The 136,048-nt window shown below is 40.8% G+C and overlaps 2 protein-coding genes, 2 long non-coding RNA genes and 1 pseudogene across 10 annotated transcripts; 1 reads left to right on the forward strand and 4 right to left on the reverse strand.

Moving 5' to 3' along the window:
* Positions 1 to 18,600: 18,600 nt before the first annotated feature.
* LOC112823125 (uncharacterized) lies at positions 18,601 to 30,130 on the reverse strand. The gene is made up of 2 exons (XR_003207946.2): positions 29,892 to 30,130; positions 18,601 to 19,801 (listed from the first exon to the last, which is right to left on the reverse strand). It is a non-coding gene; the product is annotated as an uncharacterized lncRNA (long non-coding RNA).
* Positions 19,514 to 44,022, forward strand: VXN (vexin). The gene is made up of 6 exons (XM_025870669.2): positions 19,514 to 19,647; positions 24,229 to 24,284; positions 32,640 to 32,799; positions 36,762 to 36,823; positions 39,649 to 39,740; positions 41,592 to 44,022. The coding sequence occupies exons 1-6, from the start codon at positions 19,581 to 19,583 to the stop codon at positions 41,773 to 41,775; spliced, it is 621 nt and encodes a 206-aa protein (XP_025726454.1). The 5' UTR covers positions 19,514 to 19,580; the 3' UTR covers positions 41,776 to 44,022.
* On the reverse strand, positions 25,995 to 26,464 carry LOC112823123 (cytochrome c oxidase subunit 7B, mitochondrial pseudogene; annotated as a pseudogene).
* LOC112823124 (uncharacterized) lies at positions 36,823 to 72,710 on the reverse strand. The gene is made up of 6 exons (XR_012378226.1): positions 72,583 to 72,710; positions 46,011 to 46,146; positions 40,933 to 41,054; positions 40,276 to 40,359; positions 39,891 to 40,126; positions 36,823 to 37,517 (listed from the first exon to the last, which is right to left on the reverse strand). It is a non-coding gene; the product is annotated as an uncharacterized lncRNA (long non-coding RNA).
* A 23,360-nt stretch (positions 72,711 to 96,070) lies between these two features.
* Positions 96,071 to 134,672, reverse strand: MYBL1 (MYB proto-oncogene like 1). Of its 7 annotated transcripts, none has more exons than XM_025870671.2 (16): positions 134,230 to 134,671; positions 124,455 to 124,560; positions 124,050 to 124,121; positions 121,266 to 121,358; positions 119,727 to 119,947; positions 115,537 to 115,711; positions 113,250 to 113,321; positions 112,434 to 112,538; positions 109,016 to 109,249; positions 107,577 to 107,945; positions 105,258 to 105,400; positions 104,589 to 104,703; positions 100,859 to 100,975; positions 100,661 to 100,765; positions 100,034 to 100,216; positions 96,071 to 98,720 (listed from the first exon to the last, which is right to left on the reverse strand). In XM_025870671.2, the coding sequence occupies exons 1-16, from the start codon at positions 134,247 to 134,249 to the stop codon at positions 98,592 to 98,594; spliced, it is 2,259 nt and encodes a 752-aa protein (XP_025726456.1). In that variant the 5' UTR covers positions 134,250 to 134,671; the 3' UTR covers positions 96,071 to 98,591. The 7 variants fall into 7 exon arrangements, with proteins under 7 accessions (XP_025726456.1, XP_025726458.1, XP_025726455.1 ...); XM_025870673.2 differs by lacking the exon at positions 134,230 to 134,671 and adding an exon at positions 132,858 to 132,922 and having other exon boundaries at positions 109,016 to 109,114; XM_025870670.2 differs by lacking the exon at positions 134,230 to 134,671 and adding an exon at positions 132,858 to 132,922.
* Between the last annotated feature and the right edge of the window lie 1,376 nt (positions 134,673 to 136,048).

The raw sequence follows: 136,048 nt of genomic DNA on the forward strand, positions 1-136,048 counted from the left end.
TTGGCTGAGCTGTGACTCTCTCTCATTGGCTGGGCTGTTGCCGAGGGAGGAAGAAAGTCTCTCCTCAAGGGATAATGAAGTAGTGTTCACTGCAAGGTCTGGCTCTTCCTGTTGGGTCTGCAGTTGACAAGTGGTAGGGCCTAGGAGCGCCCCCTGCTGGCCTCCAACTCTATTCTAAAATGAGCGGTCCTTTCATTAATTTTCACACCCTTGGTAAAGGGTTTTGGATGATCTCACCAGAAATGAGCACAGGCGGGGAGGGCTGTTCCCTGTCATGCTACTGAAACACCAAAATCTATAGATTTAAAATGTTTGACTTAAAATTGAGTAGAAAAAGATATTCCCTAATTTTGTGGAGGAGAGAGATGGAGCACCTCCAACTTTCATTGATTGTCCCCTATGCCCCAGTCTGGCCAATAGGAGGAATATTATCTTTGTTAGCTTGGATTCCCCCACCTTTCCTGGGTGGACCAGAGTTACCCAGTATGATGGACTGAATTGTTTCCCCAAAATTCATGTATTAAAGCCCTAACTCCCTCTACATGTCTGTATTTGAAGGTGGGGCCTATAAAAAGGTATCAAGTTAAAAGGGGTCATATGTGTGGACCTTAATCCAATCTGACCGGGGTCCTTCTAAGAAGAAGAAATTTGGACACAAAAGAAACACAAAGATGCATGCACGCAGAAAGGCTTCATGAAGGAGGTGACTCCTGTGTTGAACGGAGAAGGAAAGACGGAGTTAGATGGGAGGTAGGACATTCCAAGGACCATGAACAGCAGAAAGGGTAACACAGAGTAAAAATGGAGTGTGCAGAGAATTTTCCACAGTTCAGTGTTGCAGGAGTGTCAGATGAGTGTCAAGAGGTGGCAAGTTGAGGCTGGAGAAGCAAACGTGGCCCAATCCTGATGCCTTTTTGAAACTTGGAATGCACCCAGAAAGGTGGTGAAACCATCAGGGATGAGCTGGGGTGCCAGAGACAGAACTGTAGTATAGATGGGTCACTTGGACAAGAAGTGTCCTGATAACAATTATAGAATAACAAAAAAGATCATTATAAATAAGCTAATATTTCTTTCATCTTTCTCTGTATTTTTTAAAATTTTTATTTGGAAATAATTGTACATCCAAATGCAATTGAACAAAAGAACAGAGAGAGAGATCCCGTATACCTTCACACACTTTCCCCCCAGGTAACATCTTGCACAACTGTAATATCACAACCAGGAAACTGACACTGATAACTGCTTCCACCTCCTTCAGTTTCACCAATTTTACATGAGCTCATTTGTGTGTGTACTCAGTTCTATCACATTTCGTCACATGCACAGATTCATGTGACCACCACTACAGCCCGAATACAGAACAGTTCCGTCACAAGGATGCTACCCTTTGATTTTTTATTTTTTTTATTATGTTATGTTAATCACCATACATTACATCATTAGTTTTTGATGCAGTGTTCCATGATTCATTGTTTGCATATAACACCCAGTGCTCCATGCAGTATGTGCCCTCCTTAATACCCATCACCAGGCTAACCCAACCCCCCACACCCCTCCCCTCTAGAACCCTCAGTTTGTTTCTCAGAGTCCATAGTCTCTCATGGTTCGTCTCCCCCACTGAAGTTCCCCCCTTCATTTCTCCCTTCCTATTATCTTCTTTTTTTTTTTTTAACATATAATGTATTATTTGTTTCAGAGGTACAGGTCTGTGATTCAACAGTCTTACACAATTCACAGCGCTCACCATAGCACATACCCTCCCCAATGTCTATCACCCAGCCACCCCATCCCTCCCACTCCCACCACTCCAGCAACCCTCAGTTTGTTTCCTGAGATTAAGAATTTCTCACATCAGTGAGGTCATATGATACATGTCTTTCTCTGATTGACTTATATCGCTCAACATAATACCCTCCAGTTGCATCCACGTTGATGCTACCCTTTTAGAGCCATAACCATTTCTCTCCCTCCCCAGTCCCTGGCAACTGCTAATCTATTTCCTATTTCTATAACTTCGTACATTTTAAGCATGAAACCTTTTGAGATTGGCTTTTTTTCCACTCAGCATAATTCTCCGAGATTCGTCTAAGCTATTCCGTGTACCAATAGTTCCTTCTTTATTATAAGTTGTATTCCATGGTGTGAATGTGCCGCTGTTAACCATTCAGCCGCCGAAGGACATTTTGACTGATTCCAGCTTGGAGCTATTACAAATAAGGCTGCTATGAAAGACTGTGTACAGGTTTCTGGATGAACATAAGTTTTTGTTTCTCTGGGTTAAATGTCTAAGAATGCCATATGGTAAGCACTTGTTTAGTTATGTAAGAAACTGCCAAACTGTTTCAGGGGGCTGCACCATTTTACATTCCCATCAGAAACGTGTGAGTTTCTCCACATCCCACCAGCATTCTCTGTTACCACTGTTTTTTATTTTAGCCAGCCTGGGAGGCATGTAGTGAGCTCTTGTTGCCGTTTTCATTTGCATTTCTCTAATGGCTAATGATGTTGAACATCTTTTCTAGTGCTGATTTGCCATCTGTATATCCTCTTTGCTAAAATGTCTGTTCATGTCTTTGCCTATTTTCTAACTGGATTATTTTTTTACTGTCGAGTTTTGAAAATTCTTTATGTAAGTCCTTTGACAAATATGGGGCTTGCAAATACTTTCTCCCAGTCCACTGCTTGTCTTTTCATCTTCTTACAGGGTGCTTTACCACAGAGCAAAAAGTTTTAATTTGATGAGGTCCAATGTATCATTTTTTTCCTTTTATGCATCATGCTTTTGGTGTCAAGTCTAACTAAGAACTCTGATTAGCCATAGAGCTCTATAATTCTAACCTAAATTTTTTTCCTAAAAGTTTTAGTTTTACATTTAAGTCCATGATCCATTTTGAGTTAATTTTTTTTTTTTTTTTGAGAGAGTGTGTGCGCATGAGCGGGGTTGGGGGCAGAGGGAGAGGGAGAGAGAGAATCTTAATCAGGCTCCAAGCCCAGCACAGAGCCTAATGCAGTTGACCTCATGACCCTGAGATCATGACCTGAGCTGAAATCAAGAGTCAGACACTCAGGGGTGCCTGGGTGGCTCAGTCGGTTAAGCGTATGCCTTCGGCTCAGGTCATGATCCCAGGGTCCCGGGATCAAGTCCTGCATCGGGCTCCCTGCTGAGCAGGGAGTCTGCTTCTCCCTCTCCCACTCCCCCTGCTTGTGTTCCCTTTCTCGCTGTGTCTCTCTCTGTCAGATAAATAAATCTTTAAAAAAAAAAAAAAAAGTCGGACACTCAACGAACTGAGCCATCCAGGTGCCCCTCCACTTACTTAGATCAGCATTTCATTTCATCAGCATTTGTAATTTTTAGGACACCGTTCATAGGCATATTTTGTTACTTTTATACCTAAGGATTTCATTCTCTTTAAAGTAATTATAAATGGTATTTTTTTAAATTTCTGTTTCCACATTGTTAGTATATAGAACTGTGATTGATTTTTGCACGTGTATCTTATATCCTGCAACATCTCTGATTCCTTGAGATTTTCTACATAGGCAATTATGTCATCTGCAAATAAGGATAGTTTGATTTCCTCAGTTCTAATGTGTACACCTTTTATTTGCTTTTCTTGATTTATTGCACTGGCTAGAACTTCCAGTACTATATTGAATAAGAGCAGTGAGAGCAGATATCCTTGCCTGTTCCTGATCCTAAGGGAAAAGCATGCAGACTAGAACTGTAAGGTTAGCTGTAGAGTTTTATAGGTGCTCTTTATGAACTAAAAATAATATAATAACACAGTAGCTTTTATTTTTCTCTGATGTTTTTGCTTAGATAATTTACTGGAGTTAAGTTATTTTTATATAATTAATGAGAAAGCAATCTTCTCCATTTCCATTATAATCCTGTTAAGGTAACTGTGCAGGTATTATAATTTCCAGTTTTCAGATAAACCTTTTAAAAATAGAGACTCCAAGAGGTAAAGTGCCTTGCCTAAAGTTACATGCAAATTAATAGACTTATGCTAAGTCCTAGGGAATCAGTTCAATAACATTTACTGTAAACCTACTACTGATAGCGTGGTTGAACCCTTATGAGCCAGGCACTATAAGTGCTTTAGGTGTGTTATGTCATTTAATTGCTCAAAACATCCTAATGGGGTGGATATTGCTATTGTCCCCATTTTACAGATGATAATATCAAGCCTCAGAGAGCTCTATAATTGACCAAGGTCACTGCTAGCAAGTGGTAGCAAGTAATTTGAACAGAGACACAGATCTCCCTCTTTTTTTTTTTTAAGATTTTATTTATTTATTTGACAGAGAGAGACACAGCGAGAGCAGGAACACAAGCAGGGGGAGTGGGAGAGGGAGAAGCAGGCTTCCTACGGAGCAGGGAGCCCAATGCGGGGCTCGATCCCAGGACCTGGGATCATGACCTGAATAGACGGCAGACGCTTAACGACTGAGCCACCCAGGCGCCCCCAGATCTCCCTCTTAACAACCACTTAGTATGAAATCCTGTGTCAGGTTCTGGGGACACAAAGATGGATAGAAGAGAGCCCCCTGCCTCCAAAGGAGCACATAATCCAGCAGGGGAAACAGATCAGCATATTTGCAGCTTGGTTCCTGAAGAAGCCACAGCTCCAGTTGGTAAATTATCTTAATAGTGTTAGAGCAGCTCAATAATATTTGTGGGCTGAATGGCTAAATGGAAGGAAAGAAGGAAAGAAAAGGGAGAAAGGAGGGAGGGAAGGAGGAAGGTAGTCATCATTCTGGTTTCTTGGACAAATCTAACATTGTTTGTATCTTATACAGAAGCTTCTAGTAGAAAGTACTTTCTACTTTCCAGAAGTAGAAAGAGTTCCTTAAACCAAATCATCTACATGCTTCAGCCAGCTTAGTGTTTGGACAATTGTGCTAGTAACAGTGACTAAAAAATATCAAATATAAATATCATGGAATATCAGAACAGAAAAAAATGGCAGGAGCTGGTCATCCAGAAAAAAGAGCAAATCTTTCACACCCAGCTTTATGGAATAGACAGGTTCAGCCACAATGGCTGCCCAGGGAGGGTAGGCTTTCCTGGCTGAGTGACTTTGACCTCAGGCTTCCCCAAACTCTCACCACCTAACAAGACCTCCAACACCTCCAACACCATGCTCGCCTCTCCTTCATCGAGTCTCATCAGCAGGTAAAGTTTCCTGTAGGGCAGACTCCAGGAGATACTGGGCAAAACACTCTCTTCTCACTACAGTGTCCTTTCTCTCTTCAAAGCCCAATTTGAGTGCTTTTGATTTTTTAAATGAAATAAAGCCATCAACACACCATAAAAGCTATGCGATAGTATAATTAAAGGTCTCTAGAGTATATTTTATGTTACAGAAAAGATTGAATTTCTAGGCCTTCCCTTTTAAATCCCTTAAAACCTTCAGCTTTAAAATGAGAGACTCAAACTCTTCTCTCGAGTCTTAACTTTCCCATCCCCTTAATTCTCCCTTCTCCTCCTATCCCTCTTCCTGTTCTTCCTCTGTGCTCTTATGACCACTGGGCAGTACTCATTCCCAAAGAAGAACAAGAAATACGAGTTAACATGAACTAAGGGTAGATTATACAAGTTCTATTCTAAACATTTTACATATTTTTCAATGTTGTCATTTCAACAACCTTATGAGTCATTATTACACCTTCCTCTTCACCCCAAACACATACACAGCCTCCTCGGGTCAGGCCCACCACCCCCCACCTGGATCACTTCAGTCACCTTCTTAATGGCTTCCCTGCCTCCATTTCTTAACCCGCAGCAATCCATTCTCCACACTGGCCCCAGGATGGTTTTTATAAAACCCAAATTGTCGACCATGTCTTTCCTTTAATTAAAATCCTTCAAGAGAAGGCACACAGCCTATAGCAGAAGGCAAAGCTGTCAGGATCTTGCCCCTGCCTCCCTGACCATCCCCCTGTCCCCACGTGGACCCGTCACTGCAGCCTCACCCCCCTCCCTAGGGGGCATCAAGGAACCCTTGTCGAGGTCTCCTCTGCCCGTGACATTCTCTGCATGCAGAGGATGCAGATCACCCTGTGGTGTAAGTACGTCTTATTCTTTGTGCAATCATTTATTGCCTTGTCGAGCTCCCCCTCTAATCTGTTAACCAAGGGTAAAAGACTTTGTCTTAATCATCTCTAGATACTTATCACCTAGTATGACAGCTCGCACAGACAGCCGTAAGTTATCAATAACTTGGCAACAAAGAATGGGAAGGAGAGAATGAAACAACTGGTCTGATTTCTTCCTACTCAGACAATCTGATTTTTCATTGGCCAAAATCTCAAACTTTTCAACTAAATAAATGCAAAGCCTACATGCCCCAGATCCTCAGCTACAACTAATGAGCAGGAGAACAACTATCTCTTGCCCATTATATCCTGATATAAAAACAACCTGTCAAAAAGCAAAAAGTGTTCTAAGATATGCCTTTTAAAGTCCTGGTCCACTAAGAACATTGGGAGGGCAGCCTGGGGGGGTCCACAGAATTTAGGAGCCCCCTCTTACAGATCAATGCACAGAGAACCCTCCTATCTAGGCCAATGAGGGATAACTTTGTAAAGAATAGACAACTATTTACCTACACAAAAGAAAATCTTCCTACCATTAGTAACACCATTAACATCTTAGCAGCTTTTCCATTATGAATCTGACATTTCCTTTTTCTTCAAAGCCCAATTTTAGTGCTTTTGATATTTTAAATGAAATAAAGCCATCAACACACAATAAAAGCTATGCAATAGTATAATTAAAGGTCTCTAGAGTATATTTTATGTTACAGAAAAGATTGAATTTCTAGGCCTTCCCTTTTAAATCCCTTAAAACCTTCAGCTTTAAAATGAGAGACTCAAACTCTTCTCTCGAGTCTTAACTTTTATGTGGCTTATTACTTTTTTATCCCTTCTAAAACTCTAAATCCCTTCAACATAGCTTCGGTTCCTTCCATGGCTGAATTGGCAGCAGGCTGATCTTTTTATTGGTGGGTAATGGATTTAGTTTGATTGCTGACACGGGAACAATGAGAGGATAAACAATTCCATTTGTGGCCATGAAATTTCCCATCTGTTGAGTGCGTTCATGACTGAAGAGCACTGGGCAGAGACAGATGAATGCGCCCGCCATGCCCGATCTTAATGACATCCGCCATACAAGTTGAACATGTGGCTCCATAAATCAAGAGCTAATAGCAACTCTGGTTGCTCATGTCATTAACTCGCCAGCCGCTTAAATACCTAAGAATGTACCATAACGTTGAGCATGGAGACCTGATCTGCAATTCTCATCTCACCAAAAAACCAGAGGTAGCAAGGGAAGCCAAAGTCATTTTTCCAAGCTAAAAACAACAACAACAAAAACACCTCTTTCAGATGCATGCTTAAATATTTGTAGATGATATCTCAGATCTGTGCTATCTGGAATTGTTTTTAAAATATAATGTGTGGGGGGAGTAGGCAGAGATATAGATGAAAAAAGATTGGCCATGGGCGCCTGGGTGGCTCAGTTGGTTAAGCGACTGCCTTCGGCTCAGGTCATGATCCTGGAATCCCTGGATCGAGTCCCGCATCGGGCTCCCTGCTCGACGGGGAGTCTGTTTCTCCCTCTGACCTTCCTCCCTCTTGTGCTCTCTCTCTACCATTCTCTCTCTCTCTCAATAAATAAATAAAAATATTTATAAAAAAAAAAGTAAAAACAAATAAATTATCTACTTTAAAAAAAAAAAGATTGGCCGTGAGTTGATCGTTGTTAAAGCTTGGTGATGGGAACTTGAGAGTTCCTTATACTATCTCCTTCCCTTTTGTATGTCCAAAATTATTCATAATGAAAAGGTTTTTTTAATTTGAAGATAACTGGAAAATGGGAGTTTCCATTGTTTAGCATGAACATTTTTTGCCAAATTCTCTCTTAAAGAAAAAGAAAGAAGCTATGCTCACACAACAGTTCAAGCATGTAACAAGGCAAGTAAGCCATCGTCACCAAAGAGGAAAGCAACACATTTCAGAGGGAGAAGATCAGGCAACACCCACTGTGGGTTTTCAGGAACCCACATCACTTGCCGCCCAAGCCCTAATGCCAGGAGATTATGGTGTTTGGGAAGTCTCAACAGTCTCCCCACTCCTCACACTTCTGATTTTCCACTGCAGTGAGTTACCTATGGTCACCATCACTTCTGCATTTTGTGGCTTCTTTTCATGGATGTTCAGTCCCAGGTGCTTTAATCTGGGGGCTGTTGTCAAAGAAATGGAAAATGAAAGAACAAAGGGAAAGGAAAACAACAAAAGGAAAGTGATAGTGCCCGGTTCAAAGGACTGTTCAAACCATTTCTGTTAGGTAAAGCCTCTTAATGCCACTCAGGGCACACTGTCTCAAGTTCAGCTGGATTCCCAGAGGAAGGTCTAGGTATGTCTCCATCAATCCTGGTATTGTTGCAAGGCCAGAAGAGGAGAAAGAGAGAAAAATCTGTGCCTCTATTAGCCTCCTGACTCCCAAATTATATACAAATAGAATGTTGCTATAATTTCCCCATGATAAAATCACTGAGTATGTACTCTGTGTCCAACACTGTGCTGGGCACTGGGGTTACCACAGTGAATAGGGCACATGGCTTCTGGTGAGCAGGCAGGCAAATAAACAAACAATCACTCCTCAGTGTGGTGCTACAGTGGAATATGGCCCCCTGACCTGCCTTGGGAATCTTCCAGTAGAAGTGATGCTTAAAGTGAGACTGTCAAGTGCAAAGGCCAATAGCCAATGGAGATTTGGCAGGTTGGAGGACCCCTAGAACTGTGCTGTCTGATGTAGTGGCCACTAGCCACACATGGCTATGGAGCCCTTGAAATGTGACCAGTCCAAGTTGAAATGGGCTGTAATGTAAATGTAAAGTATATACCAGATTTTGAAGACTTAGCATAAAAAAGTCAAATATCTCATTAGGATTTTTATATTGCTTATCTATTAAAATGATAATATTTTGGATCGTTTAGGTTAAATAGCAGATATTCTTTTTTTTTTTTTTTTTTGGCAGAGAGAGACACAGCGAGAGAGGGAACACAAGCAGGGGGAGTGGGAGAGGGAGAAGCAGGCTCCCCGCTGAGCAGGGAGCCCGATGTGGGGCTCGATCCCAGGACCCTGGGACCATGACCTGAGCCGAAGGCAGATGCTTAACGACTGAGCCACCCAGGCGCCCCTAAATAGCAGATACTATTAAAGTTAATGCCACTTATTTCTTTGAACTTTTTGAGTGTGGCTACTACAATACCTTAAACTAGATATATGGCTAGAATTGTATCTCTATGGGCAGTGCCTCTCTAGTGGTTCAGGGTAAGCATGGGAACAGTATGGGTTGAGAACCACCTTGAAGGAACTGAGAGACTGTACAGTCCCCTGGTATCAGAAAAGGAACAAGAGTCATTTACCGTCTCCCTTACATATCAAACTTCAGGTCTCAAATTGAGCTCCTCACCAGATTCTTCTCCCCCAGCTGCTGAGTGTTGGTGGCTGACAGCTCAGCGCTGACTTCGCACTAGAGCTTGCTCCACTGTGGAGAACTAACCCGCCCAAGATCACACCCTTCCCAAGGTGGCCTCCAACTGGGGCCCCTCAAGTAGGATGTCAAGTAGGAGACCTGACTGACTACTTCGACCCAGTTTAGGTAAATCTGAAGACTGCCCAGCCTCCAAGTTCCTTCCTGGGGTTGGCTGAGTTCCTCTTTGGGACCACATGGCATCCCAGCAACTTCGTCTGCCTGATCCCACTTCCTTCACTTCGCCCCCGGGTGCTGACCTTACAAGCAATGGCCAGCAAACTTGCTCCCTGCAGATTTCATCTCAGAGTCAGCTTCCTGGGAACTGGACCTGCAACATGATATGCCCCCAAATCACTTCTTTTTCCAGCCTTCTCCTGGGGTCATCTTTAGCTCCTCTCTTTCTCTCACACCCACAGCCTGTTGGTCAGCAATCCTATTGGTTTTCCCTGAAATTACATCTGGAACGTGACCAGTTCTCACTTCCCTTTCCACTGTCATCCTGATCCAAGCCCCTACCACCTCTCACCTGTGGTCCTACAAGGGTGGCTCACTGCTTCCCCCTGCTGCTGCCCTTGCCATCCTTTCTCACCCTCTCAACACAGTAACCAGAGTGAAGGTCTCAAGCCAGGTCATGGCCCAGCTCTGCTCAAAGCCCACCAGTGACTTCCCATCTCACTCAGAGTAAAAGCTAAATCCTTGCTATGATCCAGCATGCCTAGAATAATCCCAGTTTATACCTGATTGCCCAGAATAATTTAGGAGCAATTGCTTTCCCCCTCAAAAGCAGTCTAGTTTGGATTATAAGTTACATAGTTACCCTACCTATAAGGCCCTTCGTGTAGCTTCCTGCTGCCTCTTGGGCCTCATCGCCTACCCTCTCCTTGTCCACTCTCTTCCGGTGACTCCAGAATATTCTGCAAACACGTAAACAAACTTCTGTCTCAGGATATTTGCACTTTCTGTTCCCTTGTGTAAGGTGTTCTTCCTTCAGTTATTTGCAGGCTAACTTCCTCATGCCCCTCAGGCTATTCAAGACCATTTTTGGGGGGGTGAGGTCTTCCCTGGCCATCCCTTTTAAAACTGCAAATATTTTACTGATTTATTCTGGTATCTTAGTCCATTTGGGTTGCTATAATGAGAAGTCACAAACTGGGTGGTTTATAAACAATAGAGGGGAGCCTGGGTGGCTCAGTTGGTTAAGTGTCCGACTGTTGGTTTCGGCTAGTGTCATGATCTCAGGGTTGTGAGATTGAGCCCTGCACTGGGCCCAGAGCCTGTTTGAGAGTCTCTTCTTTTCCCCATGCCCCCCCCCACACACTCCTGCACACGCACATGTGCATGGGCACTGTCTCTCTCTCTCTCTCAGATAAATAAATAAAATCTTTTTTTAAAGAGTCTCTCATAAAAAAAATAAAAATAAAAATAATAAACAACAGAAATTTATTTTTCACAGTTCTGGAGACTGGAAAGGCCAAGATCAAGGCACCAGCTGTCTGTGTTCTGGTGAATCTTCCTGGTCCATAGCTGGTGCCTTCTTCTCACTGTGTCCTTATGTGCTGGAAAGGGTTAAGGAGCTCTGTGGGGTCTCTTTTATAAGAACATTCATCCCACTCATGAGGACTACACCTTTGTGACTTAAGCACCTCCCAAAGACCCCACCTTCTTATACCACCACATTGGGCACTAGGATTCTAAGATACGAATTTTGGTGGTACAAACATTCAGACCATAGCATCTGGTTATCATCTGTCTCTTTCAATAGGATGTAAGCTCTGTGAGTTTACACTTCATCATCCCCAGTGCTTGGTGCATAGTAGGTGTTCAATAAGTAGCTGTTGGAAAAATAAAGGAATGAAATATGTATGGACTTCAAAAATATTAGGCTAAATGAAAGAAGCCAGACACAAAAGTTCCCAATTGTATGATTTCATTTATATGAAATATCAGAATACATCAATCTGTAGAGACAGAATGCAGACCAGTCATTGCTAGAGGCTGGCAGAAGGGGGAATGGGAAATGATTGATGGGTACAAGGTTTCCTTCTGGGGTGAGGAAATATTTTGCAACTAGGCAGTGCTCATAGGAGCGATGGTAGCACAACCACTGCGAGTATACCAAATGCCACGGAAATGTATGCCTTAAAATGGTTAATTTCATGTTATGTGAATTTTACTTCAATGAAAAAAGAGCAAAAAAAAAAAAACCAAATATGAATGAATGAACAGTGATGGAATGGTGAGGTCTGGCAGGGTCAGGGTTTTGCTGCCCTCAGTATGGAGAGGGGATTGAGGGGTGTTATGCATTCCTCAGGCTACAAGAGGATGGCCTGAGAACCACGGTCAAGCCCATTCTCTTTTCAAGGCAGGGAGAACCTTCCCCGTAACAAGCGGGACCTTCTTCTCATTCATGCCATATTTCAACAACCATATTAAATGCCCACAAGGTCCAGGCATGATCCACTCTGAACCTTACAGAGCTCTGTGATAACACCCAAAGCGGAAATCAAGCTGCAATAATAATAGGTCACGCAAAAGCTCTGCATGCCATTTTTCAAATGATTTTCTTCCAAATAAATGTGATATGATCAATTCCTCTCGATTTCTGAACTTTTTTCTGGATGAAATTGTTGCCTTGTCTAAGAACATAAGCTTTGGGGCAGGCTGCCTGGGTCCTGATGCTGGCTCAACATCTTAACAGCTATCAAATCTTAGATCGGTGGTTCTCAACGAGGGGTGAATTTGTCCCCAGGGGACATTTGGTAACATGTGGAGACAAGTTTGATTGTTACAACTGAGGAAATACTACTGGCAGCTAATGAGTAAAGGCCAGGGATGCCAGTAAACATTCCTCAGTGCACAGGATAGACGGTCCCCACAACAAAGAATTATCTGGTCCCAGATTTTGATAATGGCACTGCTGAGAAACCCTGTCTTAGACCAGTCACCAAGCTGTTTTGGGCCTCAGTTTTCTCATCTGTTAAATGGTGATACTAGCACTGGGCCTACTTATAGGGTTGTGATAATAAATAAAAAGTGAGCAAAAGACTCATGGTGTAGTCCTTGGCATATAGTAAGTGCTATTTTTTTAAGGCATTATTAGACTAAGCCTGTGTCTGATTATCTCGATTATTGCAGAACCTAATAAGACCAGGTGAATTTGTCTTCTGCCCCTCCGCCAGCCTTAGCTGTGAGCTTCTAAAACAGGAGCATCACTGATCACAAGGAGATGGAGCATGTTCATCACCTGGGCCAGAAAACCCACTGTAATAGGCTTGCCTGATTTAGCAAATAAAAATATAGGATGCCCAGTTAGATTTGAATTCCAGTAAACAATAAATAATTTTTCATATAAGTATACCCTGTGTGATATATGGGACACATACCTTATGCTAGAAAACCAATACGTAGACTACACTAGAAAAACTATTTGTTATTTATCTTAAATTAAAATGTAACTGGGTAACCTGTATTTCATCTGATCACCCTACCCTCCAAGCACCTGCCCTCTGACAAGGAGAGTCTTTTTCACACACAGAGAACATCAATTTGCCTAAGTTAAAGATTGAAACCATCTCTCTCCCCCTCAGAGGAACTGAAAGGTGAATGTTACATCCGCTAAAATTACGAATGTATCTCCAATTTCACAAAATAAACCACTGAAGATTGAACACAGAGGCCTCCCACGTCTGCACAGATTAGATTTGGGGGGTGGCAGGGAGTCCAGGTTTTGGAGTCATAACTGACCTGGGTTAGGGGCTCTCTTCTGTAAAGTGGTAGTACGTCCACTTTGCCAGACTGTTGTAGGTCTAATTGTATAAAATGCCTGGTACCTGGGGCACCTGGGTAGCTCAGTTGTTAAGAGTCTGCCTTCGGCTCAGGTCATGATCCCAGGGTCCTGGGATGGAGCCCTGCATCTGGCATCCTGCTTGGCGGGAAGCCTGCTTCTCCCTCTCCCACTCCCCCTGCTTGTGTTCCCCTCTCACTACGTATCTCTCTGTCAAATAAATAAAATCTTTAAAAAAAAAATGCCTGGTACCTAATAGGTGTTCCCCAGTGATATCTTCGACATAGTGTTGGCACATGATGGGGTTTGATTAATGTGGGACGAAGGGGCGAACGCTGTACCGCACAAGCCAGGGGCCATAGACCACCATTCTATGTTGAAGGGCTACCACCCCTCTGCTCAGCCACTAAATCCACATTCCCCAGATGCTTTTAAAGCCACACACTCCCAGGAACCTCTCCAGATCTTTGGAATCAGAAAAAAATGGGGGTGCAGCCCAGGCTTTATCAGGCTGCTTACTTAGCAGGTCTGATGCACAATCAGGGTTAAGAACCATGACAAACTGAGGGTTGCTGGAGTGGTGGGGCTGGGAGGGTTGGGGTGGCTGAATGATAGACATTGGGGAGGGTATGTGCTATGGTGAGCGCTGTGAATTGTGTAAGACTGTTGAATCACAGACCTGTACCTCTGAAACAAATAATACATTATATGTTAAAAAAAAAAAAAGAAGAAGATAGCAGGAAGGGAAAAACGAAGGGGAGGAAATCGGAGGGAGAGACGAACCATGAGAGACTATAGACTCTGAGAAACAGGGTTCTAGAGGGGAGGCGGGTGGGGGGGGTGGGTTAGCCCGGTGATGGGTATTAAGGAGGGCACCTTTGCATGGAGCACTGGGTGTTATATGCAATGAATCAGGGAACACTACATCAAAAACTAGTGATGTAATGTATGGTGATTAATATAACATAAGAAAAAAATAAATTTAAAAAAATCTTAAAAAAAAAAAAACCATGAGTCTAAATCTTGGAGGATGGCTCTGTCAAGAGTGGTTCTCAAACCTTAGCGAAGGTCAGAGGCCCTGGAGAGCTTGTTAAAACAAGGATTGCTGCGCTCTCTCTGAAAGTTTCTGATTTAGGAGGCAGGGTGGGCCTGAGAATTTGCATGTCTAACACATTCCCTGTTCCCCCGCCCGCCCCATGCTGCTGCTGTCTGAAGACAATCTGAGAACCACCTCGCTCCATCCAAGCCCTAGCCACATATTATCATCATCAGGGGTGTTTTTAAATACCTATGCCTTGGCCCTGGAGAATCATATTTAAACAGTCTGGTGAGGGACCTGAGCTCTTCATAATGCTAGTGCCTCTGGGTCAGGAACGTCTTCTCTCCTAAAATGAACTTTTTTTTCTAATTCCGAAGTGTGCCCTGGCGCCAACAACCAGGGTTTCAAGGGGGCCCCCTAGAAACTCAGTTTCTCAGGCCCCACCTCAGAGCCATGCAATCAGAATCTGCATTTTAACAAGGCCCTAATTCCTATCACATTAAAGACTGAGAAGCATTGCTTAGGATTCAACAGAAATGAAACTTGCTAGCATCTCTGTGAGGGTAGAACTCTGAGGTTGGAGAAACACAGGCAGCACCACTCAGCCCTCCCCATTAGCCAGGCAGATAGGTAGCCAAGCTTGCAGTAAATAAATAGTCTTCCATTGACATGATATGCCTGCCCTTTGAGACAGGGTAGAAACAGAATTTTAAAACTGAAAGTAAGTGGGCATGCACATGCCAACGGTGTAGAGTCCTCACCCCTGACTTCCCAGAACCTGAGAGAAGAGGAACCTGGTCTGGACCAGGACAGACTGCCTGACTTAGGCTTCGGCTTGCCCTGGCAGGGGCGGCCACCAGGACTCACAGGTGTGGTGTGTATTCAACTGTTGCGTACAGATTATAGAGTTTATATTCCAAAATGAGGTCTCAGCCATCCTCCCCTTCATGGATTGTAAGATCTCTGGGCAAGGAGCCCCGTAACTATCTAATATGATCAAGATTCTTGGCTCAGAGCCCAAAAGCCAAACAGTATAATTTTGGCAAAAAAAATTTGATAATAAGTATTGCCTAGGGTGTGGGGAATAAGCCCCTCATATCCTATTAGTGAGAGTGTCAAGGGATGCAGAATTTTTGGAAGGCAATGTGGTCCCTCAAAATTTTAAACACCCTTATGCTATGACCCACTCACAACTAGAAACGTAGCCTACAAAAAAGTTAGAAGACATGTATAAGGATACATATATAAGGATGTTCTTTGCAGCATTGTTTTTAATTTTTAAAAATGGAAATAAGCTATCGGTCTATCAAGAAAGTAGACAGGGGCACCTGGGTGGTTCAGTCCACTAAGTGTCTGCCTTGGGCTCAGGTCATGATCCCAGGCTCCTGGGATCAAGCCCCAAGGCAAGTTTAGCCCCTGCTCAGCGGGGAGTCTGCGTCTCCCTCTGACCCTCCCCCTCCCCATGAGCACTCTCTTTCTCAAATAAATAAAATCTTTTTTAAAAAAGGAGTGGACAAATTCTTACAGTGCAGTAGTCTTCTGCACGTTTATTTTAAAAATGGGAACTATAAATGTTCACACATGAATGAGTACATGCATGCATATGTATGTGTATGTGTAGTAGGACTCCACTTCTATTTTTTAAATTATTTATATATATATTTATATATATGCTCATATATATAAATAAGCATAAACAAATCTGGAAATGCACCACCAATCTGTAAACAATGATTGCTTTTAGGAAGTGGGGCTAGAATAGGGGAAGTAGATTTCACTTTTTTTGTATACCCATCTATAATTTTTGAATGTGTTAAAATAAGCATGTATTATTCTTATTACTTCAAAAATATTTGCAACAGGTAAAAATGATTTCTTAAGAATTGTTTTTCTCTGAGTGTGTTTCGTTACATTAGCTTATTTAGTTCTGTGTTTCAGGCTTATTCATTAAGCATAATACAATATACTATAATTGACTAAGTTTGGGCTGTCTTAGAAAAAACCTAATCCAGCCAGGATTCCTTGAGATTAAATCCAGGTGACCCTGATTGGCTTCTGGGTACCCTAGAAGGTTCTTTTTTTTTTTTTTAAAGATTTTATTTATTTATTTATTTGACAGAGAGAGACACAGCGAGAGAGGGAACACAAGCAGGGGGAGCGGGAGAGGGAGAAGCAGGCTTCTCGCTGAGCAGTGAGACCTGCATGCGGGGCTCGATCCCAGGACCCTGGGACCATGACCTGAGCTGAAAGCAGACGCTTAATGACTGAGCCACCCAGGCTCCCCTACCCTAGAAGATTCTTAATTTTAATTTAGTATCAGGTCTTTGAAACTATGTGTCTTTTAGCCCCTACTCTTTACTATTACCTCTTATTAAGCCTGTGGTTAACCAAAACTCCAGGTTTCTTTTTAATAAAATGCTGCTAAACCGGGTCACCCCAATTCTGTATAATTTTTTAATTAAAGATTAATGTTTACATTTAGTTTTATTAAATTCCATGTATGTTTTATTACTTAGTCTGTTTTTTGTTTTTGTTTTTGTTTTTAAAGTGAAGGACAGAACGGGGTCTTGGTTTTCCTGAACAGTGCTCAGTAGGACTGCAGTTACCTACAGTGTGTTAACATAATTTTGGATCTTGCTTGCTATTTAGATATTCCTCTAAATTTTCTATTATTTAAAAATGTAATCACTGTGGAGGTTATAAAATTTATAGACATGTCTTTTTACCTGAAAATGACCAAAACCTACTTAATCAGAAAGGAAACTTATCAGATAGAGACCTAGGCATCTCATTGGAAACTATCAAATTGAACCATTTTTCAGTCCCTCCCTTATCTCTGCCTCTTTGTGCTCTTTCTCAATTCTCCACACTCATCCCTCACTTTTCCAATACTTCGCTGACCCCCCCAACCCCTATCCCTTGCACTGGTTCTCACCCACCTGTATAGGTAACCACAGACCAACCAAGTATGCATCAAGGTGAAAGTACTTGCTCCCCTCCTCCAGCTAAAACTCTTTACCCTGGATTTGCATTCAGGCCTCAGGCCCTGTCCAGACCATCAGTTCCATTTATTTCCACTGGCTTCCCCTCAATTTCACCCCCATTGACCCTGAGAACCACCTAGATATTTAGAGTTTATACCTTCCCTCTGGCCCCAGCCTAAGGCCCAAATTCTGTTCCCAGGAGGCAGCAGTTTGGGTTGTGTCTACCTTGGTCCAGTCAAATGTGGTCCAGGGGACAAATTCAGAGAGAATAAGCATGGCTCCCCAGAGCCATCCTCTGTGGCTAGGTGCAATTCTGAGACATAAGTGTAATACTGACAACTAACTAACTGATGAATAAATGCCCCAAATTTGTCTACTATAGAAAGAGCAGTGGATACCAAGTCCAAGTCTAAGATGGGCTTTGAACCCCCAGGTTCAAAGTAGGGGGCAAGACTGTTGAATCACAGATCTGCACCTCTGAAACAAATAATACATTATATGTCCAAAAAAAAAAAAAAAGAAGAAGATAGCAGGAGGGGAAGAATGAAGGGGGGGAAATCGGAGGGGGAGACGAACCATGAGAGACTATGGACTGAGAAACAAACTGAGGGTTCTAGAGGGGAGGGGGGTGGGGGGATGGGTTAGCCTGGTGATGGGTATTAAAGAGGGCACGTACGTATTGAATGGAGGGCTGGGTGTTATACGCAAACAATGAATCATGGAACACTACATCAAAAACTAATGATGTAGGGGCGCCTGGGTGGCTCAGGCATTAAGCGTCTGCCTTCGGCTCAGGACATGATCCCAGGGTCCTGGGATCGAGCCCCGCATCGGGCTCCCCGCTCAGCGGGAAGCCTGCTTCTCCCTCTCCCGCTCCCCCTGCTTGTGTTCCCTTTCTCGCTGTGTCTCTCTCTGTCAAATAAATAAATAAAATCTTTAAAAAAAAAAACTAATGATGTAATGTATGGTGACTAACATAACATCATAAAAAAAAAGTAGGGGGCAAGGCTTTGGAAGTAAAGAATGGAGTATAATTTAATGATTAAGTACATTGATTTTGGAATCAAATTAGGGATTAAATCCTAGTTCTGCCATGAAACTAGGTATTTTAATCTTGGGCAAATTACTCAGTCTCTTCAGGCCTCAGTTTCCTCACCTATAAAATGGCAAAAATAATGGCTAGTCTCGTTGGGTGGTTGTAGACATTAAATGAGATTATACATCACGCTTCCTAGCTCTTAGCAAGCATTTAATAAATGCCAACTATCATTATTATGATTACATCATCATTATCAACACGAAGAAATAAATCTGTCGTGGCGTAATGAAAGACGGTGGGTTTGACACAATACACATACATTTCAGACATACCTTATTTCTGTGTGTATACATAGAATATATAAGACAAAATATAGGATATGTATTATTCTACATAAATATAGGATAACAGAATATATAGGATAATATATATTAGGATATTTAGGGTAATAAAAATACAATCTTCTTGTAAATCTAATCTTCCTGTGCCACCTTGGGTGTCAAGACACTGCTTGTTACCATGTCTCTGCAAGCACCTGAAGGGTTGTACAAGAAGATGCTAAATAGACCGCTCTCCAGAAATGTCAGCCTTGTCATGTACTGGCATGAGGGGAAAACGCTCCAGAGAAACAGTCCTTTTGTTTAAAATAGAAACTTAGAAGGATGCCAAATTAACACACGACAAATTACTGAATATCCACTTCTTCTGGAGGAAAAAAAGAAAAAAGCCCCCTTCCTTTCTGAAATGAAAAGGGTAATTGCTGGTAGCAAAAACCACGTTTCTTTCCTTTTCGGTGAAATTCTCCAGCCAAGCTTGGCGCTAACAGAGTCGGCGATTTCACTTCATCGTTACTTCACAAAAGACTTCCAAAATCACTGCGGCAGACACGGCAAAATAAAAATGTTAAATACGTCCTGGCTGGGAGGGGACTGAAGCCTCCACGCTCAATCAAAGGTTTACAATAATAGGATTCATAAAAAAAAAAAAAAAAAAGACAGATGGGATTAGAAAATGTTGCAGTGAAGACTCTGGAATGAGATGAGATCACAGCACCAGCCTGTCTTTTGTAGACCTGCACAATGATCCCCGAGCCAGACTGGATTAGGAAACCTCGCGACTAGGGGTTCAGAGAGAGGCTTCCGGTTCCCGGCACTTTGGGGGAGAGAAGCCTGAAACGATGCATCAGATTTACAGCTGCAGTGATGAAAATATAGAAGTTTTCACCACCGTGATCCCTTCCAAGGGTGAGTAAAATTGCCCTTGACGGTTTCCTCACCGCGGCACCTTCTGCCAGAGGTTAAGGATAATCACGTGCTGTTTTACTATGGCTTATCCTCAGGTCTCTCAGAGGGGTTGATGGGCTCACTGTTGTGATGGTATTTGTTATTGTTGTTGTTTCTGAAAAGGAGGTACATGGATAAACATCAGTCATTGAGAAACAATCCATCAAAGGGGTGGGGGGAATGAGGGCAGTTAAATGCTCCCAGTTCCACTTAGTTCAGTACTGGTAACCCAATAGGCGAATGAAAGTGACAGCAAGCCATTGTTTTGGGAAACAGAGATGAAAACAAAATTCCCAGGGCAGCTAGAAAGATTCTTTCTTCTTCTCCAATGAGCAGGTGGGCTCTGAAATGAGAACCAGCTGGCTCAAAAGTATGATTTCTAACTATGCCATCAAATGTGAAGGAGAAATACTCCCGGCAATGGCCTGAAGTCTAATAAAGTGGTCGAATAATGCCCTGACCCAGGGCTGGCCTCTAACACAGATCCCAGGGCCCCGCTCCCAAACTTCACCTGGAACTAGCGTCACCAAAACGTGTGACTCTGTCAGCTCTTGTGCTCGGGGTGAATGGTGTCAAGTCCCAGAGAGGGCTTTGTGTTTGAGCTCAGCGGACAGCAGGTGTCTGGTTACTGGACAGTTCCCTCACCCCCTCCAAAGCTCAACCCTCTCTCCTGCTCCCTCTGTTCTTTCCCCGCGGCCCCTGCCTTGCTGGCAGAGCCTGGGACTCTGGCTTAGCCCTGGTCTCATTGTCAGACTTGAATGAAGGGGCTGGATGTTTGCTGGTGTTGTGACCCCCTGTTCAAACAATCCCTTTCTTCTTCCCGTGTCAGCCACTGACAGGGCCACTGCTGGGGGGTGGGGGGAGGGAGAGACTCAGCCTGGTCACAAAGAGACAGCCAGCAGAACATAAATAAAGCTTTTGACATCCATTGCCACATAGAGAGAGAAAAGAGCGAGAAGTCTGCCCACGTGCAGGAGTTGGAACTCTGTCTGGAGACTCTGGAAGTACCTGGAAAGTCAAAGCTGACCCTCTGACCCAGCACTTCCACTTCTGGATACTCTTACTCACAGATGTTCACAGGGGCATTGATTCTAGGAGGGCAAGATTGAAAATAGCTTCAATGTCCTTGAGGAGGGGAGGGGGTAAAATGCGGTGTCATCGTACTATGGAATATTCCACAGTTGTCAACAGGGATGAACTAGATCTGTGTGTATGGATACAGATCTCAAAAGCATAATGTTGAGTGGAAAAAAATAGAAAAGGCTGGCTGAAAATTTTATATGTATGATAACAATTACTATATCTGGCAATACAAAACAACTTACGGATACATATTCAGAAAGAGTATGAAAACAGGCTGGAAAGATACAGAAAAAATTAGTGATCTTACTGGCCCTCGGGAGGAGTGGAAGAAGGATAAGGGGAGAGTAGAAAGGGAATCTAAACTTGTCTAGTTTTTTATTTCTTTTACATGAGAAAAAAAATTGGAAGCAAATATGAAAATGTTAAATTTTGTCTGTTTCCTGTTATTTCTTTCCATTTAACAATTTTTAGAGGAAGAAACCAATCAAAGCTGAATAGCCCTTTTTAATTAAAAACTTATTCAACAATTCAGGAGCAATGTCACACTTCACCTGAATAAAAGCATTTGAAACAGGACCTTTGGCTCCATTTGCTTAGCACAGTGGCCAAGAGACTGTGGTCACTTCTACACTGTGTGACTTTGGGCAGGCTACTTCATCTCTCTGGGCCAGAGTTTCTACTTTTGTAAAAGGGAGAGCTCGACTTTACCGCCCAGGGTTATTATGGGGGGGAAATTGAAATACAGATAAAACATATAAAGCATCTTGGGGCGCCTGGGTGGCTCAGTTGTTAAGCGTCTGCCTTTGGCTCAGGTCATGATCCCAGGGTCCTTCCTGCTCTCCCGCTCCCCCTGCTTGTGTTCCCTCTCTTGCTGTGTCTCTGTCAAATAAATAAATAAAATCTTAAAAAAAAACATATAAAGCATCTAGAACAGTATCCAGCATGTAGTAAGCACCATTAAATACAACACTTACAAAATGATGTCTATTTTTATTACATATTTAGAGCAATGACTATGTTCAAAGATAAATATTGAATCCTGTATTTCTTTCTTGCCATTTTCATTCATGGCCATCTCCTGGTCATAAACCAAGTATTCACTGGTATTCATGGACATTTCACTGCTCAGGAAGTTGTTCTCTAGAAAAGGAGTATTCGCATTCTTACCTTAGACCGTGAATGGAAGAATTTCACTTCCTCCCACTTCCTTTTTTGCCTCATCTTGCTTTCTCCAAAGCTATCAAGCAGAGGGCTCTCAGTGAGAGAAGACAGTGCTAGCTTTTCTTAAGTCACTGCTTATAAGAGAAATGGGTAACTCTTCAATACATCCCCACATTCCTTACCTACAGAAATAGAAGGTGGCTTCATTTTATCTAACAGGGTTATAGTTCTCCCTGGGATGCCCTTTTCCCAATGCTACCGTTTAGCATGACAGAAATAGCCAAGACATTTTCTGAGCACAGGTTCAGCAGCAAGGGCAGTGTGGCCAATGGTTAAGAGGATAGGGCCTTGTTCCACCATCAACTGTGGGACCCCTAACTTCAGTATCCCCAATAAAATAGGGATAATGCAGAGTACCTGGCTCACAGAGTTGCTACGAGGAGTGAATGAGATAAACCAAATAAGCCATCACCTGGTGAAGCTCAATGTGAGCTATTATTACCTTTCTACTGTTGTATTATATCCTTCTTTCCAACACACCCATACATACATAACTGGGTTCAACTTAATATTTGTATGTATTTTTTAGCTGAGCCATCTTAATGTCTCACAAAAATATGGCAGCAACAAGTGTTAGACTGTTACTTAAGTATTTTAAAGGCATGGGACATAGATACCAAGTCTATAGCTGAGGACAAGTGTGGATTTTTACTTTCTGGAGAGAAAGAGAGCCCTTTAAGGGAAAAAAAATTCATAGACACAATTCACAGTAAATACAAAAAGTAAAAGCTGTGGTTTTACCAAGAAGTTATACCAGAAGTTATTTCCTGAGACACACCAGAGGGGGTTTAATTCTAGAGTGAACAGCACCACGGCGTTCAAAATAATTCTCTTGAGTTATAAACAACAATGGGGAGGGGTTGGGGAGAAGAATCAGGGAACAGCAGTAGGAAATGGAGAAAACCCCAGAAAGAGAAATCCTAATGGAATGTTATAGGATCTAGAAGTCATCACCTATTCTTTCCACCTGCCTTCAGCTTGCAGGGATGGAGGACAATCATAATAACCACCATTGATTCCTGGGAACCTACTCTGTGCCAGGCACTGGACTAAGGGCTTTATAAAAATTAGTTCATTTCATCCTTGTCCCAGCCCTCTGAGGTGAGTGCTATTATTCCCCCCTGTCTTACAGACGAGGAGAGGAAGGTGTGGAGAGGATGAGATATTTGCCCAAGTCACATAAGCGGCAAGTGGTCCAGTTCTGATTCACACTCAAGTGAAGGGAGTCAGGAATCCTCCTAACTAGTGTACTGGACAACAGGTTTCACGGCTGTAGGTGCTCTGCAGAAAATACCATCACCCAGCACTCATCTGATCACTTATCTGATATGTGACAAGGAGTCATCTCAGTTCTAGGCAGGGCAGTAACATGGTGGGATTTCAGTTCCGAGTAAATCATTTTAGCGGCAGTATGGAAAAGAGATGCCTGAGTATCTCCATTTTCAACAAAATACACACCTTCTTCCAACCAACATTTTTTAATGCTTAATTGATTTTTAAAGCTTTTTACTGTAGTAAAACATGCATGATATAAAATTTACCATTTAAGCATTTTTTAAGTGTACAGCTCTGTGGCATGAGGTCCATTCACATTGTTGTGCAGACATCACCATTATCCATTTCCAGAACTTTCATCATCCCTAACTGAAACTCTATACCTGTTAAATAACAACTCCGCATTCCCTTCTTCCCTTCAAATGTAAGGAGAAATACTCCCGACAATAAATGCCAACTATCATTATTATGATTACATCATCATTATCAACATGAAGAAATAAATCTGTCGTGGCATAATGAAGAGATTATTCTCTGCTCTACTTCCTGTCTCTGAGTTTAATACTCTAGGTATCTAAGTGGACTAATACAATATTTGTTCTTTTGTGTCCAGCTTATTTCACTTAGTTTAATGTTTTCAAGGTTCATCCATGTTACCGCATGTATCAGAATTTTATTTCTTTTTAAGGCTGAATAATATTCCATTGTGTGCATATACCACATTCTGTTTATCCACTCATCTGTTAGGGGACACTTGGGTTGTTTCCACCTTTTGGCTATTGTGAACAATGCTGTTATGAACTTTGGTGCACTCAGCCAGTAACATCTAAAATTGTAATTACACCCTGCCTATTCTCCCCACTTCCCCTCCTCCTCGCCCCTCCCACTCCAGGTGCAAACCCTCTCTGAGGCTACATCAGCCTCACCCGTGTTCTCTAAAACCATTTCTTTCTCTCTTTGCAGTGTCCAGTCCAGCCAGAAGAAGAGTCAAAAGCTCTCAACACCTCTTGACCAAGAATGTAAGGAAAACTTCAATTTTGATCCCTTTTATTGGTTTTCATTACAAAAGCGGCATCTAGCTTCTTCACTTCCTCTTCCTGCTCTCAATAGCCAGGAAGTTTTTCTCTATGGCATGTTGGGGCTGAGTGATTTCCTGTCTTCCACTTCACCAAAATAATTGACAAATGTCCACCAGACAGTGAACAGCCTTGAATTGGACTCTCCTATTCTGCCATTTTCCCCAGACACATAGAGTAAATCTCATTCCCTAAAAAAACTGTGTTCTTATTTAAACAGAGTCCACGATGAGTATAGCATCCCTGACTGAGGTGTTCTCCTGTTGTTGGCATTTGTGATGTTCCATTTTTTCACTATTATAAATAGCTTTGCAATTAATTTGTACAAAATACTATTCTTTTGGAGTAATTCCATGGTAAATTAGCAAGTAAAAGGATAAGAATAGTTTCATCTCTCCATCGATCCATTCCTCCATCCAATATTTTCATGCCTACCATGTGTAAGAGACACTATGCTAGATGTAGAGAATAGTGATTTTTTTTAAAAAATGATTTCTGCTTACAGCTTTGTCACATATTACTAGGAATTCTAAAAAGTTGCCAGGCTTCTAGCAACACTTTTCCATTTACCTCCAACCTCACTAACATTGACTTTCATTTTTTTTTTTACATTATCTTTTGCTACTCTAATAAGCATTTGCATTACCTTAAAATTAGTTTACATGTCATTAGAACCAAAGGATGCGGTAAATTTGTCATTTTACTTACACATTTCTGTATACAAAAGTTGTCAATCCATCTTTGTACTTTCACTGAAAAGGTTTAACTGCTAATTGTTTCCTCTTGGTTATGCTGGAGTTTCTATTTTTTTTTTAATTTTTTTTTATAGATTTTATTTATTTATTTGAGAGAGAGAATGAGATAGAGAGCGAGCACGAGAGGGAAGAGAGTCAGAGGGAGAAGCAGACTCCCTGCCGAGCAGGGAGCCCGATGCGGGACTCGATCCCGGGACCCCAGGATCATGACCTGAGCCGAAGGCAGTCGCTTAACCAACTGAGCCACCCAGGCGCCCTGGAGTTTCTATTTCTATCACAATTTTTCATGGAACACCATTTTGATTTTCTAAGTATCTCAATTTTTGAAGGCCTATTCTCCATTAAAAAGAATTTTTTCAGCATCCTGGGAATGAGATGGGGTTTTAGTCATTGTTGTTTTTACAAACATTCCTTTTTTTGATTCCCAAAGTAGTATGTGCCTATTATAAAATTTCAAATACTATGAACATATAAAATATCATATCAGAAAATTCTAAGAAGCTGTGGAACATAATGGTTAGATATATAGACTTAGAGTCCAACTGCCTGGACTTAAATTCCAGTACTATCCATTTCTAGCTAGGTAACCTTGAGCAAGTTGCCCACCATACTGGAACTCAACTGCTTTAGTATTCAAATGGGAATAATAGGAGCACATATCTCAAGAACCACTGGAGAGCAAATGATTTAATACATGTAAAGTGCTTAGTCCAGAGCCTGACACAAACCAAGCATTCAATTATTATTGGCGTTTTTTAAGTGAAAATTTCCCATATACTAACATATCATTATTATGCTCCATTGCTCGATAACATACTGTTTTGCAATTTGCTTTTCTCACTAAACTATAAATCTTGAACATCTTTACATGCCAGTTAATACTTATAGATCTACCTCATTTTTTTTTTTTTAAGGTTTCAAATGTACTTTATTTCTTCAACCATGCCATACTTTAATGGGTGCACAGTGCTTTTACTTGGCATCAATTATGAGTTGGTTTTGAAACAATTCAGTATTACACCAACTGGGATGATTACTGATCTCTCCATTCCTTTGGGGTGACTCTGCCAACAGGGGACAGGTTACACTCTATTCCAATTTGTGTTGCTGTATATGCCCATACAGCAATACAGAAAGTGGCTCCACTAGCTAGTACGGCATTACCATATTTGTCATGGAAATCAGGTGTCCTTTTCTGGTGGCTCTGCCTTGCCATTGTTTGTGGAATGCTTTGAACTCGGAGATGACTTAGAGCGGTTCTGACTATGGGAAACATTCTGAAGCTGAAGATACAACGGTGCAACTGTAGCTGCTGCTTTGCTACAACTTCGTCCCAAGTCTCCTTGCAAAGCTACCTCATTCTTTATAAAGGCTGCATACCATGCCATTATATGAATGTACTATAATTTTCTGCCCAAATCACATCTGAAGTTTTCTAGATTATTTAACCAAATTCTACTAAAACAATGCTGTAAGTAATATCCTTGAACATATTTTTCATGCTCTTTTGCAAATATTTTTGAGGATAAATTCACAGATATGAAAATGCTTGGTCATCAAATCAACACATTGTACTCCTTAATGTTATATGTCAATTATATCTCAATTTAAAAAAAGAAAATGTTCAAAGGATATGAACATTGAAAATTTATAGCCATTACCAAATTCTTAGCAACTGTGTTTTAGGGTAACTTTACCAAAACACCGAAGTCCATACTATATGTCATCAACGTTGTTCATCTTTGACAATCTGATGGGTGAAAATATCTTGTTTTAATTTGCATTCTTTAATTATTAATATCATTCTTCATCCTTTCAGGGATTTTGATATTTTTTTCTCTATAGGTTCTTAACTCATGTCTTTTGTACATTTTTCTGTTGTATGTATTTTTTAATGACTTTTGAGAATATTTTATATTAAGAAAGAAAAGAGGGGTGTCTGGGTGGTGCAGTTAGTTAGGCATCCGACTCTTGATTTCAGCTCAGGTCTTGATCTCAGGTCATGAGTTCAGGCCCTGCCTTGGGCTCTGTGCTGGGAGTAAAGCCTACTTAAAAGCAAAAAAAAAGGAAAGAAAAAGGCTTTTAATGGAAAATTTCTTTGTGGTAGGGCAAAAGATTCTTACCTTTCTCCTGGTCCCTGAAAACTTAAGCCCACAGTCTAAAAGAAAAATGCTCCTGATTTTCAAGGAGTGGGTGTTACCAAAAATAGAAAGGGAGGGGCGCCTGGGTGACTCAGTCGTTTAAGCAGGCAACTCTTGATTTCAGCTCAGTTCATTATCTTGGGGTCCTGGGGTTGAGCCCCACCTCGGGCTCTGTGCTCCGTGGGGAGGCTGCTTGAGGATTTTCTCTCTCCCTCTCCCCGTCCCTTCCCCCACTCGCACTCGAGCTCTAAAATAAATAAATCTTTTTAAAAATGGAAAGGGAAGGGGTTGTTTGTGGGTAATTTTCAGTTTAAGGAAAGTTTCACAACAGACTTTTCAGTCAAGGGGCTTGAGTTTGGCATTACTCTAGATTTGAAGAGCCACAAATCATTCCTGACTCCAGAAAGATCCCTTGGGAATTGGGACTATTTAGTTTTCAACCAAGTTCTTGCCTTGAATTTCTAACCCTAAACAGTGTTCATGTCTGAATCACTCCTAATACCTGTATCTACTGGCTTTATAAGGACAGAACAGTATTTACAAAAGCTTTTAAAATGGAAACTAAATCACCACACTTTCTAATAGTTAAGTAGGTTCTAGGGAAGAAAATCCTCAGGAGATTTTGAACCTAAATAAAGGAGAAAACTCTCAGTTGTCTGAGATGGTGGTGATGAAGCCACATGGGGATGAGATACACAAAGCAACCAAAATACAGGACACAACCTTCTGGAAGAGCCACTTGACTTCAGCCAGCACTGTAAAACCATGCTCTCAGGTTTCCTGGGAGTGGAAATTTTTGAGAAAGACAGTTATGTTTATGGCTTATGACTTTCCCTCTCCAAAATATTTTTACTCAGAGAAAAAAAAAATGACTCAAGTATATGAATACATATTAAAATTTGCTTTTAAGAAAAAAATTAGAAGCTGGATCTTGTCTTCACCTATGCAGGCTTCCTCCAGGTGAGACAACTTAATAATGCCCTCTGGCCTTTGAGCTCTCCTCTAAATTCCTCGTTTCCCCTAACAGCCTGACTCATCCTTTGCTTGCACACCTCAACACCAGCTGTACAGAACATTCAAATTAGAAAAGACAAGAAAGGTCTTAGTCTACCTAAGATGAGGGAAGTGAGTCCTAAAGAAAGAATTGTCTCTGATCTGACGGGCTCTTGGCTGCCTTTGAGTTCCCAAGGAAAACATTCATATTTTGTCTAACCGCTTGAATCTACCAATGTTTATGACTTTCTTTGTCCTGAAATTCTTATTTGTGTCTGTTGTCCTTGGGCTACCAAAGGAGTCAGTTTCCCTCCTTTACAAAGATCTCTCGCCTCTAAATCATCGTTAGTGCCACAGCATCCCTAGGGTGCAGTCAGGCCCCCCGGGGGCCACTGATTCCCAGCCCCATCATAATGAGCAGCGGTACCACCACCAGGAAAGATGGAGAAATGAGATTGTAAATGTCACATTCTCCCCGGAGTTCAACCTGATCGGGGAGAAATTGGCCTGGAAATTTACTGATTTTTCAAAAGGCCCTGAGTGATTGATTACACTTGAAATTTCTTATCTAGATGTAGGCACTTCTCTGGGTCTTATAAAGAGCACTCACCTAGAAGTCATAAAATCACGACTCTCATTCTGGCTCTGTCCCTTATAACTCTGTGACCCTGAAGACACATGACCTCTCTTGGCCTCAGTTTCCCTATGTGTAAAATTAGGGAGTTGGGCTAGAACATTGCTGTGGATCCCATCAGCCCTAAGTCATGATGATTCTCCATCACCTAGGTCTCACCTGTCTTTCCAACTCCCTACCAGCCCCCTAGGCTGGCGAACAAACAGAAGTGTGACTTGAAGATGTCAGTGGATGGAATCCTGAGGCTTGAGTGTTAGCCCATGAATTCCGTTATTCTTTTTTTTTTTTTTTAAAGATTTTATTTATTTGACAGAGAGACACAGCGAGAGCAGGAACACAAGCAGGGGAGTAGGAGAGGGAGAAGCAGGCTTCCCGCTGAGCAGGGAGCCCGATGTGGGACTCGATCCCAGGACCCTGGTCATGACCTGAGCCGAAGGCAGACACTTAACGACTGAGCCACCCAGGCGCCCGACTTCCGATATTCTATCAATAACCCGAGACCAGCAGGGGAGCATCAATTTATTGCTCTAGTACACCCCCCCTACTTTCGGAAGGCAGTTTGCTGATTAGGAAAGGCAAATCCAACACTAAACCCGTCTCTCCCTTCCCTCTCCCCATTCCCTTGTCTTACCCCTGTACTGGGCTGGGGGGCCCACTAAAGAGCCTGCTCTCAGACCAGCTTGTTCTAAGACCAGCAGCAGCCGCCGCCCCAAACTGTGTCCTAGAGACCAGAAAATAGCCCAGGCTTTCAGGAGGCCACAGCCATCCATTCGGTTGTCTGTTTCCTGGTGTGGGCCCAACGCTCTCCCCCCGGAGCCCTCTCAGAGCTTCTGTTACTGTGGGAAATGAGAACCAAGCACAAGACCAGCTAAGAAAGGGAAATCTTCTGAACTGGGCACCTCTCCTCTTTCCTTTCCTGCTACTGGCATCTTTTGGGGACTGGAGAAGACACCCTGAAGGGGCACTTGGCCCAAAGTCATGATCTGGGAAGTAACCAGCCTCACCCCCATCCCCTGGTCGCTCCTACCTCCAGCAGAGGGCTGAGCACCTGACGCCTCTTGGCTCTCTCCTTCCCGGTTCTCTTCTGCCACCCCACAGCGCAGAGAAGCGATTGCGGAGGTGGAGTTTCTTGTTCCTCAAAGGGAACATTTGCTTCCCTTTCAGAGGAGGAAATGCTGGGTCTCCCTCACGGACTCCGCAGGCTTTCTTCACCTGCTTTACTTTCTCCTTGTACAAAGTGGGTCTGAAAACATACCAGTCTCACTCCCCCTCACTCAGAAGAATGCTGACAGAATGAAAATAAAATCAGAAATACCTGTGGTAGCCAAGAGCTGTGTGTCAGTAATGAGGCTCAGGTCTCTCCTATTTAACCTGGAGGGTCACGCTCCAGGGGAGAGCCCATAGGCCAAATATTGGGGACTGGGGCTCCAGACAACCATTACCCTAGGAAATTCCGGTATTCTGGGCAACATCATAGCAGAGCACGGGGCCGGGGGAAGGAAGGTAAAGCGGACAGCGGACTGTTAGTGCTGGGTGGTCAGTGCTGGACCACCCACTGAGCTTGTGCAGGGTGGACCCAGGGCTGCCCCCAGCCCAAAAGAACCACCACCTTCTAATCATACCACAGCTTATAAATGTATCAAATCAACACATTGTACACCTTAAACTTACCAAATCATAGGTGTCAGTGATATCTCAATTTAGCTGAGAGGAAAAAGGAATATTTTAAATTATTGAGGGGGGAAAAAAACCCACCTTCTGCAATGCCCAGAGGAGAACAGGTGCTAATCCTACATGCTCCTGAATGATCAGCTCTCTCCAAAGGCACAGAATGAATGAATCTGGGCCCTAAAATAGGCTTGAGAGGAGTTAATTTCCTAACCCAGATAGGACCAAATTGGGGATATATTGGTTTTCTAAGCAAAGGACTGTTTGTGGTAAACTGAAGCAAAGAGTGACAGCTTCTTCTTGTTTCCTCTTTGGGAGACAAGAACTGCTCCCTGATGCTGCAGATAAATGTGTGGCTTGAGGAAAGAGTGCAAGCTCTGCTACTAAAACTAAAACAGATGATAGGCATTTGCTCCACCCCAAGACAGCAAGGACACACAAGAATATCTCCTTTCCACGGAACCACTAAGTATCAAGACGGGGGCATGAACTCAGGTCTGATGACCACAAATGGAGTTACCTTCTTCATCATGGGCAATCTGAGAGGAAAAACAAACACACACACAGCAACTCTTTTCACTTGCATTTAATTACTGTTCGACATCTTTTCATGTTTGTGGTGTCGTGTTTACCATTTGTATTTCTCTTGTCAATGGCCAGCTCCTGGTTTTTGCCCCATTTTTCTCTTTTCCTCTTCTTTATTGATCTGTAAGAGTTCTATGTACATAGGGATCATTCCCCTTCATATGTAACAAATGTTATATTGAGCCACATTCAATTTTTGTTTTTTGTTTTTAATATGTATCTTGGATCTGTCTGGTATTTATTTTGGTGTGAGACGTGTGAACACAGATCCATTTCCCCCAGTGACCTGCCATTTCTTATAACAGTATTAAAGATCCAATTTTTCTCCATTAAATCAAAATATCACCCCATTATATATATATTTAAAAATTTAGTCTTATTTGCTTCAGCGTCCTCCAAAAGCAACACAATTGTTCTATGTGGACAAGTGAGGGGGGATCCATCAGAGGCTAGAGAACAAGGGCTCAGATGGGTCCACCTACTTGCAGATGCCCCCAGTGCCCAGGACCTGGCACGGAACATGCCCTTACAGGGCATCTGATGAAGGAGCAAGTGAATGAGTCAATGCAAACCTCAGAGTAGCTGCCATGTACTATTGGACATTCCAACCAGCTTTAAAGGAGCAAAGAAATTCAGAATGGATGACCCCAACGTCCTGGATATGTATAAAACTATGCAGGATAAGAGCCCAAAACCGCTAAGATTCCCTTCACTACTCTTGGTATTAAGATAAAGTATGGTATTTTTTGTCTCAAGTTTTTTTACATTTAAATTATTTCAATGATTTAAGTATGTTTATTATAACTTTTAAGGCCCTTTTTGGTGGGTCCTGACAAAAGGGGTATTTCCTCTTAATGTACTTCCCAAAATAACTATTCAGGTGATCATTCCTGAAAACACCTTAGCTCTTAGCATTCTGTCTGGTTTTCGGGAATTTCCACTTAGCGAACCACACATAGTGGAAATTCATCTCCCAGCTCCACCTGACACAGGCCCTCTGCAAGGTGGGGGTAAATGTGAGCATGTGGGGTTGTACCAGCAACTTCTGTTTTAAAACCTGGGAATGAGTTGGGCCCTGGGTCCTCTCCCTAGCTCTTCTCTCTGCGAGAGCATTCAAAAAGCTATCCTGTGTGTGAACGAAGGTGTCTGCTTAGCGCAAAGACTGTAAGACCCTGATTTCCAGAACTGTCATCATTTCAAATAGCCTGTTCTGTTGCCAAACCAGGTCAGGTCCTAGGGCAGGGGACATTTTTGGCTTGATGGCCCAGGCTGCTGACTCTGTGAAGGGACTGCTGGTGAGGAACCCGAACCCTCCAGGAACCCTCATCATCCTGCACCACGGCACTATTTGGCACGCTGAGATGAAATAAAACGGTTGCCTGTTGGAGGCCAGTTACCCCAAGTTCTCTCACTGTTGCTAGCATTCGCTGGAGCAAGGAAAACTCCGATAAGTCACTGTGGGCCCAAGGTGCATCTGAAGATCCGAGAGGCACAAGCTGACTGTCCTTCCTCCTCCCGGCAGGTGGTGATCGAGTCAGACCTCTACACGCCGCGGCCCCTGGAGCTGCTGCCGCACCGCAGCGACCGCAGCGACCGCCGCGACGGCGAGGGCCGCAGGGCAGGCCGGCTGCACGGCGCGCGGCCGCAGGGGCCCCACCTTGCCAAGGCCCCGGCCAGACCCGGTACGTGCGCGCTGGATCGAGTCCCCGGAACCTCCCTTGGGGGTGGGGGGGGCGCGGTGACGTACTCAGACCAGCAGCCGCGGGGGTCTACGGCCTGGCTTGTCTTTTCCAACAACCTCGCGCTCTTCGCTGGCGTCCTCCATCACGCCAGGTGAGCGCAGCACCTGTGGCGTGGGGCGGGGGGCGTGGACGCCCCGCCCCGCCCCTCCCCCGCCCCTCCCCTTCTCGGCGCGGGCCTTTCCTGCTCCGAGTGCACCTGCTCTCGGGCCCCACCTACAGAGCAACACAAAACACCTACCTGAAAAACACTCCTGGGCGAGCACAGATGCTTTTATCTGCCACCTGGCTCCCCCAGGAAGCCCAGCTGGGTTCGACAGATGAAAATCTTTATGTTCCGGGGGAGAGAAAAAACTAGTGTAGACATGAGTCATGAAGAAACAGAAGCTTACCTTATTTATTTTACAGGCTGGGTATGTAATTATACGGGCTCTTCATAAACTGCCAACTTAAGATCTCACCATTGTAAATGTGAGTGGCTTAGGGCTATCTGAATAATCTCTAAAAAGAATTTAAGGACAAATTTGTTTTGAAAACTGGAAACATTATAGATTTACCTTCAGCACTATTTTTAAAAATGGCCTCCACCCCAAGCAGTTCAACGGGAATCTGCGCCTAGCCCGCGGAAGTCTGTGGTGGTATTTTGCCTTTAATTGCTGGTTTAGGTTATTTCTGTTATGTCCACAGCCTAAAGTAATTCCTATTTTAACTCCAAAAATGCACAATAGAAAGTCTGGGATGTCCTTCTCAAGGCATTCAGCTGTCAACAACTTTGTATGTTGTAAGAACTGAAATTATACTTCATCGAGTATCTCTCTTCATCTATCCATCTTCTCTCCTTCTTTAGAGATGCTCGACTGGATCCCTAAGGTTTCTTTGATCAGTAACACCCTGATCCTGTTTTTATGATCTAATGTATAATAATACATAAATCAAGCGATACTCTCTAGCTAAGTGATTACATATACACATATGTAGAGTGAAAGCATTAGGAAAACCACAATCTGCCTTGCAAATTAAGAGAAGATAAATTTTTCTGTGTCTATATATAGGTGGGTGGGTGAGTGCATGTGTGTGTAGAAAGAGAAAAAGAATATCTTCGCTACAAAATCATAAAATAGATTTACAGCCGTGTTTTTCACATTTTAATGTGCAAAAGAATCACCTGGGAATCTTGTTTTCATGCAGAGTCTAATTCTGTAGGACTAAGTAGGGCCCCAGATTTTATGTTTTTAAAAAGCTTCCAGATGATGTTGATGATGTTGGTCTGAGAACAATATATTGATTAGCAAGGATTTAGAGACGGTCAAATGGGTTCTCACAGTGGGGTCCCCAGAGCAGCAGAATTACCTGGGAACTTACTGGAAATGTAAATTTTGGGTCCCACCTGAGACCTATTGAATCCAATTCTGGGGTGGGGCCCAGCCATCTCTGATTTAACAAGCCCCCCAGGTGATTCTAATGCACACTGAAGGCAGCAGATCCCTGGTCTGCAGCACCCCATGCCCATTTACAGAAAAGGAAACTGAAACTGTAGAAGCTGTTTAACCCAAAGTCACACTGCTTATTAGCAACAGAACTGAAATTAAATCTTAGTTCTTCTAATTTCCTAGCCAATGCCTCTATCCCCCGCCCCCAGAGAATAATTTTGTCCCAACCATCTAGTTTTAGGGGCCTCTTTCCTTCCTAAATAGCTTGTGGAAGCTTGACTATCCAAGTCAGTCTTTTATTCTATAAGAGAACACTAAGTAATGAAATGCAGAGAATCTACCCAACATGTGACAGTCAGCTCATGCAGGGAATGTGCTAGTCAGGTTTTTAAAAAAAAAAAAAAATGAGCTGGGCATTGATTCAATTCCTTCAGCTCCCCCAATCTGATAGATTCCAGAGGGAGGTTGGGGGAGACGGAGGGTTTCTGAGTCAAAGCCAGACCCAGGGCTTTCCATGGGAAAGGCTTGGGCACTGAGTCTTCCAACCTCCCATCAGAAGGACATGTGTCTCCAGGGATCTCAGATCTGGGGGCTTACTTCTTTTCTGAGCTGTAGGAGAAGGCTCCTGGATGATGTAGCCTTCTCATGTGGGAGAAAGATTCACCGAGGAATCTTGGAAATTGAAGGGACTCTGAAGGCAGAGACCCAGCTGAGAAACTCTCTCACCATGAGGCCCTGGGTAGGTGAGCCTCAAATGCCTGGAATGGGGACAACCACCTCCTGAGCCCTGGAGAATTGGCTGCCTATGGAATGTCTCCACCAAGATGTCCTCAGGCACCTCAGAATCAGCTTGTTCAAATGGAATGTGTCCTCCTCCTTCAAACCTGTCTTCCTTTCTCTGCTGGGATGTTTTCCTTAACACCCCCTTGTCCTCCCCACCCCCACTCCACCCACCACGTCACATACTAAACACTGACAATGTCAACTCCTGGATATGTCTCATCTCTCCCTCTTGGTACCTACCTCAGGCTACCTGGGCGCAGACCCCCTTCATCTCTGGTGTGTAGCATCCAACCCCGGCCCTCAGCCACCAGCCCTTCTTCCCTCTACAAGGCTACCAGAGGGGTCTGTCTAAAGCAGAAATCTGCCTCTGCCATCCTTCTGCTTCAGGGTCCTTCCTACCCCCACCGCCCTCCAGATCATGTTCAAGGCCCTCCAGAATCCATTCTCTGCTGACTTCTCCAGGGCACACTCCTGTCTCCACCCATCCATACACACAGAAATCCTGAGCTGCAGTTCAATTCTGTGACTGCTCCATTATATTCTGTTTCCTGGAACTTCCCTGACCCTGTCCCTTCTGCAGATTGTCCTGTCTCTACCTGGCAAATACCTCCCAGATTGGGTTAGGGTGTCCCTCAGTCACATTTCTCCAGCCCTGAAAGACCCCCAAAGCAGTTTGCCATTCCCTAGATCATCCTTACCTGGCTTCTTCTAACTGTTCTCCAAAGCCTCGATTTCCTCATCTGGAAAGTGGGGACTATTATGATATTTACCTAACAGGGTTATGGTAAGGGCTACATGAGATAATGTTTATGTGTTTTATACTCAGCACAGTGCCTGATACAGTAAATACTCAAAACTATGAGCTGCTGTTATTATTTATGCCAGAGCACTGTACGTTATGATTTAATCTTGGTAGTCTTGTAACTTCATTTTATTGCCATTGAAATGTTTTCTTCCTTGGGTTGGGGAGTGTTTTATCTGTATTTGCTATAGTGTGATAGGATGGGGCTCGTTCTGGAATGTCTGCCCAAGGAGAGGACTGTATTGAAAGCCAACTTTCCCCTACCTGTTGCCAGCTCAACACCTGCATTCTCAGAAGCTGCAGACTTCAGGGTAGAGATAACTCAGAAGTAGGTCGGGCTTCAGGAATAAAGGCATAGCAAGAAGGTTCTCACGTAAGTCCTGTGTAGCCAATGTCTCAGGACTCAGATAATCTCCAACCCTCACACATCATGAAGCTGTGCTTCCCACCGCAGTCAGCCTTCTCTGCTCATTTCCACAGAGGAGTGTCCAGGATCAGCAAGCAAAATCGATCCCAGCAGTAGAGACTTAACTCCTGATAACCTCTTGTGATGTGGCACCTTAGGAAGGAAGGACAAGCTAAGGGCACATTCTCTGAGCGCCTACTGCCTGCAGACACAGTACTAAATGCTTCCACACACACGATCTTATTAGACCTCAGTTCTACCCTCCCCGCCCACCCCACGCCTGGAAGAGTGCCAGGGGTACAGGTGACCCACTCGACAGTTGCCCCATTGCCTGACCCTACTGCCTGATTTTGCTGTTTGGCACAAAGGCCTTTAGAAATTCCCAGCTTGTGATTGATTAGTTAATGAGATCATTGATGCAGAAGAGGGGGGAAGTAGAACACAGAGTACCACTGAGTAATGTCTTCTCTGTTCAACCTTGCAGTGGGGAGTTCGGAACCCAAATCATCAAATCTGTGTGGGAATCGAGCATATGGAAAGTCTTTGGTAAGTAAAATAAGTTTGGTTAGTTCTATCCATTGTGCTTTAAACTTCTCACCCTGTCCTTTGTTTCAGGCCCGAGGATTATCAGAAAAGCCTACCTGAGGGTTCTTTGCTCCTAAATTCTGTCAGCTCACAGCATACCACTGTTGTTCTCTTTCTTGCCAGAAATTCAGCTTTTAGGCAAGCAGAAGAAGGTATTGCCTAGAGGACATCTCAAACATGGGGGGAAAGAAGTGGTTTCTGTGGTAGGCACGTGTCAGGTGGAAACACCTAATTCCCAGGGGCAGCTATGGGGGTAAAGAGCTGCGAGGGTCTTAAACGTTGTGAAAACACAAAACACCAGGCATCTCTGGTCAAGCCACCTCTGGAGGACATCTGCTCCAGTTCAGGGTCTCTGGAGGCCGACTCTGAGATGCCCGGTAGGAGCTTTGAGATGTATATTAGGGATCAGTACCTGTGACAGGAGAAGAGAGGTCGGCTTGCGCAGAGGCTGAACTGCTGTGCACACCGGATACCTCCTGGCAGGAGCTCTGGGGCCAGTGCTACCCATCCACCTTGTCCTAAGTTGGGCCCAAATGGTCAAACCTTTGTTTCCTCCTTGCTCTGTCATGGCGCGTGGCCTGCCCCACTGGTGGCAACTTTTCCTTCCCTGAAGGGCGATCAGGGGGTGCACATCCAGATCTAGCTCAGGGTCACTCTGGAAAAAAAAAAAAAATCTCCTGCATCATCTTCTGGGCGTGTATGTGGGTACCGTGTGGGGTGGCACAGTAGGGGCGGAACCGTGGCTAGAGGTGAGGTCAGCTCGGGCACCCTGGGCTCTGTGAGCAGCAGCTCTCCAGATTGGTGGATCATGCCATGTGAGGACTAGAAAAGACCCTGGAGATTGTGTGGGCCAGCCCCCTCATCCTTCTGGAACAAATTGGACAGTGAGCCCTTCACTCCCCATCTGAGCCTAAAATCTAATCCAAATACCTCATTTAGGTCATCCCTGTACTAGGAGAACCACACAAAGGGCAGGGATGGGCCAAGCTGTTTTATCAGGAGCCCCCTGCCCCAACCTAGTACTCGAGAGAAACTGAGGAAGGCTGGGCCATTGCCATAGATTGTCAGGCTGTGACAGCTCAAAGAGTTGCCCTCAGCTGAGGCCGGAGGAAGACCAAGTTTAAGGGGAAGAGGGTGGCTCACAGCCTTGGATTACCTGCCCCAAGCCCCTGGGCTGGACTCACACAGTACCTCTGGCGGAGAGGTACCTGCATCTGGGAGGCCAGGATGAATTGGGATGGGATAGGGTGGTCCTGCGGACACAGTGACAAAGAGGCAGCATGACTGACTTTCCCCTGAGGGTCCTGCAGCTCCTCAGAGGCCCCTTATCCCAGGGTGGGAGAATGATTCAGAGCTTGCACAACTAATTGTGCAATTAGCATTGCTAATTGATTCAATGCTGACACGCACTGGAGGAGGACTAAGGACTCTGGAGAAGGAGAGGCGGGTCTATGTTCCCGGGGCTGGACTGTTGGCACGGTGGGGAGGGAGAGCTCCCGAGAGGCCACAAGGTGGCACAGTAACTCTGTCCACAAACTTTGGCCAGCTAGGCAGAGAAGGGGACAGTTAATCATGATGTCCTCCACCTGGAATTTCCCAGCCATTCCAGGAATGTGGTGACCCAAAGCCTTCAATGAGGTTGGGGTGAAGGAACAAAGCATAGCATATGCCCATTGACTAAGCAAATTCTGGATTTAGCCCTTGTTAGGCCGTCAGTTACTTTTCCATTCAGCACATGCTTCTTGAGCACTCACCATCTCCTTTAGGAGGGCTGCAGAGGGCCACCAAAGGGATTAAGTGACAGACCCTGACACACACCATGTCACCTTTCTGAGGACTGGGAGACTAGACAAGCATATGAAACAAGAAGAGAACTGTAGAAAGAATTGAACATATCACACAGGTACTCAATACTGTGGGACATGGGGCATAAAGGCCGAGAGAAATCAACTTAGGCCACCAGCCTAAGGAAGGGCCTCTGGGAAGAAGTGGCCTTGAATGGCAGGCAGAGATGAGGCTCCATCCAGAGGGTGAAGGAAAAGCCGAGGCACGATGCGGTGCTGTGCATGAGCATGAGGAAAGGGTTTGTTGTGCATGGGAATGAGCGTGAGCAAGAGGAGAGGCCAGGCCAGCCCCGCTGGAATGGGAGCTGTCACAGTACCCACGGGGGATAACAGAGGTAGAGCTGCGTAGATGAAGGGGAGCCGGGTTCTGAGGAGCCTGTGCTTCCAGAGTTGGCATCAGTCCCGCCTGCTATGGGGAGGCGCTGTAAATCCATGGGGGGCTGAGATTAGTGGTGGGTCTGGTCCAAAGCAAGGAGGTCCCAGGTGACTGGAGCCGAAGGCTGCAGCAGAGGAAATGGGGAGGATGGCCCTGATCGAGGCAGTCCTTCAAAGCACGAATCTGCAGGATTTGACAACAAAGTGGACACAGGGAATGGGAGTTGGGGGGGTGGGGGACAGAGTTGTCAGGTAAGATTGAGTTGTGCTCTCAAGTTCTCTGGGTCAGTGGTTCTCAGTGGGGTCCTGGGATAGGCAGCACCCAGGAACTTATTAGAAATGCAGACTTTTGGGCCCGCATCAGACCTACTGAATCAGAAACTATGGTAGGCCCCGCACAGTGTTCACAAGCCCCACAGGGGAGCCTTGATGCCTGCCAAAGTGTGAGGACTATCGTCCTGGGCGGTGGGTCGATGGGGTCACCCCCCTTTCAGCTGGCTCCATTCAGTGCCAGAGTTGGGACCATGGCCACATCCTCCCCTTCCCTTCCCCTTCTGCAACACCCAGATTCCTCCGGTGGCCCGGATCTCAGTGAAAGCCCCCGGCGTGCTGGAGGCGGCGGCCACAGGCTCAGAAAACGGAGCTGTTCTGACAAGAGGGTAAGTGCCCTGTCCCCCCACCCCCCATTCCCCACCTGCTGATGGCAGGGCTCCCCAACCACTCTTGATCCCGCCACAGAAGAGTAACAGGTGGCCTGGCTTACAGACTCTCAAGATGCTAACACAAAATCCATGCCAGCTTTAAATTACCTTTTAATGAGGGCAATAATCCTGGGTCTCTGTAGCGCCTCATCAACTGTTTCCCTAGGATTAAGCTGAAGTGTTTTTGATGGTTTCCACTTCATTAACACCACTTTTTAGACTTGCAGAAGTGTCATTCGGGAGGGTTTTTGGTTAATTAGATAAATGTAATCACAGGTCATATTCAGAGCCTCCTGGTAGGCACAGTGGTGTCAGAAATGCCTCGTGAATTAGGTGAAGGGCCCCTGCCCAAAGGTAAAGAAATATGTAAGATACACATGTTTCAAGCCAAATGCATAACCCCCATGTTACTGTTAACTCTGATCCTGAACCAGCAGCTAGACTAGGAGAAGTAGATAGTCCCCTCCCCTACCCCCAGCAGTTCCCCCACTACCTTCCAGGCTGCACTAGTAGATGACAGGCAGGTGCCGGAAACTCGTCAGCATGCACATTTATACCCCCGCCACCATCGTCCATACTGCACATAGTAGAAAAGGGGCTTAGGGGTTGATGAAGGGTGTGGGCTCTTGACTCCCAGCTGCTTGCTGGCCCAGCACCACCACTAACCTGCTATGACCTCCATGCCCTCATTTATTTCCAAACAAAAACAAAAAAGGGGGATGATCATAATACCCCTCTTGAGGGATTATTGTGAGAATGGAATGGGACGATATGTGAAGAACTTAGCACAAACTGTGGCTGTTATATTTCAAGAAACCTACAGTCTAGCAGTTGGAAAGACACGTCCTTGGGAGCATGTGAGATGTGCACACCAGAGGGACCGTGGGCTGAAATATCAACCCAAGTGTCCACACCTTGGAAGCTTAGACTCCAAGGAGGAAGAGACCAATGTGAAGCTCTTGTAGATAAAAGAAAATAATCTAGAAAGAATTATAAAAACCAAGTCACTCAATGTACTTGGACCTAACTGGAGAAAAGTCAGAAAGGCACGTGGATTGTTTGAAGGTCTAGTGGCAAACGGTCCTGAGCAGCAGTAGCTGTTGCTGAAGGCTGGAGTAAGCCCACAACTTACTGAGCGGCACACACCAACCTTTCTGTTCCACATAGCTGTGTCGAGGGTCCTCCACGGTTCCTTTCTCTCTGAGCTCAGACATTCTCATTTCCATGTGCTCCTGGAGGCTGGCTCTTGAAAAGTCAGGCCATTTCTTTCACCTAGGGAGAGGAAGTGAAGAGAAAGATAAACATTTATTGAGGTCTACACTGAGCCCAGTGCTTTATTATCTCATTCTCCGCCTCACAAGTCCTGTGAGTTAGATGAAATGATTCCCCTTTTGTACATGAGGAAACTGAGGCTGGCTGAGATTAAGTCACTTGGTGAGGCCACACAGTCGGTGAGCAGCAGGATGCACCCCCAGGGCTCGGGCTCTTTCTATAGCTTTATGCTTTGGGAAGCTTGCCCTTTCCATCAAGATTGTCGGTCTAGAAGTGGGAGGGGTGGGAAAGGAGAACTTGGGACAAGAGCAGAACTTGAGATCCATGAACCACTGTGCCCAGAGCCACCTCCTTCCCTCACCCCATGTGAGGATCCCCCAAAAGAAGTCATCCGTATGTGCGTCCCAACAGTGACCCTCTATCCTGGTCACAGAGCAGAGGAGAAATAAGAGCTCGGTCTACTCCTTGAGGGCAAAAATTAAAAGTTTGGCTCTGTGAAATGACTGTCCTCCCTCCCTACCCCTGGCTTTTCTTTAGATCCAGACATCTCAAGAAGATGACAGAAGAGTATCCGACCCTTCCCCAGGGAGCAGAAGCCTCCCTACCACTGACAGGAAGCGCTTCCTGTGGTGTCCCTAGCATCCTCCGGAAAATGTGGACAAGGCACAAGAAGAAGTCTGAATATGTGGGAGCTACCAACAGTGCCTTTGAGGCTGACTAAAGGTGATGCTCCCCAGGTGTCCTGAGTTGGCCAAAGTTCACTGCATATGGGGGAGAAAACTTCCAGATTGGAACTGAGCCACATTCACCTCTGCTAGTAGCTGGTCCAAACACATCACCATCTCTTACTAACCAATAGCCCTGGTTTAGGGTACAAGCAAGGAACTCCCCTGGAAGGCAAAAGAAAAGTGTGCCTTCTTAGAATCAATAAAGCCACTGGTCTGAAAGTGGCTTTGGGAGGTCATAGAGTTTATATCCCTATCTTTAAGCAAAACCACACCACAATCAAACTTTCCCAACCCATTTTAAAGACCTCCAAAGAAGGAAGCAGGCAGTTCCTCAGTCTTCCTTGTGAGTTGTTCTAATGTGTGTGATTTCTGGTATAAATATAAGAGCTTGACATTTGAGGCACTTGTAAACACCGTGGTTCTTACTATTCCTCTTATCACATTTATTTCATCTTGACAAGGTACAATTTTTAATGACAAAGTACTATATATTTACTTACAGTTCTAATATCCATTTGACAGTGTTGTCAAGATCAGTACTGATCATTTGGCATGATTGCATGATTTCTCTATTCTTTTACATGCAGCTTTTCTATAGAGAAACATGATTAAAAATTAAACGTTGAATGCTAATGTTTTCTGAAGTGGCAGAGTCTAGTAAAATTAATAATACCTTGCACTGGCAAAATGATTTTAACTTTTGAAAGTGCTTTCCCATCCATTATCCCTGTTAAAGAAAGCACAATTATTCCCAGTCTACAGATGAGGAAGCCAAGGCCTTATGAGAGACAGTTAGTGGAACTGGATACTAGGCCCTCAAGTCCACCAGACTCATTGCTTTGCTTATTTTAGCAACTGATTTAAGGAAGGTTTTGAGGGGTAGGAGTATGTCTCTGGGGGCAATGTTTGAAAGGAAAAATGTGATAAAGTTGGAAAAAGTAAGTGATTTAAATGAAATACATCATTAAGTATTGGGTTGAACTTGAAGAAATTGCCATCTCTGTAGGTCAGAAACAACTGATCAATTTCACATGGTTCAACCTAATATATAATATTGTGCTTTCCTTCTTTTAATGGAAATGTCATCATTAATCCCATTGTTAACATCGACAGACTTACGGTGATAATATAACGACAGCTCTCATCTATTAAATGCCTACCGTGTATCAGACATGACACTGAGCACTTTACATACATTCTCCCTGTCTAACAACTCTGAGTTAGGTGTCCTTCTCCCTTTCGTAGATGACAGTTTAAAGCAGTTAAATGATTAGTCTCGAGGTGCCTGACTCACATGGGTGTCAGGCTTCAGTGCCTGGTGTTTGTATCTCTTCCTTCACACAGAATAGCTCAGAACATAGAGAAGGATCAAGGTTAGTAAATAATGTTCACCTCAGATGCTAAACACCGATGATTGGCAGAGGCGGCCTAGAGCACTGTGTGGAGGTGGAGTCTGAGATGCAGGCGTGCAGTGGTCAGTTAGGAATGCCGACCTGTAGAGGCCATTAGTGGCACATGTCCTGCATATCTGTCATCCATAGCCTCCACTCTGCCCCCAGAAGGCTGGTGTTCTAATTCAGAAGCTTAAATTAATCCAACCCATTTAGCAAAATCAGACACTCCATGGTGAAACTTAGTCTAAGACTCGGCTGGAAATCGCCACGTCTTGGTACAATGAAGAACTTAGCCACGTTACCAGTCTCGAGGGTTATTCATAGGCTACCACTCTGTCGCCTTTTGCTAAGTTACCTGTTTCCATGTCTCCAGGTGAACCGTAAGGAGCCATGGAGGGGTAAGAGGCCTGGGCTTCTGGGCCTTCACCTTGCTGATCCCTGCCCTTCAGTCATTGTTTTAGATGCTCAGCACCCAATCCTCACGTTGGAACATGATTTGGGGATTCAGGCATCAAGGGCTCTTTCGATGAGGGCCTAGTCTCAACAGACTCATAGTCTTGCACAGTATAGATAATGGGGCCTGGAGCACAGTTAGGGAACAAGTAGGTGATTTATGCTGGACCTATATCAATCAGAGTATCCTAAAACTATTTATTTCAACTTATTTAGTCTATAGCTGATGTCCTCCATTTGTATGTGGCACCTGGAGATTTCTGTAGGATGCAACTAACTTATTTATTTTTAATTTAAATATTTCATGATGAAGTGTTTGCCTTGCATAGAATGTTTTAACTGACCAGTTCAAATAAAAATAAAGTATGCTTTGTCTGTGACATCAGTAAACCACCACAAGAGTATGAGGCTCCCTCACTGAATGAGAGAAGGCTTTCACCAAGGGAAAGAATTATGAATCTGGACCTCACTGTTCCTTTACCTAAATGAAAAGGATTGTGAGAAAGAATCCAGAATGTTCTTTCCGTCCTAAGGCAGTGTCTGGTTTTGATATTACGGGCCCTGCCCAACAGTCAACACCGGGGCCATTTCTGACGGGGCTCGGCCTGGCATGACCTGTCCTCTCAGGGCTCACCCTCCTCCCTGATGCCCACCCCTCAATCCCCACCACAAATCCCAGGGGGCCCAGTGGCCATCCCAGCCTGCTGGCCTGTCTCCCCTGAGGCCAGGGAAGACAGAGCTTTTCTCTTCTGTGCCCACCTCATGTTCAGCCTCCCTGGAGACTGGCCCTGTGACTCACATTACAGCCACTTGCAGAAGGGCGCCAAGGCTAGCTCAGACTGCTGTCCAGGATGACGGAGCCTGGAGCCTTCTCGCGCCAGAGGCAACAGGGTTTCCAGGACATTTAGGGTAATGAAATCGCCTCTCTTAGGACCAAGTCCAGTCAAATATTTCAGTTCTGACTTGTGTGCTCTCTGGCAGTCCCCACCCCCCCAAGGCTTGTGTCGCCTTCAGAGCAGGCAGATGGGCAGTGGGTAGGCTGAGCCACGGCTGCCAGAGCCCAATTTCAAAAGGAATCATGTGACATGTTGTCTCTGACTCTAAATTGGCAGAGACCTAGGGACAAGCAAGGAAAAACACAAGAAGATAACTCTCCCAAGGATTCTAATCCTCCGGAATTGCATTTCATTTTTAATATAAGAAATGTCAGCCTCTGTTTAGAGGTTTGTGGTGAACGCATCGCCAACGTGCATAGGAAGAAAGATTTCATTTTGCAGACAGGCCACGTGCCTAGAAAAAAGTCTTTTATTTTGCGGGGGTCTCTTGGGTCACCCTGGACTTGGGGCAAGACTCGCACCTATTAATATCCTTTGTTGGGAGGGAGCATATAGTTTGGGGAAAGGCATGTCCTCTCAAAGGGAGCAGCAGCAGAAGAAACCTGACATGGGGCTTGCTCATCGAAAGGGCAGCTGGGCCTGTGCCAACCTGGTTCCTAGCCCCTAGCTGGGGTCTGTGGGGAAAACCCAGTAGAGAGGCTTGTACCACTTCACATCATAAGCCCTTCCCACACTGCTGCCACTCCTGGAGGCCTGGGCAGGGCCATTGGTGCACAGGTTGCCATGAGGCTCAACTCCCCTCCCAGGGAGCAAGCAGCTAGGCCTTTGCCTGATGGCCTAAGAAGGGTCTGTGCTTTTTCAGGAAGAACAGGGTAGGGGGTGGGGCAGGAATCTGGATCCTGCCCAGCCCCAAATAGCAGCATGGCCGGGGAGAAAAGGGGGTACCTGGAATTCTAGGCAAGTGCTGATTAACATTTCAGACTCCATCCCCAGAAGATCAAATTGAGTTTCCTACTCTTTAAACCACCTGGGCCCCAGCATTCTTCAGGGAGAGGCCCTACTTCAACAAGCACCAGCTTGTTGCTTACATCACAATCCACAGAGCTCAGGAGGCTACCCAGCCTAGCAATCGCAGGCAGTGGGGAGCAGGCCTCAGTGGCTGATCAGCAGCCCCTGATGAACAAGACACAGCTAGTTCTAAAATGAAATGCCACAGCTAGTGCTCCAAATGTGATCACATTCTCTGGGTGACAATATTCACATATAGGGCAACAGGCAACGCAAACCATGAAAATGATTTCTCTGTTTCACTCAGGACTAGTTCTTGCCACAGCAAACCTGTGTTGAGGGCAGGCTTATTCCCAGTTTCTCAATGTCTGCCCACCCCCACCCTCTTTCAACTTCCCAGTCAGCATCAACACACATACCTTTTCTTTCTGTTTCCCCACCCCCAGCTCCCTGACATCTGGCGGGGTCTGAGCCCTCAGTGGTGCCCTCGGCCTACTCAGGAGCCCCACCTCCTCTATCTCACAAAGGGCCTCCCACCTTGGGTACTCCATGCCCTGAACTTCTCCAGCTGCCAGAAACACTGGCTGTGAGAGCTTGAGAAGCTGTTGAATGTCATGGAGATTCAATTTCCTCCATCGTTGAACAGAAAATGTAGTATATCCTTCCACATGTCCTAGAAAAGATTAAACAAGACAATTGACATTAATATACAATGGTGTGCACAAGTATGGTGGTGCATGTGTGGAAATGTCTGAGTGCTTTGGCACTAGCTGGCAATGGCCAATGCCCAGAGTTCCCCAAAGTACCCCCCTTGGCCCTGGTTGCCCAGCCCCCCTCCTGGGACTCTTGCAGACCTCCCCATGGATCAGCAGCTATAGGTAATGCCTAGCACTATGGAGGGGCAGGGGGGGCTCCAAGACCTACCCAGTGCTATGACCCAGGTTTGTTCTCATTGGTTGTCCATGCTATGCTAGTTGTTAAAAATTTGTACTTTCTCCTGGAGACTAATAACCTTAAAAATAAAACTGCCAGCTATTTTACTAGCAAATACGGTTTTATTAAGGAATAGCAGAGAACTGCACTCTAGGACAGAGAAACTCATCAAAACCATAGGTAAGTACAGGAAACAAAGCGGAGAAACGCTCTTTTATAGAGGAAGCTGGAAGTTGGAAGGGCTGTTTTAAACGACAAGCCCATTGGAGTAAACTGCGAGTTTGAAGTATAGTGGCTTTCCATTGGCTGAGTTATAACTGTCTCTCATTGGCTGGGTTGTTGCCAAGGGAGGAAGAAAGCTTTCCTTCCTCTTGCTGGGGTAGTCAAGTAGTAGCCACATGCAAAATCCACCTTTTCCTATTGGATTAGCAATAGATGAGGAATGGAAGGGTGTGAGAGCTACCCATGCTGAACCTCCTGACTCCATTTTAGTGAGATTTCCTTAATTCATTTTCACAAGACAATGCATTTGGATGTGCCTGTCTTGTAAGTTGTGGCATAGACCACATAATTGTAAGGTGAGCTAAGGTCCGGAGGGGTAACCCTTTAAACAGTGTGAATTGTTATCAATCCTTTGTTCCTCCAAGGAATGGAGGAAAGGATTTCTTAGGAACCTGGAGATAAGGTGAGAGGAGGGTGTTAAGGGCCTCGGATGGGGGAACAAATTCAGGCTACTTCCTCTACTTTGTCTGGAGTTCTGCTTATGCCCCATCAGTATTTTAAATGCCTTAGATTCAAAGTGCAATGGTCCCCAGAAGCAAGCATCCTCCATCAAGAAGAAAAGAAATGGCCACCACAGGTGGTCCTGCAGGGTCTCACTTGCCAGTGCCCTATACCGTGGACACCTAGACATGTAGGGTGGTAGGGATGCGCATCAGACTCAAGACGGGAAGCCTGATTCTTAAGACTCAACTCCACAATGACTTGCAGTGTGCTTCTGTGTGTGTGTGTGTGTGTGTGTGTGTGTGTATCTGGTAGATCAAACTGCCTGAGTTTCTTTAAGCCTCCATTGTTGCTCATCTGTGAAACATGGATTAAGTTACCTGCCTGGTGGACCTCACAGGCTGATGAAAGATCAGAAGAGAGCTGGTGCACAAAAAGGCTTTATCAATTGTGAATTGCTCTTCTAACATATGGTGTTATGCTAACCCACTCCATTCAGAAAGAAGCAGAGCGGGGAGTGAGGAGAAGTGACTCAGGAAGCTCAAGACAGGAATGAGGGCTGAAGAGCTAGTCAGCAACCTAAAATAGAATCGTTTGCAGAGCCTGGGGCCAGACTGTGGGGCCAGGCCCGTCAGCAGCGGGCAGGGCAAAAACTCCCGGCTGGCAGGGACCCAGGCTACCTGCTCCCCCTGGTGTGCCTGTGGGGTCAGTGCCTGCAGCTGGAGATGGCTACCCGCAGGCCAGGTCAGTGCGGGCCACCGGCCACCGGCCCACAGGCAGGAAGTGGAGGGCAGGAATTCAGAGTGCAATCCCTGGGAATTCAAACAGCTCTCCCTCTCTGGGAGATGTCCCCTCCTTGCCAAATGCTGCCCTGGCCTCTTGCCCATATTCCCTACCAGCGAAATTAGTCTGCAAATGAAATCTACAGAGCACGTTGGCCCAGGAGACCACAGGGCCGGCCCATGTCCTCCGGCTCCAGGAGGGAAGCTGGCCCCTGCCCAGCCTGCCTCGGCCGAGCTCCAGCCCTTTGGTTCCAAGGCAAGTAACAGACACCTGTACCTGCAGGACTGAAGACGGAAGAACCACTGAGGGACTGGGGTCTGGAGGCAAGCTGGCCTGCTTGGGCGTAACTAGGCAGGGATTTGATGTTTCACAAACAAACACTGCTCCAAGGCATTCCTGCAGCTTGCTCTGGCCAAGGAAAGCAAGGTAATAGCTCAAGGAAGAGTGACCTCATCAGCAAAGCAGGCTCCCCAGTCTCTCACACAAACCCCATATCCCCAAACAACCCAGGAGACTGTTTGTCATGAAAAGTCCCAGAGTGGCCTGCCCTGTAGAGCGAGCAGGTGGCCAGTCTAGAAGTGGGCTGGGAGCAGGGAGGTAGCTTTTTTCCTGCTGTCTGGAGAAACCACCGTTTCAGGGCAGAGGCGTAGGGGATGGAGGCTGGGGGGTGGGGGTCATTTTCCACCTCAGGCTCCTCCCTCCTGCCACAACATGAACCAAAACAGGGCCAAAGCTATTTGTCATTTCGGCTCTCTCGGGGCCCCTGGCCAGGCTCTGAGCCATCAGCGTGCTGCCTCGGCAGCCTCGGGGGAGCCGGGTGCTGCCAGGACCATTCAGCCTGGTCCTGTTTCACTTCTCCCATCTGCTATTTTGTTCATCCTCAGGATGTGGGGAGAGGTGGAGATTGGGGAAAGAAGTAGGAAGTGGAGAGGGGAAGGGATGCCTGGATGCTCTGGCTATTTATTCTCTATTTCTCCAGCCTGAGGAGAGGAAGGGCAGAAAGCCATCCTGGCTTCAGAAACTGGAGAAAAACTCACTTGCAGTGAGTTGCCCGGGGCCATGTGCCATGCACTACCCGAAGCCACAGGCTAACGAGACATACCTTCCTCAGCCCTCCAGCACCATGTGGTAGACTTCTTTACGTTAAGATAAATGCAGGTGTATTAGTAGGAGCAAACTCTTCCTGGGGTTTACCACGTGCCAGGCACTGTGCTAAGTGCTTAAAGTGCCTGAGCTCATGCAATATTCCAACAGGGCTATAATTGAGTTCTTTCCTTTACTCTCTCTATTTACAGAGGCTAGAGAGTCCGCAGCGTGTCTGAGGCCACACAGTTATGGGTGGCCGGCCTGGACATAAACCCCGGCAGTCTGACTCCAGAGCCCACTACACGTGGTTGTGCAATCTGTACAGTGCTGTCAGGGGCCTTACTAGGGACAAGGGCCACGTGCCCCGGCACAGGGGACTGCCCCCACACAAACACACTTGCCTTGTGGCTTGCCTTGAAGGGGCATCTGCCCAGAAGAGGCAAAATTCACTCAAATATTTCAGTTAAAGCCCGAGGTGTCTTTGGATGTGTTATATCAAACAACAAGATACATTACATATATTATGTAAAATATGTAATATATATAATGCATTATTTTATATATAAGATAAAACCATATATATATATTCATTCTTCCTCTTGCTCTTGCCTGCCTCAACAGCTCAGCCCTAAGGTAGTCTGGCCCAGCAGAGCAAGCTAGGCCTCCGTGCAGGGTGAGAGGGCAGAACCACAGTGACCCACACAGAAGGCAGGCTGGATCCTTTTGAGATAAAGGACACCACTGGGACAACTGGAGAAACTCAAGTGGGGTATGCAGATAGATGGCAGTCAGGTATCCTTGTGAGTTTCCTGATTGGGCGGGTCTGTTGGGGTTTTAGAGGGGAATGTCCTTGTAGGGGGCACATGATGCCAGCAACTTACTCTTTTAAAATGTTTTTCATTACTAGTTTTACCTTTCGTTTACTTTTTTTTCTTTAGCTAAGACAGCAGAAGAGATGATCTGTGGGGCGCCTGGGTGGCTCAGTCGGTTAAGCGTCTGCCTTTGGCTCAGGTCATGATCCCAGGGTCCTGGGATAGAGCCCCGCATCGGGCTCCCTGCTCCGCGGGAGGCCTGCTTCTCCCTCTCCCACTCCCTCTTATTGTGTTCCCTCTCTTGCTATGTCTCTGTCTGTCAAATAAATAAATAAAACATCTTTAAAAAAAAAAAAAAGAAGAGATGATTTGTTGTACACCTGTTACATTCAGCCACAAATGAAAACAGAATTAGTCTCAAAAGTCACAGGTCCAGGGCAAAGGACCAAAATGGACTGTTTTGGTGTAAGCAAGGTGGGTCTCTCAAAAGTGGATGGCTATTCTAGATCCACTGAATCAAGTTCTAGAAAGTAGGCATGTGATCCAACAATTTGTACCAGCACCCCTGGCCTCTGGCTTTCCTTATTTCTGCTATGGCTTCCGTGAGTGCAAAAGCTAATGGTTTACTTGGACTCTGCCTTGTCTTTCTTCTTGTTCACTTCAACCTGAGCATTTGCTTCTTCCTCCACAAACCTCTCACGGCGCAGAGGTTTCCAAGAAGGTAGCGCTAAGGCCAATCCCTTTTTCATTTACTTTTAAAACAAACTAGTAATGCATACATATGCTCTCACGGTGAAAAAACATCAAGCAATACCAAAGTTATTCATTAAAACAATGAAAGCACCCTTCCTTCCCTTTCAATATCAGTGCCTTTTTCAGAAGCCACCGGTATTATCGAGGTGGTATCTTCGTAGAATGCAAATACGTAAGGGAGAGAACAGATCTTCAAGTTGTCATCACAAGAAAACAAATTGTAACTATTTGAGGTGATAGATGTTAACTAAGCTTATCATGGTGACCATCTTGCAATGTATACATGTATCAGATCATTGTATTGTACACCTTAAATAAATACCATGTTACAAGTCAATTCTATCCCAATAAAACTGAAAAAAATAGCCAAGAAAAGAATAATTTAAAAAATTTGAATTCTTGGGATGCCTGGGTGGCTCAGTTGGTTAAGTGTCTGCCTTCGGCTCAGGTCATAATCCGAGAGTCCTGGGATCAAGTCCTGCATCAGGCTCCTTGCTTGGCGGGGAGTCTGTTTCTCCCTCTGCCTGCCATTCCCCCCGCTTGTGCTCGCTCTCTTTCGCTCTTTCTGACAAATAAATAAAATCTTTAAAAAAAAATTGAATTCTCACTATGAAAAAAGGAAAAGAAAAAAGAAATGTTATTAAACTTTCATTACATTGGTTGTTAAAGTCAAAAAAGGCTAATAAAATATACTTTGCTTTTGAAAAAAAACAAATATATAGGCAATTGACTTTTACATGGTACAGAGGAAAAAGGTTATTTGCATTGTGCTTTCAATTTCTCTGTAAGTTTGGGATTGTTTCAAAATGTCTAAAAATTAATAAAACACACAGAAACCAAACATGAGCCTCAAAAGAAAATTTGCTCTTAGGTTGGAGACCTCCAGGGCATATCTCTATGGTCGCCTGCCATTAGAAGCACTAGAGTAAGGATTTGGGGGGAGTCTGGCCACACCCAGGCCACAGTGTCCGGAAATACCAGGTGCTCTGTGCTCCCCAGGGAGTGGAGGGTTCCCTACTAGTGGGTATATGCTCCCTGGGTCGCTTCACGTGCTCCAGCCTCCACTTGGGAGTTTATAGCAGATAAGGTAACATAAGCAGCAGTGCCTTGGCCTTCAGGTTCTCACTGCCTAGACAATACACCCCTGCCTCCACAGCAAACAGCTCCCACAGCTCCTGTCTGCAGGGGCCTGCAGGGGCTCATCACAATTTATTGATCGCAATAGATAATCACTCTAAAGAAGAAATGGTCATTGTACTCTGAATTTCCTCTCCAAATGCAGGGACTTCTCTGGAATTAGTTAATACTGATGGAGAAAGGTCGTGGGAGGGAGGGAAGTATGAGAAAGTGCCAAGTCTAATGGTGGTAGCCTCAGCCTGGGACTGTCCTGGCTTTTAGAGCATCGTCCCTCTACAACTTCCGCACCACGAAGATGGCGCCTATCTGCTTCTCTGGGTTCAGGGCAAAGGACATGGATATTTCCCACATTTCTGATTATCTTTTCTGTTGAATAGTCTTTCATTTTAAGGACCAAGAGAAGGGTAGAAACTCCAGTGTTCCTGACCAGAACCACAGCTAATTTCCAGAGGGAGGAAATGCTGCCTGATGTTCCAGCCTATTACTCAGCAGGTGAGCTGATGGCCAAAGACAGTGGTTGTGGTTCCAGTGTCTGGGGCAACAGCACAAACAGTGCAGGGGTGTTCAGGTCAGTGCCCTGGCTCCCTCACATAAAATTCCTGCATCATGTGTGCTGAGAGTGGGCAGGGCACAGAATAAAATAGGTAGGCTTCTTGATGTGAGAACAGTTCCCCAGCATTGGAACATTTCTAGGGCCCTTACTTTGCCTAGAAATGCAGTGAGTAAAAAACCATGGACCTAATTCCTGCCCAAGTCATCTGCATAGGACCTCCAGAATGACAGCCCCTCCCTCACATGGAACTTGGATTTGTGACAGGGACATAAGAAGAACATCCTCCTCCTCAATTTAATACTGCAATCTCTACCTTCCCTGTAAGACAACAAAAAGCAAAAGTGATCCTAGGGAAACACAAAATTTCACGGTGCCTATATTGGAATTACTGGGCAAGCAAGAAGAAGTGGACGTTAGGAAATACGAGCTAGCAGAAGTGAGCTCGGGGACTCGGATGTGAGAATGTGTGATGGCAGTCAGAAAGAAAAAGAGAAAAGACCAGGAGTTTAAAGAAGCTTAAAATCAGAAAGCAGGATGATTTCAGACAGGAGGAACTGATCATTCAGCAAACTGTGCTGGACACAGAGAAGGCAAAAATGAAAAGACAGTCCTTGCTCTTGAAGACTGAAATAGTCTAGTGGAAGATACGGAAATAAGCCAATTCAAAAAACTGCATGATCCAAGCCATAGTGGAGGCATTTAGAGGCTAAGGGAAAGTAAAGGAGTGAGCAACCAACTGAGGGAGTCAGGGACATCTAAGGTGGGTACTGAAAGGATGACGACAAGTTTTGCCAAGAAAGGGAAAGGGCTTGAGCGCCTTCCACAGGTAAGTCAGCTACAAAAAACCTGAAGAAAAGGGCAAAGAAACCAGTTCAGGGAGACTTCTCTTATTGTGACAGCAGGTAGCATTCCTGGGCAAGATGTCTGGACTCTTTGTCAAGGGGTTTAGAAATGACACTACAAGTCAGCCTGAACTCAAGGGGATAGTAAGCAGGGGGAAAGAGGGAGAATTGTTTTAATCATACTTTGCATATAATCTGAGACTTTCACCTCAGATTATTTACCTATTAAATAGGGATAATAATATATATGGTAAGGATAGCCAGTTATCTAACATATTTTTGGGGGAGTGTTAACTAAATGATAATTTTTTTAAGTAGGAACCCAATAAATACTTGGTGGGTTTTTTTATTTAAATTCAGTTGATTAACATATAGTATATTATTAGTTTCAGAGGTAGAGCTCAGTGATTCATCAGTATTATATAACACCAAGTGCTCACTGCCCTCCTTAATGTCCATCACACAGTTACCTCATCCCCCCCCCTCCCCTCCAGCAACCCTCAGTTTGTTTCCTATGATTAAGAGTCTCATGGTTTGTCTCCCTCTCTGGTTTCATCTTGTTTTATTTTTCCCTCCCTTCCCCTATGATCCTCTGTTTTGTTCCTTAAATTCCACATATGAGTGAGATCATATGGTATTTGTCTTTGATTAACTTTTTTCGCTCAGCATAATACCCTCTAGTTCCATCCACGTCATTGTAAATGGCAAGATTTTGGGTTTTATGATGGCTGAGTAATATTCCATTGTATATATACACCACATCTTCTTTATCCATTCATCTGTTGATGGACATCTGGGTTCTTTCCATAGTTTGGCTATTGTGGACATTACTGCTATAAACATTAGGTGCAGGTGCCCCCTTCGGATCACTACCTTCGTATCTTTGAGGTAAATACCTAGTAGTGCAATTGCTGGGTTGTAGGGTAGCTCTATTTTCAACTTTTTGAGGAACCTCCATACTGTTTTCCAGAGTGGCTATACCAGCTTGCATCCCTACCAACAGTATAAAAAGATTCCCCTTTCTCCACATCTTGGCCAATATCTGTCATTTCCTGGGTGCTTAATTTTAGCTCTTCTGACTGGTGTGAGATGATACCTCGTTGTGGTTTGGATTTGGATTTCCCTGATGCTGAGCGATGTTGAGCACTTTTTCATGTGTCCGTTGGCCATTTGGATGTCTTCTTTGCAGAAATGTCTGTTCATGTCTTCTGCCCATTTCTTGATTGGATTATTTGTTCTTTGGGTGTCGAGTTTGATAAGTTCTTTATAGATTTTGGATACTAGCCCTTTATCTGATATGTCATTTGCAAATATCTTCTCCCATTCTGTCAGTTGTCTTTTGCTTTTGTCGACTGTTTCCTTTGCTGTGCAAAAGCTTTTTATCTTGATAAAGTCCCAATAGTTCATTTTACCTTTGTTTCCCTTGCTTTTGGAGATGTGTCTAGCAAGACATTGCTGCGGCCAAGGCCACAGAGGTTGCTGCCCATGTTCTCCTCTAGAATTTTGATGGATTCCTGTCTCACATTTAGGTCTGTCATCTATTTTGATTCTATTTTTATGTGTGGTGTAAGGATATAGTCCAGTTTCATTCTTCTGCATGTGGCTGTCCAATTTTCCCAACACCATTTGTTGAAGAGACTTTTTTCCATTGGACATTCTTTCCTGCTTTGTCGAAGATTAGTTGACCATAGAGTTGGGGGTCCATTTCTGGGCTCTCTATTCTGTTCCACTGATGTATGTGTCTGTTTTTGTGCCAGTACCATACTGTCTTGATGACAACAGCTTTGTAATAGAGCTGGAAGTCCTGAATTGTGATGCCACCAGCTTTGCTTTGCTTTTTCAATATTCCTCTGGCTATTCGGGGTCTTTTCTGGTTCCATACATATTTTAGGATTATTTGTTCCATTTCTTTGAAAAAAGTGGATGGTATTTTGATAGGGATTGCATTAAATGTGTAGATTGCTCCAGGTAGCATAGATATTTTCACAATATTTGTGAATCCATTTCTTCCAATCCATGAGCATGGAAGGTTTTTCCATTTCTTTGTGTCTTCCTCAATTTCTTTCATGAGTATTCTATAGTTTTCTGAGTACAGATCCTTTGCCTCTTTGGTTAGGTTTATTCCTAGGTATCTCATGGTTTTGGGTGCAATTGTAAATGGATCGACTCCTTAATTTCTCTTTCTTCTGTCTCTTTGTTAGTGTATAGACATGCAACTAATTTCAGCACATTGCTGAATTCCTGTATGAGTTTTAGCAATTTTGGAATGGAGTCCTTGGGTTTTCCACATAGAGTATCATGTCATTTGCAAAGAGTGAGAGTTTACTTCTTTGCCTATTTGGATGCCTTTTATTTCTTTTTGTTGTCTGATTGCTGAGGCTAGGAGGACATCCCGGTCATGTTCCTGACCTTAGTGGAGAAGCTCTCAGTTTTTCCCCATTGAGAATGATATTTGCTGTGGACTTTTCATATATGGCCTTTATGATATTGAGGTATGTTTCCTCTATCCCTACACTGTGAAGAGTTTAATCAAGAAAGGATGCTGTACATTTCTTCCTAGAAACATCACCAAAGGCAAGGGAAGCAAGGGCAAAAATGAACTATTGGGACTTCAACAAGATAAAAATCTTTTGCACAGCAAAGGAAACGGTCGACAAAACCAAAAGACAACTGACAGAATGGGAGAAAATATTTGCAAATGACATATCAGATAAAGGGCTAATATCCAAAATCTATAAAGAACTTATCAAACTCAACACCCAAAGAACAAATAATCCAATCAAGAAATGGGTAGAAGACATGAACAGACATTTCTGCAAAGAAGACATCCAAATGACCAACAGACACATGAAAAAGTGCTCAACATCGCTCAGCATCAGGGAAATCCAAATCAAAACCTCAATGAGATACCACCTCACACCAGTCAGGATAGCTAAAATGAACAAGTCAGGAAACGACAGATGTTGCAGAGGATGCGCAGAAAGGAGAACCCTCCTACACTGTTGGTGGGAATGCAAGCTGGAGCAGCCACTCTGGAAAACAGTATGGAGGTTCCTCAAAAAGTTGAAAATAGAGCTACCCTATGACCCAGCAATTGCACTACTGGGTATTTACCCCAGAGATACAAAGGTAGTGATCTGAAGGGGCACATGCACCCCAATGTTTATAGCAGTAATTTCCAATAGCCAAACTATGGAAAGAGCCTAGATGTCCATCGACAGACGAATGGATAAAGAAGACGTGGTATATATATATACAATGGAATATTATGCAGCCATCAAAAAAATGAAATCTTGCCATTTGCAATGACATGGATGGAACTAGAGGGTATTATGCTAAGTGAAATAAGTCAATCAGAGAAAGACAAATATCATATGATCTCACTGATATGAGGAATTTGAGAAACAAGACAGAGGTTCATAGGGGAAGGGAGGGAAAAATGAAACAAGATGAAACCAGAGAGGGAGACAAACCATAAGAAACTCTTAATCTCAGGAAACAAACTGAGGGTTGCCGGAGTGGAGTGGGGTGGAAGGGATGGGTGGCTGGATGATGGACACTGGGGAGGGTATATACTATGGTGAGTGCTGTGAATTATGTAAGACTGATGAATAACAAATCTGTACCCCTGAAACAAATAATACATTATATGTTAATTTAAAAATTTAAAAAAAAAGATTGACTTACTGAAAGCTCAGATGATGAGTAGCATTATTTTTTTTAGCAATAAAGTATTTTTAAATTAAAAGAAAAAAGAAAGAAAGGAGTGGGGTGCCTGAGTGGCTCAGCAGGTTAAGCCTCTGCCTTTGGCTCAGGTCATGATCTCAGGGTCCTAGGATTGAGCCTTGCATCGGGCTCCCTGCTCAGTGGGGAGTCTGCTTCTCCCTTTGCCCCTCCACCTCCCCCTGCTCGTGCACTCTCTCTCTCTCAAATAAATAAAATCTTTTAAAAAAAAAAGAAAGAAAGGATGCTGTACTTTGTCAAATGCTTTTTCTGCATCTATTGAGAAGATCATATGGTTCTTGTCTTTTCTTTTATTAACGTAGTGTATCACATTGATTTGCAGAGGTTGAGCCACTGTCGCAGCCCAGGAATAAATCCCACTTGGTTGTGAATAATCCTGTTGGATCCTATTGCCTAGTATCTTGGTGAGAATTTTTGCATCTATGTTCCATCAGGGATATTGGTCTGTAATTCTCCTTTTTGGTGGGGTCTTTGATTTTGGGATCAAGGTAATGCTGGCCTCATAAAATGAGTTTAGAAGTTTTCCTTCCATTTCTATTTTTTGAAACAGCTTCAGAAGAATAGGTATTAAGTTTTCTTTAAATGTTTGGTATAATTCCCCTGGAAAGCCATCTGGCCCTGAACTCTTGTTTGTTGGGAGATTTTTGACTCCTGCTTCAATTTCCTTGCTGGTTATGGGTCTGTTCAGGTTTTCTATTTCTTCCTGTTTCAGTTTTGGTGGTTTATAAGTCTCCAGGAATGCATCCATTTCTTCCCGATTGCCTAATTTCTTGGCATGTAGTTGCTCATAACATGTTCTTATAATTGTTAGCATTTCTTTGGTATTGGTTGTGATCTCTCCTCTTTCATTCATGATTTTATTTATTTGGGTCCATTCTCTTTTCTTTTTGATAAGTCTGGCTTGGGGTTTATCAATCTTGTTAATTCTTTCAAAGAACCAGTTCCTGGTTTCCTTGATCTGTTCTACTGTTCTTTTGGTTTCTATTTCATTGATTTCTCCTCTAATCTTTATTCTCTTCTCCTGCTGGGTTTAGACTTTATTTCTGTTCTTCCTCCAGCTCCTTTGGGTGTAAGGTTAGGTTGTGTATTTGAGACCTTTCTTGTTTCTTGAGAAAGGCTTCTATTGCTATATCCTTCCCTCTTAGGACCACCTCTGCTGCAGCCCAAAGGTTTTGAACAGTTGTGTTTTCATTTTCACTTGTTTCCATGAATTTTTTAAATTCTTCGTTAATTTCCTGGTTGACCCATTCATTCTTCAGTAGGATGCTCTTTAGTCTCCATGTATTTGAGTTCTTTCCAAATTTCTTCTTGTGATTGAGTTCAAGGTTCAAAGCACTGTGGTCTGAAAATATGCAGGGAATGATCCCAGTCTTTTGGTACCGGTTGAGACCTGATTTGTGACCCAGGATGTGATCTATTTTGGAGAACGTTCCATGAGCACTTGAGAAGAATGTGTATTATGTTGCTTTAGGATGGAATGTTCTGAATATATCTATTAAGTCCATCTGGTCCAGTGGGTCATTCAGAGCCCTTGTTTCCTTTTTGATCTTCTGATTAGATGATCTGTCCATTGCAGTGAATGGGGTGTTAAAGTTCTCTACTATTATCAATGTGTTTCTTTAATTTTATTATTAATTGGTTTGTATAATTGGCTGCTCCCATGTTAGGGGCATAAATATCTACAATTTTTAGATCTCCTTGTTGGATAGACCCTCTAATTATGATATAGTGTCCTTCCTCATCTTTTATTACAGTCTTTGGTTGAAAATCTAATTTGTCTGATAAAAGGATTGCTATCCCAGCTTTCTTTTCATGTCCATTAGCATGATAAATTGTTTTCCACCCCCTCACTTTCAGTCTAGAGGTGTCTTTGGGTCTAAAATGAGTCTCTTGCAGACAGCATATCAATAGGTCCTACTTTTTTATTCAATCTGATACCCTGTGTCTTTTGATTGAGGCATTTAGCCCATTTACATTCAGAGTAACTACTGAAAGATATGGATTTAGTGCCACTGTATTACCTGTAAAGTTTCTGTATATATTGCCCCTGTTCCTTTCTGGAACAGAGGTTTATGTTACTTTTGGGCTCTCTCTTCCCTTAAGGGATCTCCTGAATGGAGGAGTGGGTAGCTGGAAGGCTTGGTACTTGTAGCTGCAGTGATGGAGGCCCTTGCCCAGAGCATGGCACTCTGTGACACTCTGGCCCAGGAAAAAAAATGTGACCCCATGGCTGGTTGTGCTCTTAGTAGAAGGAGCTCTGGGCAAAGAACATGGAGCCCAATTTCAGGGGAATGATGCTGTTATGGGCTGAACCGTGTCCCCCAAAAATGTCACATATTGAAGTCCCAACTCCCAGTACCTCAGAATGTGACCTAATTTGGAGATAGGGTCTTTACAGAGGTAGTAAGTTAAATGAGGTCATTAGGGTGGGCCCTACTTCAGTACAGAATGTCCTTGTAAGAAGGGGAATTTGGACACACTTGAAGGGAAGATGGTGTGAAGAGATGTAGAAGGAAGACCACTATCTGCAAGCCAGAGAGAGAGACCTGGAACAGAGCCTTCCTTCACATCCCTCAGAAGGAATCAATCTTACTGATATTTTCATTTCAGATTTCTAGTCTCCAGAACTGTGGGACAATCAATTTCTGTTGTTGAAGCCACCCAGCCTGTGGCACTTTGTTATGGCAGCCTGAGCAAACTAACATAGATGTCCACCCTACCATGGTCCACTGTGGTCCACTTCAAGCAGTGTTTCTAAAATTTCAATAATGTGTAGATTTCTTTTAAGGAAAGAAGGACATCTGCTTACTCCACACCTATCCCATGACAATTTAAATCATTTAAAATTATTTTTAAAGTAGTATAATTAGTTACAGACATAAAATCAAGCATAAATTTGTATTTTTGCTCTTGTAGAATTATGAAATCAAAACTGAACGTACTCTGTATTAAAATTATCAGTTGAGAAGATATTTGCAAATGACATAGTTGATAAAGGGCTAGTATCCAAAATTTATAAAGAACTTATCAAATTCAACACCCAAAAAACAAACAATCCAGTGAAGAAATGGGAAGAAGACATGAATAGGCACTTTTCCAACGAAGACATCCAGATGACTAACAGACACATGAAAAGATGCTCAATATCACTCATCATCAGGGAAATACAAATCAACACCTCAGTGAGATATCACCTCACACCAGTCAGAATGGCTAAAATGAACAAGTCAGGAGACGACAGATGTTGGCGGGGATGCGGAGAAAGGGGAACCCTCCTACACTGTTGGTGGGAATGCAAGCTGGTGCAGCCACTCTGGAAAACAGTATGGAGGTTCCTCAAAAAAACTGAAAATAGAACTACCATATGATCCAGCAATTGCACTACTGGGTATTTACCACAAAGATACAAATGTAGGGATCCGAAGGGGTACATGCACCCCGATGTTTATAGTGGCATTATCAACAATAATCAAACTATGGAGAGTGCCCAAATATCCATCAACTGATGAATGGATAAAGAATATGTGGTATATACATATACAATGGAATATTACTCAGTCAACAAAAAATGAAATCTTGCCATTTGCAACAACATGGATGAAGCTAGAGCGTATTATGCTAAGTGAAGTAAGTCAGTCAGAGAAAGACAAATACCATATGATCTCACTCATATGTGGAATTTAAGAAAGAAAACAGATGAACATATGGGAAGGAGAAAAGAAAAAAGGAGAGGGAAACAAACCATAAGAAACTCTTAATGATAGAGAATAAACTGAGGGTTGATGGAGGAAGGGGGGTGGGGGATGGTCTTAAAGGGTGATAGGTATTAAGGAGGGCAGTTGTTGTGATGAGCACTGGGTATTGTGTGTAAGTGATGAATCACTGAATTCTACTCCAGGAACCATTATTGCACTGTATGTTCACTATCTAAAATTTCAATTAAAAAAAAGATTATCCATTGAAATAAAATCACAGGATTAAAAAATTCTTGTGACAATGTTGGTGGTTCACTTAGAGGAAAACTACCCTAAACAATTTATACGCTGGGGAGACTGTGTCACCAAAAGCAATGCCAGTGGGTGGTCATCGGTGAAAAGTCCCAGGAATCATAGAACCAGATGGACACCTGGATCGTGCATTGACGCTGGTATGTCTCTAAGGAAACAACTTCTCCGTTCCCCTGTAGAGTCTTCTAGATGTTAAGAAACTGATAGCTTCCCACAGCTCAGGGCCTGTAGTCAAATGTTGAAACTCTGAGCAAGTAGGAGGCTGTAGAGGACATATTTGGGATGGAGATAGGCTCCCCAGGTGTGCCTGTCCCCCTCTATATTCACTGTGCAGAATAAATAAGTAGAAAGACAAGTAATTTTTAAAGTACCCCATGTGTTATGGGCTGAATTGTGTTCCCCAAAATTCATATGTCGAACTTCCAACCCCTAGTACCTCAGAATGTAGGCTTATTTAGAGATGGGCTCTTTACATAGGTGATTAAAGGTTAAGTGAGGTCTAAGGCTCGGAGCTTCATCCAATAGGACTTACAAGAAGAGAGACACCAGGGCAGCAAGGCACAGAGGAAGGGCCATGTGAGGACACAGTGAGAAGGCAGCCATCTGCAAGTTAAGGAGATAGACCTCAGGAGAAACCAAACCTGTTGACAACTTGATTTCAAACTTCTAGCCTCCAGAACTGTGAGAAAACAAATGTCTGTTGTTTAAACCACCCAGTCTGTGCTGGTTTGTTATAACAGCCCTAGCAAATTAATCCCCCCCACACACACAGATGATCTCTCTCCAAGCCAATATCCCCCAGCACACTATTTGTTCATGACGTGGGTGGGTGTCCGACCACCCTGCAGAGAGCATCATGCTGGCTGCTTCGGGAGTTGTTGAAATCAGGGTTGGATATTTGTCGAAATGTCTTTTCTCCCCTACCAAACTATAATTCCTGAGAGGCCAGGACTGTGTCTCACTCTGCTGTGAACAAGAGCACACAGGAATCTCTCAACAAGTATTTGCTGGATATATGAATGAAAAATAGAAACAGGGTGTAATCTAACTTTATATTTAGAAATAGATAAAGAATATACACCAAAACATTCATAGAGATGATCTTTGAATATGGGATTATGGATGATTTAACTTTTGTTACTTTTACATCAGTGTTTTCTTTACCTCCCACAATAAATTCTTATTATTATAATAAGATAAAAGAGGGGATTTTTTTTTTGCTTTGATTGTTGTGTTTGAGTATCCAGAGCTGTTGCTCACTGAGATGCTGACAACAGAATTTAAGCTCATTCCCTTGCTGATGGCGCCTTAAGGAAAAGAAGGACCCTGGGGAAGACTTGAGCCACAGGGACTTCTCCCTTGGTCCTCCTGAGACCAGGTGCATTCACTTAGAATAAAGTCCCCAAATCATCTGCCCACCCCAAGTCATGCAATGTGGAGAGAACATCCAGTATCCAAGATAGGCTGAGAGGGAGCAGGGCATTTGACACCAAGGCCTGGGTGGTGCCTGACCTGGAGGCCACAGACAAGCTTTCTAGACATTCATGTTGGGTGGTCCAGGGAGATGAGGCCTGTGTCCATTCATGGAGCTTCATAAGAACTTGGTCACCCTGTCACCCAAGAAACACGTTAAAGGTTTACGCACACCACAGCTCACTCTTGGGCAAATTCAACCCAAGAGTGTAACATAAAAGGCCCAGAGACCCTCCAACCAAAATGATCTCTTACTTGATCCCACAAGAAGCCCTCAAATCCCCACTGCCAGAAGCCACCCATGGGGTCAAGCATTACCTACAGAAGGATCCAAGGCAAACATCTTGTTAATCCATTAGCACATTGGCACTCAGCAGAAAGAGAGTCCCAAGGGACTGAGATGAAGGCATTCCACATTGTGATACAAGAAAGAAGTTGAGCAGTATCTATCAGAGTTTTTCTTAAACATGAGCAACGTACAGACCCCTTTTAAAGGAAAAAAATCACTTGTATCCCCAGTACTGACTCAATTTATTGTTATTCTAGGGCAACTTAAATATGTACAAACATACAATTGGGTAGGAAAATAAGCTTAAAATATGGAAAAGTATGTTGAATATAGAAAACATAAATACCAATAAAATCTAAATTATTCCATTACTTTAATGTGACAAACTGAACTGTTTTGCTGAAGCTAATTCACTGCACGGCACAGGAATGCAGGGCTGATCACGCAGCGGTTCATTGCTGGAGAAACATAAGCAGATGGTGCTCTGACCACCATGACACCCAAGCCATTATAAGCATCATCGACAGAACCCTGACACTGAGAAGGGATGGTTGTAAGTTCAGTAACAAGGCAATTACCCTGATCCCCAAGGAGATGTTAGATTACCACAAATGAGAGCACATATTTTAAAATTCTCATTAATAACTCTGTTGGAGCTCCAGTTTGAGACACTTTTATTCAGTTTCTTCAACGCTACTATCCAGAGAAAATAAACTCAAGTGGAGAACAAAGTTGGAGGAAACTTTAAAAAGAAAGCAGCAAAAGACTATGATTGGGTGCCTTAAAAAAGTTCAAAAAAGAGCAGAAGGAATTGAAATAAGTTGGGGGATGTAAATGGAGAGAAAAAACAAATAAACAAAAGTTACCTGGTTTGATTATTGAAGATAATGATGGTTTGGGGTTTGGTTTTGGCTACGACTACCTCTGGATTTATCCTAACCATCTTATTATAAAGTAGCAGTTAGAACATGTGGTTGAATCAGACACCCCTGAGACAGATTTCAGTCCCATAATTTCCCATAAACACAAGAAGTAGTTTGGCTTCTCTAAATCTCAGCTTCTTTCTCTGCAAATAGGAATGATAATTTTACCTTCCTCAAAGGATTGTTTTGAGGATTCAATTAAATAATCCATGTTAAAAAAAATCACTAATACATTGCATGGCACATAGTAAGTGCTCAGGTAGTAACTACTTTTCATATCAGATTTATTTTAGCCACATTAACCATAAATCTAGGCAAAGGACTTTAGAATACCTAAACTAAATAGTGGATAAACATGTGTTTGCATTTGATCTTATATTTTAAAGTATTTTTCTTAATAAATACATAGTCATAACATAAAATTTTATAAAACATGTTGAAATTATTTATTAAAATTTACATCAAGTAATTACTATCAAACATTATCCAAAAGATCTTTCTAAATTTGTACCATTTTCCAATGATTGGCTTCTCACAGATCAATTCACTGGACCAGGTCTCCTTAAAACCACATTTTAGGATTGAGCAATTTATTTTGCTTTGATTGTTATGTTTGAGTATCCAGAGCTGTTGCTCACTGAGACACTGACAACAGAATTTAAGCTCATTCCCTTGCTGATGGCAATTTGTTAAATACATTTTCAATATTCACAGGAGGGAAAGATAAAACTTGTTTTACATGTTTTAAAGAATTGGGTAATTGCTGGGTTACTTAAGCAAATGATGTGATACAAAACAACTTTTACAGGAAACAGACATGCCAAAATTAGTAGAAACATGATTTCCAAGGAAATATTTTTGGCTAGGAAAAAAAAATAGTCATTGGAACCAAGTCAAGAGATAGGCTCGTGTGTGTGTGTGTGTGTGTGTGTGTGTGTGTGTGTGTGTGTGTGTGTGTTTTCCAGAAGAGGAAATGTGAAGTATTACACCTAGGAAGAGAATTTAGGGCTTCCTTGAGATGAGCAGATTTGTTTTATCAAGAGTAGCATTAGGGGGTTGGAGGAAGCAAAACCCCAAGTGCAGTAATGCAGCAGGAAGATCACCAACAATTCTCAAGGAAAGCAACACAAAGGCTAAAATCCATGTGACTTGCGGAGAGGTCACAGGCAGCCGATGGCCCAGGACTTAGAGCCGATGAGAAAAATCATAGCTAGCTAACCATCTGATTTATCTCCCAGACCTACACACTTTTGGAAGTAAAAGGGAACACAAAAATAAATTTAAATTACATAAACTTTGAAATATGTATTTTAATGGATAAATTGAATGTATCATATGAGTGGACCTATATATTAATTCTACTCCAAAGTAAAATTCTTTCCTTTTTTTTTTAAGATTTTATTTATTCATTTGAGAGAGAGAGAGAGAGACAGAGAGAGCACAAGCAGGGGGAGAGTCAATGGGAGAGGGAGAAGCAGACTCCCCGCTGAGCTAGGAGCCTGATATGGGGCTCCATGTGGGGCTGGATCCCAGGACCCAGAGATCATGATGCAAGCTGAAGGCAGACACTTAACCATCTGAGCCACCTAGGCGTCCTATAAAATTCTTTCTTTAAAAGTAGTCAATTACCATGGGGTAATTCCTGCTCTCGCTATCTCTCTGTCAAATAAATTAATAAAATCTTTAAAAAAAATAAAAGTAGTCAATTACCATGTATATTCAAGCAAAATAAGAAAAATTTATTAATATGGATTCTCTGAAGATTAAGAATAAAGTCATTCTTGGTACATATTTATGTAGTTTAATCAGTTAGTCATATCTTTTTTTTTTTTAAGATTTTTATTTATTTGACAGAGAGAGACACAGCGAGAGAGGGAACACAACCAGGAGGAGTGGTAGAGGGAGAAGCAGGTTTCCTGTGGAGCAGGAAGCCAGACACGGGGCTCCATCCCAGGACCCTGAGAGCATGACCTGAGCCGAAGGCAGACACTTAATGACTGAGCCACCCAGGCGCCCCTAGTCATATCTTTCTTATTGAAATATTTTGAAGAGTGTATTTTTATTACACTTTATAAGTTTTATTTTATGAAGTTGCATGCAATTTTCTGCAAAGTTGTATTTTATGATTAATAAATTTTAAATGGTGTACATCTTCAATTGATTCCTCTATGGACAACAATATTTTTAGTTGGGAAAATACTCTCTATGGGTGCCAGAATACCTGGTATACTGAGAACAAATTCTGCTAAATATAAAGATTCATAGTTCTAATTTTTTCTATGTTGAAATGTGTAAATAATTCAGACCAAATATTTTCATGGATATTATTGTTTTTCCTAAGGTCAAAGTATATTTCTTTAACAAATATTTTTATAAATGCTGCAAAATTATCGGCTTTCTAGTTGTCATTCCATTCCACTTCAGAATCTAAATTCATTCAATTAAAAGTAGGGGTTTTGTCAAAAGACCCCACAAGTCAAAATCCTCCAAAGCATAAGCATAATTATAGATTTTTTAAAATTAAAACTTTTACAACACTTAAGCTCTCCATGTTTAACTGTTCAATTTCTCCTTTGCCTTGTAAGGGCAAATTTCACTATCTTCCTGTTTGCAACTTTGTTTTCAATAGCTGCGATTTGTTAACATTTTCCAATACTGAAGTTCTTTGGTCCTTCATTGAGTACCTTGATTAAACATTTAAAACTGATTTCAATCTAAATGCAAAGGACTTGCTTACCAAAAAAACGTTTCTTCTGCTACTAACGAGGCCACCACATTAATATCAATGGTTTCACTTTTTGAATATATGCAAGAAAACTTAGAATTAAAAGTGAGTGAAATTCATCTAGAAGAAATGGCATTTGATCTAATGAAAAGTCATGCTTCACTGAATGATACATAAATGCATCTTCTGCAGCTGTACCATCCTTCTGCCCAGTCTTATTAAAATTAAAACAAACTTTTGAGGTACCTGGGTGGCTCAGTCTGTTGAGCTTCCGACTCTTGGCTTCCGCTCGGTTCATGATCTCGGGGGTCATGGGATCAAGCTGTGGGTGGAGCTCTGTGCTCAGCAGAGAGGCTGTTCTTCTCCCCCCTCCCTCTGCCTCTCCCCCCACTTGCACAGACACTCTCTTTCTAAAATAAATAAGTAAATCTTAAAAAAAATTAAAACAAACTTTGGAAGTAGATACTGATGTATCCTCAGCAGACATGTGCCTTCTGGTTTCCCTGTGGCCACTATGGCCCTCCATTTGTGGACAATAAAAGTTGACAAACACTTTGTTCAAGTTACATGCTCATTATCAACTATCTTGAGACACAGAAATCTGAGCATCTAATTTTTCATTAAACATGAACTTTTAATTTTCTTAGTTGATTGTTGGCAGAAAGACTTATTGCAAAAGAAAAAAAAAGCATTCTAAGTGTATTAGTTTCCCAATGCTGCTATAACAAATTACAAAAAATGTCATGGCTTAAAACAACACCAATTTATTATGTTGTAGTTCTGGAGGTCAGAAGCCCAAAATAAGTCTCACTGGGCGAAAGTCAAAATGTTGGTTCAACTGGTTCCTTCTGTCCAATTAAAAAATGGGCAGAAGACATGAACAGACATTTCTCCAAAGAAGACATCCAGATGGCCAATAGATACATGAAAAGATGCTCAACATCACTCATCATCAGGGAAATGCAAATCAAAACCACAATGAGATGTCACTGCTCACCTGTCAGAATGGCTAAAATAAAAAACACAAGAAACAACAAGTGTTGGCAAAGATGTGGAGAAAAATCAACCCTTGTGCACTGTTGGTGGGAATGCCTGCTGGTGCAGCCACTGTGGAAAACAGCACGGAGTTTCCTCAAAAAATTAAAAATAGAAATACCATATGATCCAGTAATTTCATGACTGGGTATTTACCCAAAGAATATGAACTAATTTTTTTTTTTTAAAGATTGTATTTATTTATTTGACAGAGAGAGAGAGAGCGAGAGCAGGAACACAAGCAGGGGGAACGGGAGAGGGAGAAGAAGGCTTCCCACTGAGCAGGGAGCCCGAAGTGAGGCTCGATCCGAGGACCCTGGGATCATGGCCTGAGCTGAAGGCAGATGCTTAATGACTGAGCCAGCCAGGCACCCCAAATATGAATTTAAAAAGACATATGCACCCCTATGTTTACAGCAGCATTATCTACAATAGCCAAATTATGGGAACAGCACAAGTGTCCATCAACAGATGAATGGATAAAGAAAATATGATTATGTATACAATGGAATATTACTGAGCCACAAAAATGAATGAAATCTTGCCATTTACAACAACACAGATGAATCTAGAGAATCTAAAGCTAAGTGAAATAAGTCAGAGAAAGACAAATACCATATGATTTCACTCATATGTAGAATTTAAGAAATAAATGAGCAAAGGAAAAAAAAAGAGACAAACCAAGAAAACAGACTTAATTACAAAAAAACAAACTGATGGGTACCAGAGGGGAGGTGGGTGGGGGATGGGTGAAACAGGTGATGGGGATTAAAGAGTGCATTTATCATAATGAGCACTGAGTAATGTATAGAATTGTTGAATCACTATACCATACACCTGAAACTAATACAATGTTAACCATATTGGAATTAAAATTTTTTAAAAATGTAAAAAACTGGTTCTTTCTGGAGGCTCTGAGGGAAGAACCATTTTCCTTACATTTTTCTATTTCTGGAGTCCATTTGAATTTCTTGGCTCCTGATCCCTTCCTCACATCACTCCAATCTCTTGTTCTGGTGGTAACATCAGCTACTGACTCAGACCTCCTGCCTCCCTCTAGAAGGATCCTTGAGTACATCAGGCCCACCTGGATAAACCAGAATAATCTTCCCATCTCAAGATCCTTATTTAGTCACGTCTTCTAAACTCCTTTTGACATGTGAGGCAATGTATTCACAGGTTCCAGCGTTTAGGACATTTTTGGGAGAAGGAGGGCATAACTCAGCCTACCACACTAAGCGATGTAGAAACTAAATGTAGGTTTACACAGTACAATCAATGTCACAGACAATGCAGCGGTGCTCGGAGAGGAACTTCTTAGCCCCTATTTCCTGAACATGTCTCAAGTCCATTTCTATTAGCCTGTATTTTCCCACATTTCACACTGGCCACATTGACTATCAGCCTGGCACTTTGAGCCTCTAGCATCCCACAGGCCAAAACGTGGGTCCCAGCACAACTGGTACACAAGTCACCAATGGTGATTGGTGCAGCTGGTCCAGCAGCAACTACCACCCACCTGGGAGGAGAGGGTGTTCATGATCCCTCGCAGCTGCCGTCCAAGAACACTTCATTTTATTGGCAAACATCCCACACACTCTCCTCGAAAAGGAGCCAATGGTTAGGCTGCATCTGGAAAACTTCAAGAAAAGGGACTGGTGTGCCCCACTGTCTTTCAGATTTAACCATGCTTTGGAGGAAGAACTCTGGTTGCCACGCTGCATCTCACGCACGACTGGCCAAGACCAGAAGCCAGCAGTAAAGGCTACCAAACCCATCCCTGCTTATCTTGTTACTGGCCATATTATTACCTCCTTTTTAAAAAAGGAAAATTTGGGACAAATTCTAATCCAGACAGGATGCTAGAATAAGAGGTATCATAGAGACTGTAACCTGGACCTGTGGTTTTACTCTAATAAGTGAAAGAAAAGTTAACATTTCCTTTAAATTAGAAAAAAAAGAGAAAAACAAAAAGCAAGCCAAGATTTACCTAAGCAGCTGCTAATAATTAATAATTGAGGTTAATAATAATGGAATTTAACCTGTATTTACTTATTTTAGATTATTATGTATCTCTTTCTTTCTAAGAATAAATTCATGGGGCACCTGGGTGGCTCAGTCAGGTTAAGTGTCTGACTCTTGAATTCGGCTCAGGTCACGATCTCAGGGTCGGTAGATCAAGCCTCGAGTCAGGCTCTGTGCTGGGAATGGAGCCTGCTTAAGATTCTTTCTCTTTCCCTCCCTTCTCTCTCTCGCCCCTCCCCACCCCTGCTCACTTGCGCAAGCGCGCTCTCTCTCTCTCAAAAAAAAAAGAATAAATTCATAATAGTTTGTTTTACAAAGGAGAGATACATTTTCAAGGAAAATGTTAAGAGAATGGATTGTAGGGTGCTCTATGATTTCTCAGTTATTCACAAACCAATCAAACCTAAGCAGGGCAACACCTACTGGCAACAATCCAAATTGCAATAACTACACCAAAACCAGCCTGGCAATTTAAAAGCTAGTAAGTGATCACAAATACTGACTCCCCTCAGGCCAAAATTTACCCTGTTTGTATTCCACACCTGCTTCTGCACAGAACACTCATGATCACACATTCCCTTTCTCCCAACTCCGCCTTCTAGGCTTCCCTGGCCTGTCTCCCCTGGGTTCTCCTCATCTCCTTACATTCTCTTCCCCAGTTTCCTGGCTAGTTTCTCCTCCTGCCCCCACGCTGTAACTGTAGGTGTCGCCCCCAAATCAGGCCTCAGCCCTTTGTTCCTTCTGCTTTACAATTACCCTCTTGGAGCATTACCTACAATCCATGTAACTGAAGGTCCATCTCCTTTCTTGATACCCACCCAAACTCCAGGATCCAATTCTTACACTTTCTTCAAATCTGGCCCCAGACCTCACTATTTTCTTTCTGTGAATTCTAATAGCATTTATAAACCACACACACAATCTAAAATATATATATATATATCCTATGTTCTTCTCTACACATTTCATATATGTACATTTGCTCCTTCCCATCCAGAGTACAAGCTCTTCAAGTAAAGGTGAGGTCTTTCATGAATCATTCAACAAACATTGAGAGCCGACTATATGCAAATACTGTTTTAGATACATAAACAGACAAAACAAAGATCCCTGATTTCATGAAGCTAATATTTTAGTGGGATGGGGTGGGGAGATGAGGGGGCAAGGAGAGACAATGAACAATAAACTAATAACCAAGAAAATTGTATATAGCATATGAGTCGGTACTAAATCTCAACAGCTTTACGTGGCTTGTAATATCACATTGGACAGTATAGGCCTAATGCCTTAATTCCCTGGATTTCATTTAATTTCATCAGGAAAAATGTCAGAAACAAATCAAGCTGCCATATTAGTGTTCATTTTCTCAAATGCAAAGCAGCCCACTGCATCTACAAATACCATGATGCAGGTGGTAGAAATAAACTGGGGTTGTTGGCTTGTCTGCTTCTCTTGTTATAGAAAAAGTGAACAACAGAGTGACCACATTGGCAAAATCAGGTGCTCAGGCGGCTCCATCGGGTGGCCCAGGCTCACACCCTCAGGGTTCAGGCACCAGATGACCCCTTTTCTCACTATGAAAAAATACAAGAAAACAAGTTGTCCCACAGGCTCTGAAGGGCAATTACAAAGGAGATGTTCCAAAAATATTTGGGAGATGACATCACCGGAATCAACAACTGCTTGCCAAGGTTTTGAAGAGAACACCCCGCATTAGACTGTCCAGCTTTCATATAATTGCCATATTACTGTGTGATCAGAGGCCGAAGCGACTGTTTGCATGCAGATTTTGTGAGGCAGCTGTTTTGACAGGACAACTATTTGACAAAGCTGCATCAAAACCATCCCATCATCAAACCCAGTGTGCACCCCTGACACTTGCCCTGTCCCTGTCACCACCATTTCTGGAGGATTTTTGCTTACTCTATTGCTTTCTGATATATATTAGTCTTACAAATTACTTCTTCTTAATGAAAACTCATATATAACAGGCAACATTTGTATAAAAAAGCATAGGCAATTACATTTATATGCGCTTGTACTTGGACAGCGTATCTCTGGAAGGATATTTTTTAAAGGGGCAATGATCCATTACCTCTGGGGTGGGATGTAGGGCGCTGGGGATCAAGCACCGGGAGAACCTCACTCCTCACAAGATATCCTTTGAACTCCGAATATTTTTTTTACCATATGCGTCTTTTACTTCATCTTTAAAAACCTTTTGCTGAATTTATTTTTTAGCAGTTTTAGTTGCACTAACATAGGCAGAAAGTACAGAGAATTTTCACATACTCCCCCAACCCTTCCCACTCTATTAACACCTTGCACTGGTATGGCACCTTCCTTACAATTGATAAGCCAATATTTGTAAATTATTAAAGTCTACAGTTTACATTAGGGTTCACTCGATATTGTACATTTGGCTACTATAGGTCCAGCATCTGTTCTCACAAATGGGTACTCTCAGGTAGTCCTCCCAGCAATCTCACTTTCTAAATGAGGAAGCTCGGGCTCAGAGAGGTTCAGTAATTTGCCCAAGGTCACACAGCCCCTAAATTTGTTTGTGTCTGCCTCCATCCTAGATTGGCCCATTACCCCACAGCTGTAGTGTATCTGAAGCATTAGACAAGCCAGCATGAAATTGCTTTTCTTTAAATTTAATAGGAAAAGAAAAAATCTCTTGAAAATGTTTTCAAACGATGGCTCCATTAACATGAGCAACAATAACTCCTCTTGAAAGGGGAAATAATTTGGCCACTTGTGGTTAAAAAATATTGCCCCACCCTCAATGTCATGGCTACCAAGTCAGTGAGCTCCCTACTCCCTGTGCCCTCCCCTTGCGTCATATGAATGTACCAGGGACAGGAAAGAGGGGAAATTCCACTTGACACCGGAAGTCCTATTTCAGGAATGAGTGACTCAGATGCCACTGACAGACTCCCTGCCTAACCAATCAGCCCTGTTAAGGAGGCACATGCTTTCAGGGCATGATTAACAGGACACAGGGTTCTAGAGCCCCAAGTTTTAGCATATGGCTAAATTCTGGGCCCCAAATCTGCAGACAAAATCTTCAGAAAGCTTTCAGTGATTTAGTTTCCTTGTTGACTTCATTTCTTCAACAGCCATGAGCTGAGTCCCCACTGGCTACTGAAGACACCAAGGAGAAGGCAGGTGGGACAAACCTAGTGCTCCTTCAATAACGCAATGGGGTAAACATAGAAACAGATGAAAAGCAAAGAGATGGGGGCAGGGCGAGGAGGACTTACTAGTATTATCTGGGGCTTCTGTCTTCAGGGAGATTTCTTTTGATGTATACCACAGCTATAATAAGATGCAATCTGCTAAATGTGCCTTAAGAACAGCACAAAGCAGATATTAGGGGGATTCAAAGTGAACAAAGTGATTTGAGAAACTTAAGTTACTACACAGAATTTGAAAATTATGTGTAGATCTTTGCTTCTGGAGGTGTGGTCCACACAATCGGAGCACCAGTGTCACCCAGGAGCTTGTAAGAAATGTAGAATTATAGACTCCACCCAGACCCATTGAATCAGGATTTCTCAATCCTGATTTGATTTACTCAAATCTGCATTTGAGTAAAATCCTCTGGTGGTGTGTCTACGCAGTCAGCCTTGAGAAGCACTGGTTTAGAGCCCAAACGGCTCTAAAGCTTGCTTTAAATATGGTTTGGGTTTTGTTATTGTTTTGTTTTTTTAAGTAAACAATATGCAGGGCACCTGGGTGGCTCACTTGGTTGAGCGACTGCCTTCGGCTCAGGTCATGATCCTGGAGTCCTGGGATCGAGTCCCACGTCGGGCTCCCTGCTCAGCAGGGAGTCTGCTTCTCCCTCTGACCCTCTTCCCTCTTGTGCTCTCTATCTCTCATTCTCTCTCTCTCAAATAAATGAAAATAATAATAAAAAAAAAATCTTTAAGTAAACAATATGCAGAACTAAACTCCCTGTATTGTGAAATTAGCCTAACCACAACATAATCTTTCAAAATTCGTACTTCTCTTCCTTAAGTGCATCTTGTATTTCCCATTCTTCCTTTATTCAACCTGAGAGGGATGCAGGTGTGTGGGGCTCAAAACAGAAAAGAGAAGAAGAAAATAGATCCTCTCTGGGAGGTGGGCAGGGCTGGCACGCTCCCAGTAGATTCAGTCCTAGAAAATAAAGCCTTTGTGCTTGGAGGTGGTCTGAGGCCTTTCGCTCTCAAGTCTCTGTTTCACCTGGCCTGCTAGCTGTCCTGCTGAGCAGTCACATCAGCATCAGTGCATGTCCTTTTGTGCTGATCTCAGTTTTTACATGGATCCGGAAGCATTTGCAGAGTACCTATGAAGTGCATAACAGGGGCTAAGTGCTCTCAGGTATATAAAGGCATGGCCAATCATGTGTAGAAATAATTACAAGAATAGGTAGAAAGTAAGTCGTACCAAAAGAGAGATATAAACCAAAGAGAATGAATGTTCGGATAAGGGAGAGAAAATTCCTGGCTCAAGAAATCCAGGAAGGTTTTGGGAAGGAGGCTGCAGAACCAGCTGGGCCTTAAATGATGGTCAGGATTTGAAGAGGCAGACATGGAATTAGAGCATTTTGGAAAGAACACCTAGCCCAGAAAAGGGGTGGGGGGCGCAAAGATGAAGGGTTTCTCCCAGGAGATGAGAGAATCTGACTGAGACGTGTGAAGCAGCAAGCCGGAAAAGAAGACCTGGAATTTGGTCATAGATGGTCCCAAATGCCCAAGTGTGGTAGCAGGAAGTCACCGAAGATTTCTGAGTAGAGCAATAACATGACCATATCTGTGTCTTGGAGTTTTTATACACCAGGGCATTCTTTGCAGAGGAGGGAGTGAACGGGCGAGGGTAAGAATTTAGGGAAGTCCTACTGCTTCCTATGAGTCCCAGTTGAAGGTAGATAGATGTTATCCCCTTTCTTCATGTTCTTCCCTCTCCCCACGCCCCTGCTTCCCGCAAACCATGCAATCCATGGATGCTCAACATCTCGATGTTGACAGGGGCTGGAGTGGAGTCCAGCCCCCACGGAGACTTTCCTGAAGGCTGCGAAGAGGCATGAGCCCTGTTCCCAGGAAGATGGCCACAGAGCATAGGTGTGTTATGATAGGAAGTATGAAAGCTGCCGATTTATCAAAGTCTGGGGTGGTGATGATTATCACTGGGCATGTTCACCATCAGAAAGGAGAAGATGATCAGATAAGAAAACCCACTTGACAACAATCTCCTTTCACCTGTAATTACTTCTGGGTATGTGCTGTTCTAAGAAGAACATTTGGTGCCTTTTTCGGTGAACTTGATTCCCCTGAGCCAGCTGATTCTTCTTTCTCGTTATCACACAACTTGGGAGCTTGATAGAAAGGCAGAGCCATTTTGCCAATTCCCTCATTTAAAGGAGAAGCAGAATGACTTGTCCAACTGCGATCAGCCAAGCTGGAACAGAACCTTTTAAAAACATATAAAATATAAAAGCTGGAGGAGGGTCCCTAGCATCCCCCCCACACACTGGGAAGTGGGGGTGGGGAGGCTTCCCTGTCGTCCACGTCCACCAGGCTGTTGGGTGTCCAGGAGGGACCTCAGTGTGGGCTGCCCAGTGGGAGAGCGCCTCTTCCCCAGGTGCCAAGGTCAACAGTACCCCTGACCCCAGAAGCAGGCGACCTGCCCACAGGGTGTGGCCTGGAGGGCCCCACCCCTGGCCTGACTCCCATCTTCACTCCTCTTAAAAACAGAAATGTAATGGAATTTTAAACTGTTTAGACGGGAATGTAACGTTAAGAAAATGCAACTTATTCAGCTTGGCCCACACCAAAATACAAAGAGGTTGGTGTGAAATCACTTCCTCAATGAGAACTAAGTGAGACACGCTCAGTCACTTCCCAGCGGAGGTGAGAAAGAGTTATTCCTCTCTCTCTCTCTCTCTCTGAGTCCTTGTGAAGAACCACCACACGTCCGGTAAAGTCCCTGCTGATGAAGTGTTCAGGGCTTATCGCTGCTCAAAGACATCTTCTCCAAGTCACGGCCACAGCCCTCACCATATCAAAACATCCCCTCAGGCCTTAAATGTTTTGTGCTTTGAGTTAAACTTACAAAGGAGAAAAGAGATGGCTAGATAAACTAAGGCAAGGAACACTGGAAGTTCTCGGCAGATTTTCCTTGGACTTGGGCTTTGTCTAATCACCTGTGCTAAAACACAAGGCATTGGAGCCAGACCTTCCATTTCCAGAATAGTGTCAGTCAATCTGAGGGCAGAGCCTTGCTTTGGCTCTTGATTTATAGAAACAAGGCAAGATTCCCAGCCTCAAAACAACCTCGTGTTAGAAAACACTGAAGCCAGAAAGACTGGGCTTCCTGAGAGTAAGACAAAGACCAGACAACTGTGTCACCCAAGCAGCCAGCTTTATGAGGGAGGATGAGGGCTGGGCAGTAAGAAAGTAGTCTTCTGCCTGATACTTACGTCAGCTGTGTCTAATTGAATAGAATGCATTCCACATATGGAATTTTAATTTTTCTAGAAGCTCCATTCTAAAAAAGCAAAGAGAAGCAGAGAAATTAATTTTAATATTTTCACTTAGCACAGTGTATCCAAAATATTATCATTTCAATATGTTGCCAATATAAAAATGATTAGGGAGAGATTTTACATTCTATTTTGTCCTAAGTCTTCAAAATCTCATATGTATTTTACACTCAGAGCACATCTCATTTCAAACCAGCCACATTTCAAGTGATGAACAGCCACATGTGATTAATGGCCACCGTGTGGAACCCTTCAGAATCAGAGAATTAAAAAATCAATGAAAAAGATAATCTTAGGACACCGGTATTCTGAAAAGAGCCTGCCTGCCTACTGCAGGAGGGGCAAAAGTTAGGTTCTCTGGGAAGATGCCACATCACAGTCTTTACGGGGTTTGTTTCGTCTTTTCCCTGACCCTGTGACCTGGATATTACTCTCTCCTGATTAACAGTAAGGAAACAGGATCAGAAGTCTAAAGGCTGGGCCAAAGTCACACAATGAAGAAATGGATATGGGATCTAAGCCCAGGCCTCCTGACTCCTCATGCCGGCCATGCAGTGTTCTGGAAGAGCCCTACTTCCAGGAGACAATTTCTGAAACTCGAGAGGACGCTCGGTGACATCATTCTGTCTGGTCCCACACAGATTTCACCCTCTTTTTAGAAGACAAATGACACATCAACCCAACAGAGATGCACGTCCGTGCATATTATCCAGGATGGTTTTTAGAAATGTGGGGTTAGTGGGGCGCCTGGGTGGCTCAGTCGGTTAAGCGTCTGCCTTTACCTCAGGTCATGATCCCAGGGTCCTGGGATGTAATCCCATATCATCAGGCTTCCTGCTCAGCGGGGAGTCTGCTTCTGCTTCTCTCTCCCTCGGCCCCTCCCCCTGCTTGTTCTCTCATTCTCTCTCTCAAATAAAATCTTTTAAAAAAACAGAAATGTGGGGTTAGGTGGGAAGGTGGACTCCAGCAGCCTGATCATGGGCAAACATGTCAGAAGTGGCTTTGGGAGTCCCTCTGGAGCTCCTTCTCCCTTCATCCCTCTGCTGGGCTCTTATCCTGGACTCACTCACTACAGACCTCTCCCAGCTCCTCATGTCCCCTGGTACATTGGGCTGAGGTCATCACCTGCGTGCACGCTCTCTGCTTAAATGATGAGGTGTGCTCTTGTGTTAGACTCAAGGTCACCACCGCAGATAAATAGCGGCCGTCTGGAGAGAACGCCTAGATTTGAGGAGGGCAAACCAGCAGAACAGATGTTCAGAAGATAGAGAGGGACTTTCATATCATTTCCCTTCACATCTACCTGGTCCAGGTCAGTAATGTTCTGGAAATGAATGCTCCATTCAAACCTAAACAACAGGGCATTTACCATTTCATCTAAATAGTGCCCCAGCCTCAGGCCTGGGTAAGTCCTGTTTACTGTAATCAGTTCTGCTGCAGACTTAGAGATAGGATCCCCGCCCCCCCACCCCGCCCCGCCCAGGTGGCAGGACCATGGAGCATGTGGCTGCAGACTAAGGTTCTGTCCATTTATCTCCTCTCTACCTCCCTCTACTCCCCGCCCCCCCCACACACACACCCACAAACACAAATCAACACCTGGTCAAGGAGCTGGCCACATCTCCTTCCTGCCAAGTCTTGCTCTGCCTGTGAACTCTGGGCTAAGATATCAATGGGGGATTCTCTCTGGGAGGTCCCAGTGTCCCTCCCCACTCCCCATCACCCTCTGTCTCTGCACGTGCACACAGCCTGGACCCAGCTCAAACTCATCCCTCACTGATGACCTTCCCCTTCAAAGAGTTCTCTGAACAATGGCCAGCCCCGCGCTCACCGGAGTGCAAACATCGCTTGCTCTCTGCTCCCTGAAAGGCCATATGGAAACTCCCCCTCATTTGTTGGCCCACATCTGACAGAGCAAAGGGCTTTTATCTCAGAAGGAAGGAGCCCAGTTCTGAGCAGCCACCACGCCCCTAAGGACACACAAAGTCAAAAAGACGTTTGTCCAAAAGGCCTGTCACAGAGAAGTTTTCTGTGTGTGCGTGTGTTTTTTAAAAGAATTTTCTCTTCCCGCCAAAATGTCTGTACCAGCAGCAGTAGCAGGTCCGTGGAGAGCCTGCCACCTGACCTGCTCGGCAGGTCCCTAATTGCGTCCCATCTGGTGTCTGGCACACACAAAGGCCACCCGCCCAGCTCCGCCCCCAGCCTTTCTCCCGGCCGTTTGGTGCGTTCGTGCAGCCTGCGCAGGGCCGCACCCCGCCAGGCCCGACGGAGCGCACGGCTAGTGGGCGCCAGGCCCGGGGCCTCCCAGGCACTCAGAGCTGGCGCACAGCTCTGGGGTGGAGGACAAAGGCCGCGCCTGGTGTGGAGGGCCTGCGCTTCGAGGCGAGCACTGTGCAGGTTTTGTCAGCCAAAGCCTGACAGGCGGGGGGACTGGCTCTTAGCCAGAGAAAGCGGACGGACCAGCCCCGGGACCCCATGGAGCGTTGGCAGTATGCATTAAAATGCGCTTGCCTCTGACTCAGCAATTCCCAGCTCCTAGGAACATCCCACACTGCAATTCAGAAGGGCCCAAAGACAAAGCTGCCAAAGGTTCCCAGCACCGCCTTTTTGCAAAATAGCAAAAGCTTGGGAGCAACTCTAACAATTAAGAATGGGTTGGGTTGCAGAAACTGTGGAAGGCACACACTGTAAAATACTGGGTAGTGATGAAAGGTGATGCTGGAGGCCTGTATGTGTTGGCATCAAAGGATAGCCAGAAAACCATTCTTAAATTTAAAAAGCCAGTTACAAAATAATATACATAATATCATCCTCTTTCCTTATAAAATGTTTTTATGTAAATTTATATATACATGCATGACTGTGTGTATCTCTGTATGATAGAAAAAAATATATGTACCAGGCTGTTAACTGATTATTTCTGGATATTGAGTTTGTGGCTGATTTTTTCTTCCTATTTTTGATTATCTGTATTTTCTGACTTTTACACATTTTCCATAATTGTATAATAAAGAGGTTTAAAAAAATGAATGCTGGAGTCAGCTCTCTTATTTACTTATAAGTATTATCTACAACCATGGACGAGATGAAGTCATCTGAAGGAAAATATAGAGAAGGGGCTCCAGGGCAGAGGCCCTGTGACATCAATATTTGGAAGTTGGGCATAGGAGGAGACGGACACAGGAAAGGAAACCAGGAAGGGGTAGCCAGTACATGAAAGGAGAAAAACCAGAAGGATCCCAGAGGCCACGTGAACGAAGTGGCTCAGGCAAATGGGAGAGGCACTGTCACATGTCCCTCAGAGGTCAGACAGTATGATTAGGACAGCAAATTGGGCAATGGTTGGCAAGATGGAATTTTATCAGGACAAGAGGGAAGTTGAGGAAGTGGAGTTTTGCTGTGAAGAAAAGGCAGAAACACGGGAAATGGAGAGTGTTGTCCCCTGAGGGAAGGTTGGTTTTTTCAAAGGTGGGAGATATTTCCACACGGGGGTAAGGATGACAAGAAGGGTTAAGTAGGGAGGGATGCTGGGGAGAGAAAGGAGGGTTGCGAGTGCTCCAAGCTTGGCTGAGCCAGAGGCGCAGGGTCCAACCAGTGACGAGGGGCCCCCAGCTCGCCCCCCCTCCAGGAGGAAACAGCACCGCGACCGGTGGGCCCAAAGCAGGCAGCTTGGGAGGCATGGCCAGGGAAAGATGAGGTGTTTCCACGCTGTTCTAGACTTTTTTTTAAATAAACAAATAAAAAGCAGCAAGCTGTGCGTGAAGGGAAGTCTGAGGAGAGAGATGAGCATGACCTCCTCAGACGGGGGAGAGTCACCTGTCCAGGGGTGCAGAGGGTAGGATTGTGCAGCAACCCTGAGGGAGGGACTGCTTGAGGCTTGTGGCAACCATGCACTTTTTACAGAAGGTCGGTTGGCACCCTTGTGCGTTTGCCTCCAGCCCCCGCTTCGGTGCTCTGTGAGCGAGGGGGCTCCCCAGGGGGAGGGAGGAGTTGGCCAGGGCGTGGGTGAATGCTGCCCTGCAGGGAGTCTCTCACCTCCCAGCAGCCCTTCCCGGTGCGCTTCAGCCTGCTGCTGGCAAAGGCTTCTCCCAGGCCCGCCCAAAGCCTATTTACCGACGCTAAGACTTCATTTAGGGGTCTGCCTGCTTCAAAGAGCTGAGAGAGGTGCTGTCACTAAGCACATGAATTGTAATTAGGTATCTGTTCTAAAATTAAAGTAGGAATTCCTTGGAGGCTAGGAGTGGGTTATCTTTACTTTATTTCCTGAATTCTTGGTACAGAACGTAAAAAGTAGGCGCTCAATAAATAGGTGTTGAAGGAAGGAAAGGAAGAAAGGAGGAGGGAGGGAGGGAGAGAGGAAGGCAAGGAAGAAAAAGTTTTCCCCGGTTTAGAATTGAGGAAATCAAAACTCTGACTTCAAACCCTGCTTATAAAACACCAAGAGTTACATATTAATATTGGTCATATTACCAAATACATGATTTGAGCTAGAGGGACCCGGCGTATGATTTGCTTATGCTAATTGTCCTGGTGTAATTATTAATGAAGTCATCAGCGGCCACTGAGTTCAGACTGGGGCTGGTTACTTGAGTGAAAGCTTTCAGAACAATCTGCAAACTGAAAATTCAAAACTTTTTCATGGTTTTCATATGGATCAGTATCAGATTCTCACTTTTGACCATCCCTCCACAACCCCAGTGTATTACACGTGGGTATGAACTGAGCTATATCTGTTTAAAAATATTTTGCTATTTTTTAATTTTGTTAATATTTTATTGATTACACATACCAAACAAAACTGAATTCATTTTTACAGCCTTTTTGAGGTGTAACTGATGTACCACAAACTTTGTTCATTTTACTTGTCCAATTCAATATTTTTTGGTAAATTCACAGCTGTGAAACCAAACAATAATAATTGGACTAATTTTATTTATAGGCAGGAAATCATGTATATCTTAAGCTTTCTATTAACATGAATTATTTAATGTACACAACTCCATCCCCAAATATACACTCTATAACTCTCTCTCTCTCTCATTGGTTCAATTTTGTAATAATTTATATCTCTCAGGAAATGACTTCATCTCAACTCTTAAGATAATAAATGGGAATTGTAAAACAACAGTCATATTCTTGAGCATGATAAAACTTCGGTATTCTTTTCCCAGGACACAATCCATCTTGTGTTTTCACTTCTTGAGCATGATAAAACTTCGGTATTCTTTTCCCAGGACACAATCCATCTTATGTTTTCACAAAAAGGGGGGGAAGTATCACAAATGAGAACATCTCTCTCCTCACTCTGCCAGGGAAAGACGGTAGCTGACAACTGATGATCAATTAAACGGCCCAGAGATGTTCTGCCCCTGGGTTCCTCTGCTCCGGCCCGCCCAACCTTTCCATCTTCTCAGCCAGCTACTCGCACTTGTGGTTGTTACTAAATAGATATCCTGACTTGCCATATTCTCTGGATTATCAAAGAAGAAAATCCATGTGGCAGCTGAGAGTGCAGTGGGCCTTGTTTCCCACAGACACTTTGTTCTTTCCCACAACTCACATTCTATGTGGGGATTTGGGGTTGGAAACCGCTGACCAACTTCTCCTTTATCACAGACCCTAGAAAGACGCCAGCATGGTGCATTGAAACCTATCACTACCATGTTCTTTCACATTCAGTATCGTAGAATCAACTACCCTGCCGACTAATATGAGTGCAGGTTCTGATATCAGTGTGCCAAGAAAATAGCAACAAGGGCTAAATCCTAACTTCTTATCAAGCCATCCAAGAACATTGGCAATACAAGCAAGTGTCTGGAAGAGAGTAAAAGTCAGAGATCTTTCTAGAACCCTCCAGCAAAAAGCTCTAGGGATGGAGTTTTTGATCCAAGAAAGAGCCCCAGGAGTGGTTCCCAAACACTTAGATGTAAGATTTCAAAAATATTGGGGGTTTGGAGAAGTGATACATTTGGAATCTGGTATATTTTGCCAAATAAAGATTCCTTCATTGTTTTTGTTGTTGTTAAAGATTTTATTTATTTATTCATGAGAGAGAGAGAGAGAGAGAGAGAGGCAGAGGGAGAAGCAGGCTCCCAAGGAGCAGGGAGCCTGATGCGGGACTCGATCCCAGGACCCTGGGATCATGACCCGAGCCGAAGGCAGACGCTTAACCACCTGAGCCACCCAGGTGCCCTCCTTCATTGTTTTAAAAAGAAAGATTATTATTTGAATACCCCTAAATAACAAGAACGTGTTCACAGAATGATTATTCTATAAATTAATTAAATTTTGTTTTACTTAAAAATGTATTATGCCCACCTATTTTTCTCAAATAAGAGCATATCCTCATCCAAGATAGAATCATCTTTCATATAGACAATGGAATTAGAAAGACATTTTATAATTCTTTACTCAGATCAAAAAATTAATCAAAGCAATCCCAAACTGAATGCTAGAATTCAGGCAATATAATATGGTGCTGCAATGGTCTAATGAATTCCAAAAAATCTATGTTCTTACCCTGTTCCCGCTACCCCTTAATTTGTATTATGGCCTAGGGAAACTATTCGTATGCCACTCTTTCTCCATCAGCAAACCTGAGAAAACATTCATCTTTATAACCACATTGTACAAATTTCAGTGAGAGAAACCAATTAAAGGACTCACACCACACAAATAAGCTACCACTAGGTCTAAAGTGCTCAGTAATCACAGTAAATTTAGATGTTATCATCATACCTAGTCCCCAAATTCATTTATGACTCCCCGGTGACATCATACACTTTCTCCTTCAGAAGGTGAACAGTAAACCAAATATAAAAGTATAAATTAAATTTACTACCTCAAGTCAGTAAAGTGAGGTTTATCAACCACCTACAATCAACTGCCTGCCCTCCCTTGGTCCTATGAGGGGCAGAGACAAATCCCGATGCGGTCCTTAAGGAGGGAGATAAGACATGGACTCAGAGCACAGGCCCTTAACACCTAAGGTGTAGGTTAGGCTAACAGCACGGTGTTTGGGAACAACAAGGAGGAAAGTATTTGTTCCTAACTCTTCCACAATCCTAGCTTCTTTTGCTTCCCCCAGACATTTTCTGTTTAACTTTTCCTTTTGACATGATTTCACACTGAAAGAAAAGTAGCAAAAATAAACTTTGATAAAGCCCTTCAAACCAAGCAGCTGGGTTCACCAACTGCTGACATTTTAGCCACATTTGCTTTATCATTCTATCTCCTCCCCCTCTCTCTGTATGTGTATACACACACAGAGACACACACACACTTTTTCCTTAAATTATCAAAGAGAGTTGCAGACATTATACTTCTTTATTCCTAAATACTTGAGTGAATATTTGCTAGAACAAAAATATTCATGTATACAACATAGTACAATAATCAAAATTATGAAATTTAACACTGGTACAATACTGTTATCTAATCTATGAATTTTATTCAAGTGTTGCTAATTGTTATAGACTGAATGTATCTCCCCAAAATTCATATGCTGCGGTCCGAAACTCCCATTATGACTATATTGGAGATGGGCCCTCCTAGGACGTGATTAAGGTAAAATGAGATCATTAGGATGGGGCCCTGATCCTTATTAGAACAGACACCAGAGACCTCTCTCCCTCTCTTTATCTGAGCACAAGCACAGAGGAAAGGTCATGCGAAGATACAAGAGAAAGTGGTCCTCGACAAGCCAGGAAATGAATTTGCAGGTACCTTAATCTTGGATTTTGCAGCCTCCAACACTATGAGAAAATAAACTTCTGTTGTTCAAGCCTCCCACTGTATGGTAGTTTGTTACAGCAGCTTAAGCAGACTAATACGCTAATGGTTCCAATGACCTTCGTAACAGTGTTTTTTTCTTGCCCAGCACCCAGTCTTCCCAGTACTCTTAAAGCCCTTTATCTCTACCCCTTCCTTTACACAGGAAGCACTGCCATTAGTTTTTGCTAAACTTTTCACACGTATGTGTTCATCTCCCTGGGGAAGCTTTAAGCAATGTGAATCTTTGCTTTTGTCTTGCACATCTGTGACTGCCACGCACGGCCTCCACAGGGTCCTGCACACAGGAGGTACTCATGAATATTTGTCGGTTAATTGAATGGGAATAAGTTTTAATTACTAGCTGCATTATGGCTTAGAGCCAATGGTCATTAAATGAACCACACCTCAGTGGCCTCTCTCATTCTGTTGCCAGAACAAATTTTCCCATTGTTCCATGGGAATAATACGTACCATATCTTATTCACACAGAGGCTCTAGTTTATAAAAACAATTCTTTGGTGGGACGCCTGGGTGGCTCAGTCAGGTTAAGCTCAGCAGGGAGTCTGCTTCTCCCTCTGCCTGCCACTCTCCCTGCTTGTGCATGCTCTCTCTCTGATAAATAAATAAATAAATAATAAACAACAAAAAAACTTCTTCGATCATGCTCAGAGATGGATAAGCTCCCAAATTCCTTCAGGACAAAGTTCAAATCTTTCCAGGATTTTAAACACCCTTCAGGATCTGAACCTAATGTGCATTTTCATTGTATTACTACTTACTCTACGCTCCACACTCGAACCAAAGTGGGCCACTTGTCATTCCCTATGAATGTCCTTAATTTTCCATTCACCACCCTTTACTCATTCTTATTATCTCTGCCTAAAATGCAATTCCTCATCATCATTGATCAAAATTACCCTCTAGCATTGAGCCCAACATTGGAATAGAGCAAAATTGAATTGCTCGTCCATAAACACATAGCACGTTTATTCCACAATAATTTACTGAGCACTTACTCTATGCCAGGTACAGCACTACATGCTCAAACTACAATAGTGAATGAGACAGGGTTTCCTGCCCTCCTCATCATCCTTGCCTCTGCTAGTTGGACAATATATTCTGAGAATTTGAGCAGGATTTCTATTTAGAATGACTTTGTTTTCCTGATGTGATAATTCAACAGTTCATCATTTGGCCAACAAGAATGCCTCGTCTTTGTAGGTAATTCGATGGTGGATAGGCATATACCCATTCATTATCTCATTTTATACTACCTCAGAGGTTCCCCTTTTATGAGAGAGGACACAGAAATTCAGAAAGGTTAAGTTAACTGACCAAGGCTGGTGTCAGATATAGATGAGAATCCTGGCCTTCCAACTCCCTGTCCAGTCTCACCACCTCCAGAAACCAGATATGGAGGAGGGATAAGAAATATTAGCCCTACTTTGTAAATGAGAAAACTCATTTAAGCATAGTGGATGTCAGGCTATGCTGCAGAAAGAAATGCAACCTAGTGGTGTTTGGAAATCAAATTCAATATTACTTCTTCCACCAAGATAACATAAATCATATACCAGTGCCTTGAGAAAAAATAAGCCACTTGCTGCAATTTATTTGAATTCATAAGTTCAACTGTTGGTAGATTGGCCTTGCTTTATTAACACTTAAAATTTGAACAAGTAACCCTGTAATTCACTAAGCCAGTAAAAAATTCAAATGCAAGTAATTCTTCTGTAGTTCCAGTCTTGACTTATACTATTAAAGTAACTTAGCATTTCAGAGAATTGGGAGGAAAAAAAACCCTCTCATAATCCACAAATTCTGACATAACACTGCTAGCTTGAAAACGTTTCCTTTCAGTTTTTTACCAGACACAAACATTTTATATTATTATAATTATAGTTCTCATACTCTGCTTTGATTTTTTCACCTGATATTCTATTCATCCTTTTCTGTGTTTCTACATAGTCTAAAAATAGAACAGGTCTTGGACTCAGAAGCCCCAAATTCAAAATGTAGCTCTACACTTACCACTTATCTACAAGGACAGATGTAGACCTTACAGGGCTCAAAGCTTTTACAGTTGGTGGGGGGGGCGGGGGGCTCTTAAAGAATACAAAATTCAGAGTAGGATTAAATATTCTTTTGGAATGGAAAAGGAAATCACAACACATTTCTGGAGATGTGGAGATTTCGATCTTTTCTTCTGAGCTCTCTGCAGGCAATTTACCAGAAATGCTTATACAGAAATGCTCTCTGATTATAATCTGGTTTCCCCTCCTCCCCTCCACACCATGTGACTCCTGAATTCACAGGGGGCCTGCAAGTGGGGGCCCTAAAGCTTAAGCTTCATTTGCTTTACAGTAAATCCACATCTGCCATTAAGATCTTGGGCAGATTGTATAACGTCTCTGGTCCTCAGTTTGCTTATCTATAAAATGGGTAACAGCTACCTGCAGAGGTTGCTCTGAGAACTAAATGAAATAATGCAGAAATCAGTGCTGGAACCCATGCAGCACCACACAGGCTGGTTATCACCCCCCCTAATGCCAATGATCCGGAGGTGGGGGCTGCTTATGGGACACCAAACACTGCTCCCCCTGCTTAGAGAGACTACTTCCCTTCCAGTTAGATTATTGTCCTTTTTCAATAATCTCTCCCTTTCTTGTGTCAGTTTTAATGGATTTTTAGGCTTATAGATTTTGTTAGTTATTAACAAACCCTTCTCTAGCAATTTATAGCTCAAAATAGGAATTAAGTAAAGCAACCCTTTTTCCGGGGCTTCTCCTTAATTATTTCTTCTGAAAACAATGCCTAATAAAATCTGATTTGGGGTTTTGCTTTTTGGGGTTTGTGTCATTTGTTTTTTGTTTGTTTTGTTTGTTTGTTTTTGGTTGTTTTTGGAGGTACTGAAGCAATTACAAAAAGAGGACTCAAAAGATTCAACGGCTCTGGCCTGTGAGCAGACGGGCCATTCATAATTTTGTGATTTCCAATTTGGAGCAGTCTCAGATGAATTTCCTGCCCAAGCTGGTCTACTTATAGAACAAAAGCCTGGAGATGTGTCTGTTTCACGCCCCATTGGCGGTGCACACTGCTTAGGGCTGGCCTCTCTGGTGGCCTGTATTCATCCGAGGGACTCACCACCCTCCGCGATCTGGCTTTTACAGATCACTACAGGGAAATCCGGTGTAGACAACACAGACACGCTTTCCTTCAAACCACAGGGACTCTGCCACAATCTTTTTTATCTTGTAATTATCCCGTAAAGGTTTCAATTAACTATTTCCTGTTATTGCTTCCTCACCAGGAAAGGTCCCCTTTGCTGGGTCAACTTTCCCAAAATGGTCCAAAAACTCTGAAAGTTGTCCCTAAGTCATTTATTCCACAGTTTGCAACATAGATCCCTCTAAGGACCATTTTCATATGGCTGCTTCTTACCCGATATCCTACAGGCTCTGGCAAACAGGGACTAATTAGGTACCTGTGAACTAATACACAACCTGGGGAAAGGTGCAAATACCCCAAGAGGCAAGAGATGCCAAGTGTCTCATTCCTTTTTAAACAACTAACCTTGCGGCGTTGGGGGGGGGGCGCTGGGTGGCTCAGTTGGTTAAGCGCCTGCCTTCGGCTCAGATCATGATCCTGGAGTCCCATGATTGAGTCCTGCATTGGGCTCCCTGCTCAGTGGGAGGGTCTGCTTCTCCCTCTGACCCTCCCCCCTCTCATGCTCTCTCCCTCAAATAAATAAAATCTTAAAAAAAAAAACAAAACTAACCTTGGGTTGTAGTCCCACCTTTGTGAACGGAATGCTTCTACAATTACAGCTACTCCAACCTCAGTTCAACTACCTTCTCTCACACAATAATGGAAGAAGGGATGAGCAGGAAGAACTGCGAGGTGGGCCTGAGAAACAAACCTAAAAAGAATGCTTGGTACCATCTCACAAGCAGATCTGGGACAAAGGAGCAGGAAAATGGGCTGCATACCACCTCTGGGTACTGGAGAGAGGAAACAAGTTACCAGTTAACTAATTTTATTTTTTTTTTGAAGATTTTATTTATTGATTTGAGAGAGAGAGCACGAGCCAGGGGAGGGACAGAGAAGCAGACTCCCCACTGAGCAGGGAGCCCTGAGGTGGCGGGGGATGGGGGAACAGAACTTGATTTTGGGACTCAGGGATTCTGGGATCATGACCTGAGCCAAAGGCAGGCGCTTAACCGCTTAACTGACTGAGTCATCCAAGCTCCTGCAGTTAACTAATTTTAAAGAGCAGGTTGTGAGGTATAGCTGTTACTTCACAAGATTTCTTTTACTAAAATTCTCTTTCATATTTAAAAAAGAGTATATGTTTAAAATACACTTGGAGAGGGTGCCTGATGGCTCAGTTAAGCATCTGACTCGTGATCTTAGTTTAGGTCTTGATCTTGGGTTGGTGAGTTCAAGCCTCGCATTGGGCTCCATGCTGAGTGTTAAGCCTACTTTATATACACACACACACACACACACACACACACACACACACACACACATATACACACTTGGAGACAATTGAATACTTATAAGGAAATTTCCTTAAATACTGAAAGTAAATGTCTAGTAATTGTGCATTCTTTAAGAGCTAGAATTGACCTCAAATTTTAAATTAAATTTATAAAAATAGGAAAAAATATATCTGCTTAATCAACTTGTGATTCTCTGGTAAACTTCATGCTTCCACTATTCTCAAGATACTTGGCCCACTTATTTACACTCTAGCCCAAAGGCATCTTACCTCCCCAGTGACTGCCCTCCCTCTGCAGACCCCTCTCCAGTAGGTGGGGATTTTATTGCATTGTTTTTAAAGAATTTTTCCAGTAACTTCCTTGATACGCCTTTAAGTCATTTCAAGTTTTTTTTTTTTAAAAATACTATTTTTCAATAAACTCCAGAGTCCCGTAGGACTTCATAGTAAGCACAATATCTGATAATTACAATAACTAATAAGGCCCTAATCGTATATGTTGGGTTTGATTTTTCTAGAGTCAACACAGTTACATTAACAGATTATACACATTTGTAAAGGAAGATTCTGCCAGAAGTAGCTACAGTTGGTAATTGAGAACCAGGAGATCAAAGGGTTTGTCCTAAGAGTTGGTATTCCTTCCAACACTCCCCAAAGAGGTGCCATAGTTCTTGTGTCCTCTTGAAACCTTAAAAGACACGGAGGTCAAGTCCAGGCATGCATCCTCACCCGCAGCTGTGGCCTCTGATCTTGGAATGCATTGTTTCAGCAGATGCAGTAGAAGCCAAGAAAGCCTGCCCTGATGAAAGGTTGTGTAGAGCCTGGATAGCCAATGCCAACCAATGAATAATTTTAGCCTCATTCTGTTCATATTCTTATATTTTCTCTCTCTTCCTCTTGACCCCTTCTGCAGCTGAGGATTCTACTCAAGCATCATTTCCTGAGGAAAACCTTTCCTGCCCAACCGCCCAGTTAGCTGGAGCCCTTTGTTATAGACCTCCATAAAATACTGTAGTCCTTTCCTTCAGAATGCCTATCGTGGTTTGTAGTTAGATATTCATTAGGGTGGTTATTTGTTTAGTGTGTCTCTTTCCCCAGTGCAGGGGCCAAGGGCAGGACACCACAAAATGTGCCCCTTTGACATCTTGATTATTTTAAATAAAAGTTACATAAGAAAAAGCTGACGCAAGGACACTCAGCCCCTCCTCTGTCCCCCTAAAAGCAGGAAACAAATCTTCCATATGAAAAAATACCCTTCCTGTACTAAAAAGGAAAAATACATCTTTATCATCAGAGATAGGGACTTTAAAAGCCAAGGAAGCTATGGAAAGAAATCTTATTTTTTTCTAATCAACTACCTCAGCTTTAATTCTGCTTAGAATTCCCTACCAATTCCAGTGATGGGGATTAAGGAGGGCACGTGTTGCATGGAGCACTGGGTGTTATATGCAAACAATGAATCATGGAACACTATATCAAAAATTAATGTATGGTTACTAACATAATAAAATAAAATTTAAAAAAATAATTAAATGTCTATACAAATAAAAAAAAGAATTCCCTACTAATTAAAGCTCCCAAACACCTGTTTTCTTTTTCCTGTCATTTCCTCACAGATTTATTGTCTCTTTGTCTAAAATGTATAAAAACTGCCTGCCCTGATAATTTCTTTAGGTATCAGATTTCGTTATTGGGGCTCTGTGCACACATAATAAAACTTTGGGTTTTTTTCTGTTAATCCGTCTCGTGTAAATTTGATTCTTAGTCCAGTTGGAAGACCTTGAAAGGTAGAGGAAGACTTTTTCCTTTCCTATACCACTAAACACTAAATCCTATGATTAGAACCAGGTCTGGTTTATCCTTACTAGTTTATGGTAGGCCATGATCAATACTGGCTGAGTGAATGAATGAACGAGGAATCTAAGGCGTGGGTCCAGGCTCCCTTCCTCCACCACTAACAGATTCTTGGCTAAGCTATAAATCAAGTCAATGTAGGTGAGCCAAAAACCAGAAGACAACTCTCCGGAACATTTAGAATATATTTGTTGAGAGCCCACTGGGAGCTGGAGCTCTTCAGAGAGCCACAAATCTCGAAGAGGAGCCAAGGCATACACAAAAAGCTCTAACGAAGGACAGAAGTAATGACAGCTACAAATGGGAGACAGATAAAGTGCAATGGAGATTCGGAAGAAGCAAAGTGGCCTCCAGTTGAGGGTATCCTGCCTTATTCCATGAACCTCCTCTCTTGATAACATTCCACACTCCCTTGCTCCTCAGTCCTTTTGCTGTGTCCGTTTGGCAAATGGAAAAGGTGTCTGCTTCTGCTGAGACCCTGGGTCAACCAGCCCCAGCAGTGGATACCAAGGGTGAGGCAGATGTGTATCACTATGGGTCGGTGCAGGGCCCCTGCCTGTGGTCACGCTCCCCAGCTGAGGGGACAAGTGGGGCTTAATTAACACCAAAGCATCATGATGCACCTAGCAGAGGGCCTGAACTCACACTTGCCAAAACGAGTCCTCAAGGCTGCTTGGCAGTTCTACTGTTTCCCTGATCAAATTCCTTCCCTGTTTTCCTCAACAATCACTTAAAAATTCTTTACGCCCCTCAGATCTCTGACAGGGCCTCCCACACCGTCAGTCCCTCCCGTCTTTCTCAGCAGATGACCCTGCCTCTCACTCCACAAAATGAATTGCTCTCTGAGGAGAGTCCTCACCCAAGGGCAGGCCCCTCTCCTGGTGCTGCCTACTTCCTGGCGTGGTCTCCTTACCTGACTTGGGACATCTTGAAGGGCCACCTGAACCTCAGAGCTCCCCAAGGAGTTGGCCAAGGTCTTCACTGAGATGGCACTGTGGTCAGCTTCTCCCTCTGCCCAGTCCTGCTCCCTTCCCTTCCTCAGGTGTTGACTAGAAGAGCACTCCCTAACCCACATCCTGCGTGCTCATCTCCATCAGCCTGTTTCCCAGGGAAGACATGGCCTACCAGGGCTTGCCTGCCTCTTCAGGAGCCTTGTTTGCACTGTCCTCCTCCACCAATCTCACCACTTCACTCTGGCTTCGGGGTCTTTGAATTTGGAATGCCTGTTTCCTCTGCAGGGCCTTACTCTCCTTACCCGGTTACCTCATTGCCGCTCCATCTGCCAGGTCTCCCTTCACACATAACTTCCTCCTGAGGGAAACAGATCAGTTTCCTTTGTCATAACCTCTCATGGGACCATATTTCTCTCCTTCATAGCATTTGGAGTTCTACCTGCCCTCTCAGAATTTAAGCACGCTAGCAGGGCTGCTTGGTTTTGCTCTTATATCCTTTGTGTTTTGCATACTTCCAGGTGGTGTGCTAAACGCTGAACACATTCCCTTAGGGAACTTACAATCCACTTACAGAGACAGCAATATAGGGGCACCTGGGTGGCTCAGTCAGTTAAATGTCTGCCTTCAGCTCAGATGGTGATCCCAGGGTCCTGGGATGGAGCCCCACATGGAGCTCCCTGCTCAGCAGGGAGCCTGCTTCTCCTTCTCCCTCTGCCACTCCCCCTGCTTGTGCTCTCTCCCTCTGTTAAATAAATAAAATCTTAAAAAAAAAGAGAGACAGTCATATGGAGGTTAAGAAGGTAGTAGACCTCCATCTTACTAATGAAGAAACTGAAGCTTGTGACAGGCATGATCCCAAGGTCAGCAAGGAGAATTGGGATTAAATTAATGAACTCCAAAACACCCAGGGAAAAAGGCAGGTAGGTGGAGAAGGATTCCAGTGACTGTAATTTACTAAGTTGGTCTGTGGCCTGAAATAGGTAGTTTCTTCTGAATTACAAAACATTTTCTCTGTGAATTCCTAGTGATTTAAAACTGCATTGCCCAGTGCACTAGCCACTTGCCACTTGTGGCTACTGAGCCCTTCAAATGTGGCTGGTCTGAATTGAGATGTGCTTTAAGTGTAAAATGCACTTCGGATTTCAAAGACTTAGAATGTGGTGGGGGGGGAGGGGTGGAAAGAATATAAAATACCTTATTAATAATGTATATTAAATGTTAATATTTTTGGACATACTGGGTAAAATATATTAAACTTAAAAAAATGTAGAAGCTCTCTCATCTATCATTATTTGTATTCATTGCTGAGCAAAGTGTTCAGTTAACTAAAGAAGGTCTACCAGCCTATAGCCCTGGGTGACAGGGAACTTGGGAACTTGGGAATGAGCAATGTGGGTTAATCAGCTGAGTGAATTAAGTGAATGTTGGTCAAGAGAACACCAACACTGAAAAGACAATAACACATTATGCTACAAAGAAATGCAGTTGATAAGGTGCAAAGCACCTAGTGGACCACATGAGATAGATGAATATTTGGTTACTAGCAACTTGGTGAGTGTGGATGTTCCAGTGGGGTGGGAGTGAAAGCAAGAGGCTGAGCAGAGGTTGAGAAGTGTAATTGTGGAGTATTTATGGGGAACTGTAACTTTAGTTTGGCTTGAGTAGAGTTCGTGCAATGGAGTGGAGTAAGCTCTTACAAATAAAACTTTGGTATGTTTGGCATATACCACCCAAGGAAATAGTTCACTTACTTCACATAGAAATCTTGTATAAATTTACTTTACCAGAAGAAATGGGTTCAACATATGCTAGAGAAGAAGAGTGAGAAGCTCATAACTGAGTGCATAATTCTTGTAGACTCTTGTAAGCATATGAATGGAACCCTGCAAGGAACATTTGTTACATTTTGCTGTGGCAGAGCACTTTTATTTCCCTCTACTATCCAACCTAAGCTTAATTTTAAAAATTTGTTATTGAAGTATAATGTACATACATACAGAAGAGTGCACTTAATAGCAGAGCTTGGATTTATACGAACTTAAACACATCCATAAAATTAGCACCCACGGCAAGAAATGGAGCATTGTAGCACCCAGAAGCCCCCTTCCTCAGGGTTCCTTTCAACAACCCCTCCACCCGGGGTAACCACTACCTTCTAACAGCATACACTATTTTTTCCTGTTTTTGTACTTTTATAGAAATGAAATCATACACTCTGTACTCTTCGGTGCCTTATGCTTAATTTTAAAGAATCAATCCAGTATGGTGACTAACATAATAAAATAAAATTTAAAAAAAGAATCAATCCAAATCTCAGATGATTAAATGAACCCCAGCTCAGCATTGTACTGTGTGTTTGGACAAGTCTCTTAACCTAAGTCTGTTTCCACATCCACAAAAGTGGATTATACCAATGTTTACCTAAGAGAGTTATCAGGAGGATTAAATAACATGCTTGTGACTGGCACATGGCTCCAGCTGTTACACTGTGCTCAGACCTTCAGGCTGTGAACTCATGGGTGGTGCAAGATCCCTGGGTGCTGCTAGCCCAACCAACTCTCCACAGTATATGGGGAAAAGAAATCTGCACTCTCTAGGCAGTGACCAAATTCTCAAATGAGCATCTACAAATACAAGGAAACCTGCTTACTTGATCCATCTCATTTCTCGGCCTAAGGAAAATAGATGCCATTTCTGTCACATACTTATTCATACCCTTTCTAGAATATCAGCTTCCTTAAGGGAAGGGTCATGTCCTGTTTACCACAAGTATCCCCAATCCTAGCACCAGGTACTGTAAGCACTTGGTTAAGTATTAGCTGCTAGTTGAACAAATAAATAAATGCTAACTGTATCAGGGCTTAGGAAATTGTGTCAGAATTTGATCCAATCTTTTGAGGTATGGTTAGTAAAATTACAGAAGTAAAATCACAGCAAAGTCAATCTCCCTCCCTCTTTCCCTGTGCTGGCCAGGAAAATCCACTCAAAGCTAGCACATTCTGTACTTGGAACTTGAATAAGCACATCAGATCTGAGACCTTCAGAAATAAGGGCACTATAGTACACTGCTTTTAATACCGAGTTTACTCAAATGCAACAGCTTTTAGCATACTAATGCCAACACACTAAAAAGTTTTCAGAAACATTCTCTTGACAACACATTTGTCAGCCATAAGTAATTTTTTTTCCTGGTACACTTTATCTTGGTTTCCTACTGATAATATTTCACATATTCTTGACCATATCCACTCATTAAAAAAAAAAAAAAAAACCAAACTAGGGAAGGGGAAAGTCTAATGTTCTGATGGAATTTCACTTGATTCGTTTTACCCTCCACTACTTAATTAAAAATAAATTTTCAGGGCGCCTGGGTGGCTCAGTTGGTTAAACGACTGCCTTCGGCTCAGGTCATGATCCTGGAGTCCCGGGATCGAGTCCCGCATCGGGCTCCCTGCTTGGCGGGGAGTCTGCTTCTCCCTCTGACCCTCCGCCCCTCATGTGTTCTCTCTCTCTCATTCTCTCTCTCAAATAAATAAATAAAATCTTTAATAAATAAATAGATTTTCACTTCTCACAGAGTGGGATGTATTTCTTCAAAAACTACCGACTGTTTTTACATTATAATTAAAGGTCTGATCGGCTGGCAAGTCTACCACTCTATAGGTGCATAAACCAAGCAGGAAATTACATGGTTATAAAAATGAGCTGAAAGATTTTAACAAAATAAGTTTATTGACTATAAAGTAAAACTAGTTTCATACAGATAACTAAGAAGCCAAAGCTATTTTTAATCAATCTGTTGTGTAAAGTACGGCTATTATTCCCTGATAGTCATGACTAATTTTTAAAAATTCTTTCAACACTTACTGAGATTTTCTAAGCACCATGCTAGACAAGGAGCTACAAATAGCAATCCCCACTCTTCAAAACAAAGTCTAGTGGGAAAGTTTTATGGAAGCACTACAATAATCAGGAAATGATTCACAGATCTGTGCCATCAAGGATGAGTAAAATTTTAATAGGCTAAGGAGACAAAGCAAAACAATCATGCAGAGAAAACATTTACAAATACAGGCATGGAGACAGAAGCATGCACATACATGTTCTTGGAAGATCCAAGCCACCAAGTCTACATTAGGAAGTGAAGGAGAATTTTTTATTTTTATTTTTATTATTTTATGCTTTTACATTATTTTATACTTATCCTCTTAGCAGTTGTATTTTACACTGTAAATTAACAGATTGGCATTTTAGTGTCATGTGTCAGTCTTGCACACTTGAGATAAGCATTCTACTGAAGGATAAACTCATTTTTGGTGGGTTAATCCATCAGATTTCTAAGCCTAGAAAGGTAAAATCCAGATGGTGACGAATTCAGAGGCAATATAATGCTGCACAGACCTGACTTGGGTGAGCATTTGGCCTTGCAGGGGACACCCTGATGTCACTGGCACAATTTCTTCATGTTTCTATAGAATGGAAATCAGAGTAATTAGTGTAAACAATCCACGTAAGAGATGAAGGAACAGAATTAGAGCAATGGCCTTAGGCAGGCTGAGAATTGTTTTTAAAGATTTTATTTATTTACTTTTAGAGAGAGAGCAGGGAGGGGCAGAGCGAGAATCTCAAGCAGACTCTGTGCTGAGCATGGAGCCCAACATGGGGCTCAATCTCATGACCCTGAGATCATGACCTGAGCCGAGATCAAGAACAGGATGATTAACCTACTGAGCCACCCAGGGACCCCTAGGCAGAGAATTTACAACGGATTTCAATGTGGAGAGGTGAGGGAGGCAGGAGGTTTCTCAACAGGTGATAAAAGGGAAGGCAACACCACGAAGAGAGAGAAAAAAAGGAAGGGGAGGTCCAAGTTGGGAAAAAGAGAACATGTTGCATTTAAGATGTTAGCAGAAAAGTCATATGGAAATATCTAAAAGCAGTTGAAAATATGGCTCTGAAAGAGACTGTGTAAGTATTTCCACTTCTTGATAATGAGGTCAAGTTTTGTTAACAGATAAAATCACCTGTATAGGTAGTACTAAAGGAGAAAAAGAAGTCTAAAACAGAATGTTGGGTTAAGTCCTTAAGGGTTCAATCAATACCATAAAACACAAAACCAAAATGAAATGAGGAATGCCAGGTCAGCTTGTACACAGATGCTTTATTATGGATGTTAATAGTCAACATTGTATGCAAGATTCTCTTAACAATGGAAAGTTTTCCCATACATCAAAAAACTCAATTTAGTCAGGGTAATTGCTGTATTAATGTGAAAACCTTACAACAAAATGCAGTATTATATATGTGTAGTCAGTTTCCATGCAAGTATGGCTGCTACATGTATGTCTGGCATTTTTATAACATACTGAAAGAAATTCAAATGAACACAACAGTATAAAGGTGACTTAAGATGCCTGACATGTTTAAAATTAAAAATCTTCCTGCAAAAAGCAACAAAGCAGTTAACTAAAGGATTCAACCAATACCAACCCAAATATGTACTATGTCCAATAAGCTCAGGGTTATCTGCAATATATTATACTTGGGATAATTTAATGCTCAAGAAAAATTATGCTTTAAAAAAATATAGCTCTTCCAAGATATACTTTGGTGACTGGAAACTATGTACATCCAAACCAGCTAAGGGCTGTGGGCTACATTAAAACAAACAAACAAACAAAAACCATTATGTGCTATTAGTTCAAAGTAACTGAAATTGAAATGATCCAGTATGATTTTGCTACAATCATTGGTTTTATAAAGTGATATTTCTGTGAGAAGTTCACTAATTAGGAAGCAATCAACAGACTTAACAAACACGCTAAGAAGATTCAAATTGGTTCATCTATTTGTTATCAACAAGGCATAATCTTGGTACCATACATTTTCTTCACTTCTCACTACATATAATATGCAAAAATGAGCAAGTGGATTTAAATAGCTTAAAACCCTTTTAGGTCTACTGTTCAAGAGCTAGGCGTTAAAATATTTAGTATTACCATTTCTACTAACATAAAAACATCAGAAAATCTTAAGCTGTCTTTGTTTTAAGGCATAGTATTTTGGCATTTGCAAGAATTTGCCTGGTAATGGTTGATTCCATTAAGTTAACTTGAGAACTTGCCATCATTTGCTTTTTACCTTTTCACACAGTGCAAGTGGTGGTGGCTCTTTCCGTCTCTCATAGCAGCAAGCCGATTCTGCTATTTTCTATAGCAGCATACTTCAGGAGTGGAGAGGGAGAGAGTGTGTCAATTATAAATAGTTACAACTACAGTGTACAATTCTATTTGCCTGTCAGTGTTTAAGTTGACAGCACACCATTATATGTCTCAAAAAAAAGTACATAAAATCTCTACACAAAAGCAAATAAAGACATTCTTTCAAAAAGAAATAAAATAAGTGCAAACACCTAAAACAGGCAACTGAAGCAACTGTTGTAACCTGTAGAGAAACACAAAACATTTATAAAAGGACAAAATATTTTTATAAATAAAAGATAATGTTCTCTACTTCTGAAACACTGAGTAAATATAATAAACTTCTAAGTGCAGACTGTTTTTAGGGACCAAAGTACCATATTATTTGTTTAAACAAAATGCAAAAATTTCAAACACATATACAAATCACCAGATTAATTTATATGACCCCCCCATATAATTTAAAAAGAAAATATTAAATTATTATTTAGTACATTTTTAGAACTACTTTATAACCAACATGATTTAAAGGGCATAGTGCAATATTTAGGTAGATGTGACATACAGTAGCTACTGTATTCTTTGCAGCCATAACTTACTACTGTCTCATATTTCATACTTAAACATCAAAATTGTTCTTTATGTTAGCTGTAAATAACAGGAAACAACACTGGCTTCTAGACACCCTGTATAGGTATAAATAACTACATTTAAGCTTTAAAAATGAAAATAAATTATAAAAAGACTTCTTTCCAATTTACAAAGTCTTCTTGCTCCTACATACTGTACAATACATTCAACAAAACTCTCAGCTCTTCTGAGATTTATGAAGAAAATACTGACTCTTTACTAATAAGGAAAAAAACCTTTTTCAATGCTTCTTGTTTTTAGTACTATGCTCAAATAAATACATTTAACACTGTAGTTAATTTTGTTTTCGAAAAATACCAAAAATTAGTAGTGCAACTTTCTCTCCTTCTTTTCAATTTCTTCCCACTGTATTTCTTTGTAAATGGTAGCCTAAGTAAATCAGCACGTAGGCAAAAGTACTTCATAAAACCATGTGTGCTTCCCATACATAGACTAACTACAGAAACCACACATACTCATAAACCTATCTGTAACAAAACTGCAGCATCAGGAGAGTAGCAACATACATCTTCTGAAGAAAATACGTGGAAATTTTCTTATAGGATATCCATAACATTCTAATATGGTTTTCCCATCTTGTTCTTTTAAAAACAATTTTTTAAAATCTCATCTCTTAAAAAAATCAACTATGAAATTACCGACCCCTTACTTAAGTGGCTGGGCTTCCTGCCTGTCCAATATGAAAACAGAGGCAAACCGTTTTAGGGCTGTATTAAAACTCTAAAAACAATTAATTGACAAAAATTTCATTGCAACCTAATTTAGTATAGAATACAGTAAGAGCGGGGCATTTCATTCATTTTAATAACAATTACAGTACGAGAGCTCTTGAAGTGCTGCTGGTAGCGGTGTAAGTGCTCAAATATCTTCTTGCTTGTTCAGTCATGATAAGCTGGTCTTCCGTCTTCCCATAAACCACTGTTTCCCATTCACAATTTGACTATGAAGGAAACATTAGTAGTGATGTGAAGATTACCAAAATAACTATCCACTCCACTTTACAACTGATTACGCTTTTGAAAGTCAATGATTTCAACCGATTGGATATTTAATGATAAATAATCACTGTAAACATGTTTTGATAATGGCACTGTGATTCTTTTTATTAAACAATGTTTTAAAAATACATACCGAAATATTTATGGTCAATTTTTTTAAGTCCATCTTTTTCTTTATTTCTTATTTTAATTAAATAATTTTTATTTTTAAAAAGTCCATCTTTTTTAACTATCTACAATGTTCATAGACCTGTGGAGGCAGTTGAAAGTTTTCTACCCACAACCCCCCCAATTCAAGTCAGTCTTAACACAGAAAGAAATGTCAGTCTTTATTGCTTCAAAATTTTGCAAAAGATTTAAAGAGAGGATGTAATGTCAAAAAATGAGCCGAGAATGCTTTATGTTTTGCAAATTAGGAAATATATCCATAATACAAGGTCAAGTTTGTGTTCGCTTCATTGGTTTTCTTCCTTTATTATAAAGATTACTACATTATAGGTATGACCTGCTATGTAATATATTTTCCTGAAAAGTTCTGTGTTGAACACTGGGAAATCAAACCATTTAAAATGGACTAAGAATGTGCTACATGGCTCTTTGAAGGGCAGCAGCTAAAGACAGAGATGAGGTGGCCACATCTGATTGCCAAAGATGTTTTCAAGGACTGCTTAAATGTCAGGAATGCTAGTGCTGCAGTCACTGTGGTATAAAGAAGAGAACTTCTTCCTCAATGAACTCTCAAACTAGCTGGGTTGAATTAAGATAACGTAGTAAAAAATTTTCCAGCCTTCATTTACAGCGACATAATGGCTGCATAGCAACAGAAAAAAGAATTTTGTTTTACAACTTCTGAGCCAAAAAGTTCACTGGAAACAATCATACCAACAAAATCAAGCTGAAACTGCTTCCAACCACTTACCCTTTCAAGATAGCAATTAGGGCTACACATATTTGTTACAGAAGAGATGCCAAAAGGAGACTTAGATATCTTTAGTTTAAAAATGAAATTGTGCTTAAGAAATCGCCAGAAGAGACTGGCTACAACTTCAATTGTTTAAATTATATGTGCCCTGATGAATGAGTCTCTCAAAAACCCAAATCTAGTTTGAGTGACAAAATAATGATGAATGTTTAGTTACTGTTATAGTCAGTTTTGAATCTAAAAAGAAAAGGTATAATTTGTGATCAGTAAGTCCAAAGTGATAACTGAATAAACAACAACAAAAATCACTAAAAGAAACTTATAAATTCATACCTGAAGGTTCTTTTCCAATGTGACAACTTTAGAAGTGTTAGGGTTTGGTTTCTTTTTATTAAGTGTATATGTTTTGTTGGTTGAATTTATAATATCTTGTTTTTCAGGAGTCAAGTTGCACCTATTGTCATGTATTTCCAATAATGGTATCATTAATAAAGATGTTGTAAATATATTTTCTGACTAAGAGAGAAAAAAGAAAGAGGAAAATAACTAATTCAAAAATGGAGACAAATAGAGGGACTACTGAGTAAGTGGTAGTGGAAGCCCTGTTCATTTCCCTCCAAGAAAGCTTTTGACTCCAAGGAAATTTCTAGTAATGTAGTAAAATTAAATATTTCAGAAATTAACCAAAGATAAATATTGAAATTTAAAGTTTTGAGAACAACCATTTTTTGACATCATATGTAAGAGAGCGAACTCCTCTCAAAACAAAACAAATATAAAAAGCAAGGAAGTAAATAAAATATTCTCTACAGTTAATAGTTTCTTTCTGAAGAAAGCAAAATAAATACTAAAGGAAACTCTATGAATCTCTGATGAACTAACCACACAATGAGTAAGAAACAAGAACCAGCAGGACTTAAAGCAACCATCTTAACAACAACAACAAAATTCTTTACCAACCTGCATGTCTGAAATGTCTTCAGTCAATAGTTGAGTACCTGGTTCTTCTTTTTCCCAATTATCTAAGACTAGTGATTTTCTGACTTTCTTTACAGAAGCTGTATGCTAGAATGAATAATTTACAATAGAAACATTACAGTAAAGTCACTTTTATTTTTAAAATCAAGACTTTTATTAACAATAATACTAAAAGATTACCTCCTGTTTGCAGCTTTTGTAAGCAGGTTCATCTTCCTCTTTGAGGAATATATCTGTTCCAGTTTCTTCTTTTAAAACTTCCCTAATATCTTCTTCCAAGAAGGCAAGTGGCTGTGACTAAATTGTTTTTAAAAGGGTTATTAAAGAGTCTTTTATTGCAATTTCATTTTTCCCCATATACAGAAACCCATCTTTCTTTTATACTTTTTCATTATTGGCATAATTTTCTCCCAGTCCCTGTAGATACCTAAGTTGAATGAATTAACTAATCACTTTTATGGCAAAAATAATACTACACATTGCAAGCACTGAATGAAGTGTGGCACTTTGTTCACTCTAAGCTTCACTCCAGCCTTCCTCCTCTGGGGAACCTACTGTAGCTCCCACTTCAATTAGGAGCCTCAGAATTAAACAGGTAAGAGATTATTTCCCAAATATATATACATTTTTTAAAAGATTTTATTTATTTGACAGAGAGAGACACAGCGAGAGAGGGAACACAAGCAGGGAGGAGTAGGAGAGGGAGAAGCAGGCTCCCCGCAGAGCAGGGAGCCCGATGCGGGGCTTGATCCCAGGACCCTGGGATGATGACCTGAGCCGAAGGCAGACGCTTAACGACTGAGCCACCCAGGCGCCCCTCCCAAATATTTTTATATAAAAATAGGAAAAATAAGAAATACAGAACGAATTGGGACTACACTAGTTCTCCTTAAACTACTTTTACTGTACTTATTGTATAGTACGTAATTACTAATTTACACGTTTCTCTTACCACTAAACGTGTGAGCTACTTAAGAGCAGTGAGCACATCTTTTTCATCTTTGTGTATATCTCTGTACACCTAGCCTCAAGCTTAGAGCTGAGACAGTGTTCAAGAAGTGATGTGTGTGTGTGTGTGTGTCTTTGTGTGTACTGGAAAGAAACTTGAGTGTGGGCTGAATAGTGAAATAGTCTCAAAATATTATTTACCTAGCTTCCTATCAAATAGCTAAGCCTACCATGTAAGTCAGAAAATATGGTTGGTGTGTTTTAGAGAGAGCACACACGGGGGACTGGGAGCATAGGGAGAGGGAGAGAGAGAACCATAAGCAGGCTCCATACGCAGTGCAGAGCCCCACTTGGGGTTCAATCTCGTGATCCTGAAATCATGACCTGAGCCAAAATCAAGAGTTGGACACCCAACCGACTGAGCCACCCAGGAGCCCCCGGGGAAAAATGTTTTTAATTATATCAAACAACACCTACCATAACCAAGATCTGTTTTAAGAAAAAAAAAAAGTAATCAAAGTGCCACTATATAAAGAACAAACTGACAGCACAGAATGACCAGCAGCTCATATTCCCAGTCAGCAAAGCTAGGGAGAAAAACATTCATATATAAATGAGATTTCACAGCACTTACAAAAACTTTAAGAATGGAAATAGCATTTTTAAAGTGCTCGCATCCACAGCCTGAGACATGCAGGAATTATGTCAGTATTTCTGTGTAATGCTCCCAGAGCTTTTTTTTTTTTACGATTTTATTTATTTGACAGAGACAGAGACAGCAAGAGCAGAAACACAAGCAGGAGGAGTGGGAGAGGGAGAAGCCGGCTTCCCACTGAGCAGGGAGCCTGATGTGGGGCTCAAACCCAGCACCCTGGGATCATGACCTGAGCCGAAGGCAGACGCTTAACAACTGAGCCACCCAGGCGCCCCCAAGAGATTTTGTTTTAAGGATTATATTTCACAAAGAACATTGATTAGGTACTCCTTAAAAACAAAACAAAACAAAACAAAAAACCCATGATTTGTTTTTCCCTCATAAGAATACAAACGTCCTAGGGAAATGCCCAAGACATAGATGAATTCATTCACTACCAAGAATTACTCTCTTAATTGTCCTAATGTGACAAAGAAAAGAACTACTGTATTTAATCCTTCTCAGTTTGATACTACCAAAATTTAGATTTATATTTAAAGGACTTTCAGAGTTTTTAGTCTTTTGAGTGATTTTCAGCAAACATTGGAAGAATCAATGTTTATTAAGAAAGCAACAGATACTTAAGGTATACCAGATTAAAATTCTGGAACCATCTCTAAGAAGTGCATGTGACTCATAGTAAAATACATTAGAAAACTAAATGGTTAGAATATTGTAGGTACTCAGTAAATAATAACTAGAGAAGGAACAGGAGGAATGAAAAGTCAGCTTGCCGCAAACAAATGTATGAGCATATGGATATTTTAGAAACTGTAATTACTAAATCATTATTTTCTTTTTATCTTAAATTGCTGATGAAAATGATGTTTTGGCAATGGATAAATTCTTCCCAAATGAGAACATACTAACAGGGACTTTAGGTCACTTAAAACCTAATTTCTCATGCACTATTATTAAAGTAACAATTTTTATTCAATTTATATGCTGAACAAATGACCCTGAGGCACTGCAGAATTCTTAAATGCCTTCAAATCATTGTTTATTTGTCTAACTCCCAATTAGGCTACACATTCCTACGAAGGCAGACAACATACCTGACAGGTTCAACATTACATCCCCAAAGCCTAGCCCACTGCCTGGTACCTATTAGGCACTCAATCAAAGCTTGTCAAATTAACGATGCATTTTAAAATGAATAGCAAAACACTGAAACAGATTAGTCTAATCAATTAGATAATTCCATACAATGGAATATTACACAACTATTAAAAATTATGGGATACATATATACACATTAACTTAAATTTTTTTAAAAAGGTTGTAAAATAGTACATAAAGTGTGATCTCACTTTTGTTATGTGTATATGCACAAATAAAAGTCCAGACAGCTAAAAAGAATACAGTTGTTCACAGCAGTCTAAGGAGCTAGGGGACAAAAAAATTTCATCAATCCTACTATATACCCTCAGAAAAGAGCAGAAGATTTGAGGGTGTGACATTCCTTTTGGTAGGAAACTGATTACATCAAGTAAACTAGAATTAATGAATCTAGTCAAAATATGACTAAAAACAGAAGAACATAACTAAACTCCCCTAGAAGTGACCATATTTTAAAAATATTTTATTTCTAATGAACCTAACTTGGCAGAGATCTGTATCTGCCTAGAATTAGAATGCCCATAGTTCATCTAACATATTTCAAAGTTGACTATATATCTGAAAGCACAGATAACACTTCCCACCTCCATTTATGTACTATTGCTACAATGATTAATCATAGCAGCAACTAAGTACATACTACTTGAAACTGAGCACCAACCTCTTTATTTCTACTATCTTTTTTATCTCCAGAAAGAACGCTCTGGGATGTGTTTTATGATCTCCATTGAATAGAAGAGTAAACTGAACCTTAAAGAGGTATCCTGATCAATCAGTCATAAGTATTATAAGGAAAGTGCTTATGTATATCAAAATATGAAAATTACTTTATTCGACTGCAGGTATCCACCACAGAAACTAATAAAAGGTGGGTTTTAATATTAAGAGAAGGATTCAACTGACACTTGATTTGCTTTCTCTATATGACATGATATAAAAGAAGTATGAATTCAAAACAAGCCAAGCAAAGGTTTATTTACAAGTCGAGTAAAAGGATTCACACAACAAATTCAAATTTATAAATCAAGAAATAAAATTTTATCAATTTCAGTGAACATCTTTTTAAAATATAAAAAATCAAAGATAAAAATCAAAAAACTTTTTTATTAAAATTAGGATATTTCTTAAAAATAAAACATGTATACATACCACAATTTTAAGAGGTCCATATTTTTTCTCCTGAGCAGCAAGCGCATTCTTAAAAGGCGTAGGAGTTCTTGGTGTGGTACCCAATATAGATCTTCTAATAGTAGGTGTTCTAAACCTAGCCAATCATTTAGATATTTGTATTATAGTCAAAATTTGATTCTATAAGAGTTAAGGAAGGCAAACCAATGATAAAAGCATACACTAAATTTTTCTTGCATACACATGTTTTATTTAAACATTCCAGGACTGTTTTAAAGTATGCCTGCCTAAACTAATTCTTACTCCAATCAATCATCTTAAAATAGAAAAAGACAAATGCAGAAAGAAGTACTAAAAATGTTATTTCGCTTCATATCAAAGTTTTCCATTATTTTTAGTTGTTTTCAGTCAGTAGGAATGAAACATGAGGTTGTGATCTGTTTTTTTCAATTCTAAGTCCTATATAAATAGGGATTAGAATAAATGGACGAAAAGCTATTTTTTCAAAATAAGATCATTTTTATTATTATTTTTTTAAGTAAGCTCTATGCCCAACGTGGGGCTTCTAGTGATGATTGTGAGATCAAGAGTCTCATGCTCCACTGACTGAACCAGCCAGGCACCCTATTAATCTATTCTTAAAATTGTGCTTCCCATTTTCTCTAACACAATTATTTAATATCTACTTACCCTACATTTTCCTTTTGATCTTTGGGGGTTGTTTCCTTGTGAAGAGGAGTTGTAATGAGAACCTTCTGCCCACAAATAGGGGTTGACGTAAATGAAGGATTTTCTATATTAATTTGTTCATTTCCAGGGCATGTGTTGAAAAACTAAAAAAGAGCATTTAAAGACAATTTCTAGAACATTAAAATATTAAACTGATAGGATTTTTTAAAGATATATACATATATATTTTTTTTTAAAGATTTTATTTATTTGACAGAGAAAGACACAGTGAGAGAGGGAACACAAGCAGGGGGAGTGGGAGAGGGAGAAGCAGGCTTCCAGCAGAGCAGGGAGCCCGATGCGGGGCTCAATCCCAGGACCCTGGGACCATGACCTGAGCCGAAGCCGACACCTAACGACTGAGCCACCCAGGCACCCCAAAGATATTTTCAAGTATAAGATATCTCTCCATTCTTTTTAGAAAAGAATTATCAATAATATTTCATTTACATTCCACTCCATGAAAATTAAGCTCCATGAGGGCAGGAATGTTAATGTTGTTCATCGTCTATGGCCATACCACCCTGAACGCGCCCGATCTCGTCTGATCTCGGAAGTTAATGTTGTTCATCACTGCCTCCCCAGCTCTTTTAAGTGTTTAGCATATAATAGGCATTCAAGAAATAGTTGTTTAACAAATATTCGAAAGTTACAAAACACAGTAAAACAATTTTATAACAGTGTATTATCAAATAGAAATCTATGGGAACCATAAATAGCTGCTATGTTAAGCTTAACAGTTTCATGCAACAGGGTAACTGGAAAAAAGTATTATTATTTTATGAATATGCAATCTTAGGTATCCTTTTCTATGAGATTTCTTTGAATTCTGGAAATAATAATGCTTTGCTGATAATACAGCTGTCTAAAAAATTTGCCTACCTAGAATACAGCTCAGAACCTTGGAGCAGACAGAACTGGTATCAAGGAAATGACACAATTTACTCATTGAATCTTAACTTACATATAATCATGAAATACTGATTGATTTTTGTAGCCAACAGAATAAAAGCAGTGGTAGGAAGAAGTGGAAATTACTTTAAGGCTACTTATAACTGGAATGAATTCTAGCTCTATCACTTCCAACTCCTAATATCTACAACACACTTAACCTTAAGATTAGTAGTCAAACCCTCTCAAAACCCTGCAGTGGTGCCCATCAATTACAGGATAAAATTCAAGCTCTTTACTATGGGATACAAGGTCTTTATTACCCATGCCTCAACCTTTTCAGCCACTTTCCACCTTAGGATTTATATTTCAACAGAAATTGCTAGTGTTCAAAACTCCCAAAATAGAAAATTGCTAGTGTGCCCAATCCAGTTTCACCTTCCTCAGGATGCTTTGTAACTGAGAGCTGGGGTGTTACTGGAAAACGTAACTATTCAAACTGTAGTCTGTGTAAATGGCATCCCCTGAAGCATAGGGGGAATAATTTTCAGAGAACAGAGTGCTTATGTACAGTAAGATTCTCCTAACTTCCCAGCATCAAAGTACATCTTCAATAATATCCCAGCATCTTCCAAGTTTATTTGATGATTAAATTTCCTTCTTTTTCCATAAAGCTTTTTAACCTCTACCAAGACACTTTCAGTAAACATCAGCTCCATTCTCTTACTAACTGACCATGGACAAATTGCTTAACTTCTGAATTGTTCCACCTAGCTCCTAAGGTCTTTTGGAAGAGGATCAACGGGTGAGATGCTATAAGAAAAGTGTTTAGCTTATAGCCTGGAATGCAGTATTCATTAAGAAAGATAGTATTATAAAATAAGAGATAGTTTGCCCTGTATCTCTTGTAAATATCTGCTGCCCAGGAACATAACTCCAAGAGAAAGTGAGTATCTGTACCTGACAACCGTAAAAAACCTTCAGACACATGAAATTCTTACAGTGAGCAGTTGTCTATGGATGTATACCCGATATCTGTTGAACAGTTTAACCAGGAAACTGGATCTCAGTCTCAACTCTGCCATCAGATAACTGTGGGCAAACCATTTTATCTTTCTGGGCCTGTTTCCTGATGAGTTCTATAAAGATGTAGAACTACTTATCTAAAACATCCCTTTTAGCTCTAAAAATGTTAAGATATTATAACGCAACTACTACACTTTATGAGATAGCTTCTAATCTACTAGAGCTTAGCACTCTCATGTACACGTTTAAATACCTTATCCATTTTTACGTGTTATCAAAGCAACAAACTGCTAGTAAGGATACTAAGGATCTAATGTAATCGAGCTCACCAACATTTGGAAACAAACAAAAACAACCCTCTACCTGTGAAGGAGAAAATGGTAGTGTTTTCACCGGCGTGTGTTTTAGTGCTGTATTACCACCATCATTGAAAGAGCCATCGCTATGTTCGCTGCTGGGGGACTGACCCACTTGCATTCTTCTCTTCTTTCTGAGGATGGTTGGTGGAGTGCTAAACTTGGCCACATTTGGCGATGTTACAGGAACAGCCTCACTGTCTGCACCATTACAACTGTTTTTTTTCCCTTCAAGTACAAGACTGACATTAAATTGACATTCCATGGCTCCTTCATTGTGTTGAATTCTCATTAGTTTGACTGGGGTGGACTTGACAGGAGAAGCAGCAGCATCAGAAAGATTGAAACTGGTAACATCACTCCATGCTACAGGATCCTGCAATAAAATAAATCCTTAACTAATGAACTAAAGCTAATGCTTTAAACTCGCTAAATGTGATATCGAACATAGAAAGATGACTTTCACAAAGTTAACTACTCATTTTTATTAGGAGAAATAGGCTTTTCTTGTTCTTTTTTTTTAAAGAAAGTCCATTTGAGAGGAACAGATTATGGTTTGACTACAACTCCAATTTGGAACATTCTGAAATAATATTTCATCTAATTCAGTAGCTGAAGCTTACTGTCAAACTAATTTAAGTAAAAAGAATAAATTAAGTTATTATCAAAGAATACAATTCTTCATAAAACTTCACACTCTATTCCACATCAGAAAAATACTATCAAATTCAGTATAATTTGGTAATGTGTATGGAACATCTTCAAAATGGTCATACACTTTGATCCAGAAATTCAGTCTAACCTAAGGAAATAATCATGATTTTACACAAAGGTTTACATAATATATTCTGTAATTTGTAATACTGAAAAACTGGATACCACCTAAATGTTCAATAAGAGTACACTAAGTAAATAAATTTTGTTACATTCATATGATAGAATGAGTCATTAAAGTTGAAGTTTAAAAAATAGTTAAGAAAACAAAGACAGGCTCATGATACAATGTAGAAAAAAAATCCACAAACAAAATACTTAAGAGTATCTTTTGGTTTAAAAATATATGCATGCATATATGTTTTATATGTATAGAACACAGCCTGAAAGAAAATACTTCAAATTATTAACTCTGGGCTTCTGGAGGATTTTTCTTTTTTACAGTTTCATCTAGTTTCCAACTCTTTCTAATATACTTGTACAACTTGTATAATAAAAAATAGTTAAATTTCATTTTTTAAAAATTTTAGACAAAGTACATACTGAGATAGATATAGATTTAAGTTTTTTGTTTTTCCCAAAAGCCACTGCAAAAAATCAGAATAAAATCAAGCATGACATATAAAGGAATGTTTAAAATAAAACTGGTCAGTGTCCCTTAAACTAAGTTTCTGAACATGAAACCATATAACTAAAATTGAGCTTTTGATAATCTCACAATTTCAAACTTACAGATTCAATAAGTTCTAGAGTCTCTGCAAATTCTGGGATGGTCTGTAGAGAGGACAGCACAGCATTTGCCTCTACGGCCAGGAACTTTGTGGGTGAATTCTGCTGAGCAGACAGAGTTTGATTTTCATCCATACTGTAAAACTCACTAGTGTGCTCCTCGAGGCTATTTAGAGTATTAGACATGCTATCATCCATGAGGAAACTACCAGACCAGCTAGAAAAGCTTCCAGGTTGCTAAAAGTACAAAAGAAATGTGAGTATTATTTGTCATTCTCAACCTAGGCATAAATTTGGATTTTAAGTAAGAGTTTTTTTCTAGGATAACATACTTCACAACATTTCAGCTAAAAAATATAGTAGCAACTATACTGTCTTTCCTCAAAATGGATGTAAACATTTTTTCATTAAACCTCTTGTCTCTATTTCTTTTTTCTAACTAAATTTTTTTTTTAATTTATAAAGTCATGGTGAGATAAAACTAGTACATGTATACGTCATAAAGTTCAAGCTCCCAGAATGTGGTCTCTCTCTACCTTTTACCCTTCATCTCCCAACACTTTCACTCATACATCCTCCTTCCAGGGAATACCGAATACCCAACTATAGTCGTTGCAATTCCCACACGAGTTAGCCTTTGACCCTAGAATGCCTTTGCACATACTACTGCTCCCGTTATCTAGAATCCTCTCCAACACACACCAGGGAAAACTTTTATTCTTCATTTAAGATACACTTCAAATATTGGAAAGTACTCCATCTGATCATCCACTTTTACCTGTTTCACTTACAATAATGTCCTGGCTCATCTACTTTGCTAGAATATAATCATTGCCTTTCAAGATCGAGCTGAAATAGGATTTCTTCTAGGAACACTTCTCTGACTACCTAAACCTTAGACACCTCTCTTAGGTACCCCCATAAAACTCTGTGACTTATTTTATCACACTCTTTCCTATTTCTTGTCTGTGTCCTCATTGCAGAGTAAATCCTTTGAAGTCAGGAACTGTGTCATTTTTATCTCTCTGAAGAGGTACAGTGGGCAATTTACTTATCTTTTGAGCTTAGCTTCCTAGTATCTCATAATAAAAAAACAAGAAAGGAGACCTTGAAGAGTCATGGTTAAGAAACAATATGTAATTCGAAAGTCGTTAAGAGTGGATCCTGAGTTCTCATTATATGAAAAAAGTAGTTTTTCCCTTTTTCTTTTCTTTTTCTGTTTTGTACCTATATTAGATGACAGATGTTAACTAAACTTATTGTGGTTATCATTTCACAATATATGTAAGTCAATTCATTATGCTGTACACCTTAAACATACAGTGCTGTATGTCCTATCTCAATAAAACTTAGAAAAAAAATATGTAAAGCATATCTCTCTGTCCAGAACTCTCGGAGGTGATAAAAATGTTGTTTACACCTGAAACTGCTCACTATGAGAGCCACTAGCCATACGAGCAACCAAAATGTGACTAGTACAACTGAGGAACTGGATTTTTAAATTTCATTTAAAATTAAATGGGGCTAGTAGCTACCATATTTTAGAAAGCACATTGTCCCATCCACAGGAAGTACTCAATAAATGGCACCTATTATTTTTAAAAATAAAAATTACTAGAATGTGCTAGATAGTCAATAACTAGATAACAATAGCAAAATGTTTGCTAGACAACAATAGGAAAATGTTAAGTTTCAAGTAAGGTGGAAAAAATTTCCAACATTGTTGTAAAATAAGTTCCACCTGTTTTAAATTTCCTCCAAAATAAAAGAAATTAAAGCACTCCTATTTTATTAGCATAGCCAACTTCCGAGTACACAATCACTTTCTAGAGATAGATTCCAAGCCATATGCATTTCAATTAAATTTGGAGGTGGGAAAAAGATTCAAAAAGGTGATTAGGCCCAGTGGAAAAACCACAGGGTCGCATTCAGACTCATCTGAATATAAATTTTTAACAACAAACCACCTACTTCACAGAGTTAACACAAGGATTACTAAGAATACATAAAACACATCTATAATGGTCGAACATAATGGATACTCAGTAAAATGACAATATTTATTATCAAGTAATTTTTAAGAATAAATACTTTATATGTGTATGGACTCTACTCCACTGGGTGTAGCAACTTCCCTCTAGAATCTAGAATCTCCAACCAGATCTTTACGAGAGTGGATTTTAGATAAATAAGTTCTAAAAAAAAATTAATAGCTTCCTTCATTTTAATGCAAAATGCCATTTCTTTTAGCTAGTTATATCTTTCTGTTAAATTAAAAATGACAGAAACTATCAAAAAAATAAAAAATGGTTTAAACAAGATATAATTATCTAGAAATGGACACTCTCTAACCATAACTATTTATTTAATAAAACCAAAATTAATTTTAAAATAAGTACACTTCAGGTCTTCCTATTTGCCCATGGGTTTTGTAATTTCAAAACAAAAACTATGCCTCCTATGGCATGCATCTTGTCTGTTACAGGTGACAAATGTTGTTTGTATTAACACTGTTTTAAATGGTTTAAAGACATCACCAGTTGCCTTGTAACACTATTTCAAGAACTCAGGTTATTCTATTTAGTAATTTTGTATTAGTTCTCAGTCACCCTGAATGGACAGTCCCCTCATTAAGCTGCAAACCAAGAATAACCCTTTCCAAAATGCAAAAAAATCTCAGGATATTAAACTTAAAATTGTCATTTAAGTATAAACTTTCTTCCTTTAATCCATCTAACATAGCCTATCTAACTTAGCTGGAATGAATACCATTTATCCTAATTTAATACTCCTAATTGTTCCCATCAACCAAATCCCAGACAATAGTTTTTACATGTGGTAATCAATATTCATATAAAAATTTATTAAGAACATAAAATTTAAATGTTCCCTTTCCCTATATTTTTTAAGTTATTATTTTTTTCTAATTTACCAAATTTGTATTCATAATAAATAGGAAAAAATGCTCAAGGACAGAATAAAGGCAATTTTGAAGCATATAAATCTCTACACATCTATTAAATTCTTTATTTTTCAAATGTTTTTTCTATTAAAGCCATCATTACAAGGAATGTCTAAAATAAAAGCAGAGCCAAAAATCATAATAAAAGCAAAGCCTAAACCACACATCATTTTCACAAATATATATATATTGAAGATCATACCTTAAGTCTGCTTGAAATTTACAACTCAAGAAGCATCTTAATACAGAACATTGTAAAATATGTTCAAAAGAGTTGTATATCAAAATCAGGCAACCTCAACAATGCAAAATAGAAAAACTATTTTTAGTCCACATTAAATTCTGAAGTCATACTGAATATGCTTTCCATGTATTAGTATATGAAAGTCAATGCTAATGAAAACAATAAAAGCACATGAGGATTCTAACAAAATCTAAACACTTAAGCTTATTTCTTACCGATGAAACTCGCTTTCTTCTAACTTCATTCTCAGCTGACATAAGAAGCAACTCAAGTTCCTTTATTTTTTTTTCCTTATCAGGATCTTCATCAATGAAGGGTGGCTAAAAAAAAGTTAAATAAAAGAGAATAAGAGATGCTACTTAAACAACTGTTTTTATTATTATTATTATATTATTATTATTAGTGTTCTAATTTTTATCTTCTATGCAACATAAAATCTATTTTCTCCAATAACACTGATTTAATACAACTAAATCCCAAATGCTCAATATCACAATCTCTCTGGTATCTAAATATTTTCAATTTAACAGAAGAGATTTGGGAAATTTATTATTTTATTTTTTTAAGTAATCTCTACCCCCAACGTGGGGCTCAAACTCATGACCCCGAGATGGAGCCACATGCTCTACTGACGGAGCCAGCCAGCCAGCCCTAGAATTAGGAAATTTAAATGCATTAAAAAACTTGTATCATCTATATTAATTTAGAAATTTATGTCTGGAGTCTGTTTTATTAAATCATATGTATGCACATTCTATCCAATTTAAGAAAAATATGTCCATTTACAACCCAAATGCTCAAGTTGGAAAAATGAAAGGACCACTCTACTGGTGTTGTCAACCACCTTACATTTGTACAGTTTATATTTCTGAAACCCATTTATAAACTTTCTCCTTTAGTGTTATAATACTCTAAGTAAATAGAACAGATAGTATTGTTTGTGTCCTAGTTTTATGAATGAGGAAACAGGACTATTAGACTTTCAAATATATGTTTGAAAGTGTTTCCTTTTTTTGCTATAAATAAGTTACCTGAATAAACGCAGAAGTCTGAACATGTTCTACACAATTGCCTTCAGGTGACACATACTGATAGCCTGGGATCTAAAAAGTAATTAAAATATTAGTATCATACATATAGCACTATATAAATTTTTAAAATCTGAGGCAAAGCATAAAAACTCTTGACAAAATATCAGCATTAAAAACTCATAAAGTATCTCTTTAACTTTGAAAATTCATTTATATAAATAGTTTCTAATAACTACATCTTTGTTCTTAGAATCTACTAATGAAAAGTAGTAACTCATAAGAAAGACCTATCTTCTCCTGGATGACATACGAGAATTACTTGGCATGTATTTATCAGCCAATCAGTCTATTATCTACAATATCCACCAAATTATTTTTTTAATCTGCTACTAGAAGGATTGCTCTATCTCTGGAAGAAGACAAAGTAATTGTGTTCTTATCTTTCAGAGGAAGGGCTTGGTCCATATGAAGCACTCACAAAGACAGAGATTAAAGCAAGTTTTTCAATATTCATTCCTCCTACTCCTACCACCACCCCATGCCAATCTCTGTGTAAAAAGATATGAAAACGGAGGCTTCTTCTATTATTCTATTGCCTTAGAAAAACAATCAGAATCACTCATGTGCTTTTTAATACTCTGACAACAGACTAAGAATTATTTTCTTTCTTTTCTAAAGCATCTATAGTAAGAATTTTGAAGTTGCATGCAAATTTAGTGTGCAATGGTGGAAAGAAACATGAAAAGGTATTTTTTAAAAACCTAAAAACCTAATAAATATAAATAAGAAATTGTTTATTTTCCATAATGGCCTACCTAAATCACTATCTGATGCAGAATCACCATACATAACTACTAACATAGAACTTAACTTTCACAATACTTGATTTGTATGTTATCACTAAACTTTCAATGAATTAGAAATTTATCTTTCTCAAACTTTTAATTTAAATCTGTGACAGTATTTCAAACCAATCCATTTTTTCTTTCAAGTCAAAATTAGAATGATTTTTTTAGTAGTTCAAATGAGCTGAATTATGAATGCATAAATCTTTCAAGAATTATTAAAAGTATAATACATGATTCTTAAAGTATGAGAAATATCCTTATTTTCCAATATATTTTGATTGAGATTGTTAAATACTCCCTTGACCCCAAATAATGTTTAAAACTATGTTTCTATGAGTTAAAAAAATAAATTTAAATGATAACCTTTCTAAGACAGAAGCAGAATGTTTCAGTTTATGGTGCTGAAATCTAGGACTCTAAAGAAAAATGTAAAGAAACAGACAATAAAAACCTTAAGGTATTGAGTATCAGCAGATAACTATACCGTCTTCATACGTTTTCCTATTTGTAAATTAAGATGTCATTAGTTTTTTAAAATGGTTCTTTTAAAATTATGTCCAAAAAATAATGTCCATTTAATGAGGTAAATTCAAATCGAATCTGTGCATACTAACCACAGATTTTTAACACCCAGACAAATTTTATCTTTTGGTAGACACTATTTTTAAGTCCTGACTTAATCTTTACATTTTATGTGATAAGAACCAAGAATTGCTCAACATGAAAAATGGTATGACAGACAGGCAGACAGAAAAATATAAAACAAACCTTATGAAAACTCCTAAACTAATTTCTTGCAGAGAAGAAAATGCACTGTAAGGAAAATAGAGCTTGCCCTATCATGAGCTTGGGGAATCTCTACTCTAATGAACCTGATTAAACAAAGACTGACATCACTTAGTTGACTGGTTACTAGGGAGAAAAGCAAAGTTGAGTACCATCAAAGAACCAATTAATTATCTACCATGCCTCCCAAAATGATGAATGGATTTTGACTATTTTCTCCTTAAAACCATTTTATACACACTTACCTCTTAGAGATAAGCAATACTACAATTACACAAAATATTTCTTAAAAGGAAACTACAATGGATGATAAAGCACAGATGACCATAAGCTTTGAATCATAAATGAAGATTCAAAGAATGGTAGCATTAGGAAATGTACATACTGTTTCTTAACTAGATAATATAAAAACTACATATAAAAGGAAACATTTTAATGAGTTTGTTTCCAAAATATTTATCAATCAAAATAAGTAGAGATAAACCTCCACTAATGGTCTAATTGCTTGTTATAATAATTTTTTTTTCAGTTTGGAAATTGAAATGTCTATTCCCCTTAATATATGTTGTATCTGTTGTATTAAGAAATCAATCATCCTCCCATATAACAACTAAATAAATCTTTTAAATAATAAAGGTATTAAAAATATGTGCCTGAACAGGTATGTAAAACTGATTCTGGGTTTGCAAATGGTCCATAGTCGCACAAGGTTTGTGTTGAAGTTTAGATGAAGATCGTTCTGATTTTATTCCATCTTGTAAGTAGCCCTCCTGTTCCACTTTTCTTCGCATGGTAGAATTCCAGTGATTTTTGATAGAATTATCAGTCCTAAGAAATGAAAGTGTATAATTTAAAAAGAAAAAGTATTCCACAAATTTTAACACTGTATAAAGTGTACAAAGTGCTTAAAACAAATTTTCACAAATAATGAAACTAGATACTTTCTCAATTCAAAGATAAATTGTCTGTCAGTCAGGCATAGTTCTAAACAGTGGAGATAGAGCAGTGATAAGAAATTCCCTCTCTCACGAGGTTTACATTCTCACTGAAAGTGTGGAAGCATGGAAGGAGGGAAGAATAGAAAAACGAAAAAATAAATAAGAAGAAAAACATCAGTGCAAGCTAAATTCAACAATACATAAAAAATCATATACCATGATCAATTGGGATTTACTCTAAGGATACAAGGATGGTTCAATATCTGCAAAATAAATCAACACCATATTAACAAAATAAAGGATAAAAATCGTATCATCTCAATAGATGGAGAAAAAGTATTTGATAAAATTCAACATCCATTTATGATAAAAACTCCCAACAAAGTGGGTACAGAGGAAACACATCTCAACATAATAAAGGCCATACAGGACAAACCCACAGCTAACATCATACTCTATGGTGAAAAGCTGAAAGCTCTTCCTCTAAGGTCAGGAACAAGACAAGGATGCCCATTCTTGCAACTTTCATTCAACATAGTTTGGGAAGTCCTAGCTACAGCAATCAGACAAGAAAAAGAAAGAAAAGGCATCCAAATTTGAAAAGAAGTAAAACTGTCACTATTTGCTGATGACATGACTATATATAAAAAAAACCTAAAGAATCCACCAAAAAACCATTAGAACTAATATGTGAATTCAGTAAAGTTACAGGATACAAAATCAGTATACAGAAATCTGTTGTTTCTAATACACTAATAACAAGCTATCAAAAAGAAATTAAGAAAACAATACCATTCACAATTGCATCAAATAGAATATAATACCTAGGAATAAATTTATCATGGAGGTGAAAGACCTGTATTCTGAAAACTATAAGACACTGATGAGAGAAACTTAAGATAGCACAAATAAATGGAAATACATACTATGCTTATAGACTGGAAGAATTATTAAAATGTACGTACTACAAAAAGCGATCTATAGATTCAATGCAATCCCTACCAAAATACCAATGGCACTTTTCATAGAGCTAGAACAAATAATCCTAAAATTTGTATAGAACCACAAAAGGCCCTGAATAACCAAAGCAATCTTGAGAGAGAAGAACAGAGCTGAAGTATCACACTCCCAGATTTCAAACTATGTTACAAAGTGATAGTAATCAAAACAGTGTGGTAATGATACAAAACAGAAACATAGGTCAAAGGAACAGAATAGAGTCCAGCAATAAACCCATGCCTATACAGTCAATTAATCTTTAACAAATGAGGTAAGAACATACAATGGGGAGAAGACAGTCTTATCAATAAATCGTGCTGGGAAAACAGGACAACTACATGAAAGGATAAAACTGGACCACTTTCTTATATAATATACAAAAATAAACTCAAGATAGATTAAAGACTTAAATATAAGACCAGAGACCACAAAACTACTCAAAGAAAACAGGCAGTTAGCTCTTGGACATTGGTCTAAGTAGTATTTTCTTGAATCTGTCAGAAAAGGGCAACAAAAACAAAAAGCACTACATCAAACTAAAAAGCTTTTTATACAGTGAAGAAAACCATCCACAAAACAAGACCTACTGAATAGGAGGAGATATTTGCAAATGATATAAGCAATAACGGTTAACATCCAAAATATATAAAGAACTCATACAACTTAATATAAAAAAAAAAATCAAACAATGGGGAGAGAGCATGAACAGACATTTCTCCAAAGAAGGCATATAAATGGCTTATAAACTTAAAAAGATGCTCACTAATCATCACTAATCATCAGGGAAGGGCAAATCAAAACCACAATGACCTATCACCCCATACAGGTCAGAATGGCTACTATCAAAAAAGACAAAAAAAACAAGTGTTGGAAAGGATATGGAGAAAAAAGAACCCTCATGAACTCTTGGTGGGAATGCAAAAAGGTACAGCCACCATGGAAAACAGTATGAAGGTTCCTCAAAAAATTAAAAGTAAAACTACCATATGATCCAGGAATTCCATGTCTGGAAATTTATCTGAAAAAAACAAAAACACTAATACAAAGATATATGCACACTCATGTTCACTGCAGCATTATTTACAGCCAAAATATGGAACCAACCCAAGTGGCCACTGATAGATGAGTAGAAAAAGAAGATGTGGTATATGCATGCAATGGAATATTACTCAGCCATAAAAAAGAATGAAATCTTTTTATTTACAACAACATGGATGGACCTAGATGGTATTTTGTTAAGTGAAAAAAGTCAGCTAAAGATATATACCATAGAATTGCACTTATCTGTGGAATCTAAAAAAACAAAACAAACAGAACAGAAATAGACTCATGGATACTAAGAACAATTTTGTGGTTGCCAAAGGGGAGGGAGGTTGAGGGCTGGGCAAAATAGGGGAAGGAGATTAAAAGTACAAACTTCCAGCTATAAAATAAATAAGACATGGGGATAAAATATACAGCATAGGGAATGTAGTTAATAATATGTAACAGTTTTGTATGGTGATAGATGGTAGATAGGTTTAGCTTGGTGAGCACTTAAAAATGTATATAAATGTTAAATCACCATGTTGTATACCTGAAAATAATATAATATTACATGTCAAAAACACTTCAGTTGGAAAAAAACAAAGAAAAACATCAGTGCAATGCAGATCTTTAAAGTAGGATAAGAAAAGTGAGTAACTAGGGTAATTTGATAGGTGGTCCAGGAAGGCCTCTGTGAAGTGACAGTGAGGCTAAGAATGAATGACAAGAATGAACCTGCCATACAAGAAAAGAAAAAAAGAGCATTCCAGATAAAGGCATAGATAGGGCAAAGGCTAAAAGCCAGGAACAAACATGGTCAAGAAAAACAAACCAAAAATTAGAGAATCCCAGTATTTTTTCACTAATTAGAATACCTATGTTGAAAAGAGTTCACTGGCTCCCTTTTTACCTAAAGTTCCTTTTATAAAAATGAGAACCTTCAACCCACAATTACTTGTAGTATAAATTCCACCCTTCATAAAATATACAAAGATTTACTGAGAATCGACTACATACATAAAGTGTTAAGGCACTTTATATTAAGGCTAGCTTAAATGGACAGTAAAAAGATATATAAAAGACTGAAAACATCAGAAGTTCCTAAACCTGATTCAGTAAAAAACACAATACTTTAATTTCCTTACCTATAAAAAAAGACAGCGTTGTTTGCTTTGCATATTTCATTAGTATATGAAAATTAAGTATATAGGTAAAAACATTTTATAAACTATGAAGTACCATACAGAGACTACAGCAATAAAAAGACATGCATGAGGTATGGATTTTCCCAAGGTTGCTGGTCTACTGTACTACAGATAATCAGGAAACATTTGAACCAGTGCAATATATACTTACAGTACACAGGGGTGTATCGCTTTCCCTGAGGGAAATTCTGTATTTTAGCCACATGGATATATACACACTACTTCCATGATTTGAATAATACCATAATTAAGAATTGCATTTTCGCTCATGAACTTCCATAGTTTATTTCAGCCCATATATTTGCTATTCTCTGGTCTTATACATAGAATCCAATATGAAAGAAATCTCTTCAATTTAGATTCCATTCCAACCAGGTTTGTACAAAGAAGGTCTGTCTGACGGGCATTGATATGTGAACAATCTGTGGATTACATTAACTGTTCACATAATCTAAAGACTTAGCATTTTACTGCACGAATTACTGCTATAAAATATTTCATTAAAAGAGTAATTCTATCCTTTACACAGAATTTATTATAAATAGGCCCAAAGGAATGCCTGTCTAAATTTCAATTATAAATAAAAGTCATGGGGATACTTGCAACCATATTTAAAGTAACTTAATGAAGATCAAGTTTAAGTACAGGAAAATGCATATACATTTATATAAGCACCTTCCAGGAAGCAGTTTGGCAATTTCCGCCCAACGATTTCCCAGCCGCTTATGTGCCTCGTAGATGATCCTGTCCTCCTCCTCCGTCCAGGAGGACTTCTTCACCTCCGGGTTCAGGTGGTTATGCCATCTTTCTCTACACTGCTTGCCTATTCTTCCTTTCAAATGTTTTGCAATTAAAGACCATCTTTTTGGCCCATATTTCTGAACTAATTCAATAACCTAAGAAACAGAAAAACAAAGTTTAAAAAAGCACTATCTTTTTAAAAATAGACAATCCATGGGGATGTAATGTACAGCATGGTGACTACAGTTAACAATACTGTAAGACGCATCTGAAAGCCGCCTAGAGACACCTTAAAAATTCTCATCACAAGAAAAAAATTTTGGCAGCTATATATGGTGACAGATGTTAACTAGACCCATTGTTGTGATCATTCAGCAATATATACAAATAGCAAATCATTATGTGGTACGCCTGAAACTAACATAGTGTTACATGTCAATTATACCTCAATTAAAAAAAGCATTACCTTGACAGAACTTTGAAACAATGCATTAAAATCCAAACCACAACAATTGGTCTCATATTCATCATTTGCCAAGTACAAAAGTAAAAACTTAATCTAAAATACAAGGTGCTAATTAAAGTGAATGGTAAATTAAATTGTTTTCATTGAAAACTAATTTAAAACAACAGTAAAGATGTTGAGACTTATAGATTTTCTATTCTTGTGGTTTTTTTTTTAAAAAAAAGCTTCAGCTGAAAGCCAAATACATCAGTTTGGAAGCAGGAAGGATCTACAAATTATCTTCATTTCTTCCTTTCTCACACTAAAAGGATACAGATCACACATTGTAAAACCTATCACTGGCCATCAAGTAAAGCAGATCAGTTCTGAGCCTGGTGAACTTTTTTTTTTGTTGTTGGTTTTTTTTTGAGTGGGAAGAAACATGCTCTAATTCACCAACTACATTAACGTATCTGCCATAAAGAACATAAACTAAAGGGCAATTCCTAGTAGAGGACAGCAATATTCCTATTCTCAGACTTTTATAACACAAAGAATTACCTTAGTTTTTAAATCATCCAACCCTTTAGAAACACGATGCTCTGGTATCTAACTTATTTTGGGGCTCATTACAGGTCAAGAGGGATAGTTAAGAATGACTTTCTTACATACCATGTTATCAGATAAAATAAAAATTAAAATTGTTTTTAAAATGTTAACTCAATTTTCAACAAGAAGCTATACCCTAAATGCTGCTAACTTAAGCTCTAAATAAGATGACTTAGCTGATGGCATTTTTCCTCCTGTAAACCAAACTCTCAGAAAGAAAAAGCTATGTATATTATACTTGGTTTGACTCAATTCAGAAAAACTACATTTCCAGACACTCACCTTTCATTCTTCTACAAGCAGCACCCAAAGAACAAAATCATGTGATTTAAACATATTCTTTGTGACAAAACAATATATTAGGAAAAAAAAAAGCCAGTCCACCTACACAGTTGGAACAAAGAATATGAACATGTTACCCTCTGATCTTCTTCTTTAGTCCAAGGACCCTTTATCAATTCTGGATTTAAAACTTTCTGCCACCGATGCTGGCACTGAAAATCCGAACGATTCTGAAAGAATTGATGATTTTGTTATTGAATAATTGTCTTCCAGAAAGCAAGTCAGCCTAAACTCAAGGAGAAAGTCTTCAAGAATAATGTATTCAATATCATTCTTTAAACTGGGGGCGCCTTGGTGACTCAGTTAAGCATCTGCCTTCAATTCAGGTCATGATCCCAGGGTCCTGGGATGTAATCCCATATCATCAGGCTTCCTGCTCAGCGGGGAGTCTGCTTCTGCTTCTCTCTCCCTCGGCCCCTCCCCCTGCTTGTTCTCTCATTCTCTCTCTCAAATAAAATCTTTTAAAAAAACAGAAATGTGGGGTTAGGTGGGAAGGTGGACTCCAGCAGCCTGATCATGGGCAAACATGTCAGAAGTGGCTTTGGGAGTCCCTCTGGAGCTCCTTTTCCCTTCATCCCTCTGCTGGGCTCTTATCCTGGACTCACTCACTACAGACCTCTCCCAGCTCCTCATGTCCCCTGGTACATTTGGGCTGAATGTCATTACCTGCGTGCATGCTCCCTCTGCGCTCTCTCTCAAATAAATAAATACTTAAAAAAAAAATTCTTTAAACTGTAGTATTTATTGGGGCACCTGGATGGCCCAGTCAGTTAAGTGTCTGCCTTTGGCTCAGGTCATGATCTCAGGGTCCTGGGATCGAGCCCTGCATTGGGATCCCTGCTCAGCAAGGAGTCTGCTTCTCCCTCTCCCTCTGGCCCTCCCCAAAACTCATGCATGCCCTCACTCTCAAATTAAAAAAAAAAAAAAAGAAAGAAAAGCCTTAAACTGTAATATTTATCTTACATGCCTATGTCTCGATTCATTTTTAAATTAACGCCTTTGGCAGAGCTTAGACAATATACATTATTTTAATTTATAAGTATGTATCTCTGCAGTGCACCTTATAACGTAGCAAAATGCAAAGCTATTTAACACAGATACTGCCATAAAGAAATGTATCTAAGATTGAGGAATAAAAAGGAGTAGACAGAAAACTATACAAAGCAGACATATGAACTCAAATAGCATAGCAATCTGAATTCATATAGTACAGTAGTACTTAAAAACCCCTAAAGGCATTACTAGACCACTGCATGGTATTTAAAGGATTTTTATAAATGATGAACTCTGAGTTATTAAGAAAAAACTAAATATATCTATATGAAAGATGTGCATTACATATCAGTTAAATTATTTAAGTGTTGAAGCTTAAAAGGAAAATGAATTTACCAGGATAAGAAAGCCTTATGTAGAAATATCTCCAATTCCAAAAATCATTAACAAATGAAGCCTTAGTCAATTCATGACCTAGTAACTCTTACATATAATAATAATACATAATAATAACAACAAAACACTTAACTTCATGACTGATTCAGAGTTTACAAAAATATTAGTTCATATACAGGATTATGGATAATGTTGTTTACCAGTGGCCGTCTCTGTGCCTGGTGGATTTCAAATTATGTTTAAGCTGATTTTCATTTATGGCTTCTAACCATCAATGCTGATCCATTTTAAGGCTATCATTTTCTTCAAAATAATCAGGCAGTTCCTGCATGTCACTGTAACATTTCTCTTACCTTCATTTGCTGCTATTTCACTTAAGTTAAACTGATAAAGCTAATATAAATAACTTTTCTAATTTAGTTTCCATTTATTGAACACCTGCTAAATGTCAGGAAATGTGCCAAAATCCTATATATGTTATTTCTAATTCTCACAACAAATACTACAAAAACAGTACTATTATTTACATATTGTAGATAAGGAAGCTGAAAATCAAAAAAGTTAAGTAATTTTTCTAAGACCAAACAGCTAATAGAGCTGACTCCAAAACTTATGCTCTTTCCATTATCTCGTCTCAATTTTCAGGTTATGTTAAAAAGCATCATAACAACTTAGAAAGAACATAGGTAACCTGATTTATGAAACCCATGGTACTCAAAACAGAAATTCAAAAATGAGTATTTTGCCTCACTACCTTTAATGTAGTAAGAAACAAAAGAAATGTATGTGAAAACACTTTGTAAATTATAAAATTACATACTAATGAATAGTATGTGAATAGTATGATGAACAATTAAATATAATTCTTTTAAAAATCAATAACACCTTAAAATGCAAACATTAAATGACAAACTTTTCAACGGATCTTTTTCTGATTTTATTGATCAGCTGCCAAAAGATTTCAATGTATTTAACTTCTTTCAAATGTTTTAACGTTTATCAACAAATATTTTAAAGCCCTAACCAAACTTAGCATCATTTTCATTTTAGATTAGTAATCTTTTTAGGCCCCTGTATAAATTAATTATTAGAAAATCAGACTTTCTGACCTTTGACCACTATAGGAAGATCAGAACAACAGAAATGTTTTTAGAAAGGAAACCTAAGTCTAAAATAATGAAGACACGGGGCACCTGGGTGGCTCAGTCGGTTAAGCCGCTGCCTTCGGCTCAGGTCATGATCCCAGGGTCCTGGGATCAAGCCCCACATCGGGCTCCCTGCTCAGCGGGGAGCCTGCTTCTCCCTCTCCCTCTGCCTGCCTCTCTGCCTACTTGTTCTCTGTCAAATAAATAAATAAAATCTTTTAAAAAATAAATAAATAAAATAATGAAGACACACTTCTGAAAAACAGCAAATTTAATCCAATTACCTATATCATCCATGTTAGAAATAGAAGATAATAGTTTACTTACTTGAAGATGACTAGCAATTAGAGTCCAATCATCAGTTCCGTGTTGTTCAACCAACTTCTTTAACTTATCATCCTATTAAAACAGGAATGAAAATTAGAAAGCTTTCCTCCCTCACCTATTCCTCTAAATATAGATAACTCTCCAATTCTTTCATGTCATATCTGACAGCCATCTACAGAAGGACAAGCCACTATAATACAAACTCTCCCATTTACTCTACTGTTTCTGTCAGTCTCAACATCAAACCACTGTTCACACCTCTGGTAGAAGAAAAATATGTGCACATTAGTTGATGAATAACTTTTCTCAGGTTTTGCTTTTCAATATCTTTTAATATCTTTATTAAATATTATTATTAACAAGTAAATGCAAGTATGAAATTAGTAAACCTTATCACATAATTACCTCATCTCTTGTCCATTTTACTCTGTTCCAGAGTTTCTTCAGTCCTTTCTGTTGTGGTACTTCATAATCATGATCAGCATACTGAAGGTCATCATCCTCATCCTCACTAAAAAAAAATAAAAACCCACAATTGTGAAATCAAGAATTTTATGTAAATTTGTGAATTCAATCTTTGAAACTGTGTATACAGGTATGACTGAAGAAGCCACTCAGACTAACATACATCAAATTAGATTATTCAAAATATAAAAAATTAAGAGTCGTACAATTGAGACTAGCTATAGTTCTTATTGACACCAGAGAAATGATATGCCACGAGGGGTCAAGTGATAACCTCTATGTCATGCTAAAGAGTTTGACTTTTATTCTTTATTTGACCTTTATCTTAAAGAGTTAAAAGGCTTTAAGTAAGGGAAAGACAAATACCTCGGGTTTTGGAAAAATCACTGGCAGGAATGTGGAGAAATGGAGGAAGGAAGACCAATTACTAATCTTTTACAATAACCCAAGTAAGAAATTATTAGAGCCTGACAATGTTAAGGGTAAAATACAAAACACAGTCACATCTAGTTAAAAGAAACAATGGAAGAAATGATTCACTGGCATTACCAACAACAACAAAATTAAAATATGTGAAAATAATCTGAATATATAAGATCAAGGCATAGTAAACAATGAAAGACTATTATAAGATACATTAAACTTGAATAAATGGAAAAACATTCAGACCCCATTCCTGGATAGGAAAACAATATTACAGATGTCCATTCTCCCTAAATTAATTCATAAATTTTTAATTTTTTTTTAAAAGTAGGCTCCACACCCAATGTGGAGTCCAATGCAGGACTCAAACTCATGACTGTGGGATCAAGACCTGAGCCCAGATCAAGAGTGGGACATTTAACTGACTGAGCCACCCAGGCACCCCTAATTCATAAATTTAATGAATAATGATTTTCAGTGGGAGGGGTGCCTGGGTGGCTTAGTCAGTTAAGCATTTGCCTTCAGCTCAGGTCATGATCCCAGGGTCCTGGGATAGAGTCCCACATTGGGCTCCCTGCTCAGCGGGGGGCCTGCTTCTCCCTCTCCCTCTGCCTGCCACTCCCCCTGCTTGTCCACTCACTCTCCCTCCCTCTCTCTCTAATAAATAAATAAAATCTTTAAAAATAAAAAAGATTTCAGAGGGACTTAGACATGCTGATTCTATAGTTCATATGGAAAAATAAACAATTAGCACTACCCAGTATGAAAACATACTGTAGAGAAACAATAAATAGAACAGTACTGGCATATGAACAGATACACAGGTGAATGGAAGAGAATAGAACATTCAGAAAAAAAAAACACACCCAAATGGGAATTTGGTAAATTGTAACAGTAACATATCAAATCAGTGGGGTAAAGATGGGCTTTTCAATAAATGGTAAGACACAGGGTGGCTATTTTTAAAAATAAAGCTTGAGTCTTAGTTTAAAATAAAAAACGCCAGATGAATCTTACATTTTAAAAACTGAAACCATAATAGTACTATTAAAAAAATAGGACAGAGTTCCATCTTTTTATACCCTTGAGTAGAAGAGATCTAAATGTAACAAAAATCAAGAAACCATAAAAGAATAAACCAACTAAGGTAATAATAGTGGCAATGGAAAGAAGCATGTGAAAGAGAGATATTAAAAAGGTAGAAACAAAAGGATTTTGCAAGCAATCAAGGATGCCTCCAAAACTTCTGACTTTAGGAGCATAAACAGAGCTATCCATTGAGATAAAGAATAGAAGGAAAAACAGAACTTTGAGAGGGAGAAGAGAATGGGGAGAGTAGGCAGTTTGGGACTAGCTGATTTCAAGGCACTTGAGAAATATACAAGTGAATATACCTTGAACAGCACTGTCAAGAGAAATATAACACAGCCATATATGTAATTTCCTAGTAGCCACATTTTAAAAATAGAAACAGGTCAAAATAATGTTAATTATTTAACCCAATATATTAAAAAATTACTACCTCAACACATACTCAACATAATCATGAACTAGTTTACATTCCTTTTTTACTTACTAAAGTCTTCAAAATCTAGTGTGTATTTTATAGAGTACATTGCAATTCAGACTAACCACATTTCAAGAGCTCAATAGCAACATGTGGGGAATGGCTATTCCATTGGGCAGAGCAGATCTAGGAAGGCACCAGGGCACATGGATCTTCTGCTCAGGTTAAGAGGCCTAGAGTAGACACACAGTTTTGGCAATCACCAGCATACAGAAAACAGTTAAAGCCATGAGAACATGAAGCCTCAGAAAAGAGGGTGGGTCTTTATGATAAACTGAATTAGAGGGTTTTGAGTAGCTAGAGGACTGAATACGGTCATGAGCATCTGAAAATAATAAGAGCAAATATTTATTTAAACTTTCTAAGTACCAGGGGCGCCTGGGTGGCTCAGTCGTTGGGCGTCTGCCTTCGGCTCAGGTCATGGTCCCAGGGTCCTGGGATCGAGCCCTGCATCGGGATCCCTGCTCAGCGGGAAGCCTGCTTCTCCCTCTCCCACTCCCCCTGCTTGTGTTCCCTCTCTCGCTGTGTCTCTCTGTCAAATAAATAAATAAAATCTTTAAAAAAAAAAAAAACTTTCTAAGTACCAGACATTAGGTAGTCTCTGAAATTTCTGTCTTAAAACCCCACAACAACCCCAAGAGGGAAATACTACTATTCCCACTTTACAGAAAAGGGAGACTTTGACTTAGAAAAGTAACTTCTTGCCTACAGTTACGCCAAATGTAGCAAGACTGAACTCCAAAATTCACTATTTAACCAGTATACTACCACATACTAGAAGAATAGGGAAGAGGATACTAAGAAGCTGGAAGATACCAAAGACAAACCTAAAGTATGTTTTGAAATCAGAACATGGTTCTAGTTATAACTGAACTACTTATTTTGCATCATGGATATATTAACCTCTTGGGGCTTTAGTTTACCTCTTTGTGAAATAAGGATAATACCACCTACCTTATAGTGCTTCAAGGATAAAATTAAATGAAAAAACATATAAGACACCTCATATAGCACATGGCACAGAGAGGTAGCTCAATATTAGTATTATGTGCATAGGCTGACTGCCCAACAATATTCGAGATTATTTCTGCTTTACTAGATTCAACTCTTTTCCAAAAATTCACTCTGATTTCAAATAGCTAAAGTTTGATGATTTAACTTTAATGTAATATATTTAAGAACATGTGGGTAGTTCCCAATATCTACATACAGTTTGTTACAAAACTGAAAAATGAAGGCCTAGATTTAATATATACTGTCTATAGATCCTTTGCAGGAACTTCTGATTTCCCTTGATTTGTCAATTCTATAGGACCAAAATTCTTTTTTTTTTTTTAAGAAGGCTTCATGTCCAATGTGAAGGTTGAACTCATGACCCAGAGATCAAGAATCACATGTTCTACCAACTGAGCCAGCCTGGTGCGAGCCCCCCCTTCCCCCCGCCCCCGAACCAAAGTTCTTCATATCCGACCAAACAAGACACCAAGATCCCCAACTCCTCTACCTATATAACTATCTATCTGCTTCGGTTCAATGCATTTCAACATTCCAATGCTCTCTCCCTAAAGCCAGTGTCTATTTGTAACAATAATCTGCCAGTTCTATGCTTGTTTTGTTGAATTAATCTGAAAATAAAGACACAAGTTTAAATAAAGAAATACCTGTTATTTGCTGCCATCTTCAGCTATCAGAAATATCCACCTGATTAGCCAAGATTAAATAGTTAAAATGGAGATGGTTCAGGATCCAGTGACTTAATAAATTTCTAAGAAGGCTACCAAATCAGAAAAAGCACCATACTGAGGCTTTCTGTCCAATTTGTATGTACTCATGGCATCTACCCTTCTTTTTTAATGCTCATCACACATGCCAACCTTTCCAACCAAATAGTAAGTTCAGGAATGCAAAGACCATATCTGATACCTCTCAGCACCAAGCACAGTACCTGTAATATTTGTAAAATTAATGATCAGTGAATGATCTTCCTTACTCTTTTACCTCCTCCAAGTACTTGTATTCCAAAATCACCTCATTCCCTTCCAACCCAATGAAAACTTCCACCTCCCTCAATACAGCTGATCTCACTGGATATGAGAGAGAAAACTTTTTTTTAACAAATGAAAATACCTCTAGAAGGGGAAAGGCATTCCCATTTATTAAAAAGGACTTTCAAAATCCAAATGCACCTCCAAATGGTAGAATTTTAAGGAGCATAACCTGCTGAAACAAACAAAATATTCAGTACAGAAGGGGTTCTTTGGGGTGTCTACTAATCTTGCCTAACCTTTCCTGGAACTGTCCCCAGCAACATTACCACTTCCTGCCATCCCAAACAGCCCTCAGTTGTGCTTTTCACAGGTTCCCCCTTTTTCCCACCCCTCAGATCCCAACAGCTTTCACAAAGGCATATTTGAGACTGCTTTTAAAAATTAGGTTATTTCTAGATCAAAAAATGTTTAATTCAGGGACTTGCCTATATAAATCTTGAGTGTTCAAAAAAAATATCTACATCAAGTCTAATCTGTACAAAATTCACTGTCGGTTCTTATCAAATTATTTTAACTTAAGGGTATGAGTCCAAAGATGTTATTTGGGTCAAAAGACCAGTTACCAAGGAGTAATTTTCCTGAAAACTTGTTCAACTTTAAAATTTGGCCTTATTTTTTAACCACATACTTGGTTTGTGAGAAATTTCTATTTCTACATGAGGTTTCATTCTCTGTTTTGCATCAGCATGGTCATCAGTTTCAGAGAGTTATACAGCCCAGTCAATGTTCAGGAAGCTGGGTTTTTTGAGTGGGGTGAGTGTGAGGGAGGATTAAAGTAGAATTCTTAGAATCATCTCTCTACCACTGGGACTTTCCTGGAGTCTATCCACCTAGCTACTTCTTAGTTTTAGCATAAGTTATTTCTATATTGGTTAAGTAACTGTTGAAAGAATGATACAACTTTTAAATAAGTGTGACAGAATAAGATCCTAGAAAATTATCAATATCATTAGCTACAATAGAAAGATGCCTGAGAATGTGTACAATTTGCCAATAAAAAAGAGAAGGGATAAAACCCCACATGTAATCTCATCAATATTCTACTTTCACCACTGCTTAATAATGGTTAGACACCATCAAAACAAATCTGTTCCATTTATCTGCTTTTTAATATCATCGTTTAGCACTTTTATATTGTAGCAATCAGTGATGATAATATATAATAACTAAATAAAATCAACTCCTTACTACATAAGTAAGTCATTTTTAGACTAGGATGACTGATCTAGAAGACAACAAAAATAGGTGAAATTATTTCTCCAGACACAAAGCAAAAATAGAAAAGGAATTTGGTTTCTGAATCTTCACCCAGGACTTGGTTACCAGAATTATTCTGCCAGTTTTATTTTTTTAAGTCAAAGAAAATATTTATTCTATAACTGTCTGATATATAAACTAAGCACTACATTCAAATGAAAAGTTTTCTTTTTTTTAGATTATGAAATGAACAAAGTGATTAGGGTGATTATCAAACAGCAAAATGAAGCACGTACACACACACACACACACACACACAAATACGATGACTCATTAGGCCAGGAAAATGGTTAAGAGAAACTTTACACTGGGTGTAAGCTAATAGGATGTTACAGTCATAACTTACCTTGTGAAATAATACACAAATTACTCATACTTGACTATATTAAGATAAAACACTTAGGGAGAAGTTCAATTTTTTTTTAAGATTTTTTATTTATTTATTTGACACAGAGAGAGAGAGAGAGAGAGAGAGAGATCACAAGCAGGCAGACAGGCAGGCAGAGGGAGAGGGAGAAGCAGGCTCCCCGCTAAGCACAGAATTGGACATGGGGCTCGATCCCAGGACTCTAGGATCACGACCCGAGCCGAAGGCAGCCGCTTAACAGACTGAGCCACCCAGGCGCCCCGAAAAATTCAATTTTTAAGGGATACTAATTTTTAGAGTAAAATGAGGTATTGAAAGGAAGAATTTGAGAATTTTTAAAAATTTACTTTTATTTGAAAAGAATCACTGGTTCAAAATTAAAGAAATATCAATAGTTCTATCAAATTTGCTCTAATAAAATCACTTCAACTTGATTGTATTTTGAGTCACAAATCATCAAATCCGAAAATTTTATCAAAATCCAAAATTACATCTTTATTTTAAACTGGCTTGGGGCACCTGGGTGGCTCAGTCATTAAGCATCTGCCTTGGGCTCAGGTCATAGTCCCAGGGTCCTGCGATCAAGGCCCACATCGGGCTCCCTCCCTGCTTAGCGGGAAGCCTGCTTCTCCCTCTCCCACTCCCTCTGCTTGTGCTCCTTCTCTCGCTGTGTCTCTGTCAAATAAATAAATAAAATCTTTAAAAAAAAAATAAACTGTCTTGACAGGGTAATTCTACATTTTCTTAAATCCAATCAAATTCAAGGTATGAAAATTTACCAGGTTGATTTTAAAAAGTGAAATCAGGCCACCCGGTGGTTAATATTATGTACTGCATACATGAATATTTTATTTCCAAACCTGGACTGCAAACTAGCATCATTATTAAGACAAATTTGACTTCATTTGACCAGTATTAATAGTAATACTGAAATAAGTACTGAAGGGAATTCTACCTACCTACTCATAAACAAAAATGATGACTGAACTTTTCTATTTTATTCCATTAGTTGTGTATATTTTTAAATGAGCAAAGATGATTACACAAGGATTCAAAACAGGATATATATTAAATCTGGAAGTTACTTTACAGACCCTAAAATCCAAACCCCTAGATTAACAAACTTAAAACTGGGATATAGAGTTTACTTGCTTTTCTAAAACAATATTGCTAATTAATGACAAAGCTGCTTAAAAAATCAGTTCTCATTTTCAGTATTCTTTCACCTATAACACTCATTTTGCTGGAAATAACATAGTAAAATTGCCTCCCATACACACACATAACCCACTAAAAAACATTTTCCAATGCAAAAGCTGGCTTTTACCTTTCCAGTTTAGTGCAGTTCACCAAGTGTAAATACCTGAATCTGTTACTACTTAAATATGTCTTCTAGTTTCTAAACGACATTTTTTAAAGTTTATTTTTAAGGGTAGATCTAGTTTTTAAAAACTAAAATTAATTACTCAATACATAAATATGCTTAAAAATCAAATACATGTTAATAACATATACCAATTTTGGTATTGCCTATAAATTATATCATTAAAACCCCCAGTGAGATCTAAAACTATTTAAAGTCACAACACTAAATGAGCCTTTTCCTTTATGTAAATCTAGATCAGAGATACTGCAGCTATCTTAAACAAAAGTCAAAAGAGCCAACATCCTCCAGTTGTTTCAGCCTAAGGTAACAGTTTTTTTTACTTTTTTTTCATATCATACAGAAAAAAGTATATTACAGGATTTATACCCATAGTCTTATGCAAAACTTTTATATAGCAAACTATAGTTTGCACTCAAATACTTAGTCATATAGTAGAGATCTTAAATTGACCAAATTATTTTCTTTCTCAACTATAAATTAGGTTCATATTTATTAAGACATTTAGCCAAAAGGCATGAGACCAGACTTTGCCCAATAATTTCACCTTCAAAACATTTCACATTCTATTATCTTATAAGATAAATAAGACTATTTTCATATACAAGAAATATAATTTAGAGCATGAAACACATTTAAGTATGAAGAGCCTAAGAAATACACCATTTAGATGTGATAATTTCTCACCACATCCTCTACCTCTATATTCCCATAGGGAGCATAGCTTCACCCCACTGCATTTAATTACTCCAGCCTTATGACTTTTTAAATCATTCTATAATACATTTTAATTCATACAGCTGACAAAGAACAAAAGTGAACAGTACAATCAATGTTCAGATCTCAATGCTCACAGTATTATGAATAAAAGAAAATAACGTACACAGGCAAATTAGTCATTAAATCACTTCTCCTTTCTTAGTCTATTATTATGAAGCATACAAAAACTATGAAATGAACAGACAAAATCAATTGGAGGACAGGGTTCTAACATTCAAGCATCCGTGTCTAACCATAACTAAATGATGATGATAGCATTAGCTAAGACACTCTTTCAAATAAGATTAACATCAATAGTGATAGGTAGATAATGCCACACAATGAATATAAACAAACTTCTGTTTTTGAGTTGACAGTCACTTGTCACTTTGCTTAATGAAATTATTTTATTTTAAAAGTTTTGTATATTTAAAAATCCACAAGGCCTAAGCCAGTACCTCAGTAATTATAATTATAGGAGCTTTTAATATCTATCTTTTCTGAAGATTAGGAAGTTAATTAGAGCAGAGATTCTCACCTGGGTGATTCTACCCCCCTCAACACACATTTGGTAATGTCTGGAAACATTTGATTGTCACAACTCAGAGAAACGGTGTTACTGGCACCTACTGGACAGGGCCACGGATGCTATTAAACATACTACAAAGCATAGGGCAGCCCCCCACTACCGAGAATTATCTAATCCATGTATCAGTAGTGACAAGGTTGAAAACCCTGTTGTAGAGAGGTGGGTTTATGTGAGTGTATATTTGTTCCATCTGAAGAGTTTGACCTACACCGTAGTTGTCACAAAATAAGTCTAAAAAGGACTTATTTTATGCTGATTTCTGCAGAAATACTTTACATACAGATGATTAATAAATTAATAAAGCAACAAATATAATGTGTAGTTATTGCCAATTTTTAACAGAAATCTGCAATGAATGAATCCTACTACTAAATTTCAACTTAAGAAATACATCTCTAGTTATGACTTTAAGGCTGTGAACCTAGATAAACAAAACCACCTGGAAATCCTGCCAAACATCTTTTCAGGTTTATTTAATACTACTGACAAAAGACAACCTCGTTTTGTGTCATCTAAGTGGTTACTACACACAATTTAGGTGTAGCTACTATAGCAACGTATAAATAAAAATTAGATGAGTAAATTCCTCCTAGCAAGTTTTCCAACAAAAATTATGCCCTACCTCTCTGGGCAACACTTAGTTACAGACAGAGCCAAACACGGAACTAAAAATACTCAGTGAATCAAACATTGTTTTAAGATCAAGCTACGGGTAGTAACAGTGTAACAACTTCCCAGCAGAAGATACTAAAAATATATACATAAAGCTGAGAACATGGGAATGGTAATTACAGAAAACATCAAAAAGGTCCTCTCTCCTCAGCTATTGCGGAGGATTTTCCCTACCTGTCAAGGTAGCAAAGATGGCAGAGGGCTCCCAGCGCACGTTTATCAGAGTTTAACTGATACAGTAATTCAGAAAAAAAGAATCTCTCCGGACACCATTTTCAAGCCGTCCGGGCTGCACATGAGCACTTTTAGGTGCGTAGGGTCCTCCCTGAAAGCGCAGACTTACCTGGCAAGAAACTCCGACCAAGTGGCTGTGAGAGACTGAAGTCTGGACGTGCGCTGTTGGGAGAATCAACTCCTTAGAGCAATCTGGGCATTTGTTACTCACTTTCTGCGCCTTAAACACAGTGGTCCCCAACTCTACACACGTCACGGCTGCGATTGGGCCAGCCGGGCCGAAGAGGCTGTGGGGCTGCGGGAAGGAAAACCTCTGCCCCAGCTGGGGAGGGCCTGATGGGGAAGCATTGGGACAGGGAAAAGAATCTGAGCCGGGACAGTGCCAACAGGCCTGAGTGAAAGGGATGTCACCCACCTGCGCGACCTCTTCGCCATCCTTCAAGTACCGCATAGGCGCGGGCTGGGCGGGGACGCAGTTAAGCCTCCTCCAGCCTCAAGCGAATGCTCCTTGTCCCCGACCCTCCAAGCCGTTTCCCTCGCTCCCTCTCCGAGGCGACCGAGAGTGGAACGCAAGTCCCCCGCAGGGCAGGACGGAGGGGCGGACCGCGACCCGCCCCCGGCCCGCAGCGCCGCTCCTAGCCCCGGTCCGGCCCGGTCAGGGATGCCCCCAACATGTCAGGAGGCGCGCTCCCGCCCTCCGCCGGCCCCTCCCGCCGCCTCTCAGCCTCTACTCAGTGGTCCCAGCTCAGCTCTGCGGCGGGCGCCGACCCCCGCCCTCACCCCGCAGCGAGCAGCTCTGCAGGGCTCGCAGCCTCCTGCAGGGTTTTGTCCGCACCGCCGAATCTCGCGCCCAGCCTCCCTCAAGAGCCGCCGTTTGAATCTGCGCACGCGGCCCCGAACCTCATTGGCTGTAGCGGCCGCACGCGGGGGGACGAGGGCGGGGCGGGGAGAGCGCGCGCGACTGGGGGCGGGGCTGGGGAGCTGGAAGTCGGGACTGGAACTCGCGGGAGTCGTGGAAGGAGCTGGGAGTCAGGGGGTGGGGCCGCAGGGCGGGCTCGCGGGTCTTCCCTTGACAGGACTCGGAGCGCGCCGAGCGCCGCACTGCGCGGGGCCTGCTGGGAAAGCGAGTTCCGGTGCTCGCTTAGAGGCGGGTCCGGAAGCTGCGGCGCGAGTCCAAACTTCCCGGGGCTCGCGGACACGGTCCTTGGGGGTTGGGCGGCCTCGCCAAGGCACGTCCCCGCACCCTCCTTTCAGCCACAGCTCCTCGATTCCTAACTCCTCGTGTGTATCCCGCCTCGTTAGTTAGGAGGCGCGGTCTTCCGATTTGAGACAAATCTAACCATAAAATTTGCGCGGCCGTTATTGTTTAAGCAAAAATGTGAGCTATTTTTTGCCTAGACATCAGAGCTACTGGAGTAGCGAAGACTGTGGTAGGAAACCGAATATCAAGAATGAGCAGGAGTGACAGGTGAAATAAGTTTTTAGCTGGAGTCGTTCTTGGCACAGAAAAAGGAAATAAGCCAAGTCTGCGTCCAGTCTTCGCAGTGCTTAATCCCTTAGCTCGCTGTACGGGAAATAATGGAACCCGGATCCAGAAGAACAATGCAGGAAGACAAGAGCGAACTGGAAATTTTGCCCAGATAAATCAGTATGGTAGTCAACTATAGAAGGTGACCTTCCCTCGCAGGAGAGACGGGAGGAGGGGAGAATTGCATGGAAGGAGCTTCCAGCAGTTCGAACTACTTTAGAACAAGTGTAAAACTGAACTGCTGGAATCAAGTAACATTGAAGCAGATTACAGTAACAATTAGAAATGGTAAAGGATCCAAATTTGCAAGGTAACATGCTCTACTGCATAGAGCACTAAACCACATGTTAATATTATAACAAACTTACATTTTGCTATTTTGAAATTTTACGCATCAATTTTTGCAAATCAGAGATGCAGGTGCAAATGTGAATTGAAGAGGAGCTTGCATGCACCACTTTGAAAACTTAAAACGCCTTTTTATAGTTCCGTTTTCTCAAGATATGGGTTCTGGGAAGGTAAAACACCTTTTATATCATTCCTTATTATATTGCTCGTTCAATTTATTTTTAACCTAACTGAGAAAGTAATGTCATTTGAAAACTGATTTCTGATTTACTCCTGAGTCATACATTACTCAACTTATTTATATCCTAACAGGAAGCAGAGTTTCTCCTATATATTAGGCTTTTTGCAGAGAATACTT

The sequence above is a fragment of the Callorhinus ursinus genome, unplaced genomic scaffold (assembly GCF_003265705.2).
Source record: "Callorhinus ursinus isolate GAN/ISIS: 27379988/994484 unplaced genomic scaffold, GSC_fseal_2.0 scaffold5, whole genome shotgun sequence".
NCBI classification, from domain to species: Eukaryota; Metazoa; Chordata; class Mammalia; order Carnivora; family Otariidae; genus Callorhinus; species Callorhinus ursinus.

What these genes read in the sequence shown, in the direction of transcription:
- MYBL1 (XM_025870670.2), bottom strand. Translation starts at nt 132,907, where the DNA reads ATGTTTCCAGACATTACCAAATGTGTGTTGAGGGGGGTAGAATCACCC. An exon ending in ATGGACCTCTTAAAATTGTG is followed by an intron (nt 100,976 to 104,588) that starts GTATGTATACAT and finishes AAAACAATTTAG; the next exon opens with TCACAGCCACTTGCCTTCTT. An exon ending in AAGACATTTCAGACATGCAG is followed by an intron (nt 100,217 to 100,660) that starts GTTGGTAAAGAA and finishes TTTCTCTCTTAG; the next exon opens with TCAGAAAATATATTTACAAC.
- VXN (XM_025870669.2), top strand. Translation starts at nt 19,581, where the DNA reads ATGCATCAGATTTACAGCTGCAGTGATGAAAATATAGAAGTTTTCACC. An exon ending in CACCGTGATCCCTTCCAAGG is followed by an intron (nt 19,648 to 24,228) that starts GTGAGTAAAATT and finishes CTCTCTTTGCAG; the next exon opens with TGTCCAGTCCAGCCAGAAGA. An exon ending in GGAGCTGTTCTGACAAGAGG is followed by an intron (nt 39,741 to 41,591) that starts GTAAGTGCCCTG and finishes GCTTTTCTTTAG; the next exon opens with ATCCAGACATCTCAAGAAGA.